This window comes from Chelonoidis abingdonii, chromosome 8 (genome assembly GCF_003597395.2).
Source record: "Chelonoidis abingdonii isolate Lonesome George chromosome 8, CheloAbing_2.0, whole genome shotgun sequence".
Lineage (NCBI taxonomy): Eukaryota > Metazoa > Chordata > Testudines > Testudinidae > Chelonoidis > Chelonoidis abingdonii.
This window is the reverse complement of record NC_133776.1, coordinates 11726597-11870775: the sequence shown is the minus strand read 5'-3', so window position 1 is coordinate 11870775 and position 144179 is coordinate 11726597. Positions and strand designations below refer to the sequence as shown.

The 144179-nt window shown below is 42.0% G+C and overlaps 2 protein-coding genes and 1 non-coding gene across 7 annotated transcripts in view; 2 read left to right on the top strand and 1 right to left on the bottom strand.

Moving 5' to 3' along the window:
• Positions 1-51685, top strand: part of MFN1 (mitofusin 1) — a 54712-nt gene extending 3027 nt beyond the window's left edge. For 2 of the 5 annotated variants that reach the window (XM_032783686.2, XM_032783694.2), the window contains exons 3-18: positions 1-136; positions 6577-6739; positions 7651-7775; positions 10862-10970; positions 16003-16110; positions 16802-16955; positions 17082-17149; positions 29287-29408; positions 30984-31110; positions 38544-38648; positions 42123-42225; positions 43282-43511; positions 44565-44720; positions 45880-46076; positions 49346-49480; positions 51336-51685. In XM_032783686.2, the coding sequence (XP_032639577.1) occupies positions 1-136; positions 6577-6739; positions 7651-7775; positions 10862-10970; positions 16003-16110; positions 16802-16955; positions 17082-17149; positions 29287-29408; positions 30984-31110; positions 38544-38648; positions 42123-42225; positions 43282-43511; positions 44565-44720; positions 45880-46076; positions 49346-49480; positions 51336-51405 (2108 nt within the window). In that variant the 3' untranslated portion in view covers positions 51406-51685. Of the gene's footprint in view, positions 137-6576; positions 6740-7650; positions 7776-10861; positions 10971-16002; positions 16111-16801; positions 16956-17081; positions 17150-29286; positions 29409-30983; positions 31111-38543; positions 38649-42122; positions 42226-43281; positions 43512-44564; positions 44780-45879; positions 46077-47615; positions 47728-49345; positions 49481-51335 lie in introns of all 5 variants that reach the window. The other 3 variants (XR_012656351.1, XR_012656352.1, XM_032783703.2) reach the window with 3 other exon arrangements.
• TRNAK-UUU (transfer RNA lysine (anticodon UUU)) lies at positions 31439-31515 on the top strand. Its single transcript has one exon. It is a non-coding gene; the product is annotated as a tRNA-Lys (tRNA).
• A 4167-nt stretch (positions 51686-55852) lies between the features above and the next one.
• On the bottom strand, positions 55853-109187 carry GNB4 (G protein subunit beta 4). Its single transcript, XM_032783736.2, has 10 exons — positions 108976-109187; positions 85233-85326; positions 73334-73372; positions 72347-72453; positions 70315-70378; positions 69066-69228; positions 68573-68639; positions 68251-68452; positions 61290-61506; positions 55853-60674 (listed from the first exon to the last, which is right to left on the bottom strand). The coding sequence occupies exons 2-10, from the start codon at positions 85287-85289 to the stop codon at positions 60568-60570; spliced, it is 1023 nt and encodes a 340-aa protein (XP_032639627.1). The 5' UTR covers positions 85290-85326; positions 108976-109187; the 3' UTR covers positions 55853-60567.
• Between the last annotated feature and the right edge of the window lie 34992 nt (positions 109188-144179).

The following is a 144179-nucleotide window of genomic DNA, read 5'->3' as shown; positions in this document are numbered from 1 at the left end:
CAACATACAGGAACCCAGAACTTGAATATGTAGCAACTAAAGAAGAACTGATGAAAATACAGGCATATAAAAACAAATTGGCTGATATCGGTGAGGTGCTTTCACGGAGACACATGAAAGTTGCGTTTTTTGGCAGGTAATGAACTTAATTACCAAAATAAATTGGATTTTCTATTTCAAGGTTTAGTGTTTATCTCTTGGATTTTGCATAACACCCTGTAATGTTTTGTTCCCAATATAATCACAAAAATGTAGGACTGGAAGGAACCTTGATAGGTCATCTAGTGAGTCCCCTGCACTGAGGCAGGACTAAGTAATAACTAGATCATCCCTAACATCAGTTTGTCTAACTCAAGTGACACAGATTCCACAACCTTCCTAGGTAATTTTGTTCCACTGCTTAACTACCTTTACCGTTAGGAATTTATTTTCCTGATGTCTAACATAAATCTCCTTATTGCAAGTTAAGTCCATTTCTTCTTGCCCTGTTCTTATTGGTTAAGGAGAACAATTTATCACCCGCCTCTTTTTATAACACACTGGAAGACTGTTATCATGTCCCCCCCGGCCACCCTTCTCTTCTCCAGGTTAAACTGGTTTTGTTTTGTCAATCTTTCCTTGTAGATGATGTTTTCTAGACCTTTAATGATTTTTATTGCTCTTCTCTGGACTTTCTCCTGTTTGTTCACATCTGTCCTGAAATGTGGAGCCTAGAACTGGGTACCCATTTTGTATTTGTACAGTTGAATGTTCCTTCCTAATTGTAGCACTTTGCCTTTGTCCTTATTGAATTTCATCCTATTTACTTCAGACCATTTTTCTAGTTTGGTACGAATTCTAATACTGTCCTCCACAGCACTTGCAACCTCTCTAAGCTTGATATTGTCTGCAGATGTTATAAATGTACTCCCTATGCTGTTATCCAAATCATTTTATGACTATATTGAATAGAACAGGACTCATGACAGATCCTTGTGAGATCGCACTCAATATGCCTTTCCAGCTTGACTGTTAACCATTGATAACTACTCTTGAGTATAATTTTCCAGCCAATTGTGCACCCACCTTATAGTAGTTCCTTTAGGCCAGTGGGTCTCTCAACAAATTTTTTGGTGGCCTCAGAGTGCAGCCACTAACTCTTGCTGGTGGCCGCGCTGACAATTTTTCCTAAAATATTTAATTAACTTTAGGAAAAACAAATAAATATGCACGTATACATGTCCAAATATTGTAATTTATGTAGATTTTTTCCAGACTCAGTAATAAAAATTTATAGTTGTCTTTATTCTTGGGGAGGGAGAGGAATTATTTAAGCTTAGTACTAATGTAGACACAAGGACAAATGAGTATAAACTGGACATTAGGAAATTTAGACTTGAAATTAGATGAAGGTTTCTAACCATTAGAGGAGTGAAGTTCTGGAACAGCCTTCCGAGGGGAGTAGTGGGGGCAAAAGACATATCTGGCTTTAAGACTAAGCTTGATAAGTTTATGGAAGGGATGATAGGATAGGATAGTTTAATTTGGGCAGTTGATCTTGGATTATCAGCAGATAAATCTGCTCAATGGTCTGTGATGGGATGTTGGATGGGATGGGATCTGAGTTACTGCAGAGAATTCTTTCCTTAGTGCTGGCTGGTGAGTCTTGCCTAGATGCTCAGGGTTTAGCTGATCACCATATTTGGGGTCGGGAAGGAATTTTCCTCCAGGGCAGATTGGCAGAGGCCCTGGAGGTTTTTCTCCTTCCTCTGCAGCATGAGGCATGGGTCGCTTGCTGGTGGAATCTCTGCAGCTTGAGGTCTTCAAACCACAATTTGAAGACTTCAATAACTTGGACATAGGTTAGGGGTTGTATAGAAGTGGACGGGTAGGGTTCTGTGGCCTGCTTTGTGCAGGAGGTCAGACTAGATGATCATATTGGTCTCTTCTGGTCTATGAGGACCTAAACAGATTAGAAACACAAATAAGGCACTTTGCATGTTCTTGTCTTTTTTGTTGTTGTTTCTTTTGCTTTGTTTGGTTGTGCTTTTTTTTCCTCCTAAGACTTGCAAGCTAGTAAGTCTTCTGCTGTGAAAAATGATGTTTGTTAATATCACTTTTCACAGCAGATTTATTCAGCCTTAGTAAGACCTGGGATAAACGAAGCCCTGGATGGGGAGGTGGGCAGGGAGGCAGTGGGGTCCAGAGATGATGGCAAGGGTAGTGAGCCTGGGGCCGGAGCTTGGAATCAGAGATTGCCACTGTCTGGACAGAGCCCAAAGCCTGCCTCCCCTACCTCCGGGAAAGTGGGGAATTCACCTGTTGCCTGCACCTCCAGCATTTGTGTCTCTGGAGCGGGGCAGGGCCCAACCGCTGCTGGCAGCCCTGTGAGAGGATCCACTACTTTGCATCCCCTCCTCCCTATCACAGCCCAGATGGCTGTGGCCGCAAGAAAAGGCCCTGGTGGCTGCATGTGAGAAACACTGCTCTAGGCTATATTGTTTATTTGAGAGATATATCGCATCTACTGCTTTCTCCCATCCACAAGTCTTGTTACCCTGTCAAGGCAGGATATTCAGCTGGTTTGATATTTGTTCTTGACAAATCCTTGTTGACTGTTACTTAACATCTTCTAGGTGCTTACAAATTGATTGTTTAATTATTTGCTCCATTATCTTTCTGGGTACCAAAGTTAAGTTGACTGTCTATAATTCTGTGGGCTGTCTTTAGTCCCCTTTTTATAGATAGGTACTATGTTTGCCCTTTCCTGTCCTCCGGGATCTCTCCTGTCCTCCATGAGTTCTCAAAGATAATTGTGAATGGTTCAGAGATCTTCTCAGCCAGTTCCTTAAGTGTTCTAGAATGCATTTCATCAGGTCCTGCCAATTTGAAGACATTTAACTAGTGTAAGGCCATGTCTACACTAGAGACCATACAGTGGCATAGCTTCTTTTGACGTAATTAAACCACCCCCATCAAGCGGCGTAGCGATGTTGTCGGGAGTGAGTCTCCTGCTAACATAGCGCTGTCCACACCGAAGCTTCTGGCAGTGTCACTTGTGTCGCTCAGAGGGGTGAGGTTTTTTCACACCCCCAAGTGACATAAGTTATACCGTCAAAAGTGCTAGTGTAGACGTAGCCTAAGTAGTTCTTAACTTGTTGTTTCCCTATTATAGCCTCAGATCCTATCCCATTTACATTGATAGTCACTGTGTTAGTAGTCCAATGGGTTCTCACCTTTTTGCTGAAAACTAAAACAAGGCATTAATGTTGTATAAAGACACCTTCACACTTCTATTCACTGTTGAATCTTCCTTTGATGCCATCCTGCTCTATAACTGCAGCTTAATTACATACATAATTTCACATGCTTTCCACTGGCAAAATTCAGTGGAATGATTGATTATTTCCATGAATCTTTTCATAGTGTGATTCTCTGCGTAGCGCCATTGTTTAACTGAAGAGTATCTTTGAGATTGCCAGCATCCTCTTACCACAGTTTTGCTTTAACTTTGTGGTGTTCTTGTTTGTTTAATTTCCTCACACTTTTAAGGATTCTGGTTTGGGTTGAATGTTGATGACCCTGAAAAACAGAAATGTTTGATTACCTGTGTTTCTGTACATAAGCACCTGAGAGAAACCAGCAGATACTTTTAAAATAAAGTTTCTAGCTAGTGTGAAGTTAGTCATGATTATTTGTTATAACACTAACTGTGCTATGTGATTTACAAACAAGTATAAAGCAACAGAAAGTCCTTTAGCACCTTTAAGATGTTAGTCTTAAAGGTGCCACAGAATTCTTGGTTGCTTTTTACAGATCCAGACTAACATGGCTACCCCGTGATACTTGACAAACAAGTATGAATGTTTGAAGTTACTTAGGGTCATGTGAAATTCATAGTTAACTCTCACTTAATGTGGAAGAATACGAGTTACAAATCTTGGTTGCAGAACATCTTCCCCATTTAGGTAAGATTCCCAAAATACTAGAAGAAAATGTGCTTTTAGTACTCTTCTCCTGTTCTAAAAATAACATTTTCAAGTGTTGGGAAATAATAATGAGCAGTTAGTGATCATCTGAGTTTTACTTTTTTTAAAATACAGTAACTCCTCAATTAACATTGTAGTTATGTTCCTGAAAAATTCGACTTTAAGCGAAATGATGTTAAGCGAATCCAATTTCCCCATAAGAATTAATGTAAATAGAGGGGGTTAGATTCCACGGAAACTTTTTTCTCCAAACAAAAAACGAATGTGTGTGTGTGTGTATATATGTGTATATATATGTATATATACAGACACACACGCACAGTGTACGTTTTAAACAAACAATTTAATACTGTTCACAGCTGTGATGATTGTGAAGCTTGGTTGAGGTAGTGAAGTTAGAGGGTGGGATATTTCCCAGGGACTGCCTTGCTGCTAAATAAGTGGGTCTCAAACTTTTGTACTGGTGACCCCTTTCACATAGCAAACCTCTGAGTGTGACACCCCCCCCCCATATAAATTAAAAATACTTTTTTATATATTTAACACCATTATAAATGCTGGAGGCAGAGCAGGGTTTGGAGTGGAGGCTGACAGCTCGCAACTCCCCAAGGAGTCCTGACCCCCAGATTGAGAACCCCTGTACTAAATGATGAACTAGCACTTGGCTGAGCCCTCAGTGGTTAACACTTCAGTGTCGTCTCTACAAGGCAGCAGGAATGGAGGGGAGAGGAAATAGCATAGCAAACAGAGACAGACACACACCTGGTGTGTGGGGGAGAGAGAAAAATGCACACTGCCCTTTTAAGTAAGCTGACCCACCCTTAAGTGCATTGTCTTTTTAAGTGGATTAGGAAGTTGAGACAGCAGCTGCTGCCCCAGGTTTTCCTCTGTCTTTCTTCATCTCTGTCCCCACCCTGCTTTATATGGAGAAGAAGGGGTAAGTGGGGTGTAGGAGCAGAGGAGAGGGGGAAACCCTGACATTAGACCCCCCCCCCTGCACAGCAAGCAGGAGTCTCGAGGAGCAGCTCCAAGGCAGAGGGCATGAGCAGCACATGACAGAGTGGGGAGGCATAGTTGCAATTGCTAGCCTGCTGGCAGCTGCTGCATAGGGAACAGGGGAGAGGGGAGCTGATAGGAGGAGCTGCTGGTCCACTCTGGTTCCAAGTCCCCACCAGCTAGCTGCAATAGGCTGCTCTTCCTGCAAGCAGTGGACAAAGCAGGCGATGTTAGAAGGGAGCATTACACAACTTTGAATGAGCATGTTCCCTAATTGATCAGCAACGAAACAGCATTAACCGGGATGACTTTTAAGGAGTTATTGTACTGCAGTAGGCCAGTAACTGCAGCAACAGGCTCTGTATGTGTTGCAATTGAAATAGTTCAGTTCCTCAATTTAACATACTGAGGAAAATATTAAGCATTATTTTAAGGGATGCTTTCAGGTATTTAATGTTGGTTATACAAATGTAGGTTATATGTTGATAGGAGTTGAGGGCATAGGCGCCAACTTTCCAAGACGCCGGTTGGTGCTTGCGCCTCGCCCCCATTCCAACCCCTTCCCCAAAGTCCCCGCCCCTATTGGACCGCTTCACCAAATCGCTGCCCTACCTCTTCCCCAAGCACGCTGCTTTCTCCCTCCTCCCCAGGACTGGTGCTAGGGTTTCTCGCGCCCTAGGCGCACGGCCATTTCACTGCCCCCCGCGCTGATCCCGCGGCTCCAGTGGAGCTGCCGCAGTCATTCCTGCGGAGGGTCCGTTGGTCCGTGGCTCCGGTGGAGCTGCCACAGTCATGCCTGCAGGTGGTCCACCAGAGCCGCACGAGCAGCTGACTGTCGACAGGCACGACTGCAGCAGCTCCACCAGAGCCGCGGACCAACGGACCCGCCACAGGCATGCGGCAGGTCAACCAAGCCGCCCGCCCATCAAAATGTCGCCCCCCGAATTATCCTGGCGCCCTAGGCGATTGCCTAGGCTGCCTAAACGGTAGCGCCGGCCCTGTTCCTCCCCTGTCCCTCGTGAAACAAATGGTGTGGGATGTCTTTTTTTCTGACAAAAGTTCTACTGTAGATTCAGTTATACCAAAATAAAAGTGCTTTTGCCAATGTAGCTTATTTTGCATGCCACGCCAGTATACGCAATACTGCTAAAGGGGCTTTTTTGTTGGTATAAGCCATATATACACTAAGAGGGTTTGCCAGTATAGCTATACTGGGAAACTTTTTTTTTTTTTTTTGTTTAGTGTAGACCTGGCCTTAGGCCCTTTTCCTGCAAGCTGTTCTGTATGTGGTTAAACACTGGAATAAATGGCCTAGGGAGGTTGTAGAATCTCCACCTCTGGAGATATTTAAGAGTAGGTTAGATAAATGTCTATCAGGGATGGTCTAGACAATATTCAGTCCTGCCATGAGGGCAGGGGACTGGACTCAATGATCTCTCGAGGTCCCTTCCACTCCTAGAATCTATGAATCTATGGACACAAGGGTATGCCATGAGGAACAACTTGAAGAATCTCAGCCTAATTAAGGAGAAAGAATACAATCTAAAGCAAAGGTGTGTTTTTTTTTCTGTATGCCCTGCTTTAAATACTTTTATATTCTCTCTTCCTCTAGAACAAGCAGTGGAAAGAGTTCTGTCATTAATGCAATGCTGTGGGATAAGGTCCTTCCTAGTGGGATTGGCCACACAACGAATTGCTTTCTCAGTGTAGAAGGAACAGATGGTGATAAGGCTTATCTCATGACTGAAGGATCAGATGAAAAGAAGAGTGTCAAGGTATAGTTTTTCAGTGGTTAAGAAGCAGGTGCTTGGAAACCTAGTATTTAAAGAACCCCTTTGTTAGGTGCAATATTTAACACTTACCATTTTTAAGTATGGGGAACATAAACCAAATTTATTTAGTATTTCTAAGTCATTCTTCCAGCACTGAAATAACAAAATAAAACTAAAACAAAGTCCTTAGCTCTTTCTTAGGCCTTGCATGTAAACCTTACTCTATCTAATGGTTTGTGTATGTAGGACCACCGGTAAGTTCTATAACTTCTTTTCAAAGCCTGGAAGGCTCACGTTTGAAAAATACACATTTTCTTCCAAAAACATACTATGTACATTCCAAAAAAGTATGCCTCTGGTTTACTTTTTAAACATGTTGCGTACTTAAACATATTTTATTTTGATTTGTTAAACCCCTGTTAAAGGATGATGGAGAGCTAATTATAATCTCGCATTGGGTTCTTATACTTCAGTTATTACCAACTGTTGTTTGTTCTTAAACCAATCTGACTTGTTCGGCATGAGATTCAGAAATGCCCATTTTAATCCATAAAGTGTATTTAAAATAATTACCCTTTATATACAGTGAGAGGTAGTGTGCTGGCCTCCTAGCATTTGAAGAAGTACATTAACGCTCAGTGGTAACCTTCCAGCCACCTAAGGAATTCCACCACTCAAAGAGAGTCCTGTCTTTTTCTCAAAGTATAGAAAAATGACTGTTTAAGACACTGAGGATGTTAAAGGCCCTGGATGGCAAGAAGGCATTGAAAAAATGATTCACAATATTTAAGCTATAAGATGAAACCTTTTATCAATGGTCTATTCAAAAAGTCTTGGCTCTAGTTTTATTTTTTTAAGGCTGTTATTGCAGACCTAAGTATCTTTCTTTTTCTGTTGCTTTGCATTCTTCACAGACTGTTAATCAACTTGCCCATGCGCTTCATATGGATAAAGACTTGGAAGCTGGCTGTCTTGTCCATGTCTTTTGGCCTAAGGCAAAGTGTGCTCTCCTGAGAGATGACTTGGTTTTGGTGGACAGGTATAAGTTTTATTTTATTAAACCAGTTATCTAAAGAGTCTTCCTCATTATCTGATCCACACTAATTGTGTTACATTTAACTTAGGTTTTAGTATTGTTGATTTAATGTTGTGGTTTTTAGATATGTCACAAGTTAACGAGAACAATTTTAAGTGCTTGAAGCCTGTGTGTAGAAACTCTGGTCTGTCCTCATCAAACCACCATATTTTGGCCGAGTCTCAGTTGTAGCAAGTGTGTGTCCCATCCTTTTGCTCAGAAGGTCTCGAGCTTATACTTCATCACCATATTATTTTGTTTTTTACAGTTACGGTCATCCTACCAACTGTAACTCTTTCCCTGACCCCAAGGAGCCTGGTCATCCTGTGAACCCCTCATGCTTATGTAAAATATAGACAATCTGGCCTTTTGGTGGAAAAGATTTTTGATAGGGACTTCAGTGCTGAGATAATACAGTGATGGCATTCTAGAAATGCCTAAGGACTTTTTTGAAGTCCCCAGCCTGTGGCTATGGATCTGTTAAATTCACATGTGGTTTATTTGTGGAATCAAAGAATTCTGGACTGTATTGCCTGTTTTTTCTACAAACATGTTGAATACGTAAGGTTTTCCCTTCCATCCTGGATATAAGCTACCTATTTTTTTTTTCACCTCGTAAGTGGTACATAGAAACTACAATGTGGTTTTGCTCTGAGTGATTTTGTAGCAAAGGCACTTTATTACTCAGCAGCTGACAACTTGTCTCCACTTGAAATGCTTCTGCAACACAGCTGCAGTGGTAACAGGTTCTCCCACTGGCGTAGGTAGTCCACCTCCCTGAGAGGTGGTAGGTAGGTCAATGCAAAAATTCTTCTGTCAGCCAGCACTGTCTACACTGGGGATTAGGTCAGTTTAACTGTGATGCTTAGGAGTATGGATTTTTCACGCCCTCCCTATGCCTCACAGTGATGTAACTGGGTTGACCTAACTCTTTAGTACAGGCCAGACTTGAGTGTATTCAGAGTACACATTGCTCACTACCCATGGGGGAAAGAAAGTACTACTACTAATTATTGTGCTTCTGATCTTATATCCTTGAAATCCATGGGAGCATTGTTGTTTTCTTCCTCGAATGCCAGATCTGTCCACACGTAAGCAATACAGAGCCAACTCAGTTGGCAGAGTGAGCTGGCTTCTGTTTTTCTTGCACATCATCAACGGAATTGTAATTAAGTGGCAGCTCTGTATTATGCCCTCAGTGATGCCTGTGCAACCCCACTGAACACGCTGGGAAAACACAGTGGTCTTTAAAGACACAATTTGAAGACAATAGGGTTGCATGGGGGTAATTTGGGTTATGATTGCCTATCAGAATCCTTGTTGCTAGTTGAGGAAGTGTGAGAAGGAGAACTTAGTTTGTTTCTCAGATTCCAGATTGAATTTGCAAAGTTTCTGGGGGTGGGTGGGGAATCTTTTTTTTATTAGTAAATTGAACAAATTTGAACGGGTAATGATTGAGAGATGACAAACAAGAAACTTGACAGTGCTATTTCCAGTTACATTGTAAAGTAGAATTGTGCTTTTAAGTGTTCTTCCTTTTTAAGAAACTGCTAGAAATTGACTATCTTAACTTGTGTTTAATGAAGGTTTTTGCCTGGGAACTTCTTAGTTTTTTTTTTTTTTCTCTCCAAGGTAGAAGGAATGCTTACACACAAGTCGATATGGCATTTGCGAGCTACAAAGAGATTCCAGAACTTGGAAGTGTAGCTGGTTGAAAAAGTGGAAAAATAGTTAGCAAAAAACAGGCCCTATTTTTTTGCTTGAAATCTGAAATACAGTATCAACAATTTTTGTTGTTGAAACTTTGGAATTTTCCACCAGTACTATACCTGTTTGAACAATGTGATAAATTTTATGCAGCGGAGAAATTTGGGGGGGAATTTTTTTTCAATTTGTATAGAAATTTTTCAAAATTTTTTCATGAAACCCGCTTTACATGCGAGCCATGCTGGTCCATGGAGCTTACGGATTGCTCAGCCCTGAATCCTACACATACATACAATTCTTCATCCTTCCCTGGACCATTTGCATCAAGTCAAGTTAAGGCCTGTGCAGAGCCCTTTCTGTGTGCAAAAGCTACTTCTAATAACTAAATCATTAAGGTCCTACTTTAATTGCGGGGTGATTGTCTAAAAATTGCAGCTGAGTTGTGGACAAGCCACGGACAATCATGTAAAAGTAATAATGGATCTCATTATTTGTGATAATATGGTCCCTTATTGCTTTCCTGCAATTTCCACGGGGCTGGGAGTGGGGTCTCCTGCTGTGAAAATTGCGGTGGAAGCTTAATATTGCAGGATCTGCAATATTACGAATTAAGTATGGCTTTATAAATATTTAATTACTTGACAGGGTTCAGAAACTTTCCATTTCTCTTGGCTAATACATTTAGTAGTTCTGAAAAACCAGAAAATGTTCAAGAAATAAGATTCACCTACTTTTTGAACTTTCATCCATCAAATACAATGTCTTATATAATTTCACACTTACCAGATAAATTCCACCCTACTCTTGAGATTATATCTGTAAAATTTCAGGCAGATGGGTTTAATTTGGGCTGGAATGTGAGAGTAAAAATCAAATTTTTAAAATTTGTAAGTGAGATTAATACTAATATTTTTTAAGCTATTTTGGCAACTCTGAAGATTCCATATGTTCACAAAACTCTCTCAATATTCTCTTACCAGTGCACCTCAACCTGCCCTTGGAGGGACTGTTCATAGGGATGAAAGAATAATTGATGCTTCTAGCCCATTCAACACTTAGCTTCTCTGCTGAGATTTGCCACAGTCCTTCATTTGTATTGGTGGCTTTTATGATGGGATATCTGTCTGTTAGAAACTAAATGAAGACAACCAACTGGTTTTACATAACTTACTGAACAGTTGCCAGATGATTGATACTTTCTGTCATGACCAGCTTATGCTGCATGTCATCAGGGTTTCACATCCCAATACCAAGCCCCAGAACCATCCAGGTCTCTTGTTCAGTTTCTAAAAATGAAAAACTTTATTTTTCTCTATATTGATAAATATGTCTTTCTCCAACAGCCCTGGTACAGATGTCACTACAGAGCTAGACACCTGGATTGACAAATTTTGTTTAGATGCTGATGTCTTTGTCTTGGTTGCTAATTCAGAATCAACTCTTATGAATACGGTAGGATATTCTCTCATTAATTAAAATGATTAGGTCTTCTCTTAAATGCACAGGGATCCAGTAAGATGACTTCCCAAGGTCTGTTGGTATGGGGGAGCTTCTGCTTTCCTCCTAGAATTTATACAGTGAATTTTCCATGATTATTGGTGTCTAAGGGCACAGTGTGGTATAATGGTTAAAGCATCAGCATCCTGTTCTGAGCTTTATTGCTGATTTGCTCTGACTCTAGGCAAAGTCATCTGCGCTTGCTACCTCCATTTCCACCATCTATAAAATGGCAGTAATACTTTTCCAACTTTATAGGAGACTCAAGATTCTCTGATGAGAAAGACTAACAGAGTGTTATCATCAAGGAAACAGACTGCACTAAAGTATTTTATACACAGAATTGAAAGAAGATATAAAAGATCATGGCATTTAAGGACAGAAGGGACAAGCAGATCATGTAGTGTGACCTTCTGTATGTCACAGGCCACCAACACCATGCAGCACCCACATACTAAACCTAACCGAAAGAGGTGTGGAGTAAATCTACATCTCTGTTCAATTCTTCTGTATGTTCCCAGCACTGAAGAGGGTAAATTTCTCTCTTAAGAATACATGTCATCAGTTTAGCTAATCTGTCTTTCTGAAGGACAGTGCTAGGAAGGTAAGATTTCTCTTCCCCTTACTACTACCCTAGCAGCTATTAATGAAATAAAGAAATGAATTCAAAAAGAAAATCTTCCTCAGCATTCCAGTAGGTTGGAATAGCTGAATGGGAATCTGAAGAGAGCAAAAGCTGACCTTAAAACACTGCATACTATTTTTTGAGTACCAACCATGGAGACTCCTTTACAAATGAGTTTTTCTGACAAAAGAGGTATCTTCTGACATCATCTAAAGCAGAGAGAGAGGATTTGGTAGAATTATGGCTTCACTATCCCATCCTGTTGCAGGACATGTTGGCTTTTTGTGTGGAGGGAGACTAGAAATCATTAACCTGAATGTTCTGTTGGTTTAAAAAAGTTGTTGGATTTTTGTCAAGAATCCATTGCCACTTAGAAATATGGAAACAGTGAGGACCTGTGTGCTTGGGAATGGTAATGAAGTAACAAAAGCCAAAGTTGATTTGGTGTTCTCATTAATTCAGGAAAATAGCTTATTTTTTAATGGTCAGACTTGGATTGTAACCATGCCGGGACCATGTGTGGGCTGTAAATCTGCAGGAAAATTCTTGTTAATTTTGTATTTAATTTTTAGCATCCTAATAAGCAGTTTTGTGCTTATTTAGTATGATTTTGCTGAATGATTTTTTTTCAGTCAGGCACAGAAGAAAAATATTAAACCTAAAATTGGGTCATTGTCCTACAACTCGTCAGAGTGTAAAAGTCATGTAATCTTTGCGTTACCATACACATAATTCCTTGTTTATTAATGAGTGCAGCACATAGGTAATTGGGTCTGAAGATAATTAGCAGCGGAATATTATTTCAGTTGGAAGAGGCAATTTAAAAAATGTATATATTTAGTAGTGATCTAGAGATTTTTATCCCAAACAAAATCTTCATAAAAATCTTGGTTTATGTTCCATCTTTTTTAGGAATAACGTCTCCTGTCCTGTTTACGTTTTTGTTAGTGTGGCAGGTGCAATGAAATGAAAGGACTTTGTTAAATTTTAATTGTTCTAATGCGATCAAATATCTTGCCTCGGCAAATGCTGACTTTTTTTGCCCCTCACTTGCACACCCTCCTGTTCAGGTAGAAAATGCAGTTACATGATATTCCTGTCCTTGTGTGTGCATTATCTTCACTTTATACAATTATAGTACGTGGGGGAATAGTTTTGTTTAGTGGCCTGCTGCAAAACCAGTGGAGGGACCACAAAACATTTTTTTTGTATAGCTCCCTCTTAAGGGAAGAGTATAAAAATATTGCTTGAGAATGCAGGAGTGTAATCAGGAAGGCCAAAGCACAATTGGAGTTGCAGTTAGAAAGGGATGTGCAGGCTAACAAGAACGGTTTCTACAGGTATGTTAGCAACAAGAAGAAAATCAGGGAAAGTGTGGGACTCTTACTGAATGGGGGAGGCAACCTAGTGATATGATGTGGAAAAAGCTGAAGTACTCAATGCTTTTTTTTTTTTTTTTTTTGCCTCAGTCTTCGCAGACAAGACCAGCTCCCAGACTGCTGCACAGGGCAGCATGGTATGGGGGCAGGTAAGCAGCCCTCAGTGGTGAAAGAACAAGTTAAGGACTATTTAGAAAAGCTGGACATGTCCAGGTCAATGGAGCTGGATCTAATCCATCCGAGAGTGTTGAGGGAGTTAGCTGATGTGATTGCAGAGCCATTGGCCTTTATCTTTGAAAGCTCATGGTGATCAAGGAAGGTCCCGGACGACTGGAAAAAGACAAATATATAGTTCCCATCTTTAAAAAAGTGAAGGAGAATCTGGGGAACTACAAACTGGTCAGCCTCACCTCATCCCCTGGAAAAATCCATTCTGAAGCACTTGGAGGAGAGGAAGGTGATCAGGAACAATCAACATGGATTCACCAAGGACAAGTCATGCCTGACCAACCTGATTGCTTTCTGTGATGAGATAACTGACTCTGTGAATATGGGGAAAGCGGTGGACATGCTATAGCTTGACTTTAGCAAAGTTTTGATACGGTCTCCCACAATATTCTTGCCAGCAATTAAAGAAGTATGGATTGGATGAATGGACTGTAAGGTGGATAGAAAGCTGGCTAGATCTTTGGGCTCAATGGGTAGTGATCAACGGCACGATGGCTGGTTAGCAGCCAGTATCAAGCGAGTGCTCCAGGGGGTCAGTCTTGGGGCTGGTCTTGTTCAACATCTTCATTAATGATCTCGATGATGGGGTGGATTGCACCCTCAGCAAGTTTGCAGATGATACTAAGCTGTGAGGAGAGATAGATATGCTGGAGGCTAGGGATAGGGTCTGGTGTGACCTAGACAAATTGGAGGATTGGACCAAAAGAAAACTTGTGAGGTTCAACAAGGACAAGTGCAGAGTCCTGCACTTAGGACGGAAGAATCCCGTGCACTGCTACAGGCTGGGGCCCAGGTGACTTAGCGGCAGTTCTGCAGAAAAGGACCTGGGGATTACAGTGGACGAAAATCTGGATATGAGCTGACAGTGTACCATTTTTTGCCAAGAATGCTAACGGCATATTGGGCTGCATTAGTAGGAGCATTGCCAGCAGATGGAAGGAAGTGATTATTCCCCTCTATTCAGCATTGTTGAGGCCACATACATCTGGAGTACTTGTGTCCATTTTTGGTCCCTCCCACGCCCCCCCCCCACTACAGAAGGATGATTGGACACAATTAGAGTCCAGCAGAGGGCAGAAAATGGTTAGGGGATTGGGGCACATGACTTATGTGGAGAGGCTGAGGGAACTGGGCTTATTTAGTCTTGAGAAGAGAAGGATGAGGGGGCATTTGATAGCAACCTTCAACTACCTGAAGGAGGTTCCAAAGAGGATGGAGCTCAGCTGTTCTCAGTGGTGTCAGATGACAGAACAAGGAGGAATGGTCTCAAGTTATAGTGGGGGGGGGTTAGGTTGAATATTAGGAAAAACTATTTAACTAGGAAGGTGGCGAAGCACTGGAATGGGTTACCTAGGGACGTGGTGGAATCTCCATCCTTATTGGTTTTTAAGGCCTCGCTTGACAAAGCCCTATCTGGGATGATTTATTTGGTGTTGATCCTGCTTTGAGCAGGGGGTTGGACTAGATGACCTCCTGGGGTCTCTTCCAACTCTAATCTTCTATGATTCTATGAAATAGGAGGCCACTGGATTCTGTTGGAAGGAGTTCTTATTGTTGTAATAGTGCCTTATTTGCAGATTTAAAATTTCTTATTGGGACATAGCAATTTAAGTATTTCAAGTGTTTTACCTAAGGCCTGGTCTACACTGGGGCTAGGCTGGCATAGCTACGGTGCTTACGAGCTATGTAAGCCTAACACCCAGTGTAGATGCAGCGAGGCTGACAGAGAAATGCTTCTGTGAAACAAGCTACCATCACTCAAGGTGGTGGAGTTCGTATAGAGATGGAGAATCCTTTCCATTGCAGTAGGAGGCGTTTACGCTATGGGATGACATAGTCACATAACTGCGGAGCCATATCTTTGCTGCTTTAGCGCCCATAGATAGACACGGCTTAATAGTGTAGACAGTGTTCTGTTTAAGTCCAGAGAAGCTGAAAATGGCCAGGTGATTTTTAACTCTTCGGCTGTGCTAACTGATGGTGGTCACTGGGTTCTGATTATTTCATTATGACTGTTGAAAAGTAGCAGGGTCTTGCAAGATAACTTGAAGATGTTTTCAGGCACATGCACATATTCAGTTTCCCATGGAAAATTCAACAGTTATTCAAGAGTTTCAGGTTAAGTCTTCAGTGCTTCATTATGCCCCCTGAACAGAGTGTTGCTTATTTTTATTCCACTGGAGAATATAGTTTGATATGAACAGTAGTTCTGGATGTAGCATTGGAATTTTGCTGAATGTGCAAGAGTAAAAGGACAGTTCAAATAAGGGAGACATTACCTTTTTAAATTATGAAGTAGTTTTACCTTATGTCTGTTTTTCAGAGAAGAATTAGGACCGCTTTTTATAGCTTGTGAAACTCTTGGATTAGATTTTATTGTTGGTAACATCTTAATGTAATTCATGATCTTTGGACTAATATACAGTGCTAAATTTTAAAGAAGTAGAAAGCACCAAAGTATTTTTTTAGACCAAAAAAGTAATAAATTGATAATCAAGACTCATAGAATATCAGGGTTGGAAGGGCCCTCAGGAGGTCATCTAGTCCCAACCCCCTGCTCAAAGCAGGGCCAATCCCCAGACAGACTTTTGCCCCAGATCCCTAAATGGCCCCCTGAAGGACTGAACTCACAATCCTGGGTTTAGCAGGCTAATGCTCAAACCACTGAGTTATACCTGCCCTCCCTCCCACATCATCTTCAAAAGACGACATTATTCTTTCTTCTTTTTTTTTCCTTCCTTTCCTCAATTCTTAGGAAAAGCACTTTTTTCACAAAGTAAATGAACGACTTTCCAAGCCAAACATCTTCATCCTGAATAATCGCTGGGATGCGTCTGCATCAGAGCCTGAATATATGGAAGATGTGAGTTACTTTTTCATCCTTTGGTAGTAACAAATGTCAGACAACTATAGCAGAAACAGTGGCTTGTTTAAACTATAGGAGAAAATATTGCCAAACATCTAAATATATCTAGATACTATGGAAATGGCATATTATAATATATAAAACAAATCGGGGGATGGAGTGTGTTCAGTGTTGTTTTTTTAAAAAAAAAAAAATGGAGGGAGGATTTGTGATCAGAATGCAAAAGTGTTTTGCCACCTGCTTCAAATGTAATTACCAAACTAAAACCTTCATGTAATGATGGTTTTTTAAAATGACTTTCAAGATTTTTTTTTAAAATCCTCATTTCCACGTGTAACTTGCATGCACGATATCCTACTCTGCGTTTGGGTAATATTGTTACTATTACTCAAACACAGAGTATGATATATTGCATGGAATTGTTACTTCAGTACCTCTGAGTGCATCAGCTTTTGGTTGAGTACTCAAAAAATTCTTCTTGGCAAGTGGGGAAATCCAAAATGGCTAATTAGGAGCAGCTGCTGCTGCCTCTTTAGATCTAGAGGGCATCTTATTACATGTGGGTTTTTCAGAGTTTCTGGGATCAGTGGGATTATATGTTGCTCTAAGATTTTGATTTTTTTTCTCAGAAGTGTTTATTTTCCATTTGACTGGCTTTTTGCATCTGCTTTTCTGCCTTCTCTAACAGGTGCGCAGGCAGCACATGGAGCGCTGTCTGACCTTCCTAGTTGATGAGCTCAAAGTTGTTGATCTCTCAGAAGCACAGAACCGCATCTTTTTTGTTTCAGCCAAGGAAGTTCTTAGTGCTAGAAAGCAGAAGGCCCAAGGGATGCCAGAGAGTGGTATGTATTGAACCCTACTTCCCCTTCATGTGTATATAAAATGTCTGAGTTTACTTTAGGAGTTAAAATACAGTAACTTACTGTGAGATTTTATGATCTACCTTAAATCTATATTATGCTTTGCAGGTGGTGCACTAGCTGAAGGATTTCAGACAAGATTTCAGGAATTCCAGAGTTTTGAGCAAATATTTGAGGTAGATGTCATGGGCTTTTTAAAACTGTATGTTTTCAGAATGTTGTGGTGCCAAGGTGACTTTTTTCCCTTCTTGGCATCGTTTCATTGCATATTGTAAATACATGCACACAGTGCCAGTCTTGAGCTAATTTAGGGTCCCAGTCATCCTTGCTCACACTGAATAGGTATTACTCTGTGAGGAAGGGTGGCAGAATCAGGCTTTTTGTATTTATATAAGAACTTAACACCAGTACAACCTATAATATATAAAGACACCAATAGGTATTACTCATCAGTTACTGTACCAAAGTCTTACATGATGTGAAAACATGCAAACAGTATAGTCAAGCTTTCAATATTTTAGAGCCAATATGCCCTGCTTTCTATATTTTGTCTTCCCAACCTTGACATTCCAGACTTACTCTCTTGTGACAGCAGACCTTTTTTCATTTAAAGTAGGGGGGAAAAAGGAAGTTATTCTGAAGCTGGTGACTTCTAAGCAGTTTTGAGCCCTTGATTGTACATTTTTTAGCAGTAGCAATATTGTTGTGTACTGGCTGCTCCCAGAGAAGTACACCTTATCCGTTCAGCTCTATCCATTCTCGAGGTTGACGCTCTCTTCAGAAGCAGGATTCTGAACTAGAGGACCATTGGCTGGTTCCAATATGACGATATCTATCTATTCTACTGAACTTGGACAATTCTTATGTTAAAATGCCATTCCTAGAGATTTCAATCTGTTGGCTCACCAGGATCACTCCTTATTTTAAATGGCACATGTTAGCACCTCATTGTGTTCAGGTAGCATCATAAGCTTAGAATGATATGGATGTAATTAGATTCAGCAAATACTATGAATCTACCTATGCATTCCACAACATAGCTTGTGTTCTCTATATATGAGTAAAGTTTTCAGAAGTGCCTAAGTCCTATTGGCTCAAAATGAGACTTAGGCCCTTAAACCATTTAAGAGCTTTTGAAAATTTTAATATATAACACACACTATGTTAAAAGAACATTAAGGTTGCAAAGGTAGTCAGAAGTTAGGAAATGCTAGAATTAAAGGTTGCACATCAGTAAGCATGCATGGTCTACTGAGGACCATTAAGCCAGCCAGAGTGACCAGGGATGGTGACGTTGCACCAGGCATCATATAGTGAAGTTCCCAGGTCTGTCTCAATCCTGCAAATCTCTAGGGCAACTGAATGGACGGCGTCAGGTCAGGGTGTAAACCCCTTTCCCCGTCAATAGAGAGTTTGATAGCATGGTATGCTTGGGTGTTTTTGTCCATTCTGATGACATGGACAAAGAGTATGCAACACTGTTTTTTAATATGAGCGATTGAAGGAAGACCAGATCACTGTGAGATTGACAGCCCAAATTCAAACCACTTTATGTTCAGGATTTAGTGCTGATAGCTCAGATGGAATTCCTCTAACCACTCCTAGTCTGCCCTTAAAGAGGGTCCAGATTTCTGACCCATAGAGTAATACAGATACTACATAGGTTTGATAGAGTCTGAACTTTTGTTTTGGCACAGACATTTTTGCGCCCATAAGCAAAGCATGAACTTCATGGTAGAGGTGGCGAGACTTCTTTGTCAAAGAATGTCCAGTTTAAACTTTGCAGCCTATGTAGATGTGCTTCATGATACTGGACTCCACCTGCACCATGGATTTTGGTGGCCCAGCTCCAAGGTTCTTCTGCTTTGAGACATTTAACCCTCATACTGCAGGTGGCATCTTAGAGACCCTGAAGGGCAGGACTAAAAATTCTCTGACATGTATATAGGTAAGGCAGTGTCTTCAACATTTTCTTGGTCAGTGAACGCTTTTTGACCAACCTTGATTCTGAATTGTGGAGCAGCACATCCTAATATCCAGTGGATAAGCTCAATAGAATAGTGCTGGGGAGAGAGTATATCTGTGCTGTACACCTAAGGTTGTATAGAAACATGATAAAAGCAGTGTATCAATGCACACACTATCAGTGTGAGGATCGCATACCAGATTTAGCAGAACAGAATTATAGGTAGGTCCCTACCGATTTCACGGCCATGAAAATGTGTCACGGATCATGAAATAAGCCCTCTTCTTTGAAATCTGATCTCTCCTCCCTCCCTCCCTCCCCCCAGCCCCTGCTGCTGGGAGCTCCTAGCTGCTAGTACTGGCCGGGCTGAGGAGGGACAGGATTTGTTCTTCCCCTGCATGTCCACTCTTGGGGGGAGATCAGACCCACCTCCAGGAACCTGCTGTGTCTGCAGGAAGCTCCGTGGCTGCCACTTTCAGAGCCCACTTCTGAAGGCAGCACAGAAGTGAAGGTGGCAATCCTGCAAACCAGCCCCTGCCCCAACAGGTTTGCGACCCATCCACAGTTAGAATACCCTGAAATTTCAGAGGTAAACAGCTGAAAATATGAAATTTTATGGCTGTGAAATTGACCAGAATGGACTGTGAATTTTGTAGGACTCTAATCGTAGGACTGGGAGGGACCGCAAGAGCTCATCTAGTCCAGTCCCCTACACTCATGACAAGACCAAATATCTAGACCATTCCTGACAGATGTTTGTCTAACCTGCTTTTAAAAATCTCCAGTGGAGATTCCACAGCCTCTCTAGGCAATTTATTCCAGTGCTTAACCACCCTGACAGTTAGGAAGCTTTTCCTAATTTCCAACCTAAACCGCCCTTGCTGCAGTTTAAGCCCATTGCTTATTTCCTATCCTCCTCAGAAGTTGAGGAGAACAATTTTTCTGCCTCCTCCTTGTAACAACCTCTTACGTTCTTGAAAACTGTTATGTCCCCTCTCAGTCTTCTCTTCTCCAGACTAAACAAATCCCAGTTTTTTCAGTCTTTCCTCATAGGTCATGTTTTCTAGACCTTTAATCATTTTTGTTGCTGTTCTCTGGACTTTCTCCAGTTTCTCCACATTTTTCCTGAAATATGGTGCCCAGAACTGAACACAGTACTCCAGTTGAGGCCTAATCAGTGCAAAGTAGAGCAGAAGAATTAGTTCTTGTGTCTTGCTTACAACACTCCTGCTAATATGTCCCAGAATGTTTGCTTTTTCTGCAGCAGTGTTACACTATTGACTCATATTTAGCTTTGACCCACTCTGACCCATAGATCATTTTCTGCAGTACTCCTTCCCATTTTGTATGTGTGCAGTCATTTTGTATGACATTTTGTATGTGTGCAGCTGGTTGTTCCTTCCTAAGTGGAGTACTTTGCATTTGTTCTTATTGAATTTCATCCTATTTACTTCAGACCATTTCTCCAGTTTGTCCAGATCATTTTGAATTTAATCGTGTCCTCCGCAGCACTTGCAGTCCCTCCCAGCTTGGTATCATCCACAAACATCTGAAATGCCAATTCTTTTCAATGTGAGTCAAAGTGCTGACCTGTTGACCAGATCAAAAGCTGCTTTGATATCGATTATATGCCACATGAAACAGGCAGTTAAATTTTCAGTGCAGCTCAGCCAGAGGGTAAGGACTGTATCTGTTGTTGACTGCCCAACAGTGAAACCTGATTGCTGTGGATTATGATGTCTGTTAAGGAGCAGCTGCATCCTACTAAACAGAACAAGTGAAAACCTTTCCAGGGACTGAAAGCAATGAGATTGGCCTATTTGCCACGCTCTGTGAGATCTTTTGCCCTTGCATAGGGACAATATGGTGCTCTCTTTCCATTCTGTTGGTACTTTGCCTGATGCACATGCTTTTAATAACAATTTGTGCAGGTTGATGCTCACTGGTTCCAAGGCACCTTTGAGCAGCCCAGGTGGAATACCATCAGGTCCAGCAGCTTATCCATTCTGTAATTTTGGGATGGCCTTTCTTTCTTCCTGATTAACAGAAGATGAGTGTTTATCCCCAGGTCTGCAGCTATGTGGTTTACCAGGTTGTGTAGCTGTGGACAGTCGTTAGCAGATCCAGGGTTCAAAATATGGCTTAGAAGGAGAGGCATCTGACTTTGTGATGGGGATTTTAGAAGGCTATTTATGGCTGCCAGTAAAGTGTGTGATGGCTCTGTAGGCAGGATGCAGGTGGTTGTACTTTAAGCCATCATCTGATTTGTCAGCCAGGGAGCTGTAGCTGTCACAGTCATGTTTTTCAATGGCCCAGAAAATGTCTTTCAGTCATTTATATTCTTGGACATTTCCCTACGTGCCTCTTCTTCTGGCTTTTTTGATAATGTATCAAAGGCCTCTTCAGAAATACAAGGTTTCTTGTGAACCGTCTGAAGCTGATTGTGTCTGTGAAGGCATCTGATCTAGCGTTACATATGCTACTCCAGGTGATCTCCACATCTTCTGACAAGGTACCGAGGTCACATATGTGAACAATGACAGCCTGTGTTTATTTCACAGCCTCAACAGGATCTTCAGATAGACACTAGACGTTGTACTGTTGGTGGACATCTGCCTTGCGAGGAGTTGGAAAATGCAGTGAGCGCAGTGACAACTAGTCTATGGTCTGAAGTTTATGGTGTTCTAGCACCACTGAAGTCTCAGTGAAATTTCATTATGGAGCGATTTCTGATGAGGATGTGGTCAGTTTCTCTCCTGGTATGCCTAGAGATGGTTTGTAAGGTGCCTCCACTAAGAGCTCATAACAGATAAGCTCTCAGTGGCATAAAATGCCAAAAAGCTGGGTGGTGATATCATTTGAGAAACCCGAACTAAAGGATCCTCTGGCAGTTTCATACCAGTTTGATCGCACCCAGTCACAGCATCAGAATTTCTTAGTGCTAGTAGTGTGTCACCTGGCAGACCTGACTGGATTTTTGCTGCTAGCTGTTGATAGAATGCGTTATTTTTCATAGATGATGCATCTTCTGTTGGTGTGCAGGGCACAACAACCGATAAGTGTCCATAATGATGTCAGAGCCAAGCATGGAGATGCGATGTGCCATGTGATTAAAATCTGTGCTAGAAGTTGTCTAATAACAAGTGCCACACCTTGAGTTCAGTGTGGACTGCCAGAGAGGAGGCAGGTTGCTTCTTCCACAGTACCTTGATGACTTTGTGACAGGTGATGCTTTTGATGTTGGTGATTACAATCTTGTAGCAGATGAGTTCTTTGACAAGAGCTGTCTTGTATCCATGCCATTCAATGTTAACATGTTCCGTGTGTCTCTAAGGTCTAATTTGGACTTCCAGGAAGTTGGGGAACTGGCATTTCTTAACTTAGTAACCTTAATGTTCTTTTAACATAGTTTTGTGTGTTTGTGTGCGTGTGCATGCAATTTCTTTGCTTTTGGAAAAACACATGCTGGAAAAAATAAATTCCATCATGTGGAATCATACTGATGCCCCCATATTGAAGCAGGGGTGGAACCTTTACACCCACTGCAAAACCTGTGCTACGTGAGCTAAGGGAGTGAGTAACTCATAGCAGTAGTAGGTTGTCGTCCTCTCTGTGGACCAGCATCTCGATGGGAATGTGACAGTTTCCCTGTGTGTTTCATAGATATTTGTTGAAGAATAATGAAACTTGAGAATCTTATATTCCATTCCAGGCTTTGGAGGGTTGTCTACTCAGGTGGGCACAGACTCTTCTCTGTGTTCCCCTCAAACCTGATCCCTTCTACCCTGTCCCTGTTCTGTCTCTTCCCCATCCCTGATTCCTTGTTTCAGTCCTATTCTCCTCACCTAGTCACTCCCAGTCTCCACACCTCAGTCTTTTCATTCAATCTCCTTGTCCAGTCAGTCCGAGTCTCCTGGACTCTCAATCCCAGGCTCCCCTATTAACTCCCAGGCATTCCTTCTCTCCCCCCCCAACCCCCCGCCCCATTCCCATGGCTCGTCATCTGATTTTCATCTCTTCCCCTGGCCTCCAGTCACTCACCCACATACCCTGTCCCCACTGACTACCAGGTTCTTTATCCCAGTTTCTTTACCCAGCCAGTTCAGTTCTCCCATCTCCCAGGCTCTTTGTCTCACTCTACTCCCTGCCCCCCTAGATGCAGCTCTTATCTGTTCTGCATTCAGATCAGGCAGCTTTCTTCTCCACGCTGCCTTGGCTCAGCAGGGGAGATACTGAGAGCACGTGCAAGACAGTTACCCTGCTTTCAGGGCTGATTCCTAGCCCCAGTACACAAGAACCCAGAGATGCAATTGCAGGGAAAGCAGTTCCATGCAGTCAAAATCGGTGGGGAATTCAGCTGTGAAGCTCTAGCTAGTGTTTAATGAGCATGTGCGAACTGCAGGTTTTTTTTCAAAGGGTTATCACTTGCCGGATTTTCACAAAGATGCTGAAAGGCACGTCTGAGACACAAAGTTCACCCCACTGACAAATATCTAGTACCTACTCCAAGGCATGGGGATGCTAGAACGTCTAAAAAAAGGTTGGTATAATTTTTTTAGCGTGGGCAGAACAATATATTTTCCTCAGACCTTATTCTTGGAAACAAGTGAACTGTTTTGTCTGAATTTTTCCCAGAAAATTCAGCCTGAGGCAGACATCGAGCATGAGAAAATTCAACCTGAACAATTAGTTTTATATAGTTATACGTAGTTGAAAACATAGCCCAACATTCTCATTATAAGACAATTTTAATAATAGGTGGCATTTGTTGCCTGATCCTATTCACTGTGTATTGATTGTTTAAGAATTCCCAGTTTAACAAATTAACACTCTGAAGTTTGACCAGGTTCCAGTTCCAAGACAAGGCTTACAGTTATTAGAATTATGGTTAAATTGGAAACACCAATGTGCGTGTTTGCAACAGTCACAATTAAGAAAAAAGTTCTGAGCTTTCAGTAGTTTTATTAACAAGGTTAGCAAACACAGATGTTGTGATCCAAACAAGAATGTAACAGTAATGCAATATTAACTTTACATCTCTTGTCATTTCATATGCATACTCGCACAATCCTTGCAAAGACCTAAGATAAGGGAGACAGGTGGTGATTGATGAGGATCCTATTCTATCTCGGGCATGCCAAATGATTCCAGTTGTCAGGGTCTCATTGGTCTAGGTTATGGTTAGCTCTGCTGTGGCTGCCATGAATATTCATAAATGTTTGGCCTCCTTTGCCTGTAACTAACTTCCTCACCCTAATAATATTGGTATATCCTTATTCTATAGGTTACTGTACTAATTATCTATCTCAAATGATTAGCATATATGCGTAAGCCCCTATGTTTTCAATTTAAACCGATTTTTACTGAAAAAATCCTGGATTTTAGAAAAAGTATTCTTTTTTTACCCTACTTTTGTATCATTCAAATATATAAAAATAACTTGTTTTATTAGGAAAATTATAATAACATTGCATGAGATATGTATTACGATAATACATTAGTCTGTGTATATGCAAAGCTGCCTCTTGAAGTAAGACTGTGTATTAGTCTAAAAGATGCACACAATAAACAAACAGGCACGCATGCAAGCTCTGAAGTTCGTGCACATTTGAACGTACTGATGAATTTCATGCCCACCAAGTACTCATTTCAAGTTGTTAACAAATAATGGTTTAAAGATCTGATACGCTAAAATGGGAAGAAAACAAAAATCTGTATCAGAATACATTTCAGAACACAAGGAAGTATTTAAAAGTTGGGGGGAAAAAACCCCCAAAACAGGAGAAAAGGATGAAGTTGAGGGTATGCACTGCAACTTCAAATGATGTGGCCCAATTATTAAATGTAAATATTTATAGGCTAATAGTTCTAAGTCTATTAGAATCAAACTGTTGATTCAAATGAAACATTTTATTTGGGGATTAGAGATACGTTATTTTCTTAAACTCAGAGATGTCATGTTTTGAGTTCTGTTTTAGTTCTGCAGCAAACCACATTGAATTTCATTCATCAAAGCATTAATTTACTGAATACTTCTTCCCCGTCCTTCTGTCCACCAAAATAAACCTCGATATTTACCCAGAAAAACTAATCGTTTTTCACCAATTTTTCACCTGGTTTGGTTGCTGTAGTAATAAACACTGATAAATTCCTGGGAAAAATTAAATAAAATAAAAACCGAAAATGAAGGGCAAAATTCCCCTCTCACCCCTATGGGTGGTATGTGTCTTCCTCAACCTCGGGTACTCTACCAGAGGCCTGGGAGTTTGAGGGTTCTGCGCAGTATCTTAGCTGTTCCTAGCACTGCACTCTTCTGGACAGAGAGCTCTGATGTTGTTCCTGGGATCTGTTGGAGCCACTCACCCAGCTTAGGAGTCACAGCCCCGAGTGCTCCTACCACCACTGGGACCACTTTGGCCTTCACTTTCCACATCCTCTCTAGTTCCTCTTTCAGGCCCTGGTACTTCTCCAGCTTCTCATATTCCTTCTTCCTGATGTTGCTGTCACTTGGCACTGCTATATCTATCACCACCGCTGTCTTCTGCTCCTTGTCTATTACCACGATGTCTGGTTGATTGGCCAGTACCTGCCTGTCCGTCTGGATCTGGAAGTCCCACAGAATCTTAGCCCTGCTATTCTCCACAACCTTCTGTGGAATCTCCCATCTGGTCTTGGGAGGGTCTAGCCCATACGCTGTGCAGATGTTCCTATACACAATGCCAGCCACTTGGTTGTGCAGTTCAGTGTATGCTGTTCCTGCCTGCATCTTACATCCTGCCACTATGTGTTGGACTGTCCTATCAGGCATCGTGTGTGTGTGTGTGTGTATGTGTGTGTCTCAATCAGTTACCAGAGCAATCCTGTGGTTAAGCATCAGTGTTCCTGTCGTAAAATACCCAAAAGGGGCATCCACTGATGTCTTGCAGTTATCTGTCAGCATTTTATGGAGAATTTCAGCAGAATTGTTTATTGCAAAAATTATATCTTATACCATCTTATGATTTAGGGACACTAAATCAACTTCCCAATGCTAAATAAGCCTATCTTATGCTAAATATTTAAGCTAATGTCTTACAGGCTTGGGCCTGTAGGATTCTTGAACAGCTGTCTTATACCTGCATTTTATCCTTATACTTCAAAACTGCCTTTATACCTCTAATTTAACCTAGAGGTTATACACTACCCACCTCACTTGTAATATGTGCACCCCTAAAATATATACACATACTATGACAAGAGGAAAAGCTAGTTGATGTGGTCTTTAATCCATTGAGCCTTCAGTGGGCTAACTGTAGGGGTTGGGGGGGAGGAGGGTTCAGTCTCATGGAATGTGGAAGAGAGTTTAATTGTATCCTCTGAGATTTTTATAATAGATTACTTTGAAATTATATTTTTGATATGATAGAGCATCAGCACTTAAGTGTGCTATGTCAAAAAGATACTCTCATTCTTGGGTCACTGTTTGCCATGCTGCTTCATGAAGTAGGTGAAGAGAGGGGAGTTTATAACTCAAACACTGTCACATCCTTAATTAATACTCCATTGCAAAGTGCCCCTCTGATGTTATGCCCAGTAAATGTATTGAGCTGTGCACTTACAGGCAAATTAACCAGCTGTACTTGAAGTACAGTTTGAGGTAACTGTTCCGAGTTACGTTACAGAAGCACAGCAGCTTTTACCTTCCTTTTGATAAATGCATTGTTTATAAACTTACTTATTCCTCTCTCTCTCTCTCATCTTTCCAGACATATAACTAATGTTTGTGTTTTTCCTAGTGCTTTAACTGAATTTTCTGATTGTGTAGTGAACGACTATAAGCCCTTTATCTACTACCTACTAATATTTGAAAGATTCTCATCTTTCCTACATGTCTAGTCTAGCTCTAACAATGTGCTGATAACTATGAACTTCTGGCTTTTCGTTGCTGATTTCTAGATCTGCTTCATCGAGGAACAAAGAAAACCTTTTACCCATTCTATTTCTTTTTGTTTAGTGTTTTGTTTACATCTTGTCACAACCTATTATTGAGGGTGAGAGCAAAATTCTCAAAGGCACAAATGGCAATTAGGCGCTCAACTACTATTGAAAGTCAATGAGAGTTAGGCACTTAACTGCCAGTTGTATCTTTTAAGAATCTCCTTTATAATTAGCTATATCCAATAAGAGGAAACTAGATGCTTTAACTCTTAGTTGTGTTTCTAAAACACATGTGTGATACTGATAGTGTTTGCTCAGTCTGTAAATTAAACGTTAGCACAGCGTGAAACCAGTTAGTTAAGTAGATGGTCTGCACTGTATGAAATGGCTTAATTTCAAAGTCTTACATGTGGCCATAAATTCAGTTTGCCAAAACTGGTCATCTGTATCTTCTTTCAGTTTGAGTTTCAGTAATGTCTATTTAATACAGCCAAATGTAAAGTCAAACCTCTAGGAACGAGCTCGTAGGCCTTGTGTACAAAATGGGGGACTATATCCTGAGAAGCAGTGAATCTGAAAAGAACTGGGAGGTTATGATGGATAATCAGTTGAACATGAGCTCCCAGATGTGAGGTCTCATCTGAAGTACTGCATCCAGTTTTGGGCCCCCAACAAATTGGAGAGAGTCTAGCGGTGGGCAGTGAAAATGATTAAGGGGTTGGGGCACATGACTTATGAGGAGGGGTTAAGGGAACAGGTCTTGTTTAATCTTAAGAAGAGAAGGATGAGGGAGCATTTGGTAGCAGTCTTCAACTATCTGAAAAGGAGGTTCGAAAGAGGAGCGAGCTAAGTTCTCAGTGGTGGCAGATGACAGAACAAGGAACAGTGGTCTCAAGTTGCAGTGGAGGAGGTCTAGGTTAGATATTAGGAAAAACTATTCAGCTAGGAGAATGGTGAAGCACTGGAATGGGTTACCTAGGGGGGGGGGAATCTCCATCCTTATTGGTTTTTAAGGCCTCGCTTGACAAAACCCTGGCTGCGATAATTTAGTTGATGTTGGTCCTGCTTTGAGCAGGGGGTTGGACTAGATGACCTCCTGAGGTCTCTTCCAACCCTAATCTTCTATGATTCTAATGTGATGCTGTGGCCAAAAGCGTTGGTGTGATCCTTGGATATATAAACAGGGTAAAATAATGAGTAAAAGCAGGGAAATTATGTTAAATCTGTGTTTGGCACTGGTGTAACCACTACTGGAATATTGTTTCCAGTTCTGGTGTCCACAATTCAAGAAGAATATCACTAAATTGGAGAGGGTTCAGAGAAGAGACTACAAGAGTGATAAAAGATTGGAAAACATGCCTTCTCGTGAGGACCTTCAGTCTGTCAACCTCTTTAGTTTAACAAAGAGATGGCTATGGAGTGACTTGTCCACAGTTTAAAAGAAACTACATGAGGAACAAATATTTGATAATGAATTCCTCAGTCCAACTGACAAAGGTAGAACTAGATGAAGTGGCTGGAAGTTGAAGCTAGATGAATTCAGACTGGAAACCAACGCGCATTTTTTTAACAGTGATGGTCGTTAATCATTGGAACACTTACCCAGGGTTGTGGTAGATTCTCCATCATTTTTAAAACAAGATTCAGTTTTTTTCTAAAAGATGCACTCTAGTTCAAACAAGAATTTAATTCCAGGAAATTCAGTGACCTGTGCAGAGCAGGAGATTAGATTACATAATCACAGTGGTCCTTCTGGCCTTATACTCTGTTATTTCTAACCATTCAGTACCACTAGATTTAACACATGAATATTCATCAAGAGGGGAAAATATTTTAAAGAATGCTTGCCAGATGTTGCGCCTTCCAAGTTAATACTTGTTTTGGAATGCAGTATATGGTTGGCCAAATAGCATATTTGGCTGGTAGGCATGCCAGTATCAACTTAAGTTTGCAATTGTGCAAAATCTTGTTGGAGTAAATACAGTTAAACCCTGAAACTTTCAGAAAAGTTAATGTGACAATTAAAACCACCACAAAGTAGTTAATGCTGTAAGAATCAGCGCTAAACATTGAGCACTACCTGTTGTTAGTGTGGAAAATTTTCGAAATGCTTAATACCATTGAGGAAGGAACAGGTTTATCTTCATACTTGTACATCAGATTTTCCTTTTTATGATATTTCTTTTATGCTATTAATTTACAAGAACAATTCACATTACTGTGCACACTTTGGACTGAAGATACAGTCTTGCAGCTATAGAGCCATTTGAATTTTCAGTTCTATGTCTTTGATTTCTGTACATTTCCTCCTTTCTTTATTTTTCTTTGAGTTTAAGTTTGATAATAGCAGCAAATGCTTTCTGACATTGAAATTCCTGAGAGCGTTGTAATGGAATTACAGTAATGTGTTGTGGCTTGGGCCCCTCGCAGGAGTGTATCTCGCAGTCAGCCGTGAAAACCAAGTTTGAACAGCACACTATAAGAGCTAAACAGATAATAGATACTGTGAAAAACATTATGGACGCCATAAATGTGGCAGCAGCAGAAAAAAGGTAGGAGTCTTTTATTTTTGGTATATCCAGATCATAGAGAGAGAACTATTTACATTGCATTAATTTCCCTGTACTAGTCTAGACTTTAAAGTTCACTTATCCCTACTGGCAAGAATTGGATAGGGAATTTCTCTCACTGTTCAGTTTTAATACTGCTCACTCGCACCATTTCCTCATATTTACTCGTTCTGGGTGAGGAGAAGCAAAAGAGCTTTGAGGTGTGTCCAAGGATCACTGCATTCATGTTGCTTTCTTCATTGTTAACGGATTACAAAGGTGGCTAGTTGATCCTATGAGCTTGTTTTCTGAGACTTCATTTTAGAACCGCAAGGAGTCTTTCTTGTTGTAACCACCATTTTAGAAGCAATAGTGAAGCCCATTTCATCTATAACATACTATAAAGGGAAGAGGGTGAATGAGCAAGGGAGAGTGAGGGGAAGTGACAGCCAGGGGGTTAAAATATCACTTTGGATGGAGGGAGTTCATGTGAGCAATCTGGTCTGTCACCTTTGCCCCTAGTAATATTTCTTTCCTCTTTTTCCTTGTCTAATACTTTTACAATTGTATTGATTTTTTGCTTCTGAGACTGTCACATACTCTTCACACTTTGAGTAAAGAAATTTCTCCTAACTGCCCTCGATGCCTGGTCTTTTCTTACCTCCAGTTAATGTGCTGTTGTATATTAACCTCTCCATTTTACTTCCTTTCTACCTGTGCTCCTCAATAATGTACCCTCCAGTGAACTACACAATCCCCCCCCTAAATCTCATACCCTTCCTGAATGCACCAGCTTCTGAGAGTTGTGCATTTACATCCCTAATCTGATGCATTTTGTCAGATCTTAGATTAATTCTAAGAATGGCGCTCTTGAAGTCCTTCTCTTGAATCTGTTTCTTTGTTCTCTAACTCTGCTCTGCCCCTCCCTGGATCATTTGAATCAGCATGTGGCATGGCCACTGGCTGTTCAACTTATAGCCTTACAGTTCAACTTCAGCCTTTAAACCATCCTCATTTGAGCTATGGGTCCAGCACTTCTTGAGAGAATAATATGTGGCGTGGTTTGGGCATTTTTATTTTTCCTGGTCTTCAAGATGAGAAATACAGTTTCATTGTTAAGCAGCAATCAAATGGTGCCAGTGAGCAGTAACCGGGCAGTCTGGTCAGAGGAATTGTCTCCACTAATTTGTAGAGATAAGTTAAGACTTAGAGAGCCAGTGTCACAAACAAGATTATTTCCCTACCGCCCTTTCTCTTTCTTATACATACCAGAATTGGTACCCGAATTCCAAACGTACTCTTTGTAACAGAGATTGTGTATGAAGAGCTAACTGTAATCAGTTACATTAAGAAATAGCTGTAAACTTAATGTGTATTATACTTGCATCCTGACAAGTAGGACATTTGCTTGTGTCAGTTGATAGCTTTGTCAGCCCAATATGACTTTCAGTTTTCTTGACTGCTTAATAAACCCTCCCGTATTAATTATTCATCCGTGCTGGGTTTATTACATTTCTTTGTACTCTTATGTTTCTGGGAGAACAGCTAGTGATGGTGATTTCTTTTCTTCTACTTTAGAGTTCATTCAATGGAAGAGCGAGAGGACCAGAAAGATAGGTTGGAATTTGTTCGAAACCAACTGAACATTTTAACAGAGGATATTAAGAAAAAAATCAAACAAGTTACTGAGGAAGTAGAGAACAAGGTAGGTTTCATACAAAGAGCAAATGTCTTAGATCCAAACAAGGAAGGGAATATTTTCCATCTTTAAATTCAGTTTGGTGGCTCACGCTGGTTTTCTTTGAGTAGTGTCCCTATGGGTGCTCCAGTTCAGATGTGCATGTATCCCATGCGCCTTCAGTTGGAGACTTCTACTAGCAGTGCCCATGTACCCCCCCAAGGCTACATAGGGCTGAACAGGTGAACTGCCTTCCATTCCTTCTCATGATCTTGGACAATTTCCTTAAGTGCTCTGTGCCTCAGTTTCCCCATCTGTAAAATGAGGACAATAATCCTTGTCTACTTCATAGCAGTGTTTTGAGATAGCTCAGTTGGTAGAGCATCAGACTTTTAATCTGAGGGTCCAGGGTTCAAGTCCCTGGTCAGGCAGAAGGACAGTTACCCCTGTGATATCCCCCAAGAACTTCAGAAGGCATCTCTTGAGGACTCTCCTTGACTTCAGTTTTGGGGAGAAGGGAAAGCTCAGTGATTTGAGCATTGGCTTGCTAAACCCAGGGTTGTGAGTTCAATTCTTGAGGGGGCCATTTAGGGAACTGGGGTAAAAATCTGTCTGGGGATCGGTCCTGCTTTGAGCAGGGGGTTGGACTAGATGATCTCCTGATGTCCCTTGCAACTCTGATAATCTGTGATTCTGTGAATTGCCTTGGCCTGCGGGAGCTGCTTAGCATGTTCACCTCAAGTGTGCCTCATTCAATTAGAATTGTTTTCTTAAGTAATAGTTTAGCTTAATATAGTTGTTAGTTTAGTTTAACTAGTGAGAGGAGTTCCTTTTTTCCTCTCTTCTCTCTTTGGGGAGACTTGCCTTCCTTGAGAGGGTATGCCAAGTTCTCTGGGTTTCAACATTGCCTTACTTGCTGAGAGGCCATCCCAGTTAGCAGTGGCCATTTCAAGTGTTTTTTGCTGGCTAGGAGATTCACACATCCCACAGAAAAGTAACTCTCAGCCCTTAGATCCAGGGCAAGGAAGAATTAGGAGATCAAGCTCTCTCTGCCCTGCTTCAGAGCCAGATTGGGAGAATCCCTTGTATCTCAGTCTCTGGCCAGATCTAGTGTCCCTTCGACCTCAGTTCAGTACCCCACAGAAAGGTGAATGGTTCCAGAGGTCCCAGGAAGTTTGTGGCGTCCGACTAGGTCAACGGTCTCAGAATCATGGATCTCTGTGCCTGGTACTGTAAAGGCTACAGTTTCCTTCGGCACTAACGGGACTGTGAAGACTCAAAGCTCTCCTATGAGCACATGCTGCTCTGAGCGAGCTTCTTTACCATGCAGGCATGACAGAGATGGCAAGGAGAGGTGTTTCTCCAGACCGGTACCATCAGAAACAACTTTACCACTACCACCCCCCCTAGACAGGTCCCCCAGTACAGTATAAATCAAAACATCCACCTCCGTCACCCTTGTCATCAGAGCAATTGAAATCTTTGGTACTATCTATTTCTAGAGACCATCATGTCGGTTCTGACACTCCATTCACTACTTCAAGAATTTAGGTACTTGAAATACTTATCTGTGGCTGAAGAACCAGAATCTCTGCTGATCATGGGCATCAAGTCTTGGTACCAAAACTCACTCAGTTACTGGATTCTCGTCTATCACTGGTACAGACTAACTCACCAGCATTTTCAGCTGTTCAGCATAGGGCTCTCCTAACCCATCCTTATAGGTACCTTTTCTATGTTAGTTGCAGAGAGGAGGAGGAACCCCAGGGAAGACATCACAAGTGGTGGGAACAACCTTAATTGCCACTACCCCTCTGGTATGGATACTCCCAGTGATCATACTGAGATCCCTGGATTGTTGACTGACAGCCGTTTTCTAAGGCTTGAAGCCTAGCTTGCAGGGACAATAGGGAGAGACAATTTCTACCACCTCAAATCACTCCTCAGCAGGAGGAGACATTTGAGGAACAGGAAACTAGGGCAGATGAGGAGGCTACTCCTCAAACTACCATCTCCTCGTCATCACTAGACAAAGCGGTAATGTCTCCTCCACGGTCTGTAGTCGATGATTTTAAGCAGTTGTACGACCTTATTAAACATGTGGCGATTCCTTCAGATTCCATTCAGATACCACTTGAAGACGTCAAGGAATCACAACACAAGTTATTGGCCTTTCTCCAGTCAGCAGGACCAACCAGGGTCACCCTCCTGATCAGTGAGACTCTTCTGTGTCTGGAATGGTGATTGAAGCTTGAAGGAATATACAAATGTTTAGCATATCTGGCACGTAAATACCTTGCAACACCAGTTGCAACAGTGCCATGCGAATGCCTTTTCTCACTTTCAGGTGACATTGTAAATTATTAGATGCATAGGCAGCAGTAGGCCCCAAATATAATATAATGACATAACTGTATTGACGATTGGTCCTCTCCCCCACTCGGAAAAAGAAGTAGGGATCTGTGAGAAGGACTGTAGGTTCTTCCTAAGTTTTTATCATTATTTCGTTGACGTGCGCAGCGGGCGAAAAAAGTACACTGTAAGTTGTGCACTTTCATTTGTTGCCGAGAGTTGCACTGCAGTGACTGTTCTGGAGGTGAGATTGAAATTTACACAAGGCGTATCTTTATACAGTGTCGCATTATATATTTATGATTGTAATACCTCTACCCGATACAAACCTTGTCCTTGTGGACAAGAATAAATCTAACATTGTACGGTGAGAAACGTGGTGTATATTGAATCCGCATTTATCGCTGGAGAATTGCAGCTCCGTCCTCCCCCCCCCCCTCCCTCCTCACCATACTCTGACCACAGCGCGTGCTTGTGTGTGATCGCGAGAGGCTTAATAGTGCCGAAGCAATGTTATATTGGGTGGGATTCTGTCGGGGTAGAGGTGTATAATATAAAGTGAGCACTGTACACTTTGTATTCTGTGTTATAATTGAAAATTGATCTCTTTGAAAATGTAGAAAACATCCAAAAATATTATTGTTTAACAGCACAATTAAAACTGCGATTAATCATGATATAACTTTTTAAATAGTTTGACAGCCCTAATCTAAAAATGGTTTCCGAGAACATGGATGAGAGTCCATCTGTACGCTCCAAGACCCCAGAGCCGCTCTGGGATCTCTGGAGATTTACACCCCTGAGAGAAAAAGAAAGTTTAGTAGATTGCACACTGCTCAGAGATCCTGTTCAATACAATTTTCCTAGGTTCCAGAGACCCACAGAGCTCCCTAGAAAGAACCACAGGTTCCCAAAGAAGAGAACCATAAATTCATCTGATTCAAATACACAAGCAACTTCATTATCAAAACACCAGCTTTGATGAGGTGGTTGAGGCTTCAACTCCTGGCCATTCGGTAGTCTACCAGGTGCAAAAGTTTGTTCACCTCCCTGTATTTGGAAACGCTCTTTCCCATTTTTGACATTCATGGAAGCAAATTACTACAGACAGATGGGTTTTGGAGACTTACATCAAGCTATGCCATCTACTTTACATACTTGCCCCTTCCCACCTCCTCTTTGGGGGTCTCTTCTTATGAGCTCCTACCAAGATAAGAAATAGACTTCCTTCTTCGTCTCGGGCTTATATAGCTTGTCCCTGCTCAGCACAAAGGGGGAAGGATTTCTACTCGAGGTATTTCCTTGTACCAAAGAAAAATGGAGATATGAGACTGATTTTTTTTTTTTTTTTTTTCCAATCTAAGGCTCCTAAGCAAATTTATAAAGTCTCAAATTCAGAATGGTGACTCTGGCAATGATAATTCCTTCATTAAACTCGGGATTAGTTTTCAGCCCTTAGCCTCCAAGATGGACATTTCCATATTGCGATACATGCATCTCACAGAATATACTTACATTTCCTGATAGACCAATATTACTTCCAATATCGGATGCTTCCTTTTGGACTATCCTCAACTTCAAGTGTATTCTCAAAAGTTCTAGTGGTGTTGGCTGCTTACCTTCATCAGGAGGCCGTTGTAGTATTCCCAGACCTCAATGATTAGCTATTCAGGAGTTGATTTTAGAGGAAGTGCTGTCAGCTGTCCAGAAGGTCCTGTCTTTGTTTCTACAGTTAGGACTCCAGCTCCCCTGTTGAAGTCCTGTCTGATCCCCACAGAGAAAATACATTTCATCTGGGAATCCTTGGATTTGCTGACTGCAAGGGCCTATGTTCCCATGGAGAGATTTATAACTCTATCAAACCTCATCAGAACAATTCAAATGAGCCCTCAAACCTCAGTGAAGAGAACTGTCTTCAGCTCCTGAGTCATGTGGTGGCTTGCATTTCATCACAGATCATGCAAGTTTACACCTTCGCTGCTTTGAGGTGTGTAGGCTCAGGACAGTCTACTGACCAAGCAGATACAGCTTAGAGAGACAAATTTCTGTTCCCCGCCAGGTGAAAGATTCCTTGGGCTGATGGAAAGAGCACTACAGCTTTGGCACCGGCATTCCATTTCTTCAGATGACACCAATGATCACAGTAACGGCAGATGGATCACTGAGATGCAGGGCACATCTTGATGTTCATACAATCCAGGGCAGATGATCACCTCAAGAGGCTAGTCTCCACATCAGTCTATTAGAACGAAGGGAGTCAGGAATGATTATCTTCATTTTCTGCCTCTCTTTGGAAGGAAGTCTATCACAATGTAGCCTGCATGTTTCATATCAACTGGCAAGGCAGAGCCAGATCGCTCTGTGTGTGTGTGTGTGTGTGTGTGTGTGCGCGCGCCCATAAAGTTACAGAATTGGTGCAGAGTCCATCGCATTCCCATTTCAGCAGTGTACCTTCATGGCGCGCAAAACACTGTGGGCAGTGTCTTCAACAGGCACTGTTCTCAGAATTATGAATGGGAATTGGACCTACGAATGCTAGATGACGTATTTCAAATGTGAGGACATCCAGAAGTGGACCTGTTTGCCACCACCGCGCAAACAACCTATTTTCTGTTTTGTGCAAGAAGGAATTTAGGCCTCCATCCTTGGGGGATGCATTCCTCTTGTCTTGGATCAAGGGTCTGTATTACATGTTTACTTAAATGCCTCAGACCAGTGAGACAGAGCCAGGATTATCCTAATAGTCCGAACATGGCTGGGACAGGCATTGTACCCTTACCTGTTTTGATCATCTTGTCCAGTAATCAGTGTTCTGTACACCCCTCATCTTCTCTTGCAAGATGCTGGCCAAGTGTTTTATCCTAACCTGAAGGTTCTCTGCCTCAGGGCATGGGTCCTTGATAGTTCACAGGGATAGTCTTATCTTTCTGTAAAGATATAGCAGGTGTTACTAAACAGCAGGAAAGAATCTGCCTGTAGTACTTACCTTCAGAAGTGCAAAAGATTTAGCTATTGATGAGAGAACCAACGATGTGCACCTGAATCTTCGTCATTTTTGCTTATCCTGGATTTACCTGTTCAATCTGTTGTATCAGGTTGCTCGATCGAGGTTCATTTGGCTGCAATTACAGTCTCTTTCTTTCTCTAGTGGAAGGATTCTCAGCATTTTCTCACATTAGAACAGAAGGTTCATTAAAGGACTGTGGAAACTTTTCCCTCCAAGTAAAGGCCCCCACTTCAGTTCAAGATCTTAATCTAGTTCTCAGAGGTCTCACAAGACCCCCATTTGAACTAATGGTGACCTGTTCCTTTCTGAACCAGTCTATGAAGATGGCCTTTTTTAATAGCCATTATATTGGCTTGAAAAGGTGAAGAAATTGGGGCCTTGATGGTGGATCCTCCTTTTACAGTATTCTTCAAAAACAAGGTTTCCCCTGTGTCCACACTGTAAATTAAATAATAGGTATATTTCCTTTATTTATACTTATCTCCTAGAGCTGGAAGGGCCCTTGAAAGGTCATCGAGTCAAGCCCCCTGCCTTCACTAGCAGGACCAAGTACTTATTTTGCCCCAGATCTCTAAGTGGCCCCCTTAAAGATTGAACTTACAACCCTGGGTTTAGCAGGCCAATGTTCAAACCACTGAGCTATCCCTTCTCCCTACGTAAGGTATCATTTGAGTTTGATCTGAACCAGTCCTATCCATTTAACTTTTCCCCTCATCCCACCCTCCAACCACATTACTCAGGACACATAACCTTAGACATCAGACGAACATTGGCCTTCTCTCTAGATAGGACCAAACCATTTTGGAAGCCTCTTAGACTATTTATCTCTATTGTGAACAGATCTAAGAGATCCACTGTTCCTATCCAGAGCTATTGTGGTGGATTTCAGAGTGTCTTCTCACTTGCTACGATGCTGCCAACGCCCAACTTCCTGCTAGGGTATTGGCCCACTGTACAAGGTCACAATCAGTGTTGCTGGTCCTAATTAAGGATGTTTCAGTAATTGAGATCTGCACAGCTACCACATTGTCTTCAATACATACTTTCTCCAAACACTGTCTTGGTCTAGCCCTCTAGATCTGATGCAGCAGTTAGCAGTGCAGTTCTGTCTTTAGTTCAGGACTCTGTTCCAAAGCGCCCTCCTCCTCGGGATACTGCTCCAAAGTCCCCTGAAATGGAGCACCAATAGAGACACTACTTGGAGGAGGAGGAAAGGTTACTCATCCTGTGAAGTAACTGCGTTCTTCAAAGTGTATCTCTTTCTCCTCTGCTTTGGAGTTTCCTCTGTGGGACTTTGCGGTAGAGAAGGAACTGAGGGTGGTTCACCTGTGCAGCCCTATGTAGCCTCAGCAAGTCTAAGCCCTGCCTCTGCTGCTGTGCTGCTTGTGCTGGTCTGGCTACACTTCTACATTTATACACACTAGCTGGAAGAGTGCTAGCATGAGTACATGGCTGTGATTTCCCCCTGCCTACATACATAGCTTTTAGCATAGACATAACTGTAATTCTTTGAGATGTGTTGTCCACATGTATTCCACAACCCGCCATCCTTCTCTGCTACTGTGGAATCCTACATCAACCGGATTCTGCTTCAGTAAAGGAATTGAAGATAGGTTTCACTTGATTCACCCTTTGTCTTCAGCTGTCAGGTGCCAGAAGGCAATGTCCCAATTGGCAACTACTATTTAAATAGATTCTGATCTCCCATGAATGGGGTGAATGTGCACCAGAAGTGGAATACATGTGGATAATGCACCTCAAAAGACGGCAGTTACTGCAGGAGGATAAGTAGCCATTCTTAAATTACTCCTGGAATGTTCTTTAATGGAGATGTCTGGAAAAATAAGTCAGAGGCGGCGGATGGTGACCCCCTTTATCTGTCAGAACTGGCTAATTCATGAGGTGCTCTTTACATTGGAGGGGGATTTTAACAACAGACTGCTAACTGTTCACATTTTTGATTAATCATCAGAATGAGCAAAATGTTTTTAGCCGAAATATCTAGTATTGCACTTAGCATTTTAATAAATTTCCTCCTTTGCACTCTGTTTTGTTTTAATTGAAAACGTCTATTGCCATGTCTACATTTTAACATTTTCAGGTTTCTTCTGCGATGACTGATGAGATTTGTCGACTCTCTGTTTTGGTTGATGAATTTTATTCTGATTTTCACCCTTCTTCACAAGTATTGAAGCTGTATAAAAGTGTAAGTAGTACCTGAGTGGTTTGATGAAAATAATTTGTCATTCACCTTGGCTCCTAGTTCTATCTTTTAGTATGTTCGTTTTAATAATTCATGCACTGTATACTCTTGGGGGAATTCTGTGCCACTGCACAATGTAGAATTTGCACAGAATTAATGTTCTGTGGAGAATTTCATCCCCCCCACCCCCCCGAATTGGTGCTGCAGAGCTACTGGCTGCCACTGGGGGCTGCTGGACCCAACAGAGCCCAGTTCACAAATACAGGACACTGCCCAGGGATGGGGAGGAGGGGAAGCTGAAGAGTTCTGGGCAGCTGCAGTTCCCAGCTGATCCTGAAGGAAGGACGCAGTGTACAGAAAACTCCATAAAGCCCAGGACCCAGCATCAGGCTGTTTTTCTCTTTCCCTCCCTGGGCTCTGAGGGGGAGACGATCCTGCGGAACTGATGGCTGCCATTAGGGGCTGCTGGACCCAGCTCTTCAGCTTGCAAATTTTGCGTTGTGCAGTGGTGCAGAATTCCCCGAGGAGTATATAGTACATGAATTATTAAAAGTAACAGTAAAAGCTATGAACTAGGAGCAGGTGTCTGGGCTGGGGAGGGGGGCACCCCCCAGAGCCCAGCCATGGGGAGGTAGGGAGTACAGATGTCTAGGCTGGGGTGGTGCCCTGTGGCTGGGCTTTGGGAGGATAGCGGGCATTGCTGTCTTGAAGGGGGAGGAGTGCGTAAGGGTGTGTATGTCTGTGCTAGGAGTTTGTGTGTCCTTGCTGGGCTCGGGGGACTAGGGGGTGCAGGTATCTGGGCCAGGGTGCCCCATAGCTGGGCTCTGGGAGGGAGTGTGTGTCTGAGATGGGAGTGGCAGTTTTTCCCCAGTATGTGCCCAGTTGGCACATGTGACACACCCAGACTGAGGTGCCCAACAAAAGCATAACAGAGAAACAGGAAGTGGGTTGTCGCAAAGTTTTCTTTAACTCTCTGCTGCGGGGCGGGGGGGGGAATTTTTGTTGTCTGTATTGTTACAGACATACTTGCTGATAGGTATTTTGAAATACATTACCAAAATAATTGAAACTGGTGTGATTATATTATTGTTTTGAAAAATAAGATATAGAATTTTACAGAATTTTTAATTTTTTGGTGCAGAATTCCCCAAAGAGTAACTGTATATTGCGTTGTGTAGGTAGTGTTCTTTCTTAGCAGATTTATTATCCAATGTATCTATGTATTTCTGTTATTAAATTAGATTGCAATAACTAAACATGATGGGGAGAAAGTTGCAAAAGATTTTTGGAATTGTTTTCATTTTGGAGTTTGTTGAGGGGGAGAGGGAATTCAAGTTTTTTAATGGAAAATTATATCGGAATGGTCACTAAAATTTTTAGTTTTTTATATTTACTGGGTTTTTGTAGATGAAACATTTTGCTAAACACTTTGAGAATACTTTTGATATAAATTTCAATTTAAAAAAGTCAAATTCACTTGACAAAATATTTGAGTCAACAATTTGTGGAAATTTTCACTTTCAAAATTTTCATTTTTTTGTTGCTGTTAAAGTTGGTAGAAATTAAATCAACTTTTAAAAGGAGCGTACATTCCAAGATAGTCTTGTGAGCCTGGTACTCATAGGCCTTGATCATGCTCCCATTAAAGTGCATGTAAAAATTTCCATTGACTTTAATGGTGCAGAATCAGTCTCCTCTTGAGCAAGTAATCTACAGTTCTAGGATTGAATGAGTATTCTACCTACCATCACTGCTCCTGAAGCATTTATATTTTGACTTCCACCAATATTGTTGAGATTGGTTTCTCTTTGTTCAGGCCAGTGAGGTGGTTGCCATCAGACCAAGACAGTTCTGACTTTCCAAAGTAATATAGTGACATTATGCCAGGGGTAAACTTTTTGGCTCAATGGCCACATCTGGGTAAGGAAATTGTATGGCGGGTCACGAATGCTCATGGAATTTAACAATTCAGAGAGATTCAAATAAACTTTATTAAATAAAGATACATTTTAGTGGAAATAAACATAAAACCTTACTTACTGTTATAAAAATACCGTCATAACAACGTATTACAATAATTAAACCAAACTTACCCCCTTTCCACACCCTCTTTGATTAATGTAAACAGTGCAGCTGGTCACCCTTAACAATGGAAAATTAACACTACTAAAACATCAGAGTCACCTAAGACAACAAGTAGCAGGAATGTTGACTTGCATGTTCCAGGCTCTGATGGCATGTGACGCGCATTTGGGCTGTGCATCTGGAGTAACATGCCTGCCCTCACGCCCATCACGCAGGTCCTGAACATGCAGGAGTGCTGGGCAAAGCAGGACAACCCTGTGACCCAGCTCCCTGGCTGGAGTGGGGTAATGAAGCTCGAGAGCTGGATTAAAAGGTTTGATGGGCTAGATGAGGCCTGTGGGCCGTAGTTTCCCCACTCCTGCATTATTCTTTCTGAAAGAGTTGTACTGAAAACTGAGATACATTTTTCAGTTACTTTTTAATGATTGCAATGTTACAGATATCAGCCTTTTTTAAAATTCTAGTTATCGTATATACTCACTCATAAACCGGTTCATTTATAAGCCACCCCCCCAAGATGGATAAGTAAAAATGGACATTTTTTATGACCATGCATAAGCGGACCCTATAATTCAGGTGTCAGCAAACTTTGGCTCACGGGCCATCAGGATAAGCCGCTGGTGAGCCAAGACAGTTTGTTTACGTCGAGTATCCTCAGGCACAGAGGTAAACCGAAGTAAACAAAGTGTCCTAGCCTGCCAGCGGCTTACCCTGATGGGCCAGGACAGCAACTAGTGGGGAAATTGGGGTGGGGGGGAGGAGAAGCTGGGGATCAGGGGAGTAACCCCTGTGACCACTCCCACATAACCCACCCCTAGCCCAGGACCCGCACACTCTCCCCGTCCCATCCCTTCCCACCTTAGCTGGGGTGGGCCAGGTGAGGATGTCTCTGGAAGACCAGGTGGCGCAGCCGCAGCCTGCTCCGGTGGGCCAGGCCAGGTGGAGCGGCTGCAGTCTGGCAGCCCCAGAGCTGCAGCTGCTTCAGAGGCCGGGGGGAGAGCCATGTGGCCAGAAGCAGAGAGACTGGCCCTGCCTCTTCCCTTCTGGATCCGCTGGCTGTGCTGCCTCTCCTTGCTCCCTCTGTTGGGGGAGGAGGGGCTGTGTCCCATCTCTCCTTCTGTCTATACCCGTTCGTAAACTGACCCCCTTCTCTGGTGCTTCCCTTTTTTACTAAAAAAATTCAGCTTATGAACAAGTATATACGGTAGTTTGATCATGCACTCAAAATATAAATTCTCATGATATTCTCCAAGTTCTCCTCCTCCCCACCATGGATAACAATATGTTCAAAGATTATAGGGATTTCTTGCATTCAGTATGTTTCAAAATTGTTCTAAGATAGCTGGCTTGTTGATATTAACTTATGTACATGCTTTCTTCATGAAACATTAGGAGCTCAACAAGCACATAGAAGATGGTTTGGGAAAGAACCTGGCTGACCGTTGCTCCGCTGAAGTCAATCAGTCAATGCATCAGTCACAGCAGGAAATGATTGGTAATATTTCTACAGAGTAATGTTACTTTCACACAAATATGAGTCTGACCATGGGCAGTCTCCAGCTTAACCCCAAAAGGACTTTGTCTGCTTAGAGTTGTTGTTTGTATTGGGGCAGCATCAAGGAGTCCCAATCATAGATCACAGGCTCATATGCTAAGCACTGCACACATGAATAATGGAGAAACAGTTCCTCTCCTAACAATGTTTAATCAAAGTGATACACAGAGTTAGCGGTAGAACTGAGATTAGAACACAGGACTTCCCCACTGACTCTAGACCTGCTACTTTCTTCCCTTTCTGTGTCTTTTTAACCTCGGTATGGCTAGCTTAGGGAAGGGAACTGAGTAAAATAACTTGAATTAACAGTGGGAATGTTAAAATGTAGGCAATACCTGATTGTCCAATATTTCTTCAGTGTAAGCCTTATCCTAGTTCACTTAGTGCAAACTAGGATTCTATCCTGAAGCTCATGTTTTGGTGCGGTCGCCTGTTTCTGTACTCCCTTTTGTTAAATGCCTGTCCAACCACCCAGTCTGAACTGATTCCTGCTAATGAAACAGTCAGGTCTTGAGGAAATATATGGAGGCTTTAGTGACCTATTCCAGAGATCTTGAGAAGTCACCTCTTCCTTATTTCTACCGAAGGCTACTGGGATTGGCCAAGTTATCCTTTGCCCATCCTGGGCTTCAGGATTCTAGCTAGAGATTTTTCTTATTGGTTCAGTTAATCTCTGACCATTTTTTCCCTTTTTGTCACCACTGCCTTTATGGATGGCTTTTTCTTTTTCCATTTTGTTTCTCTGGAATGATCAATAGTTGATCCTAATGGGACAAACAATGTTTAAACTGTGCCGTGCAAGGGTTGAGCACTCTCTCTTAATTATAATGGAAGTTGCTAAGTAGACAAACTGGTGGTTAGGCCTCAGTTAATACTGTTGCTTAGGTGTTTGTATCTGGCTTTTTTAATTTCAGAATTAGTGCATCATATGACCATCCCAAGATGGAGTACAATTTTGCATAATAATTACATTTTGCTAATCTGTTTTGTTTTTAGAAAATCTGACGCCATTATTACCTTCTGGTGTTCAGAATCAGCTTCAGTTGCTAATTCCATGCAGGAAGTTTGACCTCAGTTACGATTTGAACTGTCACAGTCTGTGTTCAGATTTTCAAGAGGATATCACGTTCCGCTTTTCCCTGGGGTGGACCACTCTTGTAAACCGCTTCCTAGGCCCAAAGAACGCTCATAGAATGCTACTCAGGCTGGCAGATCCACCCTCACAGGTGAGTGCTTCCCAGGTCTGTCAGAATGGATTGGGTTGATATCTGATGTTTTCTATACATTATTTTACATGTGTGTTAATAACTTGGTGTGTTGTCTGCTCACCATGTTCCCTTTGTCTGAAACTTGTTTTGATGACGGTTGTTGTTATTACTGGGTTATATTCATGGATGAAATGGAGCCAGAACATCTTTCTAGTACTTCCTCCAGCTACTGTGTATTCTTGGGGACTCTGATTTTTGTTTTACCTCTGTATCTAACCTTGTGGTCACCTCTTCATTTACAGTTTTTGTATAATTAAAGTGGAGGCACTTCCGTCAACTTTATGGACTGTCTGGCTAGTTGCGGCAATGGAGTTTTTAAATGTCAACACTAACAAGTGGAAAGAAACTATGGTTTCCTGCTGTTGTGATAAATGTAGCGATAGCCACTAGGGCTCCAGATGTTATCCCTCCCTGCTCCCCTTATAAAGCTTGAGGTGCTGTTCAGATCTGAGATTTTGGTTCAAACCATTATGAAATTTGGATCTAGGGTCCACTTAGGACTTTGCCTTAGCCTCAAAGTAAAAAAAAAAAAATCATGAGTGGATGGGTCCATTTGTAGGGGAGTGAAGGGTTGAAAGAACTGCCAAGAGAGCACAGGGCTGCTAGAATAGTGGAGAGTGGATAGGAGTTGATGAGGCATAGTGGGAATCGAACAGAACTAACTACAGTCCATTGTAGAAGCTTTAGTTATATTTCAGGAATTTGGGGCAGCTCTTTGCTTCTTGACCCACCCCTGTCTGGGTTGATGAGGAGATCTTCAAGAAAGGCCCATCTCTTGTTAGGATACTAATCAGTTTGCTGAACAACTAATACTCCATTACTGCTGTTCAGGGTTAAACAAATGAAGAGCATTTTTGAATCTCCGACGATCTTATCCACTTAAAAAAAAAAAAAAAAAAGTTCAATTTTTAACCCTGTTTATGGGAGAGCAAAATAAATAATAAAACCAAACAGTTTGTTCTAGAGTTCCATAATGCTTCTCACTCCGTTTCCCTTATTCTGCTCTTCTAGATCCCTCGTCCTTTAGCTTCCACCCCCTCTGCCACCTGTCTTCCTGCCGTAACTCCAGAGAACATATCACAGGAGGAACTCATGGTTTCTTTGGTAACGAGTTTAGCTTCACTAACATCGCGGACATCTATGAGCATCATCATCGTTGGAGGAGTGGCAAGTAGCATTAGCAACCACCTCTATAAATGGAAAGCATGGCAGAGACTATTCCAAATGTACTCTTTTTACTGTTCGGGATGCCATCCCTGCTGCATAGAATTGATGCTTGCTTGTTAGAATCAGTCTAATCAGCAATGGGCCTAGTCCTCAGATGGCATGAATCAACATAGCTCCATTCAACTCATGACTTAAATAGAACTATGTCTCTTGAAGTTAGTCTTACTAAACAGATACTAAACAATAGGTGCACTTTCCTTTCATGCGCTTGATAAGCCCCTTGCAATCACAGGTGAAATCTAAAAATTAGTTTTTAGCATAGTAAAGAATTGTTTGCTAATCACTTTAGCCGGGGTTTCTTTGTAAATGGCTACAGAATAGTTAATTTAAAATACTTAAACTGAGTGATCAGTTTATTAAATTTCTTTTGTCTCCATTGTGGGTTTTTTTACATTTATCATCATAAGCAAAGGCTCCAGGAATCAGTCATGCTGTATTCTAACCTATATGACTGTGCACCATGGTTCCAGTCCTGCAACCCTTACTTATGTGAGTAAGGGATGCAAGATCTGTGGCATCAGAACCACTTTGCAAACTAGTTGGGGTATCTAGGATAAATACTTTTTGTCTAATGCAGCAAAATCTTTACATCTTCATGGCTAAATAGCACTGCAGCAAAGGGTATAAGATGTATAAAATGCTCGTAGTAAGTATGTAATAAGAAAACTCTGAGTAGGGTCATGTTGGAGCCTATATTTATTCTGTACAAATATGCTCAGTTTCTAAATTATAAAATGATTTGATTTTTTTGTCAGGCTGAATTTGGAATTGGTGAGAGTTTTGCTTTCTGCCTCTTACTTTATCATTAGCAATAAAGATTCTGTAATCTGAATCTAGCTAACAGTTCTGCAGCTGATGCACAAGGCAGAAGAGGCTCTAGTTCCTTATGTAGCTATGTTGCTGTGCAGTGCTACTTAGATGAAAAACATATTTTGTTAATCCAGTTATACAGAAAGGTACAAAGAGAGCAAAAACCTTAAACAGGAAGTTGACACTTTTCTATCATCTTCTAATTATGACCATGCTCTGATAAAGTACATTACATAGAGCTACTGTCACATAACTCAGCTCAGGTCATGAAAAGATGCTTCTTTTTCAGGTTTGGAGAACTGTAGGCTGGAAACTCATCTGTCTTTCCCTAAGCATGTATGGAGTATTGTATCTCTATGAGAGACTAACCTGGACAACTAAAGCAAAAGAGAGAGCCTTTAAACAGCAGTTTGTAAACTATGCTACTGAAAAATTGCAGATGATTGTCAGTTTTACTAGTGCAAATTGCAGCCATCAAGTGCAACAGTAAGTATGATACTTACCATTGTAGTCACTAATGCAGGAAATACATTTCAGTGGATAATCTATGTGGGTGTATTTATCAACGAAAGTTACAACAGAGAATTGAAAAGATGGCTAAGTAAGAAGGTTTAAAGGTCAACTTGAAATCTATTCAATTTCAAAAAATGAGCTAAAGTTGGGTCAATTACTATTGTAGCAAAGAATCCCCCTTTCATATTTTTTACGGTTTTACAGTCCTATTTTGCACTTCACTGTTACTGTAAAGACCTCACACAGCCCGATTACCTTTCTTACTGAACGAGGGAGAGAAAATGACTATACACAAAGTAGAGGGAAAAAATATCCTTTCAGTTATAGTAGCCTTAGGTGGTGGCTGAACAAGGGAGAAGGGGAACTTCTGAGTAGTGTGGCTTTTAAGTTGATTGAGCCCCTTTAACAAAATCCTTATTTTTAATGAAGGAATTTTATGGGTATTGTTTCACAGAAAAAGCATCACTTTTCTGGAGCTGTAGTTTTGTTAACCTTGGTTTGCGCATTCTCACTTTCTTTACTCGACTTTAAACTAGTCCAGTTCACGTTTATGAGCAGTCGCCAGCAAGCTTCCTTAGTGCCTAAGCACTTACATTATGCAATTTTCATTAGCACTTGGCAGCAAAAAAATATTCGTGCTGTTGCCGAGAGATGAAAATAATGCCCTTCTTTTCCCATCATTCAGAGACTTTTTGACTTGTGCTATAAAAAGCACTTATGGAAAAAGGATGGTGGGACAGATGCATGCCTAGCGTAATTCCATTTAAATTGGCTGAAGTCGATTAAGTTATGCCAGGGATGAACTTGGCCTGTAACATTTAAGTCTTTTGTCTTGCATTTTTAAATGCCCTCTTAAATGGTTTGTTTTCTTTTGGATAAATGGGGGATTTACACAATAACAAAAGAGACAACTTGTATAGGTATTACAGCATAATTGTTTGAAATCATACAGTTAGTTTGTGCCTGATGATAACTTTGCTTACCCTGGCAAAACAGCAGAATGTGAAATTCTTAGCCCTAACTTGCATCCATCTGAGGATCTAGAATGATTTTCAGTCTCGATAGGCAGTTTCTTTTCCAAGCAGCTTACTATATAAATATGAAAGTAAGGCTCTGTTCTAATGGGCAGCCATAGTCACATCTTTTTCACTAACACTGAATCACTTAAGACTCATGATAATGGCTTGGCTTTTAGAACCTTAACCAGTTTTACTATATTCAGTGTTCTGAAAGGACTGCTTCCCTCACTCCTCAAGTGACCATACATCTCCATTCTATTGGGACAATCCTGGAGGTTTTGTAAGATGCCCTGTTGTCCCAGGAACATCTTCTAAGCCAGTTTGAATTGTCCTGGTTTTTCATTTAATCTATCAAAATGTTTGTTCGGTATTGTTGTTCCAAGCAGAACTGGTTCTGTATTTACTAGGGACGGTCAGGGTACATCCAGACTACCCGCCGGATTGGCGGGCAGCAATCGATCTATCGAGGATTGATATATTGCGTCTCATCTAGACATGATATATCGATCCCTGAACACGCTTCCATCGACTTCGGAACTCCACCAGGGTGAGCGGCGGTAGCAGAGTCGACGGGGGAGCTGCGGCCGTCGATCGCACACCGTGAGGTAAGTCGAAATAAGATACGTCAACTTCAGCTACGCTATTCCCGTAGCTGAAGTTGCATATCTTACATCGACACCCCACCCCCGTGTAGACCAGGCCTCAGTTAGCGGAAGTAGCGTTCAATGTGGTGAACACAGTTTGAAGCGATGAGAAAAGTCAAATAAATGTAGACCCTATCAAAGCTGCTGTTTTGCTCAATTTGAATGTTGGTGACACAATAAATTCATTCAGATGCTAAGGGCTAGATTGAGAAAGCTACTTAGGCCTAAGTGCTTAAGTCCAACAGCTTTGTACATGCGTAGTGGTGGGAACCGTGCCTAAAGGCTTAATGCTGCTAACTAGTTGCTCACAGCCCTCACTCATAGCAAAGTCCCTGTGGTTTTCTCAGACAAGGTATTTTCCCACCTGTTGTCCGGATCCAGGAAGTGTGCTCAGAGTACGCCTATCAGATCATGCCTCTCACATAATGGACAGCTGGTGGATGTCCCCAGAATACCCAGTAGTCTGGCAGCCAAGGCACTCACTTGGGATGTGGGAGATCCAAGTTTGAATCCCTCCTCTACCTGATTTGGAGGTGGGAGAGTCAGGTTCAAGTGAAAACCCTAACCACCAAGCTATCAAGTCACTCCCTTTATCTCTTGTCCAATGGCTATTTAATTATTTATACAAAATGGAACATCTCCAGCAGGAGAGATCAAGAGACACCCATTCCAGAATAATCAATAACCTGAGAACAGAGACACTTGAGGAGTGAGGGAAGCAGTCCTATCAGAACACAGCCTATAGTTAAACTGGTTAAGGTTCTAAAAGACAAGTGATCAGGGCACTCACCTGGCAGGTAAGAGACCTAAATACCAGGGATTTTAATCTGGGTTTCCACATCCCAGGTGAGTGCTCTAACCACTGGGATATCGGATATAGAGCCCCCCTCTTTCTGCCCTCCTGCCCCCACCTCCAGTGCTGATTTGACCTAGATACCCAACTCCAGGAGAGGCTTCACAGCTGAGAATCCCAAGCATAGATACGCACCTCCCTTCAGCCTGTCAGGCATCCAAATTCCCTTGTGAATCTAGGCCTAAGCCCAAACCCAGTCTACTGCATTTCATTCTTACCTCATTTAGGTGGCTCCCTACTCAGTAACTTGATTCTGAGAATCCCTTTCTTAGGCATCTAACTCTTCTCATGCATTGTTTGGGAAGCCTGGGCACCTAACTTGGAGCCTTGAATTCCACTAAGCAGCAGGACACGTAGGAGTCAGGCATTGCAACACCTACATCCCTTTGTGAATCTACCCCCAAGTTAATAGCAAAAATCCTCTACTCTGAGAACAGTCTCCAGCTTTGGAGTCAGAAGCTGGCAGTAAGAACATCAGCATGTATTTAAAACAAGGTCTATTTTGTATTATTTTTTCATTACCCTAAAAATGCCACCACCACAGTGTCCCTGTTCTATTGATTTTTCAAGAGTCCCTTTGCTCATTCTTCCTTGTGCTGTCTGTCTTTATGCAATTGTCCATAGCAGTTGGTGGCTGTTCTTATTGGATTGTTCTACTTATGAACTCTGAAGTGTAGAGTAACACAAAGTATGGTAAACTGTGATTACAAACTTGTTTTCCTTTAGAGAAATGGCCACTACATTTGCTAGACTGTGTCAGCAAGTCGACATTACTCAGAAAAACCTGGAAGAAGAAATTGCTAGGCTGTCCAAAGAAATAGATCAGTTAGAGAAAATACAGAGCAACTCAAAGCATCTAAGGTAATGATCCTTTTGTATTGACTCAGCCAGTTGCTTGAGAGAGAAATCTTGAACTAGCCAGCTGGAGAGAAACTGAAATCCTGGCTCCACTGAAGTCAATGGGAGTTTTGCCATTGACTTCAGTGGGACCAAGATTTCACCCCCATGTCTGTAGTCCTGGCGATTCTGTATCATAAATGTGTGTTTGCTGCTGCTTTCAGCTGTTAATGATCATTCTGATATGTGCCTTGAAACTGTGGTGCAGGGTGAAGCATGGTAATATATATATCTTGTCTCGTACACAGTGGCACTGAACGCCAGCCCCCCTTACAGCTGTCTGCCCCCAAACTGGAGCCAAAGCAGGGCTGTGTCTCTGGGGCAGCCCAGACAGGGGGAAGGGGGCTGAGGCTGGGGCCTCAGCTAGGAACTGGGGTAGGGGCGCAGATCCCTCTGTATCCCTAGTTCCTGCACCTATGCTTGTACACCAGTAGCAGCGGTTGTGTTTTTAAAGTTATGTTAGCCAGTGTTTTCTCTGGGGGATGTGGGGAATGTCTAAAAAATATCACCCTTCCTCATGTTGATCTTCTCCCTCTGTGCCTGATTCCTTTTCTCTGCCCAGTAAAATGGATTTCTCAAGAATACTTTATCAAGCTCCAACAATACATGTCAGTTCCCTGCCTAAGCAGCCTTTTTTCCCTTGGAGAAGGGGGCATGAGTTCCTAAGCTGGTCTTCGGTACAAAGCTCTCTCCATAGGAATACTTTTAGCTGGGAGTAGGGTAAATTCAGCTCCTGTATTTCCTCCCACCTCTTCTCGCTCATCCAAGCAGGACCCCTTTCTCTTTTGGACCCCAACCCCTTCCAGCAGGGTGACAGTGCACCTGTTGTCTCCTCACCTAGCGGCCAATGGGGCAACACTCGGCTTTGTGTCTGTTTTCTCTCCACCCTTGGCTTGCCATTGTGTGCTGCACACTGCCCTCAGGCTGAGTCCCTTGCTCTGCTAGGGCCATTTTCTAAAAATGTCAGTTAAAAGGGGTTTATCTCAACCAGCATTAGCTACAGGAGCCCTAGTGTAAACAATGTGTATCCCTACGTGGGCTTCTCTAATTGAATGGCATTGGAAGCATTGCCAGCAGTCCATCTATCCCAGGGCTCCCAGCAGAGATGCTGAAGGGCAGTAGCAATGGTGAAATGTTCTTAGATAAGATTTGCTAATGTAGACAGGAACTGGGAGAGGCAGAGCTACAAGGAATGGTGGGTTTTTTCTTGTTCCCAGGAACAAGAAATCTACGGTCCTTTCTAGCACAGTGATTCCTCAGGCCGTTGTGAAATGCTTAGGAACTAGCCCCTTGCTAAGGTGTTACATACTCAGATTAGCCAGCATCCTGAGGTTTAAAGATATGCCTGCACTGCAAAAAAACCCACAACACTGCAGCAAGTCTCAGAGCCTCAGTCAGCTGATGCAGGATCATGGGGCTCATGCTAGAGTTTGAGCTCTGAGACTTCTCCCTCCTCGCTGGGCTCCAGCCTGAGGGGAAACTACACTGCTACCCCCTAGTGCGAGCCCAAGTCAGTTGATCTGGGCTCTTGAGATTTGTGTTTGCCTGTGGTTTGGTTTGGTTTGGTTTGGTTTTGCTTGAATTGTAGATGCACTCTGAATCTCAGAACCTGACTGGGCAGAGCACAGGAGCACTTGTTACAGTGCTCTTCTGCGTCAGGTGGTCTAAGTAAGATTTCTCATGTCCTGCATTTCATTGCTGAAATGTAAAGAGGCTGAAGACTCTTGTGAGAGTTTTGGATGCATGCAAATAAGCCTGGGGTATTGGGTGTTTCGGTGCTACGTGTGGATCAATCACTTTTCTCTTGTTTGTTTTACAGAAACAAAGCCCTTCACCTTGAAAATGAGCTGGATGTTTTTACAAAGCATTTTCTTCAGCAGAATAAGTAGACCAATCTCTTCATTGCTGGCTTCCTTGGGTTAACTGCCTGTAGGACAAAATTATAGAATGAGACATTGCTCCCCTGTGGAGTCACATGAAATGATTTATATTTTTAAAATTACCTTGATTATACTTGTCATACTGTAACATCCAGTTCAGTTTTGCAATGAACTGTATCTAAAAGCTGTGGTAAGGAGAAATTTTGCAAGAGCAAAATGATAATTTATATTTACTGACAAATATTGAATTTATTCTTCTGGAGACTTAAAATAAAAAAAACAAACCCTGTATTCTGTTTTAGTATTCACCAGTGGCAAATCCCACCTTCCTGGGATCTGGGAGTTATGTGAGGAGAGAATCCATTATTTCTTCTCTCCCTCACATCGGTATCAGTGTCTCTCAGTTCTCTAGAAATAGCTGGTGGTACTAGATGCTGCTTTTTCATATTTGTTTTATGAATGAAAATATTAGGTGAACTGCTCTAGCAGCCTAAAAGTGCTTCTTTAGATTATTTGAAATCAGGTAAAATCAACTGGGCTAGGCTGGGCTGGGCTGGGCTGTTACCCTACTTCTGTTGGTTTAGAGAGCAGGGGTCTGCAACCTATGGCATGCTGTGGCCGCCGCTGGACCTGCTCAGCCTGCTGCCAAACCCTGGCAGTGGGCTGAGTGGGGCCAATGGCCAGGACCTTGGCAGGCAGCAGTGTGCCATTAAAAATCCTGCCCAGCCCAGCCCAGCCCAGCCCACTCTGCTGCCCGCCTACTGCTCTCTCTGGTGGGGGCAGAAGCAAGCTTGGTCCTGCCAGCTGCTGCTCTATAGCAATCTTTGCCAGCAGTGAAGCTTCCACCTGCCCTGCCTCTTCCCCCAGTGTGCTGCGCCATGCCCCACCTCCTCTCCCTCCCTGCCTCCCTCCCTGCTGCTGATGGCCCTTGCGAGGGAGGGGAGAAGAGGAGCCCCCGTACCCTCACTGCTCAGACCAGGAAGGAGGTGGAGAAGAGGCAAGAGCAGGGCCTTGGGGAAGAGGGGGGGAATCAGGGCGTCTCTCTCCAACCCCCAGCCTGCTCCTTCACTCCCAGCCCTGTGCTCAGTGCAGAGCGGAAGAGAATGGGCCAGAACCAGGGAGACAGTAGGTACCCACTCTGTGTGGGCTGGGCTGGGACCCCACACCAGCAGCAGACTGAGCGGGGCTGGCATTTGGAACACCAACTGGCAAGGGGCTAGCAGATGGAACTGCAGACCAGCAGCGCCACTCAGCCTGCTGCTGGTCTGGGATCCTGGCTGCCCCTTGCCAGCGGGGGGTCCCAGCTGCAGGCCTAGGTGAATGGAACCCCAGGTCAGCATTTTAAATGAAGCTTCTTAAACATTTTGAAAACCTTGCTTACTTTACATAAACAGTAGTTTAGTTATATAATATATAGATTTAGAGAGACCTTCTAAAAAAGGTTCAAATGTATGACTGGCCTGCGAAACTTTAATTTAAAGTGAATAAATGAGGACTCGGCCCACCCCTTCTGAAAGGTTGCCAACTCATACACAGACCTGCCATTTTTACTTGTATACGTGATGCTTTCGAGTAAACTTGATTCCCTGTAGGTATTTTGGAAAGCTTTAAAAATTCAAGCATGCTGCAATGATGGAATGGCAGTGTTCATCAAACAGGAATATTGAAAACCAAAGTAAGTTAATGTCTATAAAGTTCAGGTGAATCTGTCATGTGCAGCATGCAAGCCTCTACCTCCAACGAACAGGAGACCTCTGCTATACAGTTGGTCTATACTCAGCTGAAATTTTGCAGTTTGAGATAAGCACCCAATAAAAAAACTTTGATACCTTGCTATTTTCTAGTCATCTGGGCAAGTAATTTAGCCAAGCCTTCAAATATTTCTCACTACATCATGAATACCTACCATGTTCTGCTGTGAGCATTATAAATTTCATTTCTCTTCAGACTGCACACATTTGGGAAACAGTATTGCATTTCCCTATGCATACTTTTCCATATTGCTTGCTTCTTTCCCAGACCAATTGTTTAGGCACTATCTTAAATTCCTGAATTATTTAGCTGCCAACTGCAGGCATGTATTCTTTTTTTTAATCTGGGCCACTAGATCCCTCTGTTGTAACTTTGTGAGCAGTTGTGTATGGATGTTTCCATCTCAGTCAGCTTTTAAAGGGCAGTGTCAGGCCAGGGGCTGTCAATAAATGTTAGCAATGATACTTAAGTGCTTCGTGATGCAGACCATGTGCAATTTCACCTGTATTTTGTAAACAGGCTTTTAAAATGTATTTTATATGGCGAAATCTTTCAGAATATCCTTTAGGAAAGGGCTTAATGCTGCAAAATCAGGTTTAAAACCAAACGCGAGTGAGTAGGGTGGCTTAAGGCACCACATTTTTATTGTTGCGTGAGTACTTGCTGGGGTTTTTCACTGATTTACAGAAAAGGGCTAATGAAATACACACTTTAAGACCTACTCAATACTTTTTATTTTAAAAGCAGGAAGCGATCACTCAGGTGGGTATACTGCACACTAACTCTCTCCATTTGAAGTGTTTCAGGGTCATGATTTTCTTTCTTGTTGTGGATGTTTAACAGTCACCTGGTAGCATACTCAAAGGGCTAAAGATGTTATGATATGTGAAGACAGATAGGCTGCAGCCCAGCTGGTTAGATGTACAGAAATTATGCGAGGGGAAGAGTTGCAAATGTATTTACAAGAAGCGTATTATTTGAGAGCATTTCTACACTGGTTTAATTTGTGTGGGGAAATGCTGCCCCTTTAAAATGAGGAATAGTGCATCATTTAAGTTACCAACTCATCTGCCAAGCTCAATTCAATGAGTTAAATGGTTTATTGCATCTTGTACTCTGTGGAAGTGGGTAAAAGGCTCCTTCAGTAATATATGGCTCACAGCCAGATTTTTATTATAGAAACTGTTCTAAAGCATGAGACCTGTGTAATTCAAGGTTGCTTTAGTTTCCACTGTTGTGGAAATTCTGATACTTCATGACAGTCACTTAGTTTTGTTCTCTTGGAAGATGTCAAGTGAATGACCAAGATGGTAGCGGTGGAAATAAAATTCAGAATTTTCTATTGGAAGTAAAGTGTTAGTGTGGTTCTTCAGAAGAGTATATCTTATAAAAGGAAGACGACTGCTCCTTGATGTGACAGCTGCTCCCTACACCTTACCTAGGCCCCCCCTCATTTAAGGGTGGTATGTATGGCTGAGGATTTCCTGCTAACACCTCCATCCTGCTCCCAAAGAGTGAGTTAGTTCACTTTTCCGCCACTACTTGTGTTATTTTAAAATAAGACTCAACAGGGGGAAAAACAAACATTTGAGTTTAATTCCTCCTTTCTGGGAACAGCAGGTGCCCTTGTACTCTGTCTTACTGTCAATGTACATGCCATTTTGTCTCACGTTGTAGAGAGCAACTGCATTCCTTTAGGTATAAAAAGGAAGTCAGGCTAAGGGTTTACACAAGATATTTAAAAGCTTGTCCCTTTTACTAGTAAAGGTATTCTGCGCTCATCTTCTAATAGCATGGATTGCAAAGCCCCTTCAGCTCCCCTTTCTGGTATTGCAGCAGAAGGTAGTACTGTTTAAGAGGGAAACAGACTCCACTTGCCTAAATCCAGACTGCCCCTCTCAAACTGGGGATAATATGGTCACTTAAAGCAGACTTTGCTTGTGAAGCACTAGGTGCTCTAATCATTACTGTAGTGCAGGGGATCTTTGTTTCAAAAAGATGCACTTCAGCAGTTAAGGTCTGCTCTGTAGCACTTTGGAGATGCCTTTAGTAGTATATTCACTTTAGAGAGAAGGCAGTGCTATGTGTGTCAAAATTTGTCTTGTAACGTATTTATGCTATACCTTAAGGAACTTTTAAATGTATGTTGGAAATGTTAGTAGGAAAATCCCCTCAAAGCAGTGAGGGCCATATTACTTCAAAGAAAACAGCTGAGGGTTGAACCTGCCACCCAGAAACAAACCCTCCTCCTCTAGTACTGCCCTACCAAAACAGTAGTATTGAACGTTGGTAATATGTTATGGCAGGCCCCTAAGGTAGTTTTCTTTTACCTTAATTATACTGTCTTTTTGCTAGAAGTAGAATAAGATCTTCCCCCAACTTTGTAATCAGTTGCCCTGTTGAATGAACAAGGCATGACTGAGGAAGGCAGGCACCTCCAGACAGCTGCAAGCCTTGGAGAGGGGATGGAAGCCAGATCAGATCAACAGAACAGGTGAACCGCTGACTCACCACTCCTGTCCATTCAGCTGGCCACCTGCTCACCTCCTCAGTCCCCCAGCTCACCTGCCTACCCCCCCTCAACTTCTGCAGTCCACGCAGGCTGCATGTTCTGTAGGCCTGCCCTACAGGGTCTCTTGCATTCATTTTTGGATGATTGCCATGGTAGAAGGAAGGTTGCTAAATAAATACACAGCCCAGCAAGTCTGGTTAAAAGCACTTGTTTATTGGTTACAATATCAACTCATGGCAACATCTTTCACTGAGCCACTGTACAAATACAAAGAAAAGATCCATGGGGGGGAGGGGGAGAGATGCTATAAACAGAGTTCATAGCAAGTGATTTTTTTTAAAACAGGGAAGTCTATACATCACCCCTGTCATAGAACAAGTGGCACAAGTCCTTGTTTTGAATTAGCTTAAAGAAAAGCTTTAAGACTGTTTCTGAAAACATACACAATCCAAAGGCAGTGCAGAATCACTTCATAATTGGTAACGTTACTGAAGTTTTCCATCAAAGTAGTCAGCAACAAGTGAAAGTAAAATTAAAATCATTAGATGAGAAATGCTGGGCAATCAGCTCTAAGTGCCAAACTACGAGTCAAGCATGCTTAAAGGAAATTAGTTTTGGACTCCTTTGGATGTAATATGTAGTACAAGTGTTCAGATGCTTTTTTTAAAAACAGGAGAAACAAATAGAGCACCATTGTATAAGTAAAACAAAGGCTTGAAATATCTAAGACTATTCCACTGAAGTCCATATTAGTCAAAACCTAAACATACTGTGTGGTATAAGAATGTCAGACATATTTAATCTGTTATCAGTTATAATCAATTATTAACACTGTTCACACATTTACCATAACAACACTGCATTAACATTCTGCATGTATTTTACACAACCAGCAATTGGATAAAAAGGCTTGTGGTGCCTCTGAAGTGTAGGAAGTAGTTTTACCAGCATGCATGCCAGATTACTGTATACAAAGTGCACCATCAACCCATGCTTACTTATTTTTTACAGGAAATGCTATCTCACAATCTGTCATTCTGCTACACAACCACTTCATACCAACTATTTGAATTAGCCAATACCTATTCTCACCAACATTTTAAAGCACAGCACTAAATCTAGTGGAGGTGACAGCGTCCTCAACGAGGAAAGACTAAGCACTCTTGGAATGTTTTTCACAATATCATCCCCCCCCCCCCCCCCAAGTAATGTGAACTTCATGATAGGACAAGTGGTTACATTAACTGAATTATAGTATGCACATGAGGACGAGCTGGTATGTCAATTCAGCACTGCCAAATCAGAGTCAACCTCTCTCCTCATAAGAAAGCAGTTTGAAAGAGTTTTTCTACTCCAAATGGACTATTGAACCAGCACTTCTTCAGATACTTAATAGTATGTGACATTCAGCAAGGCAGATGGTAATGAGAGTTTAGGAGAAAAAAGTCTAGAGATGGTTGAAAGAAGGTACACACATTACCCATACTAAGTGGATGTACATTAGCACAATGCCATGCCAAAGCTTTTTGTGGTTTCTAGAATCTCACCCAGTATTTTTACTAATAAGGCTGAGTACACATGGGAGCAAGTTCAAACTGGAAATTTGCTTGATCAGTATCCTTCACCATAAAGCTAATCAGTCTTTAAAGTGGACAGCAGCTGTACCTGAATTAATCTGTAATTTCATATGAGGCACATAGTTCCAGTTTGCAAGTTACAGCTTCAACCAATTACCTTTTTGCTATACCACTTCTTTTAAGTACATTTAAACATGGATTTAATATTACAACGAAGCCTGGAAAAAAGGTTACTTTCCTATCAATTACAAATTTTTGGCACAATGGTCTAACTGTTTTTAGTACTAAGTATTACTAATTCCAAAATCTAGTAAATATTTTTGTAACCACATAACTTATTTGGAATTAAGATAGCTCTACAGTTTGGCAGTGGTAAACTTTTCACAACAGTTTGATGTGTACCCTATTGTGCTGTAAAATACACTACCTGTATTAAACTGGTTCACCATCACGTGAACGGTTAGAAACTACACTAACCTGCATATCTGAGCTTATCTTAAGCTACAGGTATACATCATCTTTTAGTCTAAAAATACCCATGGAAACATTCTGTTTGAGATGCAGGAGTCTGGATGAAAGCTTTCAAGTAAAACCTGCAAGTAGTGGCTTATCGCAGAAGATGGGATTTGGTGCTTGGGTTTAAATTAAGCTGCAATTAAGATCTATCTTAATGAGTGTACCATCTTGAAAATTCACGCATAAGCAATGCTTAAAAAAACTGAAATTGCTCAGATAGGCCCATTATATGGTCTCAGTTTAAGATGTAATAATGTAATGTCCCACTATTATAAATGCTTTAAAAAAAGCAAACAAACAATCTAAACAGACTTATACCAGGACTCCCAACAGTAGCCACGATTTTGGGGTACATTCACCCCAGGAGTTAAATTATTTCCTTAGGTGTTGACAACCCCTGTTACTCTTTTAGAAACCTGATTTACTTAAGAGTTAGACAGCAAACATCTATCCTGCAGTATAAAGGGAAATAGTTTATGATATTTAATTGCAAGTATGGGAAGTCTCTTTACAACACTGGCAACCAGGAAGTCACTTCAAGATGCACCTTAAATGAGAAGGTATTTAGTAATTTAAATTTTTCCTCTTAAGAGTTTACTAGCAAATTTTCAGAATGATTCACTCAAACCAGAAGCAACTGCAAGTTTAAAATCAAAGGCACCATTAAAAAATATCAAGTGTTCTGCCTGACCTCAAAGAGCTGCCCTCCTGGGAAAAGATACAAATATTCCATAAATAATTCTGTTACTGCAAACAGATAAGAAAACAAAATAATCTTGCTGAAAAAAATGCAAATGAGTTTCTGTGATCTACAGCATAACATGATTTTGGTCCTACACCATAATCTGCCTTTAGTAAGTGTATACTGCTCCAACACGGGATGTGCTTTTTTAACGGATACTGAATTTACTACAGTTGGCACATTTATTGGCACCTCCACCATTGTAAACATGGCATATTTACAGGCACAGTCCGGAAGTACTGAAATTAGAATTACAAGTGGTAGAAACGTCACAAACAGTGGTCTCAGCAATAATCTCTTTTCATATTACAAAATGCTGGGCACTTATGTTCACAAACTGACCCAGGGACATTTGGACACCTCGCACCTTCAGGTGGGGGCAGCAGATTAACATTAACTTTCAGCTTTATGGTAATTAGTTTAAATACACACATTTAAAATAAATCACAAGAAGCCAACAGAGAATGGCCCTTTCCTGAAAGTATCAAGTACTTTCATGCCCAACTCAGATTCCCCCAGGGACATCCATCACAAACATGGACACGCTGCCAGCACCAGAGTTAAATGATCTTCATGGGTAGTTTCAAATGGGTCTGAGTCACATGATTTGTCATATACCTACACAATAAGAAAATGCTTACTGGCTCAAGTGCTCTCAGTGCCTTCCATTTTATAAGTGAATCATATCAAGGTCAGGCATATAAAAGGAAATGACTATTTACTGTCAGTTTGCAGACTGGCATCTAATAAGATGCCTAAGCACAGACCACTACGGTTGTAAATGAACTAGCAGGATTTTAAATTTAGAGCACAACGTTTTTAGAGGAATCAGAGATTATCAAAACGGTTATTGTTCATTGTAGACAACATGGTCACTTCAACCATTACACAAGACAAGCATGTTCTGTTGTGAAATATTAGGGTGAACCTCTAACTTTGCAGTTCTAGTAAGGGATTCTCTGTACTTCCTAAGCCATCCGTAGGAAGCCTTCATAGAGAAACCCTCTTAAATCTCTTCACTTGCTGTAGTAGTTGAACAGCAACTTTGAAGAAATTGTAAAAGCGTACACAATCTATTCAGTCAACTCCATGCTAGAATATCACCTTGCTAGTGCATAGCAGCTGGAGTTGGCAGTGGATCAGAATCCTCTCATTTACAAATCCACTGTCAAAAGGAAAAAGCACTCACCCACTTAGTGACAGTAATGTGTTACTTGACTTATGTACTCTGTTCTTCTGACGCCAGCGTGTTAAAATCTTTTTTTTTATATATATATATATTATATCTATATACACACACACCTAATGGCATTAACATTCTCTTGGTGCTTGGAGGCCATGGCTGCTGATGGATGAACCAGGAACCACTGGCTGGAAGGAGTAATCCCCATGCTTAAATAGACAAATAGGTCTAGAAGTGAATAAGTAAGGCGCTAGGTATTACCACGGTCATCAGGGCCTTTTTAAAAAAAAAAAAAAGAAAAAAAGTAGTAATTCAAATGCCTTCCATTATAAAAACACATACATACCATTGGCTTCACTTTATCTACAGTAAATTCACAAAAGCATTTAAAACAGCAATCTAGTTCATCCACTACAAAACTCAGAAGTGACGTCTCAGGTTAAATGCAAAGCTATAAATGTAGTTCCTTATAAAATGCAAACATATTTCTTTACATACAGACAAATGTTACATGATTGGCTGCTATAATGTGTATATTCTGTTATGTACAAAAAAAGTACAGAATTAGCAGACTTTGAGCACAAGCAGAAATCCCTCGAGGACAATCTAACCAAACCACCAAAAACAAAAAAGACTGGCTCTTAGTTTCTCAGTCACCATGATTATGTGTGCTGGCCTGGCCCCTTTTTAAAAGTCAGTGATTTCTCCACCCCCTCCCCTATTTTTTCACTTGATTTTTTTCTAGTTTACAGAAAGCCTTTTTGTGTAATAATCAGTGAATAGAAAAACTTCACCTGCAAATACAAGGTAGAAATGTTATTTCACAGCTATAGGCTGTAGCATTGATCTCTCCAGATCTCAATGGAGAATGTACATTTTTGTCTCCCAGTTAATTCCAGATTCTGAGAAAACTGTCCCAAGACCCTGTAGCTACAGCCATGCCATCATCAGTAACACCTAAACAGCTGACACGGTTGTCATGGCCAGCAAGGACACCTGGAAGAGAAGATGGAGGAAGTTAACAGATGAAGCTTTTCAAGTTTTGTACGTTACTTTTCAGGTTAAATTCACCTCAAGACATCCTGGAAGAGGTTGGTTGGTTGTTTTTAAGAGTGGTTAAATGACAGAAGTATCCTCCTCTATGTTTTATCTTAAAAGCAATATTAGCTCCCCAACATTATGAGTTAGTTCCTATCTTGGGAAGTCCTGAACCAAATATTTTAACTATTTTGCATTTGGATTTTCCCACTATATTCTATAATAAAGTAAATAAATAAATCAAAGGTGCTGACAATGTCTATAACCAAAACCAGACACGAAACCACTTACTGTACACAACAGAAAACCTCACATGCCTTTTCTAAACATCAGTATTACCAGATCAGAAAATAGGAAAAAATAAACGCAAGAAAATAGGGATACAAATCCAAAAGTAAACTTTTACACTGAGTAAAAGAAGCAGAGATTTCACAATTCAGCAGCACTCGCAGGTATCATCACTGACTACCAGTGAACTAGTTTTACATTTAAAAGTTATAGAAAGTGGAATCTGTTCCATGTTGAGATCCTGCTAAGAAGAACTGCAACTTACTGCAGATACCATTTACCAACCTGCTCTCTCTCCCTTCAGAGTATCCCACACATTGCAGTTGAAGTCATCATAGCCAGCTAGCAAGAGACGACCACTTTTTGAGAAGGCTACAGAAGTGATTCCACAGATGATATTGTCATGGGAGTACATCATTAACTCCTGATCTGCACGCAGGTCAAAGAGTCGACAAGTGGCGTCATCAGAACCAGTCGCAAATGCATGTCCATTGGGGAAGAACTGGAAATGAAAATGAGAAAGGAGTCTGACACCAGAGAAGTGTTGCTCATGCACTGTTTCAAAAACGACATGTAGAGATTGTCTTTACTGAGATAGTCAGATACTGCACAAATTCATGAGCACAGCAAAAAAAACCCATCAAAATGGATTTTCAATAAAATGCAACTATTGTGCACACACAATTGTGTTTAACACTTGTAGCACAGTACTAACCAAAGGCAGGTGCATTCAAACTTTGTCCAGCCAATTGGCAAATTTCAAGAGACAGGGATGCAGCTAATTTCCGCACATCTCATGGAGTGAAACACTGCCATTTTTTTCTTTGGACTAAGCCATGGAGACCGTCCCTGTACACAATGTTCCACCCTGAGTTGGTCTACCAGGCTGCTTGGATCATAACAGAGGACTGCAAGCTAGCACTTCAGCCTCCAAAATTCACTCCTACTAAATAATCCGTGTTAAGCACCGCATTGATTTAAATGTCAGTGAAAGGTACCAAGCACATCTCAGGATTAGACCCAAGCATACGGGCTGCATTTCTCCACAGACCACGCTGCCGGTATTCCAGAGACGTAAGAATTTGCAGTGTTTATAAAAAAGATGCAATGTAGATTTAGATTTCTTTACCCATTAAACAGAATTTCTGTGCTGTTGATCAGAACATAAAATGTGGTTGAGACAAACAGAGGAAATACACTCCAGTTTAGAAACATTACAAAGCTTTTCCAAGAGTAGCATTTTTAAGCACTAGTTTCACTGCTGGTTTCCAGAGTTTAAAGATGCCCTTTTCTACAGGAAATCCAAATACACACTGGTTAACACAGAAGTTTGAGAACTGACTCCATCTTGAAGTTTTACTCTTTACTACTTAAAAAAAACAGTTACCTTCTTGTAACTGTTTTGATATTTGTTGCATATGTCCATTATACTAAGTGTGTATACGACTCATGCATCAGTGCCAGAGTTTTCCCTAGAGATATCCACAGGAGTGGTCACACCTGCACCCTCGTATCCCGTGTGCCCTGAGTGGAGGGTTTACCAGGGTGGATCCAGCTCAGCCTACCTTCAGTACCTTCACATTGCATCATCTTCCGTCTGGTGTACACCAAAGACGGAGGTCAACCTAGCTATGTCGCTCAGTGATGTGAAAAATCCAACCCCCCTCCCCCCCCCAAGCAACGTAGTTAAGCCAACCTAAGCCCCAGTGTAGACAGTGCTAGGTTGAGGGAAGCCTAGCTATTGCCTCTCATGGAGGGGGATTACCTATATTGATGGGAGAATCCCTCCCACTGGCGTAAGTAGTATCTATACTTAAGTGCCTCTGCAACTGTGCCACTGTAGCATTTCAAGTGTAGACAAGCCCTCAGATGCACTGGGGAAGGAGAGTGGGTCACGTAAAGACCATACATAAGACATCTCAAAAGAGCAGCTGCAAGGAGTAATCTTTTCAAACAATTGCAATGCCCATTCCATTAGGAGACTCCCATGTAGTTTTCCAACACAGTGGGACTAGGATTCTCATCAGAAGAGGGGCTGCCAAACTGCCTTCCCCACATTTGTGTCTTCTCTTGACATGGTAGTAATCACATAATATCTAGCGAAGATGTGGACTGAACACCACGTTGCCTCTCTGCAGATGTTCACAATATCGATGCTTCTCAGAAATACTTCAGAAGCTGAGTCTGCTCTGGCTGAATTCAGAGAGCACTTTTCATAAGGTGTTATGGCAGTGTTTCTCAAACTGGGGTCGCCGCTTGTGTAGGGAAAGCCCCTGGTGGGCCAAGCCCATTTGTTTACCTGCCTCGTCCGCAGGTCCAGCCGATCGTGGCTCCTGCTGGCCGCAGTTCACCGCTGCTGGAAGCGGCGTGGGCCAAGGGACTTACTGGCCGCCGCTTCCAACAGCGCCCATTGGCCTGCAGCGGCGAACCACGGCCAGTGGGAGCCGCGATCGGCCAGACCTGCAGACGGGGCAGATAAACAAACCGGCCCAGTCCGCCAGGGGCTTTCCCTACACAAGCGGCGACCCCAGTTTGAGAAACACAGAGAAGGCATTATGCTGTTGTTCTTGTAGCACATGAAAACACAGCTCATGATCCACTCGGATAGTCACTATACTGTTACAGGACACACTCATTTGTTCTGCATAGGAGATGAATAGCTGAAAATAGACCCTCAAGGCAGGGGTAGAGGTTCCCTGACAGACAACTTGTGGACGTCCAAGAATCATGGCTGCCTTGCCCAGACTGGTGCAGTATCATTTTCCCCTCACTCTTGCTTCAGCTTGAAAAATAACCTTGGGAATTAGAAGCATGGAAGGGTAGGCATAGAGCAGACCCTTGACCCAGGGGAAGAGAAGCATATCTGAGGGTACGTCCAGACTACCCGCTGTATCGGGAGATACGCCATATCGGCGGGTAGCGATCGATTTATCGTGTCTCATCTAGACGCGATATATCGATCCCCAAACCCGCTCTCTGTCGACTCCGGAACTCCACCGGAGCGAGCAGCGGTAGTGGAGTCGACGGGGGAGCCGTGGACATTGATCCTGCGCCGTGAGGAAGGGAGGTATTCCCGTAGCTGAAGTTGCGTATCTTACATCGACCCCCGCCCCCGCCCAGTGTAGACCAGGCCTGTGATGGACCTGGGGCTTTAGTCCACCTTCAAAACACAAAGAGTACTTCCTGTTCTGACAGCTCGAGAATAAGTCCACTGATGGCACTCTCCCTATTTGAAATACTGATCTTAGAATAGCCAGGTTGAGAGGCCAATCACGATCCAAGCTGAATGACCTGCTTGGTCAGTTCGCTAAGGCATTCTGAATCCCTGGTAGGTGTGATGCTCTGAGAGTCAGGGAATTCCATATGCAGATGTTCCACAGCCTGATTGCCTCCTGGCACATGCTGTTTGATTTGACAACTCTTGACTGTTGATGTGGAACACTGTCTTCTCTTCTCATGGCCTCTTTCACAGAAGACGACGAGGTGTTCAGAAGAGGCAGGCTAGAACTTCCTGCTGCTAGTCTTAAGCTTCCAACGCAGGACTGTCCAAAGCAGCTGAAGACCAGTATCAAGCAGCCTGCAAGTATCTCGTGGACATACTTCTCCCCTCTGGGATATGCTTCCACAGAATAGTGGTTGCCTGACTTCTGATGGTTTCAGAGTAGCAGCCATGGTAGTCTGTATCCACAAAAAGAACAGGAGTATCTGTGGCACCTTGGAAACTAACGAATTTATTTAAGCATAAGCTTTATGATAGTTTGTCAGTAATGGGCTGGGACACTTCCCTTCTCTAAGATTAATTTTTGTACTGCGGTGGAGACAAAGATCTAGATGCCGTAGGCATCCCCCACTGTACTCAGTAGGGCCAATGATGGACCTGCTATGGTACTGGAAGCCCCTTATGCCTAGACCAGGCCCTCCCATTCCTTTGATCTACTCTTGGCAGGATGACTCCTATGAGAGTGGGAACAATCCCTGGTTTCCTGAAGTGGGAGACATCAGAACCCATTTCAGACTGAGGAGAAGCAGGAGTACTCCAAAGGTCAGGGTGGTGCAGTACCAGTCAAAGATGGGGAAAGTGATCTACAACAAGCTTTCAGTACCAGCAGCCATTCTGGGGCTTCCTGGATATCAGGACGATGCGCTGAGGCAGAGCAGTTACCATTGGTCTTGGAGCTGGCATAGGGATTAATGGAAGCCGCATCAAACCTGAAGTTGCTGGTGCCATAGAAGTCCCCCAGTGTGGAAGCCACCATGTGCAACAGCCCCAGCAAAGTGTTGTAGGTCTAAATGATCAGTGAGGGCGGTACAGAGAGGCTCAAGAGATCCTATGAAGCTGTGTACACCTCCAGGGTGGCTAGTACTGATATGGGCCTTTGACCTATTGTGAGCAAGGGCAGTAGCTCCACTGTTTGTGCCGAGGAAGCAGCCACCCATACCAGTCCTGGCACACGAACTGAAGTCAACAGTTCTGCTCTGAGAGAACCACTAAAATGAGATAGCGGGAAGCAAGGGGCCAAAGGACGTACTCTACCTTCAATACCGAAGTGGCTTGCCTCTGAGGTTGAGGAATCCCATACTGAGTACTTTGACATGAAGCTGAAGAGGAGGACAACTTCAGAGGAGGAGGGCACTCCAAGCACTGTTACCTCTTTGAGGACTGCTTGGGGAGGGGGGATCTCCTCCTGTCTGTCCACAGTTAAGACTGGGGAACACTCATGGATGGAGTGATTGAGGAACTCCCTCTATCCACAGAGGTAGTTCTGATGCTAGGCAAAGGGCAGCCTCCATGAGGATGCACCTGAGATGCTCTTCTCTTTGCTTTTTAGTTCTTATCTTGAAGCCCAGGCAAATCAGACACACGTTCCTGATGTGACCTCATCCAAACGCTTCAAACAGTGAGAGTGAGGATCACTCACGGGCACTGGCTTTGACACCTGGAGCAGGGCTTGACACTGGGGGACACTGACTCTCCTCCCCACCCTCCGCCACTATCAGGCTGAGCCCAAAGTCCACTGAGAGTCTGAATAATAGATAAATAATAAAAAAGTAAAAGGGGTCCAAGAGATCCAAAAATGGGAACTACTAAGAGCTCATTTAGAGTCATAGACTTTAACGTCGGAAGGGACCATTATGATCGTTCAGTCTGAACTCCTGCACAACGCAGGCTGCAGAATCTCACCCTCTCACTCCCGTAATAAACCCCTAACCTATGTCTGAGCCACTGAAATCCTCAAATCATGGTTTAAAGACTTCAAGGTGCAGAGAATCCTCCAGCAAGTGACCTATACCCCATGCTGCAGAGGAAGGCAAAAAAAACCCCAGGGCCTCTGCCAATCTCCCCTGGAGGAAAATTCCTTTCCAACCCCAAATATGGCAATCAGCTAGACCCTGAGCATGTAGGCAAGACTCACCAGTCAGACACGCAGGAAAGAATTCTCTGTAGTAACTCAGATCCCACCCCATCTAACATCCCATCACAGGCAACTGGGCATATTTACCGCTAATAATCAAAGATCAATTAAATTGCCAAAATTAGGCTATCCCATCATACCCACTCTCTCCATAAACTTATTAAGCTTAGTCTTGAAGCCAGATATATCTTTTGTCCCCACTGCTCCCCTTGAAAGGCTGTTCCAGAACTTCACTCGTCTGATGGTTAGAAACCTTTGTCTCATTTCAAGTCGAAACTTCCAGACGGCCAGTTTATATCCATTTGTTCTTGTGTCCACACTAGTACTGAGCTTAAATAATTCCTCTCTCTCCCTGGTATTTATCCTTCTGATATATTTATAGAGAAAAATCATATCTCCCCCCTCAGCCTTCTTCTGGTTAGGCTAAACAAGCCAAGCTCTTTGAGTTTCCTTTCATAAGGCAAGTTTTCCATTCCTTGGATCATCCTAGTAGCCCTTCTCTGCATCTGTTCCAGCTTGAATTCATCCTTCTTAAACATGGTAGACCAGAACTGCACAGTACTCCAGATGAGGTCTTACAAGTGCCTTGTATAATGGTACTGACACTTCCTTATCTCTACTGGAAATACCTTGCCTAATGTCTCCCAAGACTGCATTAGCTTTCTTCATGGCCATATCACATTGGCGGCTCATAGTCATCCTGTGATCAACCAATACTCCGAGGTCATTCTCCTCCTCTGTTACTTCCAACAGATGAGTCCCCAGCTTATAACAAAAATTCTTGTTATTAATCCCTAAATGCATGACCTTGCACTTTTCACTATTCAATTTCATCCTATTACTATTACTCCAGTTTAAAGGTCATCCAGATCTTCCTGTATAATATCCCGGTCCTTTTCTGTATTGCAATACCTCCCAGCTGTGTGTCATCCGCAAACTTTATTAGCACACTCCTACTTTTTGTGCCAAGGTCAGTAATAAAAAGATTAAATAAGATTGGTCCCCAAACCGATCCCTGAGGAGCTCCACTAGTAACCTCCCTCCAGCCTGACAGTTCACCTTTCAGTATAACCCACTGTAGTCTCCCCTTTAACCATTTCCTTATCCACTTTTCAATTTTCATACTGATCCCCATCTTTTCCAATTTAACTAAAAATTTCCCATGTGGAACCATATCAGATGCCTTACTGAAATAGAGATAAATCAGATCCATTGCATTTCTTTTATCTAAAAAATGTGTTACCATCTCAAAGAAGGAGATCATAAGGAACAGGATCATTTGGAGAAGTAACAAGCTGACAGCATGCTCTGACCAATTGCAATAAGGAACTGAATGAAGGGTGGGGCAGCTCTGCCACTTTATACTCCGCTCAGAACATGAGGGACATCATAGCACAGGAGCAGCCACCTCTACTGGTGCTGCTAGGGAAAATTCTCCAGCACTGGTCCACAAGACATACACACCTACTGTAAATGGACGTATCCAATCACGCAAAGATAAAGTATTATGAAGCAAAAAGAGGTCAAGCAGGTAAAGATGGACAGAGCAGCAAACCATTATGACAACTTAGACTAAATGAGGACAGTCTGAATTTTCCAAGATCACTTAACCATATCTAGAGGATATGTATGATTAATAGTTATGAACCAGATTGCAGGTGGTTGGTCTTATCAAGATCTCAGATTCTAAGAAACTATATTCATTGTAAGTGGCCAAATCAGAGACTTGACAACTCTCCACCCTGTTTTGAAAACTGGATTATAAATTGGTATCTTACATCTACACTTATTGTCTCCTCGCTCTCCATTTGTAAACAGAAATGCTCACTTACACAAACTGCATTAATATCAGACACATGCCCTGTGAAAGACTGCCTGCACATTCCATCGCGAATATCCCAAAGCTTGGAGGAGGCATCACAGGCACCAGAAACAAAAGTTCTCATGTCTGGACTTAGGGATAAACTCATCACATCTCCAGTATGCCCAGTGAAGGTGGTGGTCTGTTGACCAGTTTCAATGTCCCAAAGAGCACTGCGGATAAAACAGATGTATTTCAGCAATAGAATGGAGTCTCTCTACAACTTTAGCCTAAAAACAATCAAAAGCACTGAAAAAAAAACAAAAAAACCACCAACTACCCCTAAAACTCACCAGGTGGTGTCCCCTGAACTTGTAACAATTTGGTTGTCATCTAGAAAACGACAGCAGGACAAGTATCCTAGGAACAGAATAGTGGCAGATGTCAATTTCGTACCCCACTGTCCCAGTAAAACTTATCCAAAAAACCTTCTCAGTATGTCACACAATAACCACCACTTGATGCTACTTGTATTTTAAAAATAGCAGTACAGAAGCCAAATTCATGGGAGTGAGTACTGCTCCATTTGCTCAAATAGTGGTAGTATCTCATTGGCAGAACTAAATGAACACAGAATTTAGCATTAAGACTGATAAAGGCAAAATGAGCGACATACAAAAAGTGATTCCTAAATCTGATCAGAACCAAGATTAGACTATATATTCCATTTTGCAAATTGTTAACACTCGTTTTCACTTTAGGGCACGCTGTGAACAGTGCAGGCTTGGGAATGTTATACTTTTGACTAACAGTAAAGAAAAATAAATGTAGCAAAATGCAGCTGACCTGTATGCCCTGGTAACTCTCTGCTCACTCTCACATTGCCCTCTCTGGTTTTCAAATTATATATGGAACAGATGTTGTCCAATCCACCACAAGCGACATAGTTGCCAGAAGGAGCATATGCACAGGTCATCACCCAGGAAGATCTCAAAGGAATGGCATGCATCTACAGAGAGACAAGGCATATTAGAACTACACCAGATTTTAGGCAGTCAGTCACACTCAACCACAGCCATTCTTGTCCAACCTTCTGCATCTAGTTATCTGCTACACTGCTTTAGCATTGCAGCAGATGCTACTAAATAAGATAGTGGGATATCCCAACTAATAAAAGAATCTGATTTTAAACACACTTCAATTCTGCTGAATATTTACTTAAGGGATGGAAAAAATGGTCGCCTGGTTAGATGGGTGCGAGTTCAGTGCAATCGTTTTTATAGTATCAGAGCTATTCTGAAATTAAGGATTACTAATTAAACATGCAATAGGTTTCATTCTATTCAAATTCCTCCCTCCAGTTTGTCTTCCTGAGCCAGAACCTCAACTGGGGTAGACTGGCATGGCTCCACCAATGAAACTATGCCAGTTGCCATCAGCAGAGGAGCTGCACCCCAGTCCTTGCTCGTTTGATCAAGATTTCTCACTTTCTTTGTCTCAAGGAGCTAAACATCTATTATAATGGATTTATATTAATTCTCTGTAAACCCTGGGGTTGTGTGCTTCTGCAACAGAATAGCAGAGCATGTGCGACAGAAACAACAGCACAAGTAGGGTGTACAGTTGCAAAAACAAGAGTAACAAGGAGTTAGTTATTAAAACTCCTTAGAAAGATTCCCCACCCGGCCCCACAACACACATGCAAATGCTTGGCCAATGAATACCTGGAGCACTGCTAAGCTTCCAAGGGATCCCATGCTAACCACATTACTTCTGCAGCACACCCTACCAGTGATCTCAGAGCTAGTTATCAGAGGGTTATAAAAAAACCTAAATATTCTTTTCTTCCAGCAAGCGAGCTACAGTGAATAGAAGCAAAGACTCAACATATAGAATAGGCATTACCCAAGCTAAAATGCACTTTGAATAAAAAGCTGGATATAAAAAAAATGAAAGCAAGCTAGTTAAAACTTCAATAGGAGAAAGGGATGTAGCCAGTCCAACTAAAAGAAAGAAGTGTTACAGAACGAAGGAACTAAAACAAAAAAGAGTCACTTGTGTACAGATTACCAATATGGATTATAAACAACTCTACCTTATTTGTTGTATAACTATCCCAAATAATTAATTTTCCATCTTGGGAAGCGCTGACTAGTAGCCTAAATATAACAGAAACATAAACAGGTTAACTTCTTGTCTCATACTTAATTTCAAAATAGACAAGATGCATGAATGTCAAATAATTCAGAAAAGCCTTTTCATTTTCTCCTTTTGTCTATTTTTAAACTTTCTAAGGCCAAATGTTGCTGGACAGCTGCAAAGAACAATGTGTTGCTTGCTAGAAAAATCTTACCTGAATCCATGGATCAACTTCCACTATTAAAACAAGCTAGAATAACTGACATTTAAAACTGCTCAAGCTATTTACAAATTTTATAACCTCTCCCTACTGGTTGCTTGTATCCTTCAGATTCAGTGTTTTAGTATCATAAATGTAGTATAGATACTCCAGGTCTAGACAAGCCAGAACACAATATCACCAGGTACAATTAGCCTCTGGAATGCCACCATATGTTGAGATGGCTATTGGTTGTTCAAAAAACACTTTTTGGAAGGAGTTATTTTATATTTAAGAAGACTTCCAGCATCATCCTTTTGTTCCATCAGAACTAATGAACAAGTCGCATCTGTTTTCTTCATTTACATATACCTTTTGGCAGTGGGGAGGCCACTGTAGATATTTTGAAGAGTTTTTGATAAAAACTTCCAATGAATCAATCTAACACATTATGCATGTATTTAAATCTTATTTGGATTATTTGTCAACTCTTTTGAATGAATTTCTTATACTAATAATCAGAACTATACTGAATTAGCTGCAACACATGGCCGTCTACATCTATTGTTGTGATTTACAAAACATACATTTTAATTCACTGAAAAATATTGTTATTCCATGTCCTTACAGTGTTCTATTAACTTAAAATACATTTGCACTAAATCAACCATTTCAAGCTACATGACCTTTCATAGTGCAAGGGAAAATATAATACAAAGAATTCTGAAATTAAGTGTCACCCTACACCAGGCTCTCAGATTTGAAGAATCTGTAATAGACAATCTGAAAGACTAGACAAAATGCTTGTGGAAAATAAAAGTGAAGCATTTATCCTTATAATGGAATGATTCCCCCTTTTCATTATTTCTGTATGATTATAACTGGCTTTAAAAAGGAAAGCTATAGTACAAACATTTCTCAAAATTTGCTATGATCTATGGCCCTCAAAAGTGTCTGAAGACTGAAAGTATGTCTACACTGCAATTAGACACCCGCAGCTGGCCTCTGCCAACTGACTCAGGCTAAGGGGCTGTTTAATTGTGGCATAGACTTTCAGGCTTGGGCACATCTACAGCGCAATTAAACAGCCCTTTAGCCCGAGCCAGCTGGCACTGACCAGCTGTGGGTGTATAACTGGAGTGTAGACATACCCAGAGTGGTCCCACAAGATGTTTGGATTTTCTTGTAATAGACAAACTCAATAAAGACAATGGATTTATGGCTCATTACAACAATCTTTGACTGAATAACCCTTCTTTGTCCTATAACTGCAGACGTGTTAACTGCCAACTTCATTGTGGTCTCTTACAACGTGATAACTACTTATGCTTAACAATCTGTTCCAACTTGTATTTAGCTATGACAATCTAGCCAGATCTACACTGCAGATTTATATTGGTAATACTATATTGACCTAATCCCCGCTGCAGACAGCACTGTCAATGGGCGAGCTTCTCCTATCGACATAATCTACCTCTGTGAGAGCTGGTGGCTAACTACACCGATGGGAAAATCTCTCCCATTGCCATAGCAGCATCTTCACAGAAGTGCTACAGCAGTGAAGCTGTGCCACTGCAGCTTTGTATGTGAAGACAAGCCTTTTAAGTACCTCTCTCAGACCTGAAGAGCTCTGAAAAAGCTTGAAACCTTGTCTCTTTCACTAACAGAAGTTGGTCCAACAAAAGATATTACCTCACCCACCTTGTCTCTCTCTAGTAACCCTACAATTCTTTCAAGAGCTAGAAAAGGGATCCCTTTGCCTTCAAGTTCAAGAATCACTTGTACAAACCTTGAATCAGATCCCCAGTGCATAGCATAAATTTTAGCTAAGTGACCTCTCAGTGTACGTCTTGTTCGCATTTGGATTCGACCAACTGAGTCCAGACTTGTGGTGATCTGAACAGGAAAAAACACAAACCAAACAATTATTCTGTATCTCCGAGATGGTCATAAATGTGTACAACACTCAAACTGCCAGGAACATAAATATTTTGCACTACTAGAATTTGGACATACAACAGGGACTACTGTTTCCACAGAAACAGTGCACAATGATATGATAGTGTAGCCAGACAAAAGGTTTTGCAAGAAAATCAGGGTATCAGTGACAGTGAACTTAATGACGGTTGCTACTCTAGATGTTTCAGACTGTTTCAGACACTCTGTAGATGGAGCTTCTGTATGTATTAGGTGTGAACTTTATTTTTACATTAAAGCTTTATGGAAGTTGACAATTCACACCCTCAAAATAACAGCCCCAGAAGAAAATAAGCATTTAGTATTTATTCCAGTGTCATTTTTCAGTAGTCTGACAACTGCCACCTAAAAGCCCAGACCTGGATTTTAAATGAAAAACTTCAGTTTCCCAATAAAATGGACAGCTTATACACACATAGCTAATTGGGAGCAACTCTCAAAGCCAAACCGTTATGCCATACAGTTTCATTAAATATTTAAAAAGGAGAATTATGGAAAATATGTATATTTAATATAATATATAATAAAGAAATCTATCCAAGGCATTTCTGGTGTATGTAAGTGTCTCATGGCTTTAGAGCTTTTTGACTGGCTGCAAATAATACCTGTAAAGGCCTTAGCTTTTTTTCCATCCTCTGTAATTACTGCATCAATTTCATAATTGTAAATAGTGCACTAAGCAATGTACTTCAAGAGTTGTTGTACTTCATCTTTTTCAGCCACCATACCAGGCATGCTATAATCACTTGAGAAACCTATTGCCTTGTAGGGTTTACTTCCCAGTATAAAAATAATATACCTGAGCAAGAGTTGTATCACTACATGCTTTTCTGGCATCCTGAAACAGAGAAAGGAACAATTAATATGACTCTTGAACACAATAACAGTGTACATCAACTGAAAATGTTACCTATAGAAAAGTTATTTTACACCAAGACTTTTTCAAAATCTGTTGGAAAACAAAGATTCACTGTTTAAAAAAAGTATGCAAGAATCCTTATGTTCAGTATTCCCATCCCATTCATGTGAACAAGTTATGGTGTCCAAGAAATCTGAAGTACTGCAACAGAAAATAGCTGCCATACTTGCTTACATGTAATTTATACCTAGACAACTTCCAAGTCAACCTCTTTGCAATCTTGCTGGACGGCCTCTTGTTTTCACGCTGTACTACTCTGCCTATGTGTCAAGGGCTAAGTGGTGAATCCAAAAACACTTTAGAGTAGTCCCTTCATTATGTAGTATTTGGGTAAGAATCCAAAATGTGGGCTGAAGATAAGGTAAGAACAGGGGAGAAGGCAAAACGCTGGCAAAGGTAAAAGTGATTACGCCACCACAACTGTGTCAGTCAAGGACCACACCTCATTGCACCCCTGACTGACATAGCTATGCTGGTAGAAGGCTTTGGTGCAGACAATTATACTAGCAAAACTGTGCTTTTGCTAGTATAGACTTACTTCATTTGGGGTGGGTAGGTAAGGGAATTGGGAGCCTGGAATAAGATACATAGTATAGCTATGCTTTTCCAGTTATAAGCTGCATCCAAACTACGAGTCTTTTGCCAGTACAACACACTAGAATAGCTGGCAAAGCACTCGTAGTATGGATGCAGCTTGCTCCAGTAAAGGTAGTGCTTTGCACCAGTACAGTAACCCCACTCCCCACCCACCCCTCAATGAGCAAAATCACCATGTGTGTATGCACCATATCTTCAATTACATGAGCACAAACTACTTTTTCCACAGCATCCCTGCTTCATTCAGTGCACAGTGAATGAGGAAGGTATTCAATATTTTGTTTTCTCCTCGTTCTATGTGTGGCCCCATGTCTTATTTACTGCATACCAGTCAACCTTTGATCTGAAAACATAATGATCAATTTCCTTGTAGGTTTTTCCTATGGTGCTCATCATTATAATGAATTTATTTTTACAAAATCCACATGAGGTGAAAGGGTATTACTCCATTTTACACGTAGGGAGCTGAGGCAGAGAGATTAAGGTCAAAGTGTCTACTGGTTTTTGGGTGCCCAATTTGAGAAACATAGCATCAGATTTTTCAGAGAACTTAGCATTATATAGCACTTCATACGTTCAAAGCACAGCTCCCACTGACTTCAGCTGCAGCTGTGAGCGCTCAGCACTTCTGCAATTCAGATCCCAGGGTCTCACTTTAGGAACTCAGAAAATGATGAACACATTTAATTAGTGACCGTGTGTGAAAAGTCTAGTTTAAATGACTAGTCCAGTATCAGATAGGAACTCAGTGGCAAAGGCAGGAATAGAATCCAATTCTTCAGAGCAACATGCAACTGCATTAAGGACCCTCTCTTTTCCTGCATGCATCTGACGAAGTGGGTATTCACCCACGAAAGCTCATGCTCCAAAACGTCTGTTAGTCTATAAGGTGCCACAGGATTCTCTGCTGCTTCCACAGATCCAGACTAACACGGCTACCCCTCTGACACTCTCTTTTCCTGCACGCCTCTCCTTACATTATTCACTAGACACCTTCCAACTTCCACAATAAATAAAGCAGGTATAATACACACAGACAGTCGCTTTCACTGCACAACCCTGATTCATCTCCAGGACAGGATGGACTGAATAAGGGGAAAGAAAGTATGTGGTCATGTAATCAGAGACTGTCAGTGCCTACCTTAGTTCTGGCATTTTCCAGCTTCTCAGTTGTTTACTTTGCAACCTTAATAATGTTCTTTTAAAAATTTAGTTGGTATATTTTGACTTCCTACTTCAAAAACAAAACAAAGTAAGGTAACTGACACTAGCTGCTCTTAATAGTTTTCTTTCCAAAAACAAGCTCAAGAGCTGATTAGGTCACCTCAATCCATTTCTTACAGTGTCTGAACTGCAGAAATATTTATAAAAATGTTGACATCTTGAATCAGAAAGTTTAAAATACCAAACAACAAATCCCTTAGTGTTCAGGCATCCTTTCACTCACAAGAAGAAATACACTGGATATTAAAGCCGAGCAATTAAATTCATTGTTTAGTTGCAACAGCTGAAGAGGCCCAACACAAAATTTATTTTGGATGTGATCTTTTAACTAGGCCAGAACTGTTTTTTTTATTATTAATATAATAGCAAAATTTGGCTGCACCACCTATAACTATAATGGGATGTGTTACACAACTTTAAGACTTTGTTCTTCCGTTGCTTATAACTTTGCTGAATTTTAACAGTTCAGGCTGTAGATTTCCAGACTGCCTCAGGCTGAATTTTATCTATCTATCAGCTAAAAAGTCCAGCTGTTTGAGAACAAAGTTAAGGAAAAAATTAAATTTAAGTTTTGACCATGTTAAATGAATTCTTACAACCATTTCATTGAGAAATTCTAAAGCCTCCATACTTTGAAGCAAGGGTTTGAAATCTGATGGTGGTGTTTTTTTCCCCTCCACACCCCTTGTCGACAAAGCCACTAGGGTAGACAAAGCCAAGGACTAGGATCTTGGGGGCAATGGAGGGGGGTGATGGTAGGAGGGAACTGACAGACAGATTGGAGCTGGCTGGGCAAGGCCACCAGGGGAGATTGGGGCGAGGTGTATGAACTGGGAATCAGATGGGAAGCACTGAAATAGAGACTGGGTCAGAAAGGGGGGCAGGTCAAGACAGCGACAGAAGAGGGCAGGCTCACGGAGAACACTCCCTGTAGAACCTGCAATGAAACCCATGATTCTCAAGTCAACAGCCCCTGCTGTCAGCAAGTTACACTGCTATGTGTTACTTTGTTACTCAAGAAGCAGAGATCTGTGCTATGCATCTAAAGGCTCAAATCCTGCTGGTGACCCATGGGGATGTCAATATGATTTCACGTATCAAACAGAAAAAAAAAATTCCACTGTTAAAAACTTAAGCAATTGTATATAAAAGCTATTAAAAGTTAAAGTAAGGAACTCAAAAGTTAGGAAGTGTCAGAATTAAAGGTTGCCTGTCCTTGTGCGTACATATTATGCCACCATCTTTAATGACGTGATCACATACTATTTTTTCCCCCATTAGACCCCTGTCTCGTTCAGTGCATAGTGATCACTGAACGAGAAGCTATTCCATATGTTGTTCTCTTCAGTGTTCAATGTGTTGTCCTGTGCCTTATTTACTGCACACTATTCAGAAAAGGATTTGAATACAGAATAATTAATTTTCTCATGGACTTTTCTATGGTGCTTATCACTATAGTACCCGAATGCTTCACATATATAAATTTATTTTCACAACACCCATAAAGTGAGGTGAAGGTATAATGTCCATTTTACAGATGGGGAACTGAGGCACAGAGAGATTAAACTCAGAAGCGTCCATTAATTTTGGGTGCCCAATTCACAATGCCTAGAGCCTGTTTTCTCAGAGTAATTAGCATTATATAGCACAGTGGCTCTCAAACCTTTGTACTGGTGAACCCTTTCACATAGCAAGCCTCTGAGTGTGACCCTCTTATACATTAAAAACATTTTATATATTTAACCCCATTATAAATGCTGGATGCAAAGTGGGTTTTGGGGTGGAGGCTGACAACTCGTGACTCCCCCATGTAATAACCTTGCGACCTCCTGAGGGGTCCCAACCCCCAAGTTTGAGAACCCCTGATATAGCACCTTACATGTTCAAGGAACAGCCCCTGTTGAGTTCAGTTGTAGCTGTGACTGCTCAGCACATCTGCAAATCAGACCCCAGGGTCTCACTTTGGGTTCTTAGAAAAATAAGAAACACAGTTAGTGACCACCAGTGAAAAATTTGGTTTAAGTGACTAGGCCAGTATCAGATAGTAACTCTGTGGTCCAGTGTGCTGATATAGAATCCAATTCTCCAGGGCACTATTTAACTGCCATAACCATAAGACTCTCCCTTCTGTTCCTTCAACCTCCTGCCTCATTCACTACACACTTTCCAAATTTCTACGACAAATGAGGCAGGCATCCTGCAGACAACAGCTGCTTTCACTACCACAAACATAATTCATCCCCAAAGCGCACGCAGTCCTATGCACTAAATAAGGCAAGGATCTTGTGAAAAAGCTAGTCTAATTATATGATCCCCTATCATCATGATACATACACACGGGGACAGGCAACCTTAATTCTGATATTTCACAGGGTTTGATTGCTAGACTTTGAAACCCTAACACTGTTTTGTGTGCGCAAATATATACATTTTGGTAGTGCCCAAATTAGCACCAAGACCCCATTATAGATTTAACATCAAGGCTGAACCTTACATGCTGCAACTGCTTCTAATTTAGGATGCTGCTAATTTAAATATCTTTAATCCACTGATTTAGGATACAAGACTGGTATAACATTTTTAAAGAATCTCAGATATCCCAAAACACAAAGGTTTGCAAGTAACCAAGACAGCCAGAAGCTACCAAGAAAAAGAGGAAGATTTGGAATAGCTAGAATACACTAGAAATTTTCCAAGACAGCTTTCATTATATCTATATGATCTATTCATTCTCTAGAGAGGATTAAACAAGTCTCATCACAACCCTGTTCTACGACTCAGTTTTGCCAGAAGTACATTAACCTACCTGCAATTCCATAGACAAAGTTATGCTAGGCTAAAATATTTGAAAGTCTGAGGCAATTCAAACAAGACATTTGGGGGATATGAGCTTCAAACACAAAGCATTCTTGCTTCTTGTACATTTTATTATTTGATTCATCATATCTCCTCCACCTCTATTAATCCATTGGTGAGGACTGATGTTTTGGCTAGATTTTGTTTGTTTTTTAAAGAAAGAATTTAGAGAGAGAACAACATTCAACTAAAATAGGCTGCCTAGCCCTCTTCTTCTAGCTCTAGCAACTGGCATCCATTAAACCAAAGGGAACCGTAAATGATTTGGGGGGGAAGTACCACCAATATTTACATATCTAGGATGTTTATATGTAAAATAATAAATGTGATGCTGAAGCAGCCCAAATTACAGATACACATAGTAAATCCATTTATTTCTAGTAAATAAGACGGTTATTCACCTTTGTAACTGTTGTTCTTCGAGATGTGTTGCTCATATCCATTCCAGTCAGGTGTGTGCGCGCCGCGTGCACGTTCGTCGGAGAAAACTTTTACCCCAGCAACACTCGGCAGTCGGCTGGGGCGCCCCCCTGGAGTGGCGCCGCTATGACGCCGGATATATAGCGCCGGATATATACCCCAGCCGACCCGGCCACCTTCAGTTCCTTCTTGCCGGGCTACTCCGACAGTGGGGAAGGAGGGTGGGTTTGGAAATGGATATGAGCAACACATCTCGAAGAACAACAGTTACAAAGGTGAGTAACCGTCTTTTCTTCTTCGAGTGATTGCTCATATCCATTCCAGTCAGGTGATCCCAAGCCTTACCTAGGCGGGGTCGGCAGTGAGATGTGGCAGTATGTAGAACCGCTGACGTCCAAAGGCTGCATCATCTCTAGACTGCTGAACCAGCGCGTAGTGCGATGGTGAAGGTGTGGACCGAATGACCAGGTCGCTGCACGGCATATCTCCTGGGATAGGCACGTGCGCCAGGAAAGTTGGCTGGATGAAGCTTGAGCTCTGGTAGAATGCGTCCTCGTGAGATGGCCCCGAAGGGACATGGAGCTAGGTCATAGCATGTGCGGATGCATGCTGTCACCCAAAGGAAATTCTTCTGGGAGGAGACTGGCAGGCCCTTCATCTCCGTTCGCGCGAACGCCACGAACAGCTGGGGAGACTTCCGGAAGGGCTTCGTCCGCTCCCAATATAGAAAGCGAGCGCTCTACGCACATCTAAGGAGTGTAGCTGCTGCTCCCGCCGAGAAGAGTGGGCTTCGGAAAAAGAAGACCGGGAGGAAGATGTCCTGGTTGGTATGGAAGGCAGACACTACCTTAGGGAGGAAAACGCCTGGATGAGGTCGCAGTTGTAACTTTGTCCTTATGAAGACAGTGTACGGCGGGTCCACACGTGAGCGCTCTCTCAGACTCGAGAACCCGCCTCGCCAAATGTCAATGGCCACCAGGCAAGACTGTCTTCCACGACAGGTACAGGAGCGAGCAAGTCGCTAGCGGCTCAAAGGGTGGTGCATTAGTCTGTCTTAGGACAAACTGAATCCCAGGTGGGGGCAGGCGACGTCACAGGAGGATTAGAGGCGCTCTAGGCCCTTAATGAATGCGAGACCCAAGGGTGGGAGAACACTGAAGTGACCACCCTCGCCGCCTGGATGGAAAGTGGATATAGCCACTAAGTGCACCTTCAGAGAGGATGTCGCCAGGCCCTGCTGCTTAAGGTACCAGAGGTAGTCTAGGACCATGGGAATCAAGGCCTCCGAGAGAGTAACGTCCTGTGTTGAGCACCAGCAAGAGAAGCGTTTGAACTTTGCAAAATACGTAGAGCGGGTGGAAGGCTTCCTGCTACTGAGGAGAATATGCTGTACCGGAGCGGAACAGCGTAACTCCACTGTGTTTAGCCATGCAGGAGCCATGCCGTGAGGTGGAGGGCTCGCAGGTCTGGGTGGCAAAGCCTGCCGTGGCCTTGCGTGATCAGGTCTGGAAGGAGAGGAAGGGGAACAGGAGTGGCCACGGACAAATCTAGCAGGGTGGTATACCAGTGCTGTCTGGGCCACGCAGGTGCAATCAGGATCAGATGCGCTTTGTCCCTGCGAAGCTTCAACAGGACCTTGTGCACCAGAGGAAACGGAGGGAAGGCGTATAGCAGGTGGTGCCTCCATGGCAGGAGGAATGCGTCCGTGATCGACCCCGGAGAGAGACCCTGAACGGAGCAGAACTCCTGGCACTTCCTGTTCGAGCGGGAGGAGAACAGATCTATGAGGGGAAATCCCCACCTCCGGAAGATCGAATGGATGACATCCAGGCTTATGGACCATTCGTGACAGTGGAAAGACCGGCTCAGCTGATCCGCCAGCGCGTTCCGGACCCCCGGGAGAAAGGACGCCACCAGGTCTATCGAGTGGGCTATACAGAAGTCCCAGAGTCGAATGGCCTCTTGACACAGGGGAGACGAGCGGGTCCCCCTGTTTGTTGATATAGTACATGGCCGTTGTGTTGTCCGTGAATACAGATACACAACGGCCATGAAGATGTTGCTGGAAGGCCTGGCACGCAAGGCAGACTGCTCTCAACTCCCGGACGTTTATGTGGAGCGTCAGCTCCTGGGATGACCAAAGGCCCTGGGAACAAAGCTGACCTAGATGGGCCCCCCAACCGAGGGATGACCTCGGTGCCGTAGGGGTCCCTTTGGTCACCGACTGGCTCGTGCTTGGTGGTGAAGGTGTCAGGGCCGCTTCCATCAGGAGCTGCCTTAACCTGATGTCCAGCTCCTTCTTAGTTCTCGGCTTAAAAGCCTTGCAAATTGAGCACTTAGCAGATAAGTGCGATTCCCTGAGGCACTTCAAACAAATACTAACTAACAACTATAACTATGAACTATAACTAAATCTAACTAACTAACTGTCTATACATATATAAGAACAATTAACTACAACTACTGAAATAACGAGAAGAACTACGAGTAGCTAGGGAAGGTGGAGGTCAGCTAAGCCGCACTCCACTGTTCCAACAACCGACACGGACGGTAAAAAGGAACTGAAGGGTGGCTGGGTTGGCTGGGGTATATATCTGACGCCATAGCGGCACCACTCCAGGGGGCGCCCAGCCGACCCGCCGAGTGTTGCTGGGGTAAAAGTTTTCTCCGACGAACGTGCACGCGGCGCGCACACACCTGACTGGAATGGATATGAGCAACACATCTCGAAGAACAACAGTTACAAAGGTGAATAACCGTCTTATTTACTAGAAATAAATGGATTTACTATGTGTATCTGTAATTTGGGCTGCTTCAGCATCATATTTATTATTTTACATATAAACATCCTAGATATGTAAATATTGGTGGTACTTTCCCCCCCCAAATCATTTACGGTTCCCTTTGGTTTAATGGATGCCAGTTGCTAGAGCTAGAAGAAGAGGGCTAGGCAGCCTATTTTAGTTGAATGTTGTTCTCTCTCTAAATTCTCTCTTTAAAAAACAAACAAAATCTAGCCAAAACATCAGTCCTCACCAATGGATTAATAGAGATGGAGGAGCAATCACTCGAAGAAGAACCATTTATTTCAACAGTCAGGTACATCCTATGGACCAGTTTTCTGAGAGAGGTGGTTTAGCATTTATAACAAAAAAAGAACCGGTGAAGATATAAGATCCTCATCTTTGAAACACTTTGCAATGCCCCTCATCTAAATCTACACCTACATTTTGGTTTATTTGGAGAAGGTTGAAAAATAACTAATGAAAATGTGTATTTGCTATTCTCTTACTAGAAACACAAACTATGTGAGCAAACAAAAATTTAGAATTAGGACATTATATCATGTTTACCATCAGCAGTACATCAAAATAAGAACTACTGTGTCCTACCCTCCCAAGCCAAAATTCAGAGCAAGAACTTAGAAAGAAAAATTTGAACTGATTTAACAAGTAAGCAAGATTGACCCCTCACCTAACTGAAATATTAGTCTGTAATTATTTTCTTAAAAACTGACCAGATTGTGCAATGTGACCTGAACTGGAAACATTACAAGCTATTAACTAGGCCAGAAGAAATGTTTCAAGGACTCTCTCAAGTTATCTTTGAGGCGTTTCAACACTGACCCAGAGTTTTGGGAAGATCTCGCTCATGATCGTTCTACCCGGTGAAGCCTCATTCCATACTAGAGCTACAGTCTATGAGCAGAGGAGAACTGCTGAGGCAGAGCAGAAGTGCCAGCAGCATAAACATGGCAACAGCAGCATGTCCGCTGTTAATCAAGTAACTCATAGCAGTATTTTGTGTTCAGTGTGCCACAGACAGTTCAAGCTCAAACTGGTCTAATCAGCCACTCACGTGTTCACAGAAACCAAACCAATCAGTGATATCTTCGAGTTCGAAGAACAGACAACAGTAGGTGTATAGTAATACAAAATTACATTTTTTTATTTCTTTAATATATTGTGACTAATTTTATAAGGCCCCCAATCCTGCAATTTGAGCCATGCAAGCCAACACCAATGCCAATATAGAGCCCTACTGACTTCAGAGGTACACCTGCCAGGCTCCAATTGCAGATGTGGGGCTCAGAGATATAGGTCTTACTAAACCCATTTTACCCAATTCAGTAAAATTATGTCCCCATATAAAAAAATCCTGCTGGCTTCCTAGCTCCACAGGACATTCTTGTGAGGACATTCCTGAGAGGTCTACCTGTTCCACTGGCCAAGTAACTGCTCAGTAGGTATTCTGCACCACACCAATCTCACTCCTCACCCAATGCCATTTCCTATAAGATCAGACTGACTACATCAGGCCCAACTGCAATGGGGCAGATACTTCCAAGGCATATCATTTGGGGAAGAAATTGAAACATTATATTTACATCAATATTTGTGCAGCACTCAGTACACTGGAGTGCTAATGTAAGATTAAATTAAAATAATGGCTAAATTTAACCAAATTGCTGAGGTCAGCTAGGGAGAGTCCTTAGTGCTGTAACTCTTCTGACATTAACTGGCCTTGACCTTACGTTTGAATACATATTGGGAAAGTTAGTTAAAGGACATGTGACGCAGAACTCTCCCTCAGATAACCTTGAACAATCAGTCTCAAAAGAGTCCTAAATGTGCTACTACAAGCCTTTTCCACTCCCCAAAAAAAACAATTAATGCATGGCAAATGCACAGCACATGGACAATATCTTCATCAGTAGTTCAATGCTCAAAACACTGAGTAGGCAGCAGATTATCACAAGACAACTGACGTCAGGCTGAAAGTGCTTATATACTCGTTCATAAGTTGAATTTTTACTTTTTTTTTTTTTTTTAGTAAAAAATGGAAGCGCCAGAGAAGGGAGTCGGCTTATGAACGGGTATAGAGAGGGAGAGGTGGGACACTGCCTCTGCCCCCACACAGAGGGAGCAAGGAGAGGCAGCCCAGCCAGAAGGGAAGAGGCGGGGCCAGTCTCTCCACCGCTGGCCACGCTGTTCTCTCCTCAGCCTTCAGCTGCTTCAGGGCTGGCAGGCTGCAGCCATGCTGCTCGGCCCCGCCCCCCAAAGCAGGCTGTGGCCACGCCGCCGGAGCACGTTGCGGCCGTGCCACCCAGCCAAGCCCGCTGGAACATGCTGTGGCCACGCTGTGCTGCCTAGCCTGACAAAGCAGCTCCAGCTGCGCTGCCCAGCCTGCCGGAGCAGCTCCAGCCAGGTCAGAAACATCCTCCTCTGGCCCTTCCCAGATAAGGTGGGAAGGGATGGGATAGGGAGTGTGTGGGAGTCCCGGCATAGGGGTGGGGTCATGTGGGGTTACTGCCCTGACTCCCAGCTTCTCCCCCCAAAAATTTCCCCACCAGTTGCTGTCCCGGCCCATCAGGGTAAGCAGCGGGCGCACCAGGACACTCTGTTTACTTAGGTTTACCTCCGTGCCTGCGGACGCTTGAGGTAAACAAACCATCTTGGCTCCTCAGTGGCTTATCCTGATGGCCCGGGAGCCGAATTTTCCTGACCCCTGAATTATAGGGTTGGTTTATGAACGGGTTATAAAAATTTTCCATTTTTACTTATCCATTAGGGTCGGCTTATAAACGAATAGACTTATGATCGAATATATACGGCAATTACATGTAGAATCACCACATAATGAAATTGACTAGGACTAAAACTTCCTTTGTGTGTCTCCAGGTAAAGCATTCCTACACAGGTCTAGTCCAGAGACTCTCAAACTTCATTGCACCGTGACCCCCTTCTGACAACAAAAATTACTGCACAACCCCAGGAGGGGGGGCCAAAACCTGAGCCCACTCAACCCCCCCGCCTGAGTATTAGGGGTGTTAGAAGCAACGCCAAAGGGCTTCAGCCCCGGGAATGGGGGCCTATAATCTGAGCCCACCACTCAGGTCTGAAGCCCTCAGGCTTTACCTTCAGCCCAAGGCAGTTGGGCTTGGCCTTCCATCCCAGGCAACACCAGCCCTGGTGACCCCATTAAAATGGGGTCCCAAACCATAGTTTGAGAACCGCGGACCTAGTCTGTAGATGCTGCACGTTTAGAAAGAAAACACAGATAAGACTGATATCCTACATATTTTTCACTGAGAACAGTCACTGCATTTTTGATGTATTCTGCAATAGCTTCTTGACAGACCACTAGATACCATACAATAAATCAGTTTATTGATGGTGAATAATCTGAATTAAAACAGAGCAGAAGAAAGGGAAGATGTGCATCTGAAAAATAATTTCAATGGGAAGAGAAGGAAAAAGAGCACAGGCATGATTCCTGACCCGGGATACCGTCTCTCAGTCAGTACTCAAGCATTTTACCTAACAATCAGGAACAATAGTAGTAGAAAGGCTAGTAGCAGTCCAAAAAAGTTAAATTTTCATTATCAGTGTCCTTAACTAGTTCTCATTGTTCCTGGGTTTTGGAAGTTATGTAACTTCTTACCACAGGACTCCAAAATATTGGATGACACTCCATATCATACTAAATTGCAATAGTAAACATAAATGAATGAAAATTAGGGGTGGAGTTTCAAGCTTTTTGAACCTTTTATTGACTTAATCCAATGTGAAAAGATGTTAAGGGTTGCATGATTTAAACATCAGTGACATATGTACCTCATTTTTTCCCACCAAGTTTTTCCTCCAATATAACTAAGGGCTGGGAAAATAGTAATTCTTACTCTGATTTGATTCCGCAGTTGCTCTGCTTCTTGCCGTAACTGTTCCAGTTCACTCATCCTCTTGAAGCTGTTTCTCTCTCACTGCAAAGAAAATCTGCCAATTTAAAAAAAGAGGGGGAAAATTAATTTCCATTGTGTAGACCCCATTTCCTCCATTTCCAAGTATTTCCAAGGAAGGGACAGGAGGGGTTCAGAGCTTCAGGAGGAGCAGGGCTGAAGTCCCTAGCCCCCATCAGATGCCTCCTGTGGGGCTAAAGCCCCAAGCCCTGGCCCCCGTTAAGTGTGCCCCACTTCTCGAATTTCTGAAGATTGTTAGTTGCGACTCGGAGGGCCAGTAAGTTTGGACACCCCATGCTATATCATGAACAGTTTACAAGGCAATTGTGAACAGAAACACCAGCTGCAATTTAGAAAGACCTATTAATGAATACATGTAGATTTTTAGATTTGTTTTTCACTCGCTGACCTCTCTCAATGTAGACGTTTCAGCCTCTTCACCCCAATATGGCGACAATAAGCAGTGACACTGCTCTAGACCCTATTTTTACACTAAACACTTCTATAATGCAGAAGTCTGTACAAGACAAATTCATAGGAAGACATTTTTGATTAGAGGTAAGAGTCATCTAATACTCAGTGCACAGAATTTGGAGTCAGTAACTCAAGTTCAGATATCAGATTTTCCACTGGAGCAGGATGTTCTTGGTGAAGTCACTTAATCTGTCTCTCTTTCCACCACCAAAGTTATTTGTATTGTGCTAGCACCTAAAGGCCTTAATCAAGATCAGCATCTCTACTGTGCTAAGCACTGTGCAACCAGAGCTCTGCCTTGCAGAGATTGCAATCTAAACAGACAATGCATACAAACAGTAGGAGATGTGAACAAGTAACTATCAGGTTTTGCAACTTTTAACATTTTGCTTGTATTATTTTTGTTTACTAGTTTCCCCAAGTCATTTCGCTATCCCAGCCCCAGTCAGTGACACCACGATTGCTGACTCAGAGCTCTCAATCCAACCTGCCCACAGAAAAACAACTCCCCCTCCGTAAACACAATGAGCACAGATCAGGTGACATCTGAATGCTTTTTAGAATGAGATTGGGTTTGTGAAGCACTAAGCAAGAGTATTGCTACCACAGAAGGGCACATTTAGATGGTTACAAATATTAAAGATAAAGACGTGGCCAGTTAAGGAAACTTATTAAGTATCTTATCTGAAACACCTAGATATGGAACCTCTAAATTCTTACTGGGAAGAAATGTCCAACATCTTTTCCAGACTATAATTAGCTACACATGATTACTATAAGCACTTCATTAAAAATGGAAGATTGAGCAATATTCACCCAGTTTATTACACTGAAACCTAAAATAATCAGCCATAAATATGAGGAAGTCTGATAAAGCAGTAAATCTAGCTATCATCCCACATCCCTCACCCCAAATTCCCAGGACACTGCATCCAGCACTGTTTCTAGTTACAATGTCCTTCAATCTCACCTAATGACACACTTGTTCTACTAGACCAGGGATCGGCAAACTTTGGCAAGCAGCCCCGCCAGGGCCAGGCCAGTTTGTTTACCTGCCGGTCTGCAGGTTCGGCCAATCATGGCTCCCACTGGCCACAGTTCGCCATCCCAGGACAATGGGGGTTTCGGGAAGCGGCACGGACCGAGGGATGTACTGGCTGCCGCTTGCTGCCACCCCCATTGTCCTGGAGCAGCGAACTGCGGCCAGTGGGAGCCGCGATCAGCCAAACCTGCAGACTCAGCAGGTAAACAAACCACCCTGGCCCGCCAGGGTGCTTACCCTAGCGAGCCATGGGCCAAAGGTTGCCAATCCCTGTACTAGACAGATGCTAGGCATTTCATATGGCCTTGAAGGGCCTGTCTTCACTGCAACAGTTGAGTTACTACACTCTAGTTACCTGGAGTGAGAGCAATCACAACTCAAAAACAACACTGGGGTTACAGAGTGATTTCATTAGCAGCACAGAGGATCAGATTAGTTGATGAGTGGTATCTTGACTTGAGCTTATGCATCCCCACTAAATTACCTGAGCATCAGGCCGCCTATCAACCACACACACACCCCTCACCTCACCACACAGAGCAGACAGCAGAAGGTTAAAGCACTACTTAACCTGAGCTAGAAATTGTGCGTGTGGAGGGGAGTTAGGTATAACAGTGGAGTTATAACCTAAGGCTATGTCTACACTGCGCACTTACAACAGCATGGCTGTGCTGCTGCAGCCACACTATTGTGAGGTATAAGGTGTAGATGCTCTTCATCACCAGGAGAGAGAAAATAAAACCACTTCCAATGAGGGGCAGTAGCTTCGTCGATGGGAGAGCGGCTCCCGCCAACGAAGCGCTGTCCACACTGGTGTTTTTCGTCATTCAGGGAAGTGCTTTTTCACACCCGAGACACAAAAACATTTTAATGGTTAAAGTGCCTGTGTAGACAAAGCCAAAAAGAGTGAGCACAGTGCTCTACAAGCTAAAATGGGAGGTCATGGCTCCAAGTAGTTTACAAACAAATTAATACATTACCTCAGAGGGTTCTTAGGAAAGGACATTAAAGTGCCTTTTGATAAGTTTTAAATCAGATATTATAGTTATGAGATTCCCCTCTCACTTCTCCAGCCCAAATATAAACATGCACGACAAGCTCTATCAATACCTATTTAATCTTTCAAAACACTTTGATCTTCTCATGCTTCCAATAGGTATCAGAGTCAACCTGATACTTCAGCTACTTATCCCTGAAATAAAGATTTTAACCATGCCTGTATTCTCTCCTGCAAATCAAAGTACTTGATGTTTACCAGGAAGATTGTAAATCTAAATAAATATTTTCAACTGGATATCATACCATTGTCTATACCACTCATTACATTCACAGGTTTGACTTTCCTACTTTAAATCTATAAATTCTATGTCAATTACAAGACATTACAAGCACTATGAAACTTTTCTAGGCAATTATTACTTTAATTTACCATCCGTTTCCTACTTTACTCTCCCAATGTACTGAATGCAATAATAGTAGGCATTATTAGTGAAAGATGAAAAATAGTGAACACTAGTATGATGTGCATTCTTTCTGAAAATAAATAAAATCAAATATTAAAAATTGCAATCACTAGTGTGTGTGCTTATATGGTTGCCCTGGTCCCTGTGGTTATTTCCTCCTAGAAACAGTCAATTTAAAGCCTAAGCAACTAAAAAAAAAAAGTTTCCTGTAACTTTTACCAAGTACTATATTTGTGTCAGTGTCTATCAACTGATGGTTTTACTATCAAATTTTCCTATTTTAAAAATGTTTTCCCTCCCGTTCCAGAACGCTGAACCCACACAAAAGAAAAGGGAAAATAGCTACATAGATACAAAATACTGTCAAATGCACAAACTAAAAAAGATATTTGGCAAAAGTTTCAATTACAGTAATCTTATGTGCTTATTTTTAATAGGAGGTTAAAACATTTCTGAGAAGCTCTATTTAAGTTGATGGTGTCCCTGTAACTGGATGCAAGTTCTTCTGGGAATGAAATCAGTTTTTGTTCTATGATGTGCCATGCAGATCAATAATTCACTGTAAATAGTACCAATATAATAAATTATACTCCAAGACTGGCTGAACTATTTATTAAACTTCAGGCACATTTTTGTCAGCCAAATAGCTAGTAGCAGGTAAAAATCAGAATGCTAGTCTGAGAAAAACTTCATTAATAAATGTCTGAACTCTAAAAGTATACTATTGTTACATAGAAATATGAAGCGGTTGAGAGCATGCTCTATATATACTTCATATTTGAAGTCAGGTAGAACATTAAGCTGGATGTCAGTAACTAAAGGTCTGGTCTACACTACAGACCCGTATCAGTCTAACTAAGTCGCTCACGGATGTGAAAAATCCACACATCAAGCCATATAGTTATTGCCACTAGGGCTGTCAATTAAGCAATTAACTCAAAACAAATTAAATTGATTAAGAAAGTTAATCGCAATTACTCTCAGTTTTGATCGTACTGTACAACAATAGAATACCAATTGAAATGTATTATAAATATTTTGGGGTTTTTTTGTTTGTTTGTTTTTTATCATTTTCAAATATTTTAATTACCACACAGAATGTACAGTGCTTACTTTCTACTACTTTTATTACAAATATTTGCATGGTAAAAAAGAAAAAAGAAATAGTATTTTTCAATTCACCTCATAAATACTGTAGTGCAATCTCTATATCATGAAAATGCAACTTACAAAATGTAGATTTGTTACATAACTGCACTCAAAAACAAAACAATGAGAAACTGTAGCGCCGACAACTACACTTAGTCCTACTTCTTGTACAGTCAATTGCTAAGACAAGTTTGTTTACATTTATGGGATATGCTGCTGCCCACTTCTTATTTACAATGTCACCTGAAAGTGAGAACAGGCGTTCGCATGGCATTTTTGTATCTGGAGTTGCAAGTATTTACATGTCAGATATTCTAAACATTCTTATGCCTGTTCATGTGTCGACCACCATTCCAGCGGACATGTTCCCATACTGATGACGCTCACTGGAAAAATAAATGAATTAAATTTATAACTCAACTCCTTGGGGGAGAACTGTACGTTCCTGCTCTGTTTTACCCACATTCTGCCATATACTTTGGGATATGGCAGTCTCAAATGACGACCCAGGAGATGATGATCAATTTAAGAACCAATGTGAGATTTCTAAAAGAGCTACAGCACTTGACCTAATGTTTAAGAATCTGAAGGGTCTTCCAAGGTGTGGAACATGCTGTCGGAAGTCTTAAAAGACCAACACTCCGATTTGGAAACTACATAACCACCAAAAAAAGAAAATCAACCTTCTGTTGGCGGCATCTAACTCAGATGATGAAAACGAACGTGTGTAGGTTCGCACTGCTTTGGACCATTATTGAGCAGAACCCATCATCAGCACAGAAGCATGTCTTCTGGGATGATGGTTGAAGCATAAAGGGGCATACAAACGTTTAGCATATCTGGCATGTAAATACCGTGCGACATCGGCTACAATAGTGCCATGCAAATACCTGTTCTCATTTTCAGGTAACATTGTAAATAAGAAGTGGGCAGTATTATCTCCCTTAAATTTAAACAAAATTGTTGGTCTTAGTGATTGGAGAAGTAGGACTAAGTGAACCTCTAGACCTTAAAGATTTACATTGTTTTGTTTTTGAGTGCAGTTACGTAAAAAAATTCTACATTTGTAAGTTGCTTTTCACGATGAAGAGATTGCACTACAGTACTTGTATGAGGTGAACTGAAAATATTATTTCTTTTATCTTTTTTTACAGCGCAAATATTCGTAATAAAACAGAAAGTGAGCACTGTACACTTTGAATTGAAATCAATATATTTGAAAATGTAAAGAACATCCAAAAATATTTAAATAAATGGTATTCTATTATTGTTGTACAGTACGATTAAAACTGCAATTAATCTTAATTGTTTTTTAATCTCAATCTTTTTTAACTATTTGACAGCCCTAACAGATACTATGATTAATACTTTTCAAACTTAACAGGATTGATGATTCACTTATACAAATTCAGGTTCCAATCCTGCAGACATATATGCATGTGTAATGTTACTCATGTAAAGTAGTTCCATTTAAGCTCTTGAGGATACTCACATGAGTAATATTGTGTCCAAACATACGGAGGACTGAGCCATGCCTTGTGTGTGCAAAAATGCTCACTGTACTTTAATATGGTGGTGTTTCAGAATGGTATTTTATACATTTTGTAACAGTCTGATTTTGATAAGACTAATGTTATAGTGAAGTGGTAATTTACATGCTCATCTTCAATAAACTTTTATTTAAATTGGACAAGGCAAATAGGTTTCTGTTCTCTGAGAAGGGGATTAGAAGGAAAGGAAAGTTACTACTGCAAAGCAGCAACTCAGAATGAATAGTTGTTTACATATTCAGGATGTGCTGCAGCACAATGGTGAAATACTTCCTAGCTTAGTGAAACTATGCATGACCTAAGTACTGTTAGCATAGTCGTTTTTGACGCCTTAAAATCAAATACTGAAATATCATTTACTTGCCACTCAGGAATCCACGTTTATATTTTGATCCTCTTTCAGTCTGAATGGATTTACCATTCTAAAAAATAGATCAAAAAGAGTAGCAAGTTCAATAAATTTTTTAAAAAATTCTTATTGAGCTTTCCTGATTTTATTTGGGAAGCAAATTATGTATGACAACTGAATGACCAAAGCCTACAGAAATCAAAATCTCTGGCTGGGCTAGGACCAACGTTCCCTCTAATTTTTTACAGGCCGTGTGCGCAAAAAATGTCTTCTGTGCAAACTGTTGTGCTTCTGTGCAAATTTTTGTGCGCACAGTTTTTTGCCACGTGCATAGGGCTTAGGATCTGTGTGCGCGCGCACAGCTTAGAGGGAACAGTAGTTAGGACTTGTTTAAAGTAAATATCCTGATGATCTAGAGTAGCTATACAAATTCGTACTACAAAGTAATCATTATTTTGAGTTTTAAAAACAGTCTTCTCCAGGTGTGCAACAGCTCTCTGCTAAAATAAAGTCATGCCAACTCAGAGTTACATTGCACTGATACACTTCCACTGCCCAGAGATTTTTGGAAAAGAAGATTGCTCTCCCAAGGCACTGAAGAAGGGTAGTGTGGGGGTACTTTTTGCATTTCTAATTTTACTTGTATTGCACTTTTGATTCTCTTTTCTCTCTCTCTCTCTGTTTTTAAAATAAAGATCTGCAAACATAAAGCTTACACTGTACAAGCAAACAGAGGACACAGTCCCAAACCTAAGGGCTTCAGACACCTCTGTCTCTGTACAAACCATACACAAGCACACCCCCCACCCTTTCCATCCTCCAAAACTTAATTCAACATTACGTAGTTTTGAGGGGTGCAGTTCTACATTATTGGAAATTCCTGTTATATTTATCCACAAATAAAGAAAAAGCAGAACCTATTCAAGCACTATATATACTCTGAAAAGAATTAACAGATATAAAAACAAGTTTAGAAGGAAAACTTCAACTCCTAAATTGTGTGATTTGTTAACACTATAAATCTAAACTTTTAAATAGTAATTACTTTACATAACTTCCTCCCCCCCCCCGCACTCCAACCCCTCCTCCCCCCCAACATTTGCAGAATAGATGGTTCCTTAGTTTTATCCAGTATTTAGTGAAACCTTTAGTTTCCCCAAGAACAAAACAGGAAATGGGCCTGGGTGTGACCTTGCTCTCTAAGGTCACAGCTATTGTTGCGCTTCTGTACATTTTGGAAGCGTTTTAAAATAATGTGCCTCCATTATAGCTCTGGTACAAAAACAGGAAACAATTAACCAACGCCTCTTAAGAGGAAGGATATTAGCAGAACATATTTAAAAAAAAATATTAATTTCTTATGCAGATTTATGTATAAAATATTTTAAGGAAGAGCAGGAAGAAGGTATTCTGCACAAAATGTTTTTCTATTACATTTAATATTACTCAGAAGAGGAAAACACAAGACAAGACTAGCTTTACTTATTTTACAGGTCTCAACATCCAGCCCTTCATTGCGTTGCATCCCACTAACACAACTCCAGCATGTACCGTATTGGTACATTTTTACTACCACACAACCCCACTAGAGTTTGGAACAGATTCGCAGAGACTCTGGTAAGTCACTAAATAATGATTTTTTCCAAAAAACCTACTTCATTCTGTTTAAGGGTACAAAATTTCAATTTTTTAAAATATAATTCATAATTATGCTGAAAAAGCTTTGGTTATGTAACTTGTTTCCAACATAACACTGAAACAGCTAGACACTGGAAATTTTGTATTGTGTTGCAATAGCTGCAGAGGTACTAAGATAGTAATTTGAACCAGATCCCCACCAAGAGATTAAAAGTACCTAGTTCTCTTTAGGATTTAGGTTTTTAATGTCTCTAAATCTTCAATATGCTTTTCATCAGCACACCAGACAGATACTCTGGTGACTAAGAAGCTGTAGCTAATAGAGGCCTTTCAGCTAGACAGTTATATCAGACTCAGAACAGAACACAGATATAAGCAGAATATGATTTTGCAAGATTCCTGATATACATGTGCAACTTGCAAACTACAAGACAGTATATGCATAGATAACCTTCTGGTCTGATCCAGTTTTAGAGGAATACTGCACTACTTTCCAAGTCTGGACTTTGGTCTGGGAAAGGATTTTCCGTGGAAGACAGATTAAATGTGTCATAAAAAGTGACTAACGGAAGTCTGAAACATTATGCAGACAGAATTACACTATTTTTATATATACAAACTATGGAAAAGTGATAAAAACCTGAGCTAATCTTTGTCACGTGTAGTGGAAATATATTTAATAGAAAAATTAGTAGCTGAACTAATATTTTATGCACAAGAGGAGGGATATTTGAGTTCACTTTTAAAATGAATTTTGCTATTCTAAACCAAGTACATATATAAGAGAAATCCTAGAAATTAATGTCTAAAGAAGGCTTTATTTCTAATCTATTTGCCTATTTATATTTGATTCAGGAAAGAATACTAGAAAATAGTAAACAATTTCAATATTAGCGTCTTACATAAAGTCCTGTATAAAAGTATACTCTGAAAGGTGCCTTTAAAAACTGACATTTTAGCATTATGTATCTATCACCTTCATTTCAGTTTTTAAGCAAAAAAAGGTTTTTTTCCTAACTGCCATCCCTGCAAACTCAACTTGTGATCTAAAATTCAATTCTTCTTTTTTGTTTGCTCATCACCACATGTAATAAAGTTTCTCCAGCGGAATTTAACAATCATGTGGGTTACAGCAAGACAACCCAGCTCACTCACAGAGCAAGTGATTCTGCAGTTTAGTAGAAAGGTAGCAAAGAATGTTAGCAAACAGAAGTAACTCTGAAAACAGAGCAGATGTTGATAAAGGTGGTGCTATTCAGTCACTTTTCTGAGCAAAACCACAATTATAAGCCACATAATATTTAACTACTTGTCTACTAGAACATTCAGATAGAGCTCGAAGTGACTCCAATAAATTTATGCTACTTAACAGAATAAAGCACTGCTTCTGAAGTGACACTTAAATTACGACAGAAGCCATTTTGGTTTGAACTGATTTTCAACAGTAACAAATTAGGTTTGGGGGTTTAAAAAAAAAACACACATACACAAATGTAACCAATTCTGTGATATTTACTAAACTGGTTTATTGACCTTTTATTTTATAGTACTGAGAAAATATTTTGAATGGAGAACTATTCTCAAGCAAGTTTGGGGTTGGCATGCACACACAGCTAGCCAAGCAGCTCTTTAACCATGTATGCATGAGAATACACTACAGTGTGAGTGCTAAACAAATGTGCAAACAGGTATGCAATTTAAAACTGGAAGTCAGTTTCTATATTTTAGCGTATTGTACACAATCTCAGAACAAACACGTGTTTCATGTCAAAGTGACTATTCACTTGAATATATGCAATTTCTGATATGACCATTTAATTTTAAAGAATAGTGACATTCTTGTTCACTCAAAGGGCAACTATAACATAGCCCAGCAGTACCAGCTACATGCATTTCACTGAAAGCAATGTACTACTATATAACAGTCATTTATAAAAAAAAAAAAGAATTAGATGTGTAATACAAGTAGTCTTCTACATCATCATCCCTGCACCCCCATTTCTGTGGTACTGCTGTTAAAGTGAGGCATTATGCCGTCTGCATAATTATGCAGCTGGGAATTTTAGTATAGAGCTGTATGTACCATCTGATACTGAAACAAGGGGATATAAACATCTGTCTTTTTACAAGTTACTGATTATCCAAATATATTGCCCTAAGCACTAACACTGATTTTGTTATGGGTTACAACATAAAAAATACCTTTTTGGTCAATTATTTCCAAGTTTAAATCCATCAAAAGATTGTCCTAAATTAGACATTAGGCTTTTTGTTTTGAAAAGTAATTTTTTTCCTACTTATTTGTCATCCCCCCTTTTGTTTATGCAAATACATTACTAAGAAGACAAGGATGCTGTAACTATTACAGCTATCATTTATGATTATAAAGCATTCTGATGGCTTCTCATCTGTCTTCTAGAATTAATTATAAAAAAACGTTTGCTCAAGCAGCATCACATCCTTCTCAAAAAGTCACTTGACAGCAGAAAAATTAACAGAAGCTTTTCTTAAGGATAAAGACTCTTCAGTGGTTTGCAAAAAAATACTTCAGTATCACCTCTACTAAAATAAAGCAGCAAAATCCCTTGAAGCAAGATATTACACTACATTCCAGAACTAGCATGGCACTGTCAGAGTGTTCTGGAAAATAAAGGTTGTGTTTATATAAGAAGAATCTGTACAATACTGTCAACTGTTAAGTGCAGGCAACCTTCCTGCTGAAAAATAAGGAGTCTGTTTCCTAATAGAAATTCCCTGGATAAAGCTGGTATTATGCTAAAAGGAAGTTTTAATTGAAGCTTCCTTACAGTACTAATTTATTTTACATGTACTGATGAAACTTTAGAAAGAAAAATTGTGATTTTAAATGTATTCCTGTTTCATTAACTTCTGAAATTATTAAAATTCTATTTTAGCATTACTTGCCTGGTTATAGGAGAGAAGAGAGTCCATATACAATTTCAAGGAGGGGGGGGGGGGGAGGAAGAGAAGAGTAAGTTCCAAATATTTTATATTTTCTATGCATCTTTCATTCCTTCAGTAGCTCAACTAAAAGTAAGTAATGCATTCACTTTCATCTAAGGCCTTGATTATATGAGAAAGTTACACCAGTTTAATCTTTACCTAATGTATGCAAACTCCTGTATGGCTAATGCTTTTATTTAGGTTTTAAAATGGCTTTGCTTTTTTTTTTTTTTTAAAAGCTTAAACCTATTCCTGATCAATTTTGGCTTTTTTCTGGTATAACTTGAGTTGATTGGGAACAGGTTTAAGCTAAAAATAAGAAAAAGCCATTTTTAAACTCAAGTAAGAGCATCATCCACACAAGTAGGCACTGATTTAGTTAAATCAATTTAAATTCATATTAGGTTATACAGGTGAAACTTTCCCATGTAGACAAGGTCTAAGACAGGGATTGGCAACCTCTGGCACATGGCTCGCCAGGGAAAGCACCCTGGCGGGCTGGGTCTTTTGTTTACCTACCGCATCCACAGGTTCCGCCAATCCTGGCTCCCACTGGCCACGGTTTGCAGTCCCAGGGCAATGGGGGCTGCGGGAAGCGGCACAGGCCGAGGGATGTGCTGGCCACTGCCAAAGGTTGCCGACCCCAGTCTAAGAGTTAAATCCTGTGACCAGACAGTAAGGGTGTTCCAGCCTACTTCAGGAGTCACAGTTAAATGCAAAAAGAGAGGATCTAGATTCTTGTTCCAAATATCTTAAGCCACACCAAACTGAATCATTTATACATAAAAAGGTTGGGAAAATGCTTGTTATAAAAAACACAACATTACTCAGTTCTTCAGTTGCAGCATGAGACAAGTAACTTAACCATAAGTTTGAAACTTGCATTTTGAAAGAGTCACGTATGCCGGATCTCTTCTCTTTGCTAAACTGTGAATCATACCCTATCATATGAGGGGGAAAGATGAAGCAGTTACCACATCTGTGGCTATCCTCTGTAGTTTCAATTCCAAGTGAAGGATCCACTGTGGCACAATCGACTTTTTTTTTTTTTTAAATCACCTGTGCACTGTTTTTGGTTTTGACAAGTGTAGATAAATGAAAAAAAGGGAAGGGAGATAGAAGTTAAACTAGCGCATGTACCCTGGGGTGCTTTTAAAGGTGTCACATCCTAATATCTTTTTTAAAACTTCAGGTTTTTTACCCATGAAAGCTTATGCCCAAATAAATGCCACCAGACTCCTTGTTGTTTTTGTGGATACAGACAACATGGCTACCCCCTGATACTCAGTATCTTTAAGAGGCAGGCACAGCTCACCCTGGGCTCATCTTAGCCCCTTCAGAGAAGATAGGATCAGCTATCCAGTTGTTTGGGAGGATTCGGAGAGCCAGGCATTCAGGATAGTCAAGGAGCTCTAGACTCTGGCAAACAAAAGTACAAGTTTGAGAGGGAGAACCTGATGCCATTTTAAAAGCTAATTTCAGAGTTGAAAACCTAAATAGTAGCTCAAAGCTATTTATTCTCTCCATATGAAAGCAGGCATTTCCTTATGGCTGTGCAGCCCACTAAAACCACCTCTCCCCTACAGTTATACATCTGAACTTCCCAATCCATTACTCCTCAAATCAAGTATTAATCACAAAACAAGGAAAACAAAATATGAACTTCTTACAAAGAATATTTTCGGCGCTTCAGCCACATTTCATACATTTACAATAGAGCAATTTACTGTGTAGTTGGAAACACACTAATCAATTTTAGCTAAATTCAAACTGTGAAAGATAAAATATATTTACTCACTACAAATATATTAATACCAATATACAACACAGACAGTTATATATCAACATTCAGAGCTACAAAATATGTCCAAGTCCCTTTGGCCCATAACTTTATGATGCAAATAAGTATTTCTGTGCTACTGCAGCTTTTATCAGCTGGCTTTTTTCTATTAGTGAGCATAAGAGGTATTTCTTTTTGCATTAAGCTTCAAAATATATCATGGGTACTGTTTCTGAGGAATAATGTTTTGTGCATAGTTAATTTCTAAATTAAAATGAAAATAAATTGAGACAAACTATAAAGACTGAATCATGGATGGAAGCTAATGCAGTACTGCCAACCTCAAGTGTTCAAAAATCATTAAATTGGCTTAAAAAGAATAAAATTTATTATCTGTCTTCTGGTTTGAGTTTTCAGGGTACATTTGCTTTGCATTTTTCAGCTTTTCTCCGCAACCATTAGGGTGAGACTCGCAATCTCACAATTCCAGCAGCTGGGGCTTTAATGCACCCCAAACTATTGAAGAACTCATGATAAAACAGTGAGAATTGCCAACACTGGAAATTCCTTTATTAATTTAGCTATTTGCTTGGATCTCTGGACTTTCCACTTCAGCCTTTTAAAGAATTTTATTACCTTAGCTCACAAGCTGGCATGAAGTTTTTCCCTACAGTTTTCAGGAATGGAAATTTGTTCAAACTCTTAGATGAACAGCATTATCAAAAAAGTTGCAATTTATGGTTTTTTGAACTTTTATAGATATTTTATGTAGTTTTGGTCTGCTGCTACCAACCATACATCCATATAGCTGACTATCCCTAGTCAGAAATCATAGAATTGTAGCATTGGAAGGGACCTTGAGATGTCATTTAGTCCAGTCCCCTGCATTCATGGTAGGACTAAGTATTATCTAGACCAGGGTCAGCAACCTTTGGCACGCGGCTCGCCAGGGTAAGCACTCTTGCGGTTCGCAGTCCCAGGCCAATGGGGGCTGCAAGAAGCGGCGCGCACCGAGGGATGTGCTGGCTGCTGCCTCCCCCAGGCCAATGGGGACTGCGGGAAGTGGGGACCAGCACATCCCTCGGCCCACGCCACCTCCCACAGCCCCCATTGGCCTGGAACTGCGAACTGCGGCCAGTGGGAGCTGCGATCGGCCGAACCTGCAGGCGTGGAAGGTAAACAGGTGAGCCGCATACTAAAGGTTGCTGATCTCTGATCTAGACCATCACTTTAATGACTTCCCTTCCCTGTCTTCAACCACCTTAACTCTTACTGAAGTCTGGGAAAAGCACTATTTAGAGACTGTAACAGTATCCTCATCCACACAGGTCTCATTTTGACTTTTCTTGCTTACATAAAGCAGGAGAAGACACAATTCAATATTCCTCCACCCCACTTTGAACTTACCTGCTATATCATAGGCAGAGTTTCTCCTACAGTCCTGCCCATGTCTGGCTAGTAATATCTCTGTGACCTAGATTTTATTTTTGGAGGTTCAGAGCAGTAGGGTTTTTTTCCTGGTCATTTTACTCAGTACTCTGTGCATCGATATTTGTTTTAAAAACCGAAGAGTTCAGAAGAGGCAGACAATTTCTTTCCACAGATTCCTACATGTCAGCTGGGATGAAGGTATGAAAGAGGTACTCAGCACCAACGGCTTTACACATCAACCCTCAAACTCTGATACTCAAAAGCAGGGCTGACAAATGAGTTCTGCTCTATCTTCTGCAGGGTCATGAGGAAAAATTAAATTTTTTTGGAATCCATCCTATAGGTTCTTCATACACTGGAAATTAAAAATGACTTATACAAAGCTAGAGGCAAAAACAGACAATGAAAGTTGAACTTAAAGCCTCCAAAGAAAAAACCTGAAAATCTTTATCTGAACTAAATAGTTAAAAAACATGGTTTTGGTACAAGAATATTCTAGTGTGCGTGAAACAAAAAAAAAAATTTCAAAAATAAATAAGAACTCAAACACACAGGTATTTGGCTTCTAAAGTGGTGTAGAGGGAGATTTTATAAACTATGTAAGACCACTGTGACACAGAAATATGAGCCTACCCTTTAAATTAGTCAATTTTTCTGTGTTCCTGTTAAACAATCTTATTTGGTACACCTCTAGAAGTTTTGCCTGAGAGGAAAGTTCTTATACCTTGAGTAAAGGTCTGATTTCTCTAAACAAAGTTTTCAGAATTGGGACTTGACACACAAAGCATTCAGAAAAAAAGTTTTACAAGAAGTTTATACTCCCAATTAGACCAGGCACAGAAAGCTAGATTTACCACTGTCGATGAACAAGATAAATCCTCAATTAAGTTATTTCAGAACCATCACTCCAGACTTTTAGACTGTGTCTACACTAGCCTTTTCTCTGCCTACATTTGCCTAACACTACTACCACAGGTGGCAGCACTAGCGGAAACCAACCAATTTTAACCTTTGTCTCAGCTAAACATATCCAGAGCAGCTCTAGACTATCTAGTAGTTGAAGTGTTAAGCAGCCAGTTTACACTAGCATCTGCCTTTATTGCCACAATAGTAGACCTTAACCAATGGTAGCAACAAAAGGAAATTTTAGGAAGAAGTTAGTGTACACACAGGCTTACTTTATAAGATTATTACTACTGTTTCTCTTCTCATGTATGTTTTGTATACTTTTTTTTTTTTTTTTTTACTGGTCAAGATTTATAGGCTAGAGAATGCTAAAGAGGTTTCACTGTGAAATTTTTAGATTCAAATAGGTTATTCACACTTCTTATTCTAGTTATGTCAATATGCAGGTATCCAAACATCCATTCACCCACACTCAAGCGGGAAACTCTCTAGTGAGCATAGGAACCGATGACAACAATTTCTGCAGATGTTCAATTTCATGCAGCTGCTGTTTGGGAAAACTATGAGCAACAGCAAACTATTCACATGGGAGAACGAGCATGAACTTATTTACAGAGGAGAATGACCCCAAAAACAGACGCTGGGAATGGGTGGAATAGCAGACATATCTTTCTTCTCTATATCTTTGCAGCAGCCAGGAGGTTCTGAGGGAAGGAGTAGAGTATTGCTGGGAGAAGCAAGAGCTCTGTTACTCAGGAAGCTGTGTAGCAGGAGGAAAGGAGACAAAGTTTCTTTTACTTTCCACCACCTAAATGAAACTCAGATCTGGAAGCTTCCTGAAGGAAGCTTCAGATCTGTCAGACACCTACTACACAGATACTGTTATGGAAGACAAAGACCCCAAGCAGGTTCTAGGAATTCCAAGAGCCTTCCAAGCAGCTGGTATAGGGACCTCTCTCCTGGAACTCCCCTTAGAATTTGAGAGTACCCCTCACCCCATCTTGAACTCTACCTTTGGACAGTAGATATCTGGTAAAAAGAGAAATTATATAAATTTAGTATATTCTAACCTTGTATCTAAACACTTTCAACTGCAATAGCATGAACTTATTTACAGAGAAGAATGACCCCAAAAACAGAGGCTGGGAATGGGTGGAATAGCAGACATATCTTTCTTCCCTATATCTTTGCAGCAGCCAGGAGGTTCTGAGGGAAGGAGTAGAGTATCTGCTATTCCACCCATTCAGTGCTTAAATAATATAATAAAGTATTATTCTGTAAAGATAAACAAAGCTAGCTCCAATGTACTTCAATCGATTTCAAAGAAGATTACTTCTACCTTGAAGAAGCTAAGTTGAAATGTCATGCTCCTAACTTATAAAGTAAGAAAAATCATGAAGTTGTAGTAAACTGTTTTTTGAACTTCTGCATTTAGGACACATCACAATTTTGGCAGAAAACATGCATTATAATCATATTATCTTTGCTCGCACCAGTTTTGATTTACATAAGCCTCTCTTGTATTTTGTGGGCCTTGATTTTAGGAAGTCTTGAGCACTCAAAACTCCAACTGAAATCAATGGGGGCTGTTGATGCTCAGCACCTCAGAAAAATCAGGCTTAGCACATTATTTATTAAAAGAAGTGTTATTATTGTTCATATAGGAACTGTATTAGAATAAAAGTGTCCTTGCATCCTGCCTCCAGCAGTGGTTTGTACATAATGCTTCAGAAGATGTAGGACTCTCATAAACCACTTTCTGTACAATATTACAAAGTCAACCATAACACCCATCTCGTTCTTTCTCTCAAACACCACAGTAAATGAATTCTGGGCTCTCCCTCTAATCTCTAAATTAATTACTTCTGGTATTTTACTCACATGCCCATTAATGAATTTGAGATCCTCCCTCTCCCCCCCAATAAAAAAAATCTACCCATCAAATGAATATTTCAGCCTCCCAGCAACATTTCTCCCACATACACAGTTGCTCTCCCTCTCCTTCAAGAAAGACACTTCTCTGGTGTTCCCTTATCTCCTCTCCAAAGGAGATGCTGCATCAATCAGCATCACTCTTCTCTCGTTCTGCAAAAGGACAGTAGCTCTTGATGCTCCACTCTCTCCCACCTCTCTTGAAAAAAAAAAAAAAAAAAAAAAGGAAGCAGCTCAGAGACTGCCCAGCTTCCTACCCTCATATTAAAGGAGCAGCAATACTTAGACTGCTCCACTGCTCGTTCCCCACCCCAAACACACAGAGCAAAGGACTCAGGAGCCCCTATTCCAGTACACCATGAGGCAAAATATTTACTTCCTCTGGACAAAAAAGTTTTTCCATGCCATGACTCTGACCCTTCTTGAATCCTGACAGTTACCTTGACATTCATATCACTGTCACAGTGGTATCTGAGCGCTACAGGTTTAAAATGCAAAATATTTTGTTTTTAAATTAGGGCTCAGCTATTGTTGTTGTTCAATTATTTCAAAATTATTGGATTAATCCCACCAGTCTTAGTGACTTACTGCTGTTGAAGATTTCCACCAATGTTATACCTCTGACAGCAACTCACAGTCACTATCCTCACGATATACATTTTCCCCACAAACTTCTGTGATAAGGGCAAAAATCATTTAGATTCTCTACAATTTCCTCAATCTCTTTGCTAAATTATGATGTAAAGTGTAACCAGAATCACTCTGACTTCCTGATGTACTTAAAGCTACAAATAATCCTTAAATTACATTTTGCAATAAAAATGCCCTTTTATAAATAAAGCAACCATCACCACAGAGTAAGAAGCTCCACAGATACGCCATCTTCAATGATGGTGGAGGCAGCGCAGCCGCAGAGCTTCCTGCGGCCAGGGGAGGTTCCCGGAGCAGTGTTGAGTTTACAATGATGCCAGTGGCGCCATGCCCATGCTCAGACGGAGCCCTGGCCAGCTTGCACCCCAAGGCCCTGCCTGCCCACTGGCTCCTCTCCACCCCTCATCGCACCCACTGCACGCTCCTTTCTGCCCCCCGGTCCCTCCCACCACTTGCTCCTCTCAGCCCGCCAACGAAGAGCTCCTCTCTGCCTCCTGGCTGGACCCCAGTGCAGCTCCAGAAAGGATCCCAGCAGTTTCTGCTGCCCGCCACCTGTAAGACCCCGCCTGCCTCCCCAGAGCCAAGCCGTCTGGGACTGGGGTAGAAACCAACCCAGTCTCAGCCAGGAGGGAGGGGATACAGTGTGAGGGGCATGGCTGGGCCCCTCCAGACAAGTAGGTCTGAGGGAACCCGGCTCAGGCAGGCCCTGCTCCTCCTCTGCCTGGCTGATTGCGCTGCTCCCAAGGGGCTCCCAAACCCTATGGGACTAGCAACCGGAGCCAGCACACAGTAAGAGCCCCTACCTGGGATGCCCCCCTGGCCTGACCCTCCCCAGCTTCAGGATTGGGATAAAAGGGGTCTGGCACTGGCTGGAAAGGGAACCATGGTGCCCCCCGACCATGGGTAGTCATCCATTCATAAGGCCAGCCCTGCCCCCCAAAAAGTGACAACTCCAAGTCAGGCTACCCTCACTTCTGCACTACTGCTGGTGGCGACACTGGCTTTGCCCAGCTCTGAAGGCAACATCCCCACCAGCAGCAGTTCAGAAGTGAGGGTGGCAATCCCATGACTCCCTAAAATAACTGTGATTCCCCGATGACTCCCTTTTGAGGCAGGATCCCTACATGTAAACATCTGAAACCATGAAACTATTTTTAAATCCTATGACTGTGAAATTAACCAAAATGGACCTGAATTTGTTAGAGCCTTACTCACATCATGTGTCTGTCTACAGTGCAATTAAAAACTTGTGGCCAGCTCATACCAGCTAACTAGGACTTGGGCTAAGGGGCTCTTTAATTACAGTGTAGATGTTTAGGCTCAGCCTGGAGCCCAGGATCTAGGGGCCCTGCAAGCTGGGAAAGTTTTAAACCTCAGGCTGTAGCCTCAATGTCTACACCACAATTAAACAGCCCCTTAACCCAAGCCCTGTGAGCCTGAGTCAGCTGGCACAGGCTAGCCATGGATTTTTAATTGAAGCGCAGACATATTCACAGAGCACATTACAGCAGCCAAGACTTAAGGAAGGTAGAACAGGTGACACATGGTAAGGCCTACATCCTAAAGGACAAACGTGCTACATTCTAATATAGCATCACTTGGGCTGAATTTCTATTTTGTAAAGGATAGTTTTCAGCTGAATAAATCCTACATTTCAATGAACAAATACAGAAGACAGGTCTCTATACAGAAGAGCTTACATTCTAAGGCCCTGGTTTTGCCTCCGCCCATAGGAGGAAATACCAAAGTAGAACGTAACAAAAGAAATTTCCATGAGATTCTATGCAAAATTCAATCCCAAATTGTGACCTCCTACACTGTGGAAGACAACAGAACAGGCCACAGGGGCACCTGTAAACCCTGTGAATCAAAGGTTCTATAGTAGGCCAGAATCACCCATGAAAAGATTCTGTTTCTAGTATGTTCTGGAGCCCCGAAGCCTGCTCTTTGAGAGCAGAGCTCAATCTGAACTGCACTGACAGGACCATTCCCCACCATGGATGCTGTCCATAGAAAAATAATACAGCCTCCAGTTTTATGACTTTACACTGGGAACTCTACAGAACTGGTATAGATGGAGGGGGAAGGATAATGCATATCCCCCTGGCCCTCCTCTAACTGTTCTTGTAAGAATCACAAGAGAATCATCCACTAGGTCCAAAGATGGTGGATGGAGTGGTGGGAAAATGCTGCTGCAGAGGCAGCTGATGTCTCCTTCCTGTGTAGGAGGAACATGAACAGCATGCAGAGGGTCCTGCCCACATATAGATCAACGGATACAATATGGCCCTTAATGTCTGAAAAATAGAACAGGATTTTAATTGCTTTGGGTCAGAATGCCATGAGGTACTGGTAAACAGAAAGCAGCGGTAAACATTTTAAGAGATATATGCAATTGTGAACTATTTAAGGTTCTCCAATGCACTCTCTTCAGTAGTAGCTTAAGACTTGGGGAAATATACCTAGCCGCACAGATATGAATCTGTCATAACATGATTGAGAGTTTTTAGTCCAGGAGGTTTTTAAACAGCATGGCAGCCAATTTTTGCTTTTCTAATATGGAGTATCTTGTATTTAGATTGCACCTTTTAGTCCCAAAACTTCTATATACACAAGTTACATCCCTTATTATTCATGTCTTGGTTGGTATTTTTAAGGGGCAAACTGTTGAAGTAAATGTTACTCTTTGTCTGCAAATTAGGAGTCCTGTAATTTTATACCCTACTGCAGACACCTGGGCAAGAGGAAAAAGACATGCATGCTACCAGTTACTTGATAAAAACTATTCTTTCTATCCTCTGAGGATCCCGAATCTTCCTCCTCTTTGCAGGCTGAGAAAGAGTCCTGCGGCTCCTGCATTTTACCATGATGGCCCTATTTGCCCATTAAAAATATATAAGTAGAAAGTGAGCATCAGGAGAGATTTTTTTTTTTTTAATGAAAACTGAGACTTTATAGAACAGCACTGCTGTATGTAATCTGGAAAGTTTTATTATACTCTCTCTTATACTCAATATCAGATACCACAAAATTTCATTTTCGCTTAAACAGTATACATTTATGTGTTCATGATTAGTCAATTAGTTCTGTTTAGCATCTTTCACACAAATCCTATTACAAAACACTAGGTTGCGAAACACAAGTTTCACACACATAGACAGATAAGTATACCAAACTATATATTTGAGAAACATGATATAAGGGACTCAAACCTAACCTGCAACATGAAGGGGAGAGGAGTTCATTTTTTGATGGGCTCTAGAGAGAGAATTTCTAAATTGTCCAAGATCACTGTAGTGTTATGCATGCTTTATAAAAATAAATTTATTCAGCGTTTGCATTAACCTGTCCACCGATATTAACAAGATTAAGCGTTCTGAAGCACAAAAAAAAATGCTTTGTATTAGCATTGTTCCTCTCTAGGTAAATGTTTATGCTGCGCATAAACATCAAATGTCACTTCACCACAGACACTGGATTTCTTACCAATTTGACAAGGCTTTTTGAACTGACTTCTAAAATTAGTAGCAGCAAATCAACTGACCATGCCTTAGGACTTATTCAAGGGCCTGATTTACTGCTTTGGCAGAGAAGACAGTAACAACTGAGTCAGATTTACAATATGGTGTACAGGTTTTACATTTATTTCCAATATCACCTTTACAATTTTTACAGTCATACAGCTTTGTAGCATTCCTTAAAGATGTAACAATTCTTCTTACAAGAGTGCTACCCAATGTACACAGTTCTATAGACCAAAAATATTTTTTAAGTTTTTCCAGGGAGACTTCTAAGAATAACAACAATAATCCCAGTTTTTCAGAATTCAGGAGAATTTGACAGACAATGAGACAAATTAAACAGCAGATAAAGCTATCTAAGGACCATGAAGAAAGTTTGGATAATGATAAGGATAAAACTAAGTATACAGAATTAAATTTATTTAAACACTGTGGCCAACAATCTAGTATTTAACGACCTGATCATTACTCAAGAAAACATCCCAAGTCCTGAAAATTGGGCTAAACAGGAAATTTGGTAGTGTGCTTTAGACCTCTGACATAAGGATAGAATTTTCAATATACAGCTAATTTTGAATCTCAAATCAAGGCTTTCATAATTTGCATACGTAATCATACAAAATGTGTGTACTTCAAATATGTATTTATGAGAACTGGGGCAATATTTTCACTGGTTTAAAAACATCTTATACACCTTAAGGCTTTTTTCAATTTAAATTTATTGGTGTCATACTACTAGTCTCATATTGCAGAAATACTAAAACATTTCTACATAGATTTTTCTCCATTTGTCTGTTCACATACTTTTCCCCGAAATAAAGAAAAGATAACCTTGTAGAAATATAAACTGATTGGCAAATAGCCATTGTAGGGTTAGGTTGTGTATAAGCCTCCCACATGAATTGATTGCAACGAACACTAAAAATGTACATCTCATTAAAAGGATTTACCCAACTAAAAGTGCATGTTTTATCAAGATTTCTTGTTACTGCAGGCCAGGACTGCAAATACAATTCCTAGTGAGCCAACAGGGTACACCAGCATTAACTAATAGCTCTCTCTACTCACATATTGCTATATATCTTTTTGCATCACTCTCAACATATATAATGGAATTCTGTGAGCGGACTTTCCTTTTTCCACTCTGAACCCAAGTAACTCTTCAGGAGCTCACCCTAGCACAGCAGGGCAGGCAAGAAACCTCTTTTGGATTAACACAAGTAGCACTAAAGCAGCATACCTTTCAATTTGCGGATGCTCAACCACATGGCAGGTTTTTGACAATTTTTTTCCCAATTTAGACCAAACCAAAATTTCCTATGACTTTTTTACAAGATTCAAAATCTTGGGTGTCTAGATTTACTTTTATCCCTAGGATAACACCAAGTTTCTGTGGAAGAAAGGAATTTGACATAGCTCAATAGCACTGATAAGTACAATACACACATGCCATTTAATTAACAGAAAGGAACTACAAGTACTTTTTCTGCAGACATGAAGTGATACTTCAAGATTTAGCACTATGTTATTATCCCCCCCATGGAAAAAAAAGTATGGGGTTCCATTAGCAGATTATACTTTTGCTAAATGCCATAAAACAAATACAAGTCACTGTCTTACATTTCAGGAAGAAGAGAGATATCCCTATCTATTCCAAACACCTAAAAACAGAAATCGGGTAATAGGAAATTGATCTGTTACTGACTATGAAGTGGGCAGGCTTAGCTGCTAGAGTTGATGTGACAAAGCCATTTTCAGTATCATTACTCAAAGGGTGCTATAACCCCATCTGCATGACCAGTCACATTATTTTCAATATGGAACCCATTATTGATAACCACTGTCATTAACATGGCAACAACTTCCTAGTACAGAGTGGGTCCCCTAGCCAGAGGATCTTTTGTTCCTCCAATCTGTGTGTTTCTCTGATTAACATTAACGTTTGTTAAATATAACACACCATAACCCTTCAGTCTGCAGTTCTGAAACCTTTCCTATCCAGGAATGTCAACAACAAACCAGTTACTGCAGGGAGCATGAAACGCTCTGCTTATGCTTCAGGGAGAGGAGCTTCAGGCTGCCTGTTCTAGAGAGAAGAAAGGCCTTGTACAGTTCAGCCCCACCTCCTACCCCTTAGAAATGCAGGCTAAGGTCTGCAACACTTGAGGTCTCTCACACTGATGGGGTTTGAGTTACCCCGCTCACCTGCTCTGAAACATGTCAATTGCTTTAGTGGCATTTGGCTTGAAAGACCTAAGGATCGGGGTTGGGCTTCCCCAGCGCCCCAGATTCACTTCGCTCCTCCAGGAAAATGAGTAATTCAATACAGCCACAACCGCAGCCTCCATTAACACCGGAGTCAGTCAGCGCTTCAGCCCTCAGCTCCCCGGGGCGGGGGGAGCCCGCTGCCTTCTGGGTCACAAGACAGGAGGGCGCCGCGCCTGCCCCTCGAGACAAGGAGACTCCCCGCTCCTCGCCCACCCGTGGAGGGAGGCTGCGCGCTAGTCGCCCCCCGACCACCAACCTCCTCCACGTATCGTTCAGAGGAGCAGCCCCCAGAGTCCGCATCTCTCCACCACCTACCTCCAGACACCGCCCCCCGCCCCACGGGCCACACCCAACCCCCCCCACACTCTCCACATCGGCCCCCCACCCCCAGCTCGGGGCGCTGCAGGCGTCTGCGCGCGCACCGCGCCAGGCCCGGTCACCACTGGGGGAGGGGGGAGGCAGCCACCACCACCCCGCCCCAGTTGGCGGCCCCCCCTTGGGTCCCTGCGCGGGGACAGTCGCTGCCCAGGCGCGGCGGCGGCCAGCGGAGGCCGCGGGGCCCGCTTACCTGAGGGAGCTGCCAGCCAGCCAACCGCGCTCCGGGCCGCTCCTAACGCCGGGCGGGACCGCGCATGGCCCAGCGGGCGGGAGGGAGGAAGGAAGAGAGACGGGGGAGCCGCGCCTTCGGAGCTGGACGCCGACTAACGAGCTGCGTCTGCCTCCGCTAATTCCGACTAGGCTGCAGCAGCGGCGGCGGCAGCAGCTCCGCCCCCTACCCCCGCCGCAGGATGGTACGGCCCAAACTGGAATAGTACAGTCCAAGGGGCGGGGCATTGGGGGGCACGGAGAGCTGGCTTGCTCCTGGCACTGGGCAACCGCCGCCGCGTGGCCTGGCCGTGCACGCGCGAAGGTGCGCCATGTGGCTGGGGACACGCTGCTGCAGGCGTGTGTAATGCAGACCCCGCGGGCGTGATACCGGGCCCCGTTACCTGTTTAATCCGGAGCGCCTCTCTCCCCTGTTTGCAGCGGGGTGCGTCCTTACCTGCATGGGACCTGTCCAGGGCTTCTTTAATGCAGACCATTTACACGCCTGTTTAACGTGCCGCATGGCACAAACGGTTCAGTGCTCAGCCCCACGGAGAATAAGGGGCCTAGCAGCTCCGGGAACATTTAATTTGGTACGAGGAAATTACGGCCATGTTTATTCCATGCAGAGCAGCTAGGGCCTTGTTGAATGCATTCTACCAGTGTGGGCAGTAAGTGTGGTGTAAAGCTACACTCTTAATTTCATGCATAATTTACCATGCCTAGATTAGCCTCAACATGCCCAATGACATTCATACAGCTCTTTAATTAGTTTAGGAGAGCTGTAGCAACTATATGGGGGGGTGGGCAGGGGGTGTAGACATGTCACTCCTAAGCTCTTAGTAAGACAAAGTGAGATAAATATTTAGTGGACCAGTTTCTGGGAGAAAAAGACATACTTTTGAGCCACAGAGCACTCCTTCAGGTTAGGGAGAAGGTACCATATGCATGCATACGCATTCAGTATATAGGAGGGAACCTCTCTAAAGGCTTCCTTTAGTACACAATATCCAGGAGCAGCGCCAGGGTTTTTGGCACCCTAGGCGGGGGTCCTTCCACACTCCTGGTCGGCAGCAATTCGGCAGCGTGGGGGTCCTTCCATCCTCCCGGTCTTCGGGGCACTTCAGCGGTGGGTCCTGGAGCGAGTGAAGGACCCGCTGCCGAATTGCCACCAAAGACCCGGAGTGTGGAAGGACCCCCCCCGCCGCCAAAGGCCGCAAAATGCCGTCCTCCCAAATCCTGGTGTCCTAGGCAACCATCTAGATCACCTACATGGAAATGCTGGCCCTGACCATATGTGTCTTCTTTCATAGGGCTGATGTAGACCAGCCACTACAATTTCACCTGTGCATCTAATGCATAACATCTACATGCAAGTTAAACTGAGTGTCTAACACTGAGCTGTAAACGTGTAAACAGATGAGAGTGAGCCAATAAATTATTTTCTTGCTCAGCACCCCATATAAATTTTAAATTTGCTACCTGGCATGTCTACTGAAGTATATCACAGCTTTATGCATTTATAACTGTGGACACCATTCTAATATCTCATGAAAAACCCACGTAAACAGTTTATTCTAGGGGGACTCAGAAAACAGGGTGGAGTTGGTAGGAGCAGAATCCTCACTTCAAACAGAAAGTAAGGCCTGGGGCATCCTCATAGCCCAGCCATATCTATTGCTGGGTATTGCAAGGCGCAGCAAAGTATGCCACTCACTCCCACATTCCTCCTCTCTGCACTGATCTGTGGAGACCGATCACTGAGACTTCCATGGCACCCAGGAGGCTGTGGAGTACCCATATGCAGATTTTACACCACTTTTGCCTATAACAACTCTATCTAAAGCTGTTTTGACCATTGCATTGGCACATAAGCATCTCCAGCTTAACCCCTTAGCGTAAGAGATGCACCTAGATACATGTTAAGTGTGGTGCATATCTTATGAATAGTTGCATGCTTTTATTTCAGTGGGTATGACAATTTTTAAGAGCCATCATCAAACTGATGACAGCCCCTCTAAATCTCTACATAAACAGAGAAGGAAATTCTATACAAAAGAATACATATTGGCTGGCATTATAGATAGTTTGTTAATACTGACTGCACCATTTAACATTATCAAGAAAACTGGCAGGCACTGAGACTGTCTCCAATCTGGGTTTCTGATGCATCATGGCAGTATATAATCTGAGCTTCCCTCTTGCCTTTAAAATATTCCCCCTGAACAGCAGCTGCAACAACCACTGACCTAGCTTATTAAATGCATTCACCAAATAAAATATTATGCACATTACAGGAGATTCAATACTTGCAGTTTCTTTTTGCTGCTGCCGATATTACTTTAAAAATCCATCCAGAATGTCACAAAAGAAACACATCCCTTGTATTTTTACTCACACTGAAGCCTTGATTGCACAGGAGCAATTTCTTTCTCACTTCCCTCATGGACTGATCCAACGTGACAGACAGTTGCTATGGATTCACATCTCTGACGTCAGAAGATTTAAAGAGAAAGAGCTCTTGGGATAACTCCAGAGAGGAGTATAATTAAGGATGGGATTTGAGAAAAAGATGTGACTAAAATAGGGTTTCTCATCCTTTTTCATACCACGCCGTTATCCCACTTACAGCTGAGTTCTACAAAGATTTGGTATTGTTTTGCATCAAAACTGGTTAGTATAGGTTTGCAGGCCCTGAAGTTTGTAAAGCTTCAGATTCAATTGTAATGCACTTTGGCATGGTTGAATTTTGCATGAACTCATAGACAAGGATGTGTTTGATGGGTTCATTTTTGCACGAAGTTCACACAAGTTCTGAGCAACCAGATGTGGCCATATAAGACAGTACTACACCTCTACCCCGATATAACGCAGCCCAAAACAACATGAATTCGGATATAACGTGGTAAAGTAGCGCTCCAGGGGAAGGGGGAGCTGCGCACTCCAGCAGATCAAAGCAAGTTCGATATAATGCTGTTTCACCTATAACGCGGTACGATTTTTTGGCTCCCGAGGACAGCGTTATACTGGGGTAGAGGTGTATGTGACTTGTCTCAATGAAATTGAGAATTTGAAGTACAACACAAAGAACAGATTCAGAGATTTAATAGCTGTCCAGAGAGAACAAAAATGCCTTTAAAAAAAACCCATTGCTGAACAGTTTTTGTGCCTGTCAACTGTTCACATGAACCAGTGTTGGTTCACAGACAAGCCCAAGTGTTATAGCCAACTCACTAATTTATATTCTCCTCTTAAAAGTTACTTAGGTTTAGAGGCAGCCCCATCTTCTTTACAAAAGGGAGAGCAGCGTTTTGTTGCCAGTAATACTGTATTAGTGGGGAAATAATGCTCAGCAGTGAGCAGTCTATTGAATTGGTTTCTAACATGAATTATGTTTGCATAAAGCATACATGAGGTGGATATAAACAGTAAAACTGAATGAACTCCATCACAAGTACCAAAAGGAGAAGCTTATCACCAGAACTGTTCTGTTTCAAAGAAAGAATTATCTATGCATCACAGCTGATTTTTATGCTACATCTGATGCCCTCCCATTAGCAAATAATACCAGTTGGACAATAATCCAGCAATGTGAAACTAAAGATGGAGTTTATTTACAGAATTTTGAGACAGAAAGAGATTTGCTAAACGTATGACACTGCATCTAAATTATTTTCTTGTATATTGAGGATTATTTTGTGTCCCTAGAACAGACCTTGACAGAGACTCTGGATATTAGGTGAGTCACAGAGCAAGAGGGAAACAAAAACAGGAGAAAAAGGAAGAATAAAGACACTGTGATATGACATGTATGATCTCAGTATAGTGTATGATCTCAGGACAATTGCCACAACCACTGCTCCTAATTGGCACCCTCTTTGAAACTCTCAGGAGAGAAGCCAACATTTCTCACTCACACCCAGTCAAGTGGAACCAATATAGACTACAAAGCCTTTGCATTCCTGAATGCCTGCAGACAAATTATGGCCCGCTCCCGAGTTCCCTCTCTTTCCTGTTCCTGAGTGAGATGTTGCTTACCGCTGCTTCACTGGAGTGGAGAGCTTGCAAGAAAGCCCCCTCAAGAGTGCTCCTTAGCAGGGGGCAGCCATCATTTTTTTGCTGGTGCTCAGCAGTGTAGTGCATGGGGTGGCCCACAGCCAGGGAAGCGGCATGTATGCCCACGGCAAGGGGTCTGTGGTGGACCCCATGTTCTGAATGCCAGGGTATTACATTGGCAGGAACACTGGCTGCTCCCATTGCACATATGTAGCTTGGGGCACCTGCTCCATAGCACCCAAAGGCACTGGGGCTGATTTTTCTCTCACATTGGTAAGAATCACTAGTAATTTCACTGAAGTTAGTGGATTTCCACCAGTTTAAAACTGGTATATGAGAGAGGAGAATCAAGCTTATTATACACCTCTCAAAGCTTTAGTGAGCCCAGTATTGAGGGGTGGATTCATCCCTGGTGCAGGGACAGAGGGGAAAATAGGTTGCACCTCCCCTATTCAGTGGCTGCCAGGTACCACGTCAGTTTCAAAGGGCACGTGTGAGAGCTGCTCTAACTCATACCCTCCATTACTATGCCTGTACTGAGCATATGGCAGTGGTGAACAGCGAGATGAAAGGCTGCTTATTAGGTCATATCTCCTCCCACTCTGTGTTGTGCCAACATGCTGACTGAGCCAGGAGTTCTTCAGTGGAGTACACAGAACCTACTTAGCTATTATAAGTGATTATAGGGCAATCCTGAGTAGGACCATAATGCTTGGGTGGTGCACCTGCCTCTTTCCCCTTTTCAGCACAGTTCTGCCTCATAATAGGCATAACTGAGTCTTAGGTATTTAGTAAGAGGATTTCACAGAGTCATAGTATCTGGGCCAGGCTTTGGGGTTAGGCAACCCTCATATTTTTCTGACATGATACTACTGTAGTTATTGATAAAATGACTTGATATAACAATATACACTGTAAAAAAAAACAGTTCATTGCTTACATTCCATTGAGTCATAACAACGGAAATGTTTATGCACATCCCTTACTTCACCAACTGACTCAGCTAACAAGCCTGATATTTTAATAACTTTGTCCCGGTTGTAAAGAATACACTTGTGCTTCTCAGTTGAAGCCATCTGTCCTTCATTTATTCAATGGACAGGTGTCATTCAGGAACATGTTTACCTTGGATTTAATGAGTGATCCCATTGCAAACTTCAAAGGTAACAGATCAAGACTGGATTCAACTTTGTTTTTCTTCACCAGAAAAGAAAAAAACCTCGTTCAGAGAGTCACTAGACGGCTGCAGAAGAAGTTGCTTAACCACCTTTCATAAAGGGGGAAATTGTCACAAGGATGTAAAAATTGCTGCAGATAAGGCAACTCTGCCCATCCAAGCTGGTTCCCTTAAAGTTTCTCTCAACTCCACCTCTTGGCGGTAAACTTCAGTTGTGGGTGGGGATCACTAACAGGATATGGGCCTCAAATGAACACAGCCCTTTTTATCCTCTTTCAAAATGGAGCTTTGTAGAACACTAAACTAGCATATTAGTAAATAAAAAGGGGAAAAAAGTGTATGAAAGTTTAACATGGATAGAGCCCTGGAAAGTTCCATTTTCATTTTAACTGATTATATAATATGTCTCAGATCCTCAAAGGTATTTGAGTGCCTAATTATTCTTTGTCCTTCCATCTAAAAATCTCAAAACATCTTACGAAGAAAACAAAACAAAAACCCGCTATCACACCTGCAAAGCAAGAGGAAGGAACTCCAAGCAACCATCATGGGCGGTAAGAGGGAACTGAGAGGGCACCAGAGTCATCCCTACGGATACTGCTGAGGCAAAATTTCCAACAACAGTACACATGGGCACACCTAGAATGGAATCGACATGAGCAAGTACTCGAAGAAGAAATAAATGTATGTTAAATTGATGAGCTACTCCTAAATGGAAATAATGTTCATACAAGGAGGTGGCACTGATTTTACAAAATTATTTAGAAAACTACTTATTTAAATTGCTACTATTTCCCACAGTTCCCATTGGTCGGGAACAGCGAATCGTGGCCACTGGGAACAGCGGGCGGTCGTGCCTACGGACAGTCAATGTCAACAAACTGTCTTGCGGCCTGCCAGTGGATTACCCTGACGGGCTGCATGTGGCCCATGGGCTGCAGGTTGCCCTCCACTGCTCTAAGTCCCCACATCCAGGCTTTATCTAAACTCTGCTGATTCTTTCTGCATAACATCTCTAAGATGCAGCCTTTCCTATCCATTTACCACAGCTAAAACGATCATCCAGGCTTTCATCATCTCATGTCTCGATTACTGCAACATCCTTCTCTCTGGCCTTGACAAACAAACAATCTTGCTTTGGTCACATCCATTCACAATGCTGCTGCATAGTTCATTTTCCTAGCCTGTCACTTTTCCCATGTCATCCATCACTTTGCATCCCTCCACTGTCTCTATCAGAAACACAAGCTGTTTGTGTTCATTTTCAAGGCCCTTCGCAGTCAGTCCTCACCTTACCAATCACCTCTCAGTCACTATCTAGCTGTCTATGCTTGTCTCCAACCTCCACTCAGATGCAGATTCGGAGTTTTTGGGTCCCTGGGCATGAGCAAGAGGGGGCCCCTTCCGCCTGCAGTCTACTCCCCGCTCTCCTGTGGTGCTCCTGCAGGGGAAGAGGAGTCAGGGTGTGGGAGTTTGCCCCACTTGTCACTCCTGTCGGGGAGCAGGGTAGGGGTGTCAGGGGCTTCCCCCACTTCCCAGTAGGAGCACTGGGCGGGCGGGGGGAGCGAGGCAAGCCCCCATGCCCCAACCCCACTCCCCAACAGGAGTGCCAGGCGGGCAGGTCAGGGCACAGTGGTGCCCATTTTTCTGGGGGGCCCCCAATTGGCTGGGGACCCTGGGCACAGGCCCCGTTAGTCTACTGGCTAATCCGCCACTGCCCACTTGTTAAATTTTCAAACACCTTCATGCTTTCTCCCATGCTGTCCCAACACTTGGAAGGCATCCTTATATAATCTGCAAAGTTACCTCATTATTCACCTTCAAATCCCTCCTTTAAGCTTTTCTTAGGTAACTTGCCTATAAAAAGTTTGATTACATTTTGGCTGCTAGTGGTCTAAAGAAACTGATTTAGAAACAATTTTGTAAAATCAGTGCAACCTGCTTGTGTGGACGTTTTTTCTGTTTAGGAGTGCCTTATGCTGACCAATATTCTCATAGCTTCTTTATACTCACCCATCTGTCTGGTCATTTCCTGAGATTGTAAGCCCCTTGGGGCAAGGACCATCTTTTGGTTCTGTGTTTGTGCAGAGCTTAGCACAATGGGAGCCTGGTCTAATACAAAAAAATAATATTTGTAAAGGTTGAGAAGCTGCTGATTCAACAGTCGCTAAGAACTCCTGCCAGCACAATTCTGCCAGTTTTTAAAGCTGCCTTCATTCCCCCGGAAGGAAACTCTGTGGAAGGCCATGTCAGTTAGATCTACTCTGAGTTGAACTGGTGTTAGCGGTGATAGGAGATTTTTTGAAAATTTCCCTAGAATGGAGAGTGCATGAGACAGCTCATCTAACGAGCTTCAGAAAATCTAAAAATATCAGTTAAGTCTCTGCAAATTCTTACCTCACTTCCTAAGAAATGCATAGTTCATCATTAGCATGGTACTTCCCATGCTTCCAGAGTCCCCACTATTTCACCAGCTCCATTGTTAACAGCCCATTATTAAACTTATTTCCAAACCATCTCACAATACAGATGGTTAGCTGTGTTTCTCCAGGAGACAAAGATTTTAAAGCAAAGAAACACCCCCCCACACTCCCCACATAAATCTATAAAGGATCCCATCTATTGACCTTACCAAAAGACAAACCAGGGCAGAGCATCACAATCTCTTCAGCAAACCTTAGGCAATCAGAGGAAAGAGTAGGCTGCTGTTTAGACTTCAGAATTAGTTTGTCCATTTAGCAATCCATTTTGGTTACTCTGAAGGAAAAAACCTGTCTGATAGCGACACTGGTTTCTCAGCAGCACTAATTCACAAAGGAACTGTCCTGTTGATTAGTTAGTTTAATCAGGTTCTCTTGCAATACATATACTCCTTCCCTTTTATAAGATCGTAGGACTGGAAGGGACCCCGAGAGGTCATCTAATCTAGTCCCCTGCACTCACGGCAGGACTGTATTATCTAGAACATTCCTGACAGGTGTTTGTCTAACCAGCTCTCAAAAAACGCCAATGATGGCAATTCCACAGCCTCCCTAGGCAATTTATTCTAGTGCTTAACCATTCTGACAGTTAGGAAGTTTTTCCTAATATCCAGCTTAAACCTTCCTTTCTGCAATTTAAACCCATTGCTTCTTGTCCTATCCTCAGAAGTTAAGAACAATTTTTCTCCCTCGTCCCTGTAACAACCTTTCATGAACTTGAAAACTTATATCGTCTCTCAGTCTACTCCTTTCCAGACTAAATAAACCCATTTTTTCCCCAATCTTCCTCATAGGTCATGTTTTCTAGACCTGTAATCATTTTTGTTTCTCTTCTCTGGACTTTCTCCAATTTGTCCACATCTTTCCTGAAATGTGGCATCCAGAACTGGACACAATACTCCAGCTGAGGCCTAATTAGCGTGAAGTAGAGCGGAAGAATTACTTCTGTGTCTTACTTACAACACTCCTGCTAATACATCCCAGAATGATGATTTTTTTTTTATGCAGCAGTGTTACACTGTTGATTCATATTTAGCTTACGGTCCACTATGACCTCCAGATCCCTTTCCGCAGTACTCCCTCCTAGGCTCATTTTGTTTTGTCCTCACTCTTTGTTTTGACTCTGATTGACACTACTACTACAATCTAGACAGTTAGTCAGATGAGAAACTTTGATCCACACCTATGCTAGCCTTTATATTTACATTTTTCCCCCATTAAATTCAGAGTAACTGCTTCCTGGTAAGCATTATAGCCTTTGCTCTGTTTTCCCAGAGACCAGTGAAGAAACTGGGATTGTTAAAAGCTTGCTTGTTTACTGTTAAACGTACTCAATCTACTAAATGGGGTTACATATACCACCTTTGCTACCATACAAGAAAGCACCTGCTATCCCTTCAGGCTTTGCTTCCATGTTTGTCTGTTTCCTCCTAAACATACTCTCTCTTTATCCTTGAGCTCTGGTTTTTATTCTTGCTTCTGTCTCACATGGATTTATTTCCAGAACACTTCAGTGGTTCAGGAGCAAGACGGAGCTTTTACTATTCTCTCGGCAGCTCTGCTTGTCTATAGGTGACCTTTCACAGTACCCGGTAATGGTGATCTTCCACCAGACAAGGCGGTGTCTTACATGAAATATATCTGTGATCTCAGTCTAATTCTTAACAGGCAAGGGTCCAACCAGCATCACAAGAGACACTACCAACAACTGTTAACTGGCATCCTTGTTGTCACCCTCAGCAGAAATTAAAGATGGAATGGCCATGGGGACCACATTTCCACACACCCCGCCCCTCAAAGGAAGACTCTAGGTCAGGGTTTAGTCAGGCTGGTGGGGGAAGAGAGCACTTTCTGTGCTTTATGAGCTGAACCTGTTCGGTTAAGAAACACCAGGCTTTGGTTTCCAGGGCTGCCAATACAGCATCTTTCAGGCACCTTTAAATCCAAATGATTTAAAACAGAAAAATGAAGGCAGAGAAAATGTAATAAAAGTAAAAGACTAAAACAAGGAAACTATCGCTTGAAATCTGAAGAATCAGTGGCTGGAATGGAAGGTGAGAGACAAACTGATTGGCTTTTGAGGTCCAGTGTAATCACTGATTATGCAATCAAGTCAGTTCACTCTGCAGTTAGGTCTTGGAGTCTCAACTCCAGACTCTCCAGAGGGAGCCAGATGACTCACTATGTGAGGAGAACAACTGAGCAACTATTGCAATGCCACTTGAGTGGAAGGAAGGAAGGAAGCTGTGAGAATATTATAAAATCTTTGTTCTGCAGGTAGTTGTGTGACAAAGGTATAGGACTGATGCAAATATGGAAAATGCTCAAAGAGCAGCTACCAAAAAACAAACAAACAAAGAAGCCATTTGACTAACTTTGCTCTTTTCAGAGAGCAGAGATGAGCGGTAGCACAGAGTGATTATTACTGGGCCTCCCACTTTGAATATAACTTGCTAGTTCACAAAATTGATCCTGAAGTTCTCTTTGTGGATTTTCCTTTGGATTCTTGTCTCCAGATAGGAATTTGGGCTTAATACACACATGGAAGATTATGAGATTCTGGCCTACAAATCCTGAAGATGCCCTCAGGGATCTTGGGATACCACATAGGGGCCCCACTTTTTCAGGCTTGCAAATCTATTCCCAATTATTAATAGCAATTTCTATGTATTACTTGTCTTTGGGGCATACATGGCATGTTATCATATACGGCATGTTACAGGATCCCTATTCCAAGGATTTTGCAGACTGTAGACATGAGTGAGTACAATATTGTGCAAACAAGAACCACATCCATCAACACAGAGCAGTGGATGATCATTTCAGGCGAGTTCTTGGGTGCTTCTTAAAGAAGAGGGGGCATAATATATGTTAATGGAAAATTCTGTTCAAGGCATATGGGGTGAAATGAATGAAGAAGACAATGCAGACAGACAATCGTGAAAGACTTAAAGCAGAGGTAATAAACAAACTAATAATAATATCACCTAGTTCTTATATGGCACTTTTAATCAACAGATCTCAAAGCATTTCACAAAAGGATCCTCATTATACACATAGCGAAATGGAAGCATTTGGAGGTGAAATGACTTACCCAAAGTCACCTAGCAGACTAGTGGCAGATCTGAGAATAAAATCAAGGCCTCCTGAGTCCCAGTCCAGTGTTTTATCCACTAGGAAAAACTCCCATAGAAGGGGTAGTGCAGGAATTGACATGGACAGAGTTATCAGAGGGTGTAGAATTATGGAGTACCATGAAGGTGAAGAGAAGAAATTTATTACTTAAAATGTTGACACCGTGTTTATATATCACGTTTAGTTTGCGCAAGCAATAGGCTTTGGCTGTGTACATTTCAATTGGCTTCCCATCTTCTTCCACTTGAAATGGTAGAAGTATGTAGAGCAGCATGCTTGTAATGTTTAGAAATTACAGTACTACCAACAACTGTTGTCCAAGCACAGTAAAAATGTATCAAGATATATTCTACATTTTTTTAAATGGAAGATTGTTTAATTCAGCTACTGGCCAATACTTTAGAAAATGTCAATTCTTTATGAGCACATAAATTTGTCAACTATCATCACAGAACACAAATGAACAAATTTATACATCCAAAACCCTATTTCTTGCACAAACTGAATGTGATTTATGTTTAGCCTGTGGAACTCCAAGCTACAAGATGTTAGAGAGACAAATATGATTTAGTGAGATTAAAAAAGAAGTTAGACATTTAAATAAATGAGAACAGCAGGAGCAGTTGCACTAACTAGGGTAACAATGACAAAAGCTATGAATCCTCATGCTTTGGGATAGAAACTAATCTCCAGCTGGGCTTGGGAAGACATTTTCCCTATGGCACACTACTGCATAATAGATGCATTATAGAAGTGTTTTGATTTCTCTGAGGTATCCAGTTATTAGTAAGTATAAAAGACACTACTGAACTACAGGGTTCATTATTCACCCTAGTATAGCAGTTCAGGTTTTGCCACTGAAGAGATTTTATTTCTCTTAATCGAAAGGATTTTTGGTACAAGGGTTGAATTTTAGGATTCATGAATGAGAAACTCCAATACCAGAGGCTAATTCCTCCAGGGTTAGAGAGAAACAAAGGCTGCTCTTAGCAAACTTTTCAACATGCTCTGCCACTGACACTCAGCTTTGATCAATATCAACCTTGTTCCTATGGCCCTGATCCTTCCTGAGGGTAAGGCTGCCAGTCACAAAGAATTAGGGATGTTGGAAATGACATTGTGGCCTAGATTGCACTAATACATCATTTCAAATGTGATCTGAGACAGATTTAAAAGCAGGCTGTGTGCAATGAAAATGAATTCACTACTGTGCCCTCAATTAGGTGATCAAGTCCTTTACAAGGAGTCATCTGGGAAAAGCAGGTCAGGGGGACCCATTTTGCAGTGCTGGTCTATGTTTACCTCTTAATGGTTTCCCTTTAGCTTTTAGCCAAAGTAAATGCATATGCTGTCCATTAAATGGGCTGGATGTCACCTAGATCTTTTTGAAACTCTGATAAACTAGAGGTTCAGAGCTCCTAAAAGAAGCCTGGACTTGTACAACAGTTAGGACCTAACATTTAAGGATTATTTTAAGAGGGGTATAAAGAGGTGGGGTCTCACATTCTAGTCAAATGATATAGGATTTAAAGGACAAATGAAATAGTTTGTAGAATGTAATTGTAAAACAGGTTTGAACTTAAATAATACTTGCACATATACAGTGCTGTTTATTCAGATCTCAAACTGTTTACAATGGTGAATACCTTTCATAATCCACATTTTACACACAGGAAAGTGAGGAACAAAGTTCTGTAAGTGACTTGCCAAGGGTGACCCAGTGAATCTATGGCAGAGCTGCCTGAAATCAAATCCAGGTCACCTGCCTCCCCTGCTCTTGAAACTAAATATACTACATAACATAACATTGCACTAGTCATGATAGAGTGCATGAGAAACAAAAAACATTTGAAACTGAGTATAAGAAACGTGAAAGTGACAATCTTGTTCAGTCTCTGAAAGAACGAAATGCAAAAAGTAAAACAGCAAAAATATTACACAGATTAAAAAAAATTAATCTTTCAATTTTAATAAGCTATACTACCAATACTGAAAAGGAGTTTTATTAGTATTTGATTTTCTTCTGAACAGCACTTTCTAGCTTTTAATCCAGAGGTCCCTAAAGCGTGGGGCACACCCCCCCTCGGGGGCATAGAGGACTATCCAGGGGTGTGTGGCAGGGGCCTGGGCCACCCCCCACGGGGGCAGAGAGGGAGCATCACCCAGGCCCCCTCTGCTCCATTCCAGCCCCCTGTTGCGTTCCCAGCTCCTGGCCCCACACCTGGCTTCACTCCTGACCCTGCACCAGGCCCCCAGCCGCAGCTCCATTCCTGGCACATGGCTGAGATTGGGGCAAAGCCAGAAGTGAAGTAGCACCTGGCTGCAGGCCCTCACCGCAGCTTTTAGTCCAGAACAGACAGAGCTTGCGCAGCGGTGGCTTAAGCTTCCCACAAACACCCTCAACATCAGGACTGGCTCGAGGTACCAGCAAAGCAAGCACGCGCTTGGGGCAGCACATTTCCAGGGGCAGCATTCTGGCCATCTTTTTATTTTTTTTCGGAGAAGTTGCGCTCTCGGAGCTGTGCCACTTAGATGCTGAGCTACCAGGGCCCAGCTGCTACCTGGGGAGGAGTGAGTGAGTCCTGCTAGGGAGCTGGGGCTGTGCCACCTCATCTGCCCATTGGCTGCTGCGGTGCCTTGTGCCACCCCTTATAATAATTGGAGATATACCTATCTCCTAGAACTGGAAGGGACCTTGAAAGGTCATTGAGTCCAGCCCCCTGCCTTCACTAGCAGGACCAAATACTGATTTTTGCCCCAGATCCCTAAGTGGCCCCCTCAAGGACTGAACTCACAACCCTGGGTTTAGCAGGCCAATGCTCAAACCACTGAGCTATCCCTCCCCTACTTATATTGGGGCTTCTCTGCATAGCCAGACAGGGGAGGGGTTAAAGCCCCTGCAGGCACTAGGAGAAGGTGACATCACTCCCTCTGCTTCCAGCAGTGCCTGTGAGCCCCAGCCCCACCTGAGCTTGAGGTGGCAAATTTTTTTATTGGGGCAGCAAAAAACCTAGAACCGGCCCTGCTCAACATTGTTTCTCAACCTTGACCTGAAGGAACCTCTTTGAACCAGTCAGTCACCTTGGCTCTGGGCTAAGACTGCAGAAAAGAAAGTCAATCAGAGCCAACTGTAGTGGAGTTTTTGTATTGTGAATATGCATGCACTAGGAAATGGAGTAAGGCCATCAAGCATACTTCACATAATCTACCAAACAGCCTTAACATGGTAAGAGGTTACAGTCACTATATATGACCCAGGCTGGATAGGCATCATTCCAGAGAGGAGCAGTGTTCTATAAACTGTTACCAGTGCCTCTGAGACATTCAAATCCCCATAATGTTGGCAAAGTAGAGGAATTTTTCACCCAGGTTTCTCTCAGTTGCCATGGGAGCACCTGCCCACCCTTCACCCTACTTGTGCTGAACGTGCATTTTCTTGGTCACGGAGAGGGATCCAGGTTCAGATTCAGGGGCATTTAAAACCACAAACACAAAGAAGTTTGATTTTTGTGACTTTTTGGCTTGTTGCTTCCTGCATTGGCCCACCTCAACCTGACCACATCCAACTTGCTAAACACAGCCATGGTGCCTTTGCCTAGCAGTCCAAATAATCTTGGCAGATGTAATAAGAAAAAAAAATAAAGATTTCCAAGTAGGATAAAAGCTCAATTGAAAATTAAAGCTTCTTAATGATCCAGAGTGAGTAACAGACGAAGATGAGCGATCAGAAACCAATGACATTATATAATGTTGTCTAAAGTGTGGTACATACTGTGTATATATTTTACGGCAAAGCTTAATGGTTCTGCCAGCACATACATAACCTATTTACAGAAGCATTCACTGATGCCCACTGAAAAAATTCCAATTGATAAATTGCCAGAGTCAGTTGCTCTCTTCACTTCGTGGGTACTATAAACATAAGAATGTTTTAAGCGGAAGTATTTTTAATATACCCAAACATTCACAGAAGCATCAATTCCCTCTTTGTTGCAGACAGCCACCTAGTAATTGGCATCCATTAGATGTTCAGTGCCATCTTGAGACAGGTAACTGCCCTCCAAATTAACTATTAGATAGCAGAGGCAGCAGTGACTGGGACTATATGGCCATGGGTGAAGAAAGTCAGAGAAGTAAACTGAAAATATGGAGTCTTCATCTATGGTGGGCTGTTGAAACTGGAGCTTCTTAATCTCTTTTAAATTCTGAGTAGCTGAAAATCTTTTCCTTTTAAATCCCATCAGCTCGACAGCTATGTTAAAAAAAATGCTTTTTCCCTGACAACTTGATTACCATATGAAGCACTAAAGGACAGCACTTCTAATCTTCCCATTTAGCAGGGAAACTTAATATTTACCATATTTCATGACATTTCCAAGGTCAATACAACAGCATATTTTCTCCTTAGAACTGTTAAAACGATTAATGTAGTGTTTTCAGTCAAACAAAATTTCAATTTAAGATGCCAGATCAAATTCAGCTCAGTTACACTGGTTTAAATCCAGAACAACTCCACTAAGAGCAGGATTTGGTTAGCTGTTTGCCTCACTGAAGTGAAGAGCATTAGGTTAGATCCTACCTCATCAAGGACCTTTGCCATTGATTTCAGTGGGAGCAGAGATGATGTTAGAGAAAAATGTATATTTAAACTTGCTCACCTTACCCAGTTACAACTGCAGTGTGGGTCTTTAACAGTGAAAGGAGTATTTGGCTACTGCCCAGAATTGTTGCTTGTTCTCATCCAAGCAGGAAGCTAGGAACTTGAGCAGTAGCCCAGGCATAATACCCTCATCGATCTCTCCATTATTCCAGCTACAAGAATTAACAATAAAGAGTGCAACTAAAGTCAAAGACATCACAGAGCCTTGGCTTATGTGCACACCTCCCCACTCTTAGTCATTCCCTTGATGCCTGAGAGAGAGGGGTAAGCTAATGGCCCTTTCTTCCTAGTCCATTCTGGTTAGCGACCTATAATAGAAGATCAGAAATCTATACCAATGTCATTAGACAAAGGGTGGTAATGTGGCATTGTAACACAGTCAGGGCACTGTTGTACAAGAACAGTCACTCAGCACAATCATTTTGCCTGTACAGGTAGGGCCCATGGACTTGATTCTCCCCTCACACCAATGTTAATCTGGAGTAACTTCACTTAAGTCAGTGGAATTTACCTCCCCAGGCAAGACTAGTGAGCAGAATCAGGCCCCAAGACAACATATAGAATCAAGCCACCAGCTGTCAACTCTGGGGCCCAGTCCCAGAAAGCCTCTCCACTCCGCTATGGAGATTTCAATTTCCCAGAAGCCCCTTCCTTAATTTATTTCCCCATTCCTCCCTTCCCTGCTTTCTCCCATTAGTTCCAGTCCCCTTTTCTCTGCCCTCGTTTTTGCTTTCCATCCATTTTCTTAGCAGATCTAGAAGTCTCGGGTTAACTGAGGGTTTTCAGTTTTCATTGCCAAGAGCTGGTTCTGCTGTTTGGTGTCTCCCAGTGTCCTCAGACAGCTCCTCCTGCTGGGTGCTTTCTGCACATTTCCATTACATGAGGTCACCAAGCATAGTCCCACCCCTTGAGCCCAGGCCAGGACAACTGCACTGATGGTCTCTTCCACCTCCTTAATGAGCAGCCCTGATTCTACTAAGAGTAGGATTTTTTTCACCCTTTCCTCAGTGAAGCAACAGGAAGCAAAATCTTCTCCCCCCTTCCCTATTCTTTAGAAGGGAGAACGTGTTTCTTCTCTCTGCATCTCCTGGCTTTTTGTGGTTTTAACAATATGCTGATTGTTTTAATTTATGTGAGCTGTATGCCATAGTAGCTTCCCATCTGCCTCCTGATGTCATTCAGGGTAGCTCAATAAAGAGTTACATGGAGTGGGACCCGTCAGTGCAGGAGACTGCCTCTCTCCCTGTGCACTCTGCAGACAGGTGATACCAGCTGGGCCTCACACCCTGCATTTTAACGGTGGCAAATCGATGGCAGGTCATTTTCTGTCATGGAGCATACTAAACGCATCCACAAATACATGGATTTTTGATCTTGTGTTTTATAAGTAACTCTACCTTAACATAATTAATTACTCCCAAATAACCCATCATTGCCAAATCACCACAAAGATAAATCACTAGTAGGCATCTGAGACACAATCAAGTTGTCTGCAATACTGATTGTTGAACTGATATTGGGTATTCACTTTTTTATAGGATGATTTCACTTAAGATCCTGCTACATGTCTGACATCACCAAGTTATGACAAACATCAGTTAAGTTTTCTGTAGAGTTCCACTGTTTTACAGTCCTGATTAAATTCCACCTGCAAGGCCTATGTGACAATCTAGCAGTGCCGTAACCGGTGGCTAAGGCCCTGCAGCACCGTGCAAGGAAAATGTCCCTACTAGTTTGTGTCTGTCTCCTGCAGGACAGAGTGCAGTTATTGTTTGTCTTCTTTCATGGTCAAATAGTTCAAATCAATGGGAGGATGTTCCCTCATTGCACGTGACTGGCAAAATATCAATCTGCATTGAAAACTGCTACTCTGCAACACTTCTGAAGAAGCCAGTCCTACATACAATCTTAGAGTAGCATAGATGGTTGGATGAACTGAATGAAGTAGTCTCAGTATAAGGGGAAGATTTTTCCTAGTGCTTGGGAATTTCAATGAAGTCCTTTATCCTATAAGTAATAAATTATGTGACTGATGACCTTGACCCCAGTCAAAACAAAAAAACCAGGGCCTCAGCCAACAGTCCTGAGATGTCATTTAACATGGCACTCTTACTATTAGCTTTTTCCTCTGCCCAATATTGTAAATTCCTAAGGTATAGACCGCATCTCTGCACAGAGGTTCCCCATACTCTTGTGCTGGGCACAAACTCATCTCTGAATCTTTCTCTAGGTTGGCAACCAGGAACTGACATCTGTCTGTGACTAATGATCAATTTTTTAATGTCTGTTTCTCAGTTTCCCCTCTGAAATCAGGGGAAAATTCATTAACTTCCTTAACAACATCTCTGTGAGTTAATGTTTATAAACAGATTGAAAGATGAAGGACTGGATTCACCTGTGCCCCAGGAAATATTCTCCTCTCCTAGGCAGGCAAGAGAATTGGCAGCTTCCAGGAAGCCTTCACTTGGATCAAGCCTCCTTTTTGTCAGACTCAGGGCTTGAGCCAGAGTCATTACTTCTATAGTCTGCCAGACTCATGCACATTTCCCAGTGTTCTTAAATAGTGCAGCTTGGAAAGCAAAACATGCTTTGTTTTAATAGTCCAAATCCCACTTGCTTCTTGTCTCTATGTGCCTCACAATATATTCTCTCAGAGCTGGATCCTCTGGTCCTTACACATGAAGCAAAATTCCCACTGAAGCCATAAAGCTGCAGCATCAGCATCTTACAAGTTAGTTTGTTTAACAGGGTTCTCCGGGCTTACAGGAAAGAGGAAGACTACAGACAAACACTCCATTGCTAGGTTTCATCTTTAAAAAAAGGAAGTTTAGAGAGGAAGGAAGTTAAGTTAACTAAAAGAAAAGCAACACCCTTTCCTGCCAGGCTGGTAGTTGTGGCTGTAGACACTTTTACAGAGGACACTGAATGAAAGTGCCTCTTGAAAAATATATGAGAATTGTTCATTTCTTTGCTGTGTTGCCATACTGTTGAAATAATTGCTAACTCTGGCAAACTAACACCAGAATGATATATATTTGCATGGATACATTTGGGCCAACATTTCAAATGTAAGTCTCTAAAGCAGGGGTGGGCAAAGTTTTTGACCTGAGGGCCACATTGGTGTTGAAAAACTGTATGGAGGGCCAGGTAGGGAAGGCTGTGACTCCCAAAACAGCCTGGCCCCCGCCCCCTATCCACCCTTTCCCACTTCCTGCCCCGACTGTCCCCCTCAGAACCCCTGACCCATTGAAACCCCCCTCACTCCTAGTCCCCTAACCTCCCAGGACCTCCCCACCCCATCCCAGCCCCCTGCTTCCAGTCCCCTGACTGCCCCGACCCCTATCCACACCCCGGCCCCCTGACAGGACCCCTGGGACCCCACGCCTATCCAACCCCCCCATTCCCCATCCCTGACCCCTATCAACACCCTTCCCCCGAGACACTCATGCTTATCCAACCCCCCCACACACACACACGTTCCGTGTCCCCTGACCACCCCCTAGAACCTCAGCCCTATCCAACCGCCCCATCTTCCCCCTGCCCCTTATCCAACCCCCCAGCCCCCTTACCATGCTGCTTAGAGCAGCATGTCTGGGTGCCGCGCCGCCTGGCAGGAGCACACAGCCCCTACGCAACACGGGCAGGTGGGACATTGTGGGAGGGGCCAGGGGCTAGCCTTCCCAGCCAGGAGCTCAAGGGCCAGGCAGGACAGTCCCGTGGACTGTAATTTGCCCACCTCTGCTCTAGAGTTAGGCACTTAGGTCTATATTTAGGGCACCTAACATTCCTAGGGGCCCAATATCAAGAGTTGCTGAGCGCCAGCCGCTCCCATTCGCTTCAGCTTTTATACCATAGTCTGAAAATATTAGCCTTGCATTCTAGGGAATTTAATGTATTCGATTTACATCTTATATAAAAGCCAGATGCAACACAGGGCGGTAGATCCAATCCTGGGGTCTTTACTCACATGCATAGACTCACTGACTACAACAGAACTACTTCAGTAACTAAGGTTTTCAGGATCCTGATCCACAAATCCTGGCTATGAGCCCAGGAATCAGCTTTTTTTAAATGACATTTTTCATCCTGTTAAATCTTTGTTTCAGCCAGTATCAGTGAAGGAGCCAAGACTTGACTAATTTCTACAGCACATTGAAAAAACATATGAAAAAATAGCAGACAAGATTTTCACTGGGGGGTTCCAGAATCAAGCCAAATAACTTGTTGCTGAACCAGACAATATCTTTTAGAAAAATTTACAATTTTGATTTAGAGATTGTGTTCAATGGAGAATCTACCACATTCCTTGGCAAGATGTTCCAATGATTCATTATCCTTATTGTTAAATATCTGTGCTTTATTCCCAGTTTCAGTTTGTCTTGCTTTAACTTCCAGCCATTAGATCTTGTTATGCTACAGGAAAGATGGTCAGTTGACTTGTTAATAACTTCACTGTGGTTTCACTAGTGCTGTGTGAAATCAGTGAATGTTCTTCCACAAACATTTAACTCAAGTTTTTTATTTTTTGTCATGTGGTTTTAGGTGACTTGTACCTCTCAGGTTTAGCTTTTCTACAAAATTCAGGAAAATCACTACGTTCACAGTCATTATGTTCAGATTTCAAACTTTAAAATTTCTACATAATTTCTGTTCACTTTCACTGATAAACTAGTCAATTTTCCACACAAAAAACTGGAAAAGTGTCAAGTGTTCAGAAAAACTAAAGCCTGAGTTCCAGATAGTTCTACCTCCTGTTGAGAGTATTTTGCATAGCTCTTAACATTCCAGGCAGGAGGGACAGAATCTGGCTCCAGTGATGCCATAAATTTACACTACATTACCATCACTATGCCAGAGTTCCAATGGAATAGGAATGCTTCTAATGCACCATTACCACCAGTATCCGGCCATCAGTGGAAGTGTTAAGCAGCCAGAGAGAAATCACCCAAAAACCCCTCACTTGTTTGTGTAAGTGCACATGTTCTAAGCCCTGATAACATCCCCTAAACTGTGAGAAAGTATTTTTTGTTGAAAGTAGGATAAAGATATGAGATGCTGTGAAATTGTTGCAGCTTGTGAATGATGTAGTCAATGTAATGAAAAAAAAATCTTTGCCTAGTAGAGAATAAGGGCGTTGCTGCATTGTCTGCAGTGCTGTGTGAAGCCTTCAGGGTGATGCAGCTGGAAAAACCCATCATATGATGGGCTCTTTCTAAAAGAGACTAGCTATATGCTCCAAGTGTATTTTATTTTGTAAAACATTTCTGCACCACCTCCCTTTCATATTATCATAGTTCCCCCCCCACCAGTGGGTTGGAAAAAGCTATTTTCCAGAGCTCCTCGCCTAAACTAAATGCCCACCCCCAAACATGAAAGGGAGGGAGAGGAAATCCCACACTAAACATGTGCTTTGCACCCTAACCATCCCCAATGGGTACAGATTTGATCCATCACTTTTCTTGGTCTGTTTTCAGACTTAGTAAGAGAGCCCTGCATTGATTCACATTTGCAGCTATAAGGGCTAGAACATTGCATTTAAAAAAAAATTGAAGGGATGAGAGCCTCTGGCTCCCTCCTGACAAGTAGGATCAGCAGCCCTGAGGTAGCAGCCTGGGAACAAGGGAGCCAGCAGTAGCTGTGTGATAGGTGGATACTTGGGAACGGTCAGCAAACAAGGGGCTGCATGGATGGATTTGAACAAGACAGATAGAAGGACTGAGGATCCAGGATCTGCCCATCAGCCTGTGACTGCCTCTGGAAGAGGCGGGGCCTAGAGTATCCTCAGCACTAGCTCCAACTTCTGCCTTGCCTTTATGGGCTGGGTTAGGAGCTGCTAGTTTGTCTTTTGTTTGTAACATTAAGTTATTGTAACCAGAGCAATTGAACAGTTGTATTTTGGGAAACCCCAATAAAGCAATCCTTTGTTATTGCGACTGAGTGCTTGTGGGAACGCCCCCCCGAAGGGCTAGAGCCTTGAAGGGCCTAGTCATCAGAGCATCTGCAACAATTGGCTTGGCATGTGTGGTACACCCAGCATGCTACCAAACATCTAGGGACTGGTGTCCCACAACACTCACAGCCACAATTTGCATTACGTTACGTTAGTTACAATGCTACTTCATTTTTCTGATCGAGACCAAGGGCATGTCTCCACTGCAATAAAAAAAAAAAAAAAAAGACAGACAATCCAGGGCAGTAGGTCTCAGAGCTCAGGTCAACTGGCTTGGGCTTGCACTACGGGGCTAAAAATAACACTGTAGATGTTCCTGTTTGGCCTGGAGAAACCCAGCAACCCCAGGGGAGGCATTTCGTAGCCCAGGCTCCAGCCCAAGTCCAAACTTCTACACTGTTATTTTCAGCCCAAAAGCCTGAGTCAGAGACTCACTGCCATGATTTTTTGGTTTTTGCTGTACAGATGTACCCTAAGGGTCAGAGAAGTACAGTGCCACACAGCAAGGCAGTATCAGCAAAGTTTGTAGAGCATTAGTTCACAAAGGTATAGGCTGGACTGTTCAAATCTTATGTCACTTAGGGGTGTGAATATTCCACCCCTTGAGCAACATAAGTTATGCCGACATAAGTGCTGGTGTGCACAGTGCTGTTGGTGGGAGAGCTTCGCCCTCCAACATAGTCTTCACCACAAATGCTGTAAGCGTAGACATGGCCTTAGAGTATGCAAGTTGAAACACTGTTTTATCAGATCAATTGACATTGGAGCAGTCTAGAGCATTGTGCCATCTGAAATTTTTGACCACCCCAAGGCCATATCAAACCTGATGTTGCTTTAGCTTGGGCCGTTACAACATTGGGATAGTCTTAAAACTTGAGAACCTAATACCTGGGACTGTCTCAAATCCTCAGGTATTTAAAGTTAAGATTACTCATTTAATTTTCTTCAAACTTGTCTCTCTCTCAGAGACTTAAATTATAACACATCTAAGGCCTTGATTCAGCAAAGCACTTCGGAACAGGCTGCAGCATTTTCCTGACTCATGGCCTGAGACTGTATGTACTGTACCTCTCTTATTTAAAGCTGGCTAAAAAGCATCAATTTGTACTGTATTTGATAATTCAAGTTCTAATTTCCTAACATCTGAATACATAATTTCACAACATTGATATTGCATTATTTTTAGTTTGCATGGAATCCCTGTTATATTGGCATTAACAATGAAATTGTCATAATTCTATAAATCCCCTAGTTATAACTTCATAAATAAACCTCATAAAGCAGACTATTCTGATCACGCAGCCTAGGCAATTGGCAATGGATAAACACACAAAAAACATTCACACATCATTAAAATTCTGGACTTGGCCCTAACATTTTTTTCAATTTATGCATCCTAAAACTCTGTTTATCACGATTGCATCCTGATGTTGCTGGGCTTGGATTTAAATCAAAAGCCCTTCTGCTCACCTCTGTCTCTTTACTTTCCCATTCTATCAGTGATTTAAACAGACATTTGATTTTTCTATTCTGTTTGCTGCTATTTTTAGCAGCTAATAATTAACACCATAGGGAGCATGATGTCACTGCACTTCGTGCTTATGTAGCTCTAGAAAGACAGAACCAGACAGAAGCAGCTGTCACCATAGTGGGGTTGCTCATTATCTTAGTGTTAGGGAGTAACAGTGCTACAGCTGAGTTCAAAAGACTGAATTAGAGGATATAAGATACTAAATAAATTTTAAAAAAATAAAAATTCTTGTGATTTATCTGCAGCCAAGTTCTGAAAAATTATAACTGGCCATTCAGGCTACTGAATTCTGCTTATAGAATTAATAACAATGCTAATAATCCTTTTGGCTGTTGAGTGAAATGGGTGTGGTCACCTGTTGAATTCCCCTTGGACAAGTAACCACATCACAAAATAAACATACACCACAACTAGCCCAAACTGATATCTTTGTTGGTGTTCTCAGCAGTGTCTCCAAGAACCGAATCTGACCTGTCCTTGCACTCACAGGGTTTCTGCAGGGCCTGGTCCAGGCACTTGGGTGGGGGCCAAGAAGCAGTGTGTATGTAAACTTGCTCTATTGTAACCTGTGCAGGCTTGCAGCACCTGTTGTATGAATAGAAGACTGTAGTCTCCTGGGCTGTCAGTCCGGAACACTAAATCTAAATTGAAATTAAACCAATTAGCATTACTGAGTTGTTGATTCCTCAAAAAATTTGGACACATCCATTTGGAAAGATAGGTAGGAAAAAACCTGGAGTATAACACTGATTCCTCCTAACAGGACAACCTGATTAATGTATGGGTCATCCCTCCTTAAGGTCATTTTGAGACAGTAGTTTGTCTGCATGTAGCATCAGTAACTGCTTGCATTGCAACTTTTCAGTTCCATTGACCATTATAATCTCCTCAAAACCATTAAAGCTTGGCACAGCTACAACCTTTAATATTCTTCACACCCAGGCATTCCTAGCCTTGAAAACCTCTTCTCACTTTTAACTTAAAAAAAGTTAAAGCTTCCAAACACATAGTTCTGTAGTGACCCTGATGATTGGGCTTGTGTATCATTTCCTTCTAATAGATAGAATCAGAACTGTTCAACTGTTTATCATCACCTCTGAATTGCTAACAACTAATGGATATTTGCTTTTAGCTCAAGTTTTAGGCCTTTCTACATTTGGAGCAGCAAGACCCAAGTCTATCTCCACCACTTCTGTAAAGTTCCCAATGATCACAGTGACAACTGTTGGCCATGTATTTGCTAACATCATATCTTACAAAACACATGTAGCTTTTGGGGACTTGCCCCTACTTTCAGAAAACCTTTGATGAAACTCTGTAGCCAACACTTTAAAGGGTCCAGCCACCATTTGCTTAGCCTATCATTTCTTGTCTTCCCTGCTTCTCTTTGGTGTAGCCTTCTCTAGAATGCCTCCCCCCCCCCAACCATTGATAATTCATTTTCCTCCATGTGTTGCTTTTCTCCAACAGCAGCTGCTTCTGCTGCACTGCTCACATAATTACATTGTTGTTCATCATATCTTCCATATGTGGCAGTCAATTCCACATTTTAAAATATTTTATTAGTTTCTCCTCTGCCACCTTGAGGGTTCAGCTATTACAGAGTCCACTCACCACTAGGTGCCCCCTCCTAGCAAGGGACATCATCTCATCTCTTTTGTAGGGCTAGCATCCCCTACCCACTATCACTCCAGCACTGTGGTGGTTTCTCTGCTAGTAACTCAAACCACCAGCTAGGTCACTTTCTGAAGTCCACCCCCTTCACAGTCACAACTGTCTAAACTGAAAAGCCCCCAAAGTATCTTAATACAAAAAAAAAAAAAATATCTTTCTGCCCTCTCTGGGGCTGTTCCTCAGCCTGTAACCCCTGACACTAGAGCCAGTAGAGGAACCCAGTCCCACCCATAACTCTAGGATCCAGTCCAGGGCCCAGACAGAATAGCTGTATCTCCACCCTTTACCTGTGCTGCAGTTTTTCCTAGGCCACTTCCTACCTCAAGACTTCATACTTCCCCTCTAGGTCCTCCAATCTCTTCCCTTTTTAGTCAAGTCTCCCCCCAGACCTCCCTGCCTAGAGCACTTTTCTCTGAACTTCCTTTCATATTCTGACTCTCCTTTCAACTTTTTCCCCAGCTGACCTCTGTCAGTGCTTAAACCTGCCTCCTTTTAGTCAGGAATCATCTGATTTTTCTCAGGTGGGCCCAACCTGTAATCAGGGTTAGCTTTGCCCTAGGCTCTCCAGACCAGTGGTTCTCAACGAGGGTACATGTACCCCTGGGGTACGCAGAAGTCTTCCAGAGGATACATCAACTCATATAAATATTGGCCTAGTTTTACAATAGGCTACATAAAATGCACTAGTGAAGTTGGAAAACTTTCATACAATGACTTGTTTATACTGCTGTATATACTATACACTGAAATGTAAGTATATTTATTATTCCAATTGATTTACTTTATAATTATATGGTAAAAATGAGAAGCAATTTTTCAGTAATAGTTTGCTGTGACACTTTTATATTTTTATGTCTGATTTTGTAAGCAAGTAGTTTTTAAGTGAGATGAAACTTGGGACTATGCAAGACAAATGAGGCTCTTGAAAGGAGTATAGTAGCCTGGAAAGGTTGAGAGCCACTGACCTAGGCTACAGGGTAAGCTACTCTGTTATAATGATCATAAGCTTCAACAGCACTTAGAGCAATCTGCCCTTTGTGCCTGCCAAAGAGCATTTTCATCTGTATTTTCCGTTATAGGAATTGCTGAATGTTTAATAAACAACCTCTTCCAGTTAATACTGGGAGGAGGGATAGCTCAGTGGTTTGAGCATTGGCTTGCTAAACCCAGGGTTCAGAGTTTAATCCTTGAGGAGGCCACTGAGGGACCTGGGCAAAAATCAGTACTTGATCCCCCTAATGAAGTTAGGGGGCTGGACTCTCAATGACCTTTCATGGCCCATTCCAGTTCTAGGAGATAGGTATATCTCCAATCATAAAAAGGCACAAAATATCCATATATTGACAATCTATTCTCTTCCTCTATTTTTTGTTTTAAATAAAGTTATTGCCTTGATTACCTGAAATATACACAAATACCCTGACTAGCTGAACTATTCATGGGGTAAGAGTTTAGTTCACATGAAATCTGTATTTTTAATTCACATGAAACCTTCCAATTTGTTCATTCTAAACTTTCAGAAAGTAAACTCCCCAGGCAACAATGTACAGAGGGATGTTACGTATCTCCTTAGGATCTCAGGGCTTAAAATGGTGCACAATCCCTCTAAGCCCAATTTCAAGATGAAAAGGTTTCTTTCAACTATCAAAGGTGATGTCCCTTAGAGAGTCATGCTGTGCTTCTCTTGCCCACTCCTTTGAGAAGCTATATCAGGAAACCTCCTATCAGTCACATGAAAAATAACAAATACTCCCCAAAGCTGTATTGACGTCAAAGAGCAAATTTTAAAGGGTTTGTCCAGCATAGCTGAAAGGCTTGCCACAAGCCACGATGTAGGAGCACCCACATCAGACAAATACAGAGGAATCGCTGGCACCAAAAATAAAGGGAAGAACACAGTAGTAGGCCTACGGGTGTGGAAGCATGCTGCTTACTAAGGCTTCTGCTTAGGGAACATGTTTGGAATTATTATAGTCTATGCTCTCTTCACAGTCAACAAGGGCATCAAAAAAGGGCTGAAAGAGCATGATAGTACAAAGTATACACTCAACAATCATTTATTTATTAGAATTTGTATTAATTTTGGGCATAAAAGGAAAATTTAGCTGTTTTTAAAGATAGGTTGCTTTTTTTTTTTTTTTTTTTTAAGAGGATTAATTCAATGTTCATGGGAGACTGAAGTCCTTGATCCACAGAACAGGCATATGTGGGCCAGCTCAGGCCATCCATCTTCCTTCAACTGACCTGCCAGTGTGCCTCAAGCGTACAGCTGAGTGTGCAGCATGTGTATGTATGGGAAATCTGTGAATATTTATCTGTATTTTAAAATGCATTTTAATTCATTTACCATTTCATGATCACTCTCTGCAAATGTTTGGGTGGTCTAGTGGACCCAATAATTCCTTTCTTTATGTATTTAAAGAATTTTTTATTATTTGTTTCTATCTCCTTAGAATTTGAAGAGCAATTCTCTATCATAGCCTTCTTGATTCTCATAATATATTTTGTCTGTTTAACATCATTTCAGTTCCTTTCTTTTGGCTTCACTAGGATTGAATTTCATTCTGAAAGGATGCCTATTTTGGCTTGAATGACCTCTTGAGGCTTTCCATTTAACCATACTGATTTTTGTCTTGCCATCCTGCTTCTTCTCCTGTTCGAGGGTATACATACATAACGTAATTCAGTTCTGCCATGCTTAAGTTGCTGAGTCTAAGGATTTTAAATTCCTTTTTTTTTTTTTCCTTTCCATTTTAGGGTCACTTTTTAGTAGCTCCTTCATTTAAAAAAAATAATTTGAAATTATTTGGTCTGCTCTACTCAACACATGGGAGTGAGAAGACAGTTCTGCTTACAAGTTCATATACTCCTTGGTCCTTCCACTGAGGCTACCTTCAAGGTTGTCAGTCAAACAGCACTTGCTTACAACAGAACTTAATTTGAACCAAAGACGTAAATGAAATCTAATATGCCATCTAGCCCATCCTCCTGCCATGCACGATTGATTGTTCCTTACAGTATATTATGCACTTTGTCCTACCTACTTTTTAAATGTCCCAAGCAATTGGGCTTCCATTATTTCTTGAGAGATTAAATCAGTCTAACAGTTCTCTGCATCAGGAAGATTTTTTTTCTGATATTCAGCCTACATTTTCCTTATTTAAATTTCATCCCATTGCTTCTAATATTTTTGGATGATAAAATAAGACTCCTGTGACTGGGCCATAGGCCTGGTGTAAATTCTAGCATGAGGCCAACCTGAGTTGCACTGTGTCCGCTGCAGATCAGGCGGTCTCTTTTTTTATTTCTGCCACAGTAGTTAGACTATCACCCTTATTTTAAATTTTGCACATAGTAGAACCAGCTCACATTTATTTGCCTACTGACACTACAGGCTGAATTTGGTCATATATAAATGCTGAATCACTCTCTAGAAGGACTATTCTTCTTAATATCTTCACTTTACTGCAAATATGGATAAAATTAGGAAGACTGGAGTTGAAAGTTACTGGAAAGGCTCTCAAAGGAAGTAGTCCTGTCCCTTTCATTGTGAAATGAACTAATGCGCTTCTCTCTCTCCCATTTCATCCACCAAACAGGTTTCCCACTGATACCAAGTTACACCAAATGGGGGCACATTTTGCATGGGTTGATTTAATAGACAGAAGTTGATTCAAAGCTAGGAAAGTGAAAAATACATAAAGGTAAAATTCCAGTTAACAGATTTGTGCTGAAGTTTTAAATTCACTAAAATAGGATAAATAGTAATGAGTTTAGTTATAACTTTTACGTAGGAGGCAACGACATCTGTGCATACAGTGGGTTAGACAAGTATGAGGAAAACTCTTTGCTTGGGATATTTGTCTTTGCAGGAATAGACTGCACCTAAAAAAATTGTGTGTGAGAGAGGAAGAGGGGTGTGTTTTGTTCATATAATCAAGTTCTGAATGTGTATGTATGCATCTCATATTTAAAAATGCCTTGTCTGATTACCTTCAAATTTTCCACAGCAACAAAATCTCATCTGGAAGGATACCTGAGAGAGATTAACATTCATGTGTCAATAATTCACAGTTGCCAGAGGGTAGAATATTGAGAGAAATAAGAATATATAAACCACTCTTTAATCTCAGAAGCAAGGCACACAAGGCATTTGGTTCATCATAGATTATTAGGGTTGGAAGGGACCTCAAGTGATCATCTAGTCCAACCCCCTGCTCAAAGCAGAGCCAATCCCCAAATGGCCCCCTCAAGGATTGAACTCACAACCCTGGGTTTTGTAGGCTAATACCCAAACCAGCAAGCTAGCCCTTTCCTCCAGAACAATTACCATGCAAAAGCATAGCACTGCATGGAAAGAGAGCACCCAGCCTTGAGGAAGCGGTACAGAGATGCTCATTTGTATACAAGATGTAAAAGGGTTACAGACAAAACAAGAACCAATTTTTTTTTATCCAAAGCCCCAGTTGCAACAGTAAATGAGTTTGGAAAACATACAAGGGATGTGAGAGTCAAACTAACATGTCTCTCTTCAGAGATACTGAGGTGTGCTCTGTGTTGGATGAGGGTGGGATGCCTGGTGCTATAACAGTTAGGCATAGCAAAGAAACATGAAAAGTGTAACAGTGCTCTGAGTAAAAAGAGGAGGATGGATGACCTAAGCCACCTGATCCAACAGGGAAGTAAGTGCCTGGAAATCAGGCTGGATCTCAGACATGCTGGTCAAAAGGATGAACCAGAGAGAAGCTTTCTGGAAACGCAAGTTGCGGTGTTTTTGCATTCTAACAAACCCATCTGGAGTTTAGCCATTAGAACTGAATGAAAAATGCCATTTTTTTGTGAGAGAGAGATGGAACTGTTTTTGTTTAAAATTTTCTGCAATTATTTTTTTGTGGGGGATGGCAATGAAGAAACAGGCGAACAATTGACGTTTTGAAATCTATTATCAGTAAATTAAAAAAAAATTAAACTAAAATGTTTGTTTTTTGTTTGGGGGGGGGGAAAAAACACAAAATTTCATCCATGCTGATGAAAAAGCATTTTTTTTTTAATTGAAATTGCTTTTCAACTAAAACATCTGACAAGCTTTCAAAGTAGGGTAACCAGACAGCAAATGTGAAAAATCAGGAGGGGGGTGGGAGGGTAAAAGGAGCCTATATAAGAAAAAGATCCAAAAATCAGGACTGTCCCTATTTCACATGCACACATCATTTTTCTATTTTGACCTCTTTTTCTTAATACATTTTGTTGAACTACAACAAAGGTGATTTTATACTGTTGCCTGGGTACTGGGTTTCTCATACAGACCAATTCAAAGTCAGGGCCAGTGCAACCCATTAGGCGGCCTAGGCGGTCGCCTAGGGCGCTAGAATTTGCGGGGCGGCATTTTGGGTTCTTCGGCGGTGACTGGATCTTCAGCCGCCTCGCTCGTCATCGGCATTTAGGTGGAGGGAGCTGGGGCAGGGGCACGTGGGGAGGGCTGCCTGCAGCAAGTGGGGGGCGGCACACAGGGGAACAGCTCCCTGCCTCAGCTCACCTCTGCTCTGCCTCCTCCCCTGAGTACGCCGCCCCACTCTGCTTCTCTCCCTCCCAGGCTTGCGGCACCAAACAGCTGATTGGCGCTGCAAGCCTGGGAGGCAGGAGAAGTGGAGTGGCGATGGTGTGCTCGGGGAGAAGGCGGAGCAGAGGTGAGCTGGGGCAGGGAGCTGCCACACAGCTTCCCGGGCCGGGGGGGAGCTGCTGCAGGGGAGGCGCCTTAGGGCAGGCGCAAGGTGGAAGTTTCGCCTAGGGCACGAAGCATCCTTGCACCTGCCCTGCATGGAGTTGCCTTGCCATATATACTGTACATGCACTGTCTCTTTCCTTGTGTTTCTGCACCCTATTACTATGGTTTACCACAGTTTTGCTTAAGCCAGAAGTATCACACCTTTATCACCACACATTCTGCACATAGCTTCCCCTTCTCTCCTTTTCCCCCCGAGGTGTTTTTGTTTTGTTTTTTCTGTGGTTTTTCTTAAACAGCATCTCAGTCTGTTTAGAGCTTCATCCCTTCCACAGAATAAGTTCTCTTAAATCCAACAGTTCTTTTAGCGCTTCATCGGTGAAGGCCCCATCTGAACCTAAAGTTTTTCAAGTGCCTCTTGCACTTCCACAAATGAAAACCTACTGGTAAGAATGATGCAAAGATAAGAGAGGAAAATGAGATGATAAGGGGCTGGCAGACATTATATATCCATCCCTATTACAATACTTGAGACCTCTAGAACCATTAACTGAGTAGTAGGCTTAAACTTCCTATGTTTTTCACCCACTAGAGGGGAACACAGAACCACACGGGGTTAAGAGAGAGACATGAACTTGAGGCAGCAGCATGTCTCACTGCATAGGACCCAGGACTATTCAGGGACTTCCATCAACTCACTGCATGACCTTGAGCACATCAATGAACCTTTCTGTACACCAATTTCTCCATCTGTAATTTGGGTATAAAAATTCCTACACACTTCTGTAAAATGCTTGAACGCTATGGGTGAAAATCCCTAAATAAATGTTGAGTATTATTCCTTTGTTATTAGTCACAGCCACAATACAGATATTAGCTAGTTTGTGTATGGGAGACTATCAGTTCAATCCCTTCCTGCAATTTGTTGCTCTTTGTTAAGTGCATCTTCCAAAGTTTGAACATATTCATATCCTATTTCTAAGAACACTCTGCTTGCCGTCATTGTGAGTCCTCCTACCACTCCTCAATGGGGAAGGTATTGATGGATTTCCCTTTCTGAGATACAGGTTCTGAAACAACACCTAAAAATCTTTCTAAAAAGGATTTTGAATAGGTTTATCTGTTGTGCACCCTGAAAAAAATATAGGCTTGATCATCTTGAAAACTTTATGCACAAAAATGGTGCTAAAAATGCATGTGGAAGGCTCAGTGCACTCTGTATGTGATCCCTCCCCTCTTGAAATGGTAACAGTGGTGAAGGGCACAGGCAATAGAGGTGAGTAGAGAGCACCATAGGTGTAATGTCCCCTGTTTGGAATCAGACAAACATACACAACCCAGGAGGTCCCACAAATAGACCGTTACTGCAGTTTACTCAGAGATCACACAGGATGAACCTTATCTGGATCCAACCCACACTTCCCAGTGTGGACTGCTACCAAGTCTCTTAAAGCAGGGTTTCTCAAACAGTGTGTTTACCTGCCCCGTCTGCAGGTCCGGCTGATCATGGCTCCCACTAGCCGCAGTTCGCTGCTGTGGGCCAATGGGAGCTGCTGGAAGTGGAGGCCAGTAAGTCCCTCGGCCGACGCTGCTTCCAGCAGCTCCCACTGGCCTGGAGCAGTAATTCGCGGCCAGTGGGAGCTGCGATCAGCCGGACCTGCTGACAGGGCAGCTAAATACACCGGCCCAGCCCGCCAGGGGCTTTCCCTACACAAGCAGTGACCAGTTTGAGAAACCCTGTCTTAAAGTCACAGTCCACTACAATAACCATACATGGGTAGAAAAAAGGGAGAGAAAGGTCACATGAGTGACCCTATACATGACAGCTGGCAGCAACCCAGTGGGGAACAGACACAAACACTGGGTAACCAGGCTTCCACCGCTATGGAGCAGATGGTGGTATCTGACAGGGAGGTCAAAGAGATGCAAACAGCTGCAGAAACAATTCCCAGCTCCACAGCAGACCGCTTACAGAGGAGAGACAGGGAGTCTGCCAAGCTGAGCATGTACAAATGTATCAACCTGAAGACAAAAACATATAAGGCAAAAATACACAGGGCAGGTTACTCACAACATCCAACATAGTAGATACACACACATTAAGACATAACCAAGCCCCAGGCCCATTCAAGGCAGGAAGGGGAGTAGAGAAGTCTTGTGTGTGCTAACCAGGTCCTGACTGGCTGCTCTTGAAATCCCTGGAATACCTATCTAGCTATCTATCCATCTTCTTATTTAGGCATTATACCATGGTTATCAGTGTGGTACCTGAGCGCCTACTCTGATTACTCATGCTTCTGGGACAAGTATTCCGTGTGGGTGGCTGTGCAGGGGTTTTTCAGAAATTCTCAGAACAGAATAAGGACAGATTAACACTGTGAAACAGTGAAATGAGACAGATTTGGGCCCAATGTGTTTTTTAAAATATCCTCATTTGTATTACAAACAGCACCATCTGAGCCAATACCAGAAATTCAAATCTTTATCACTTTCGAATTTTAGGGAGATTTGGTTTCAATTCCCCAGACCAAACTCACCCTTATAGTTCTGTTCTAGGTTGGATCCAAAACCAGAAGGAGCCTATTATTGAGTTAGAGTGACCAGATGTCCCGATTTTACAGGGACAGTCCCGATTTTGGGATCTTTTCCTTGTATAGGCTCCTATTACCCCCCACCCCCATCCTGATTTTTCAGACTTGCTCTCTGGTCACCCTATATTGAGTTCAGGTTCAGACCTGGCTGTAATCCCAACCTTATGGGAAGAGTTTGGCCCCAAATGGCAAAAGAATAATTCAAAATATTTTGGTGCTGTTGAATCAGAACCTTTGCCCTGGTTCAACCTCAAACCCAAATCTCAAAGTCTAGCCTTAACTTAATCTCTATCTGGATGTCACCATCACTGTCTCACCCTCTTTCTGTTATTAAGACTGAAATAAAGTTCCAAATGGATCAATTACCATTTTAAGCTGAAAAGCTCTACAGTTATTCAGCCAATTGTTTCAAATATCTCCTGTGTCTCTCTAAGAATAGAAATATCGTCAGTTCCATAAGATTTCACTTCTCTCTTGACACTTCCACAGTACCTCTGGGATGACTTTTAATCTTTTTTTTTTTTTAACCTGTCTTTTAAAAAGACAAATAAATAGAATCCTGCCTCCCAACAGCATACCTTTGTGCCTAAAATAAGAAGACATAAGCACTGAAGATTTCTCCTACTATCAGTTTCAGATAAAGCTTTTGATGAGAGAACTGTTCAGTGTTTTCCCTCAGGAATTGAAATTAGGGAGGGTGTTCAAATTTACAGGGTATGTGTGTTAGGGCCAATGAGGGGTGAGACCGAGAGGATGAAGGTGGGCTGTATGGGACCATACTAAAAACTGAAAAATGTTTTATGATCATTTTATTAGATTGAACTCATGTTTTAAAATCATCACACAAATTAAAGTTGGCTACTCAAGCCTTCTATGAAACACTGTATGTACATCCTTATTGGTTTCTTGTTATAATTTTGCACAATTCTGTTAATGAACTTCTTGAATGCAATGTGTTCATCTTTGGTGGCTTCTCGTGTGTCCGGTACTTCCATTCCTTCAACTGATTGCTCATTAGTTCGTTTGCATGATCAGGCAGAAGGCGACTTCTTTCAGAACACAAAAGAATGCTCAACTGTAGCTGTTGTTACTGGGAGTAGCAAGAGATGAATTCCTACTTCTTTCATCCCAGGAAACATAGCATAAAGATCAGGTCAAGCCACTAGTGATGATAAAAAAGAAGTTGAAGTAAAATCTTCATTCATTTTTCGTACAATATTCCACTCTGTTTTCAAATTCTCTATTCTGTCCTGAGCACATGGCAGCCCCATTGCTGGTAGTGCCTCACTCCACTCAACTATCAATGTTTTATAGGACAGGGACCTGTAAAAGCTACATAGAGGTTGAGTAGAATTTAGAAGTTGCTGTTGCAGATTTTTAAGAATCAAGTCTCTGTACTTTTTCACTTGTCTTAAACACTTCTTGTCCTCTTCACTTAAGAATTCAATATAAATGCCTTCATTAGTCAACCTCTTGACTGAAGTCTTTGCTTCTTCCACTACTTTTTCAATGTTTGGGGTCCAATTGACAAGCATTTAAGTCTTCTAAGATGTGGGTTGTCACAGATGCAGCCAATGTGTCTTCTATAACTTGAACACCTAGAAATGCATCTACTGGCCTACCACTGTCATCAAGATAATGTACACAATGACTTAATGCCCATTTGCATTGGTGCATTCATCAGCCATGTATGCAAATTTTTTTGAATGTTTTGTGAGAGTTCTTCACTTTTTCAACTGTTGAGTCTTTCACCGTTGCACCACATGCGTCTAGCCAGTCAGTTGAGTTTCTTGCAGAAAGATAATGAGCATTTGCTGGTGTTGTTCGGAACCAATGTTCAACTTCAGGATGAATAAGTGACAATGCACTTAACATTGGTCTCCAGTTTGTAGTGTGTGGTATCTCTTGCTTAAATAGAAAGTAGAATGCCACAATCATGTTTGTTTTCATGAACTGTATTGTGTCTCCAGCATTCTTAACAGCCTCATTAACACACTCACCAGTGTTGTCCTTGGTCAGTGGAGACTCCGAGTTCAGAGGTGCTTTCACATGAGTTCACCTCCCAGATGGGGGGCAAGAAGACACCTTGCTCATTCCTCCAGCTGCTCACTGTTTGCTCTGGCCACTGTTGTTCATTGTGCCACTGTTTACTATATCGCTCTGTTGGCAATGACCCTGCGCCATCACCTTCTGCTACCACCTGCCACTGTG

Bases quoted from the DNA above. Each gene is read 5' to 3' on its own strand.
- GNB4 (XM_032783736.2), bottom strand. From the start codon at position 85,289: ATGAGTGAACTGGAACAGTTACGGCAAGAAGCAGAGCAACTGCGGAAT. The intron at 73,373-85,232 runs GTAAGAATTACT...TCTCTGTTTCAG, and splicing joins AACTGCGGAATCAAATCAGA to GATGCCAGAAAAGCATGTAG. The intron at 69,229-70,314 runs GTAGAGTTGTTT...GTCTCTCTGTAG, and splicing joins ATAGTTATACAACAAATAAG to ATGCATGCCATTCCTTTGAG.